This window comes from Neopelma chrysocephalum, unplaced genomic scaffold, assembly GCF_003984885.1.
Source record: "Neopelma chrysocephalum unplaced genomic scaffold, ASM398488v2 Primary Assembly neopelma1_117, whole genome shotgun sequence".
Classification (NCBI taxonomy): domain Eukaryota; kingdom Metazoa; phylum Chordata; class Aves; order Passeriformes; family Pipridae; genus Neopelma; species Neopelma chrysocephalum.
In genome coordinates, this window is record NW_020897779.1 from 1358635 (window position 1) to 1495409 (window position 136775).

The 136775-nt window shown below is 50.7% G+C and overlaps 7 protein-coding genes across 16 annotated transcripts in view; 6 read left to right on the forward strand and 1 right to left on the reverse strand.

Annotated features, from left to right (window-relative positions):
* The window catches only part of KLC4 (kinesin light chain 4), a 25742-nt gene extending 21369 nt beyond the window's left edge, over positions 1-4373 (forward strand). For 4 of the 6 annotated variants that reach the window (XM_027696934.1, XM_027696932.1, XM_027696935.1 and 1 more), the window contains exons 14-16: positions 3167-3291; positions 3405-3462; positions 3891-4373. In XM_027696934.1, coding sequence (XP_027552735.1) covers positions 3167-3291; positions 3405-3462; positions 3891-3980 — 273 coding nt within the window. In that variant the 3' untranslated portion in view covers positions 3981-4373. Of the gene's footprint in view, positions 576-3166; positions 3292-3404; positions 3463-3890 lie in introns of those variants that run through there. The other 2 variants (XM_027696936.1, XM_027696937.1) reach the window with 1 other exon arrangement.
* Positions 4374-4520: 147 nt separating this feature from the next.
* On the forward strand, positions 4521-9124 carry LOC113974150 (heme-binding protein 1-like). Of its 3 annotated transcripts, none has more exons than XM_027697029.1 (5): positions 4521-4695; positions 4812-4897; positions 7480-7621; positions 7754-7937; positions 8093-9124. In XM_027697029.1, the coding sequence occupies exons 1-5, from the start codon at positions 4536-4538 to the stop codon at positions 8265-8267; spliced, it is 747 nt and encodes a 248-aa protein (XP_027552830.1). In that variant the 5' UTR covers positions 4521-4535; the 3' UTR covers positions 8268-9124. The 3 variants fall into 3 exon arrangements, with proteins under 3 accessions (XP_027552830.1, XP_027552831.1, XP_027552832.1); XM_027697030.1 differs by lacking the exon at positions 4521-4695 and adding an exon at positions 5825-7151 and having other exon boundaries at positions 4753-4897; XM_027697031.1 differs by lacking the exons at positions 4521-4695; positions 4812-4897 and adding exons at positions 4908-5920; positions 6984-7151.
* Positions 9125-11305: 2181 nt separating this feature from the next.
* Positions 11306-48829, forward strand: PTK7 (protein tyrosine kinase 7 (inactive)). Its single transcript, XM_027696909.1, has 20 exons — positions 11306-11361; positions 35138-35431; positions 35976-36078; positions 36602-36792; positions 37465-37612; positions 38586-38716; positions 38981-39247; positions 39471-39604; positions 39998-40133; positions 40269-40388; positions 40555-40704; positions 40977-41127; positions 41482-41609; positions 41914-42117; positions 46056-46211; positions 46392-46624; positions 47174-47254; positions 47335-47486; positions 47564-47742; positions 47964-48829. Exons 1-20 carry the CDS (start codon positions 11331-11333, stop codon positions 48122-48124), a joined length of 3150 nt encoding a protein of 1049 aa, XP_027552710.1. The 5' UTR covers positions 11306-11330; the 3' UTR covers positions 48125-48829.
* Positions 48830-54350: 5521 nt separating this feature from the next.
* SRF (serum response factor) lies at positions 54351-68391 on the forward strand. 2 transcript variants are annotated; one of them, XM_027696910.1, is made up of 8 exons: positions 54351-54864; positions 56195-56461; positions 61324-61582; positions 61929-62108; positions 63695-63814; positions 64505-64696; positions 65226-65302; positions 65569-68391. In XM_027696910.1, the coding sequence occupies exons 1-8, from the start codon at positions 54424-54426 to the stop codon at positions 65662-65664; spliced, it is 1632 nt and encodes a 543-aa protein (XP_027552711.1). In that variant the 5' UTR covers positions 54351-54423; the 3' UTR covers positions 65665-68391. The 2 variants fall into 2 exon arrangements, with proteins under 2 accessions (XP_027552711.1, XP_027552712.1); XM_027696911.1 differs by lacking the exon at positions 61929-62108.
* Positions 68392-71462: 3071 nt separating this feature from the next.
* On the forward strand, positions 71463-98424 carry CUL9 (cullin 9). Its single transcript, XM_027696996.1, has 41 exons — positions 71463-71666; positions 72277-72335; positions 73456-74064; positions 75198-75352; positions 75717-76250; positions 79599-79737; positions 80728-80918; positions 81412-81784; positions 81986-82187; positions 82494-82701; positions 82804-82991; positions 83137-83354; positions 83500-83731; positions 84103-84208; positions 84538-84765; positions 84930-85020; positions 85103-85274; positions 85462-85567; positions 85728-85823; positions 85911-86086; positions 86599-86732; positions 86812-86988; positions 87218-87333; positions 87798-87980; positions 88330-88490; positions 88990-89200; positions 89295-89460; positions 89606-89751; positions 89933-90093; positions 90519-90779; positions 90857-91220; positions 91512-91652; positions 93155-93319; positions 93407-93570; positions 94450-94543; positions 94765-94839; positions 95328-95438; positions 96400-96517; positions 96865-96998; positions 97194-97285; positions 97547-98424. Exons 3-41 carry the CDS (start codon positions 73470-73472, stop codon positions 97737-97739), a joined length of 7377 nt encoding a protein of 2458 aa, XP_027552797.1. The 5' UTR covers positions 71463-71666; positions 72277-72335; positions 73456-73469; the 3' UTR covers positions 97740-98424.
* An 11131-nt stretch (positions 98425-109555) lies between these two features.
* On the forward strand, positions 109556-125975 carry APMAP (adipocyte plasma membrane associated protein). 2 transcript variants are annotated; one of them, XM_027697067.1, is made up of 10 exons: positions 109556-109709; positions 114027-114143; positions 116775-116890; positions 118719-118811; positions 121216-121332; positions 122625-122799; positions 123247-123381; positions 123765-123957; positions 124355-124510; positions 125131-125232. In XM_027697067.1, exons 1-9 carry the CDS (start codon positions 109618-109620, stop codon positions 124490-124492), a joined length of 1176 nt encoding a protein of 391 aa, XP_027552868.1. In that variant the 5' UTR covers positions 109556-109617; the 3' UTR covers positions 124493-124510; positions 125131-125232. The 2 variants fall into 2 exon arrangements, with proteins under 2 accessions (XP_027552868.1, XP_027552867.1); XM_027697066.1 differs by lacking the exon at positions 124355-124510 and having other exon boundaries at positions 125131-125975.
* A 10489-nt stretch (positions 125976-136464) lies between these two features.
* The window catches only part of CST7 (cystatin F), a 6212-nt gene continuing 5901 nt past the window's right edge, over positions 136465-136775 (reverse strand). The window contains exon 4 of the mRNA XM_027697068.1: positions 136465-136730. Within this exon, the coding sequence (XP_027552869.1) occupies positions 136638-136730 (93 nt within the window). The 3' untranslated portion in view covers positions 136465-136637. The remainder of the gene's footprint in view (positions 136731-136775) is intronic.

The window sequence follows — 136775 nt, forward strand, 5'->3', positions numbered from 1 at the left end:
GTGCTGCTGGTCACTACTGAGAAAGGAAATGTTTCCCAGAGCCAGACTACCACTGTTCTGAGTCTCACACCCTTGGGTTTACACAATCATCCTGCCTCTTATGGGAAGTGAACCTCCCTGGCCCTCCTACCTGGGAAGAAAGCTGAGGAGGCTGCAGCCAGCAGGATAGAGCCCAGAGGCCAGCGCAGGACTCTTCCTTATTTTTTTAGCTAGATTGTTTCTCTCGTGCTAGTCTTCTGGCAGGTTATGATGCTAAATGTGCCTGTGTCTGTCTGGGCCTGGCTTTCCTGTGGTGGTGCAAAGGCCTTGGGGTACATGCATGCTGCTCCCCTGGGAGCTTGTGCTTGCTAAAAGGAAGCTTGTCCTCTGGACCATGGGCTGTGGAGCCCAAGACCAAGTGCTACAGGGCTGTGCCTTCCCTGCCTCTCCTAGTGCTGCTCCATGCTTCTGGAGAGTTGTGAGTCCCCAGGGCAGGGTGCATTTGGACCTCGGGGCCACCTGACCCTGTGCTTTGCCATGTCCTGGACCTAGTACTGTAACAACCATACCTCTAATTAAAGGTAGACAGACCCAAATTGCTGCCCTGTGCTTCTTTCCATGCTCTGTAGGCCAGCGTCGGTCATTCCTGGGGTGGTGGGTGCAAATGCTGCTGCAGCAGGTGTGGGGATGCTTGGTGTCTGTCTGTGTGTGTTCAGGGGCATGTGCTGTCTCCAGGGCACCTCTCTTAGGCCGAGAAGTGGAGATGAAGGACCCAGCTCCACTGTGCTTCTCCCTGTCCTCCAGTCTGGGGTTGCTGCTAACCTCAGTTCTGTAACCATGTGTGGCAAGGCTGCCCTGGGGGATCTAAGCTTCACCAAGAGGCATTTCTATTTAGCCAAAGAAATACCCCCTTGTGTCTCCCAGTTCCGAGTTAGCTCCACGTGCTGCCAAATCCTGCCTAAGTCTGCTGCTTCTGTGCATTAGGCAGGGTGGGAGCATGCAGAGGAGAGCAGCTCAGTGGTGGAGCTGCTGCTTTTTCTTTGAATGCTCTCATCCTGGTGGGTGCAATGGGGTGGGGGCTCTGCGGCAAACCAAACCCCATAAATGTTCTGGGTTAAAAATAACCCTGCAGAAAAGGGAGTGGGGAGAGAAGAGAGGCTATTTTTAACCCAGCATGCAGCAGCATTTGATTCTGGTGTTGGTCTGCAGTCAGTCTGCATCACTGCAGCTGGGAAAATGTGGCTCCATCCTCTCCAGCCCTGACACAAGAGCATACTTCCTGGCCAGATCCTGCTGCCCTTGTACTACAGTCCTGCTCCCCTTCCCAAGCTGTGTGCCCTCTTCCACCACTGGTTTGTGTGCCCTGGGAAAAGGAACAGTGTCTAGGATGGCAGGAAGAGTTGTGACCAGTGCAAATCTACTGGGGAGGCAAAAAACACCCTACCCCATCTTTGCTAATGCCACACACTTGATGTCCATCTCCTCCAAAACCTGCCCAGGATGCTTCATGCAGGAGTGAATTGTTTACTTTGTTACTTTTGATGCTCTGCGTTTCTGGTGAGTCAGTCCCTTGCAGCAGCAACACATGGCTCCCAACTCGGAAACCCCTCATTCCAATGAGAAAGTGAAGAGATTCAATGCACTTGGCTTATCCAAGAAGGGATGAAATGAATACCATGAGAAAGGGTTGCTGGTAAGAAAAGTCCTGATCAGCTGTTAGAGAGGGGTCTAGGGCTGAATCAGCTTTGGGTTATCAGGGCAGAGAAGTGCTGGAAAAGGCTTCCCTAGGACCATAAGCTGTAGCAGTCAGCACAAGGGGGTGACTGGCCCAAGGCAGAGACCCTGCTTACCTGCAGAACTGCATGGATGGTCCTGGGGTAATTGCTGCTGCTAGCCTGAGCCTGAGCCACAATGCATTTTGGTCATTCGGAGTGGTTCAGAGGGGCTTCCCCACATCTTAAGGGGCAAAGGGCTTTTGCCATTACCTTATCTCAGTTTCTACTGCCTGTGTGTGCCAGGGGCCATTGGAATTGGGAGCAGGGAAGACTGCTGTTATCAGGTCATCAGAGCAAAAGTAATTCCACATCAGCAGTGATGCCATAACCTTGTGTAACGAGCAGGCCGGGCCACAGGGGAAGAGCTTGGTGCCGTAATGACACAGTGGCATGATGTGGTGTCAGGCAGGCAACCTGTGCCTTGCCTGCATATGGAGCTAAGTGCAGGAGGTGGGCTAGAGCCTGTCAAGGGCTGAAAGTGCCTTTCTGAATATTGGGGACTTTTGGAGGCACATGGAAGGAAACAGACTGGGGAGCAAGATTTCTGCCTGGTTTTGATCTTCAGAAAAAGCAGGCAGACATAAAGAAACCCCTGCTAAGTGCCACCCCTGGGGCAGCTAGTGTGGCCGGGCACAGCTAAAGGTGGGGGCATAGGAGTCTTGGCAACACAGCAGCCAAATGACTGTGTCCTCAGTGGAGCTGCCTGAGTTGCTCAGGAGGCTCAAAGCTAATTGTCTTGGGGCTGTTAGAGGTGGGACAAGGTTGTGCGTGCTTGTAGAATGGTCTTGTCTGATGTGAGTGAGCCTGCAGGACCAGGATGTGCCTTGGGATGAGTGCTGGACGGAGAGGAGGACTAGTAATGGTATGGTGAAGAAGGGCAAGGGGTGGGGGAGGATAATCTCCAGCCAGTGGCAGATGAGGAGAGAGTCCTGGCAGTGTGTCCTGGCCTGACAAAAATATCCCTAAACTTGGGACTCTCATCAGGGCTTGTTGCTTCCCTGGACAGTGGTACCTCCTTGGCAGCTGCTGCCTGAGCTGTTGCAGGTGATGAAGTTGTGTCATGTTTGAGCAGGGATGTGGGCATGCCAGTGCCATTTGTGCTGGTGCCCTGGGGCAAGTCAGCAACCTGTCTGGGTGTTGGGCTTGCACCAGATAGGCTCATCAGTTTGGATGAGCCAGACAATGGTACGGGGGGGGGGGTCCCTGACTCCGTGGTCATCATGTCCTGTGAAGGACCAGGGTGAGGGGGGAGCCATGTAGTCAACACTAAGCCTGCTTTGGGCCAGAGCTAAATCCTTAGTTGCAGGCAGACAAGAGGATGTTTGGAGCCAATTCCAGCCACTCATCAGCAGCATGCCAGAACCTTATCAGTGCCACTCAGCCATCATCCTGGCTTGTGTCTCTGTGTCCAGGATGGCAGTGGCACTCTGCAGCGCAGCAGCTCCCTGGGGAAAATCCGGGATGTGATACGGAGGAGCAGTGAGATGTTGGTCAAGAAACTGCAGGGCAATGGTCCCCTGGAGCCCAGGAACACCAGGTAGGTAGAAGGATCAGGCTGGGTACAGGGCAGGTGGGGGCCCTGACACCTTGTGGGTCTGGATCTGATCAGACACAGCGTGGTCAAACCTGCTCTCCTCTGCTTTCTTGTAGCATGAAACGAGCTGCATCATTAAATTACTTGCACAAGTCTAGCGATGCTTCATTTGAGGTAAGCTCAGGGTGGGTGCAGGGACTGGTACAGGAGTGGGCAGTGGGGAGTGGGCAGTGCATCACAGCTGGTGAGGGGCATAATAGCGGGCCACAGGTGCAGTGCCTGAGACCTCACAGTGTGTGCACTCTGCGGCTGTGCAGTGTTGGAGCCACTCTGCCTAGGCTGGTGGTCCCACGGCACCCCTGGGCAGCTGCAGACCTCTTCCAAGGTCATAGCTCCAAACCTGAAGGTGTTGCCTCCAAGTACCCACCTCCCTGCCTGCTCAGCAACCCCTCCAGCCACAGAATGAGAGCAGAGGCAGCTCTTAATGGGTCTAACAGCAGCACCAGGGCATCTCTGGCTTGTGAGGCAAGGGGAGTTGGGGTAGCAGCTTTGGGGCATGGGATTGGACTGCAAGTACCTCACCGGCACTGTATTTTTTCTAGGGCACCCAAGGCCTCCGTGCAGAGAGCAGAGGCCTCAGCGCCAGCAGCATGGACCTGTCCTCCCACAGCTCCCTGCTCTCCTCCAACTGACCTGGCTGCTCTGCTGCTGGGCACCCTGGCTTCGCGCTGCACAGGGCAGCACCCGGCACCTCCCCCCACCACCTGCTCTGTTTTCCCCATCACCGGCTCTTGTGCCACCGTCTGTCTGCCCAGCCCGGCCTCCCCCGGGAGTCCCTAGCTAGTTTGGGCACCGCAGCCCGCCCGCATGCTCCTCTGCCGCACATCGGGCTCAGCAGCCCCGGTGGCGGCTTGCTCGGTACCGGTCGCACACGCTCGCCAGGTAGAATCGCCAGCCCGGGGAGGGGGGGCGGGCTATCCCACGGCCGGGGCAGTGGCAGAAGTGCCCCGTGCCCCTGGACGCCGGTCCCCCGCCGGGTGATCGCTGTACTTTATTTTATTAAATAAAACCGACCCTAGAAGCGACCGCGGCTCGGCCTGAGGCGGGGTGGGCGGGGGGGGAGCGGGCGCCGCCTGGCGGGGGGACTGCGGCGACGGTCCGCGCGCGGTCCGCCGGCGCGCCAGGGGGCGCTCCCGCTGCGCCGCCCCGAGGCGGTGCCGCTCCCGGCGCCGTTCCCGGCGGACGCGATGGCGCGGATCACGCTGGAGGACCTGGAGCGGCTGGGCGAGGAGCCCGCGGCCGCCGGCGGGGACGGCGGCGACAGCGAGGACGACCAGGAGGAGCAGGGCCGGCTGTTCGCGCACTGGGAGGCCGTGGCCAGCACGCATCGAGTGAGCCTGCCCCGAGGTGAGCGCCGGGCCGCGGGGGTGGCGCGGGCCCGCCGGGGCTGACGGCACGGACCGGGACTCCTCCTGCGCTGCGGCCGGGGCGAGCCTTGTCTCTCCTGTTGCTTTGCCTTGCAGACATGGCAGGCCCGATCGCCCAGATGGCCCGGCACAACCAGGCTCGCGAGCCTGTGCCGTACGTGTCCCTCTCGCAGCACGGGAAGGTGAGGCCGGACCCGCTCCGCACACCGGGGTTCTCGCCCGCTGCCCGCCCGTGGTGAGGCAGGCACCGGTGCTGCTGCCGGCCCGGGGAGCAGGAAGAGCCTCTCCCCGTGTCGGCAGGCGCGCACAAGCCTCACAGAGGTTCCCGCAGAAGCATCCCAGGATGGCACCTCTGGATCGGTGCAGTATTCTGGCGTTCCTGCATCTCCTCCTCTGTAGAGTAATGGCAGTGCTCAACTTCCCGGCCTTTATTTTAAAATTGGACTAGTCCTGCTGCTTTCTCTGGTCTTCTGACTTCTAGCTGCCTCCTTTACCAACCTGTCCTCTGCTGGGGTGGGCACATCCAAGAGAGTGAATTTTCAGTTCAGAATCTGCTCCCTGCCTTGCTCAATACTCCTCATTGCGTAGCTCAAAGCCCTGCTGGCTTTGCATTTGTGCTGGTTATGTGGCTACTGTTTAAGCTGGAGATCTCAGCTGGCACAAGATAAATATGGTTCTGTGGGGAATGCAGGGCCTCTGGCCCTTGTCGTCAGACCTGAGCATGTGTTGTTACTTGTCACAACTGCCAATCCAAACATGGTGTCTTCTGCCTGAAGATCTGCTCTCCATGCTGGTCAAGTTGCACACTTCTTCTCATCTCTTGCACATATGGGTGCTTCTGAGCTTTGAGAAATAACTGCTTGTCAAACTGGTTCCTGTGTCTCTGCAGGCCTCATTGGACTTGCTACCCAAGACATCTGTCAGTTGTCCTCTATATGAGGGCAGGTTAACCAATTTCTTCTGGGCTGAGGTCCAGCACTCCCTGTAAAACATGTCTGAGCATGTGGGTTGTGCAGCTCTGAACTGGGGCTTCACCACACTCTCTCTTTCCCTGTTCTTCTGGTCCCAGGGACTTAAGCTGGCCTCTTCTCCACCTGCGTTGATCCCAGGCAGGAATGGGGCCCCAGGACTTTGTAGGAACTGAAGATCTTTTGTTGCCTGAAGATCTTCTGTGCCTGAGGAAGATTCTTGCAGTTTGAGGCTGGGTGAGAAGAGCCACTTCCTGGCATTAGGGCTGAGGGGACTTTGGAGCTGGACTCTTAGGGACACATTTCCCAGGTTCAGGCAGGTCATTAGTATTTGTTGCTTTTCCTGAGCTATCAGTGCTATAAGACCTCATTCTCTCAGAGGCAAGTGAATTATTGTGTCACCTACAGTGCCATGCTCTGTCGGTACTCAGTCAAATTCCCCAGCTCACATTGCAGGGACCTGTTGCTACTGGATCTGTGTGAAGCATCTTCAATATTTCTCTTGGCCAACTCTTATCTGGAGTGGTGGTGCTTAATATAAGGATCAGGCTGTGGCATACCCTACTGTTGTGACTTGCTGAGTTGATAGGTTTATTTGCAGATGGTGTGGCAGATGAGAGTTGCAAATAGTGTAGAGGAACAGGTAGTTTTCTTGCTTGGAAAAGAGTCTTGCCCTGCTCTGCTTTGCTTGGTGGGACAATAGCTGGCATGGCCTCAGCTAGAAGGCTGGCCTGCAGTGTTCTGGGGCTCTCTTACTGGCATCCCACTGATGCACAACAGTAGGCCAGATGCCTTCCTTCTGCCTTTGGTTTGGCTCTCAGAGACCTGATGTGGGTGGAGGCACAGGGAGGACAACAATTCACTGTTGAGTCTGATCACAGCTTCCTGGCTCGGTCACTGCCAGCACAGCTGTGGAAGCAAGAAGTTTGGGAAGATACCCTAAGCTCTGTGGAACAAGGTTGTCTCATGACCACTTTAATCTGGTTGAAGAACAAGAGAACAGCAGGAAGATAGGTGCTGGTTACAACTTCCCAGCATCTCTTTATGTGTTACCTGTGATCACAGACATGCCATGAGCTGAACTATGAGCATATCCAGATGCAATTTTCCCCACTCCCCTTGCCCTGCTTCTGTGTTGACTTTCTTCAGAAGACTGTACATTCTGTCTTGGAAATAGAGATTCTGACCCATCTCACAAAGTTGTCATCTCTGCATCAGCTGGGTTCATGTCTCTTCTTCCTCCTATCGCTTCTTGGTATGGGAGAAGGATCTGAGAGGAGTTTTGTTCCAGTCTTCACAGCTCTTCTGGATGCTAGAGCTCTTCTGCCATATTTTCCCCTCTACTGGGCGAGAGTCTTTTTGCTCATTATCTTCTGTGCATACAGTGTTCCAAGGAAAAGGCACTGTACCTGAGAATAACATCAGCCTTACTGGAGGCCTTTGGGTGCCTGGAATCAGGAACATCCTTGTGAGTAGGCAGGACAGAGACCAGAGGATGTACTGCATTCCTTGTGCATGCCAGGAGCCTCCAGACCCCCTTGCACCCTGTCCCTTGTCTGTGCCTTTCCTTTTGCTGACTTTTGCCCGGTGCTCATAAGTATCCTTGTCTGAAGTGTGTGTCATGCCAGCTCCCCTTGCCTTCTTTGTCCTCCTCTGCCAACTGATTAGCAGAGGGGCTTGTTTTGGCAGGGTTGTGTCTGCCCGCTTCTTGCCTGTCAGTGTTGGTTTTCCACTCAAGTGCTGCAGTGTTGTCAGCATGCTTAACTCTGACTTGGCTTCTCTGTGGCCTGTTTCAGTGCGAGGAAGCAGCCTATGAGGAGCGGCGTTACCCAGCTGGGAAGTGGGCATGTGTCACCAAGGGGGAGCCCATGTATGAGCAGAGCATCTCCATGAGCTTCATGAAGCTCATGCGCTACATCTGCAAAGAGAACTCAGTAGGTGTGTGCAGGCAACGGCTGGAGGGGCTGGCAGGCTGCACAGAGGGAGGGCTTTGCCACTGTCCATCTGGAGTGGGGAGGAGGGCTGCCACTTCTGACCCACCTGTCTAACTGCCTTCCTACCTCCTTCTAGGTTGCTATCTGGGCATGACAGTCCCGGTGCTCAACGAAATCCACCTGACAAAAGACGAGACCGAGCTGGAGCGTGAGGTTGTAACTGCCTATTATCTCCCAGAAGAGTTCCAGCAAAATCCTCCTGTTCCCCTGGACCCTGAAATCCACATCACTGAGAGGGCACCGCTCCGGGTTATAACCAGGTGACCCCAGCACCAGAGGTGTTTTCTCAGCTCAGCAGAGATGTACGAACTCCCTGCATGGCTGCTGTGGTTCCTTGGGCAGAGGGATGGGAGCCCTGGCTGTGGGAAGGGGGAATGTGCTGGCTCTGTTACTTATGTTGCTTCCTTTGCTACAGGGTTTTCTATGGGATGACCACTGAAGAGACAATTCTGCGGGAGATCAATCTCTTCTGGGAGCTCTTGGGCTCCACAGACACTGTGCTCCGGGAAACCTACATTGTGGCTTCTTATGAAAATCCCAGTATCCCTCAGCGCCGCAATGAGATCTGGTTCATCTGCCGAGCAGAGTGAGTCCCCTCTGTGACCGCAAACCGTCCTGTGACTGGGCCTGGTGCAGATGGCAGTTCTGACCCAAAGGAGATGGAGCACGTCCTGACCCACTATTCACCCACAAAATGACAGACCAAGAGACTGCGGAGTGGGTTTGCAGTCTGCCCTGCAAGGGTCCTATCAGGGGAAATCCTGCCTGGTCTGCACTTCACCTGCCCCCACAGGGGCCAGCTGAGGCTGGAGCTGGCACTAGGGACAACCTCTGCAGCAAGCTCCTGGTGGGAAGCATGTGGTGGGGGGTCATTAAGGCAGTAACCATGTGGGCTTGTGCAGTGTGCTAGCCTGACCTGTGCTCCTCTCAGCTCTGAGCTGGGCTTGCAGAGCCGTGCCACATATGCCAGTGGGGCTTGTGATTGGCAGAAGCACAAGCTGATGGTGTCTAGAAGGCAAATGACTGTGTATAAGGTGTGGGGCTCTGTGTGGCCTCTGGCCTGCTTCCTGTGAGAATGGCTGCCTGTCCCGAACAGAGCCACTGAAATGCTGCTACAGGGACAGTGGAGTTTGAAGCGGGAAAGGGCTTGAATTCAGGTGGGAATCCTGAATGTTTCCTGCTGGGGTGGCTCTCTTTGGACTGTTAGGTGCCTCCCTGGCTGTCACTCAACAGTCGTCAGCCAGGACTGGGGCGCTGGCAGCCTTTGTCCATCTATTGTGGGTGCTGTTTTGCAGACCTGCTGCTGAGAGGGACAGGTGCTGACAGCAGCAGCCGTGGCACCACTGTGTGTTGTGCATTGATCAGTAAGTTTCACATCCACAAATACCGTCATGCTTTCCTGGGGGAAGCTGGCAATGCCAACACTAAATAAACCCAGCTCAAACCACTGCAGCTACAGATCACTGATGGTGGGGATGTGGGGTGCGTGGGTTGGCTTGGGAAGAGGCTTGCTGTCTCCTTCCTGAAGATGCTCCAGGCTGCAAAGCTGTGGCTAATTTGAAGGGCTCTAATGTTTGCCCAGGTTATGACCCCGTGTTAAGCCAAGCACAGCCTCTGCACTGCTGCACATGCTGCTTTTGTTGCTACTGCAAACAACTGTGGGCACACTCCCCTGCCGGTAAGGTGCTTTGCTGTTGGATGGGGTCTGCTCTAGCCTCATTTTTCTCCATTCAAAATTTGGATCCTTTGGCTGTACTGCATATGGGCTCCTGATCTTTGGGGTTGAGAATTCTAATGTGACTGTACGTCATGCTGGTTGGCTGCAGAAACATGTACTTCTGCAGGGATGTGTTTAACTGGCTTGGTGTCAAGGGACTGGTGACTGCTTCTGACCCAGTTCCCAAGGGGTTTCCTCCTGCTGTGACTGAATGTGTGCTGTGTGGCTCGCTGCCTGCTGCTCAAACTCTGGCTCTGGCCCTTTGGCCCTACACTGCAGCTGGAGGGTAGGAATGGGGGGAAAGCCAGGGCCAGCTCTGTGGTCTCACTGCCCTTAGCAGCACAGTTGGCTTCTGCCATTCCTTTCTTCAGTCAGATGCTGTTCACTGGCCTCTCTAGGCTGGCTTGCCTTCTGGCAGCAAGGAGTCTGGCTGCCTAGCTGGTGGCTGTGGGGAGAGTGGGGCTGAGCATGTTACACCCTTCTCTGCAAGGGAGCAAGGGAGCTTCAGGCAGAGTCTAGGCAAGCACAGCAAGGGCAGACAGTGGTTTCCTGGGTATCTTATGGTGCAGTTCTTGTTCCTGAGACACTAAAGGCAATATGGACTGGGGAGATGCCGTGACAGCCTGCAGCTCTAAGGCTGATGTGGTAAGTGCTCCTCAGACAAGTCATGATACCTGGGTCAGCAGTGCTGAATCACTTTCCTTCCTGGGGAAAAAGCAGCAATGCTCTTATGTGAGGCTCAGGTCAGGTGGCTCAGTATCAGTGGGAGAGCAAGTCTGCCAGGGTGTGTGGGACAGAGACACTTTCTCTTACTACACATTAGCTGCTTTGCTTGTCTTGAGCTTGCAGGTTGAAATAAAACTTCCTTTCTAGAGCTTTTTGAGTAGGGTACCACTTCCTCTGAGGCTTCTTGGTCCCCAACCACAACCAGAACAGCTTTTGGTGGCAAGAGATGATGGCTTCCCTACACGAGGGGACTGGTCTGTGGTTACTGGCAAAGTTCCACGGCTGCATGCCCTGTGGGAACAGCTCCGTGGTCTTCCAGGAGGTGGTAATGGAGGCTTCTGGTGCAGCACCAGAGTGGCACTGCCACGCAGGGCATCAGCACGCTCCAATCCTGTGCCACAGGTTTTGCTGAGTAAAGGCTTCAGCATCCTCTGTGATGGATTCAGCAGTGCTTGCGGGGATGTTGTGTGCCTCATGGCGAGTCTTCCACGCAGTACCAAAAGCAGCTAGCATTTTGGAGGCTCAACAAACCGGCTGGAAAGCTGGCCTTCAGAGCTACAGCTGTGAAAGCCCGTGTTGCAGGACTGCAGCGCATTCTACCGGAGGCATTGGGTTGGGCAGAGAGGCCTCCAGCCTGAGCCATGCAGATGGCCAGACCAGCTAATGCCTCGGCTTGGGCCCTGCAGAGGAGCAGCAAGGGGCAGGCTTCTTATGCTTCTTATGCTGTGTCCAGCCCTCTGCCCCTAGCAGGGTGTGGAGCTCCTGGCCCCTGCTGCCCCAGTACTTTCATAGGGTCTCTCACAGCGGTACAGACCGGGAGCTTCTGCCATCAACTTAACAGCCCGACTACGAGGAGCCCCTGGGCGGGAAGGGACCTCTGTCGCCTCCTCGCTGCTCCGGGCACGCCGTGTTCGGCAGGAGCAGGGGTCGCGCAGCGCAGGGGCTCCCGGCGCGGCCCTCACGGCCCCCGGTACCGGGGAGGCTCTGCACGATGACGCCGGCGAGCCCCTCACCTCGCGATGGAGGCACGGGGGGTCCGAGCCCGGCACCGCCCGCGGGACCCCGTTCCTCCCGACCCCGCCCGGTTTCCGGTGGCTGCCCCTCCCCCGGAACCCCTCCTGCCGGCGGCGGCGGGCGGGGCGGCGGCGGCGGCATGGCTGGGGGCTGGCGGGCGCGCTGACTGGCGCGGCGGCGGCGAGGGGTGCGGAGGATGGCGGCGGTGCGGGCGCTGCTGGTGCTGGGTGAGTGCGGGCCAGGGCAGCCGCCGCAGCTTCCCCCGCCCCGGGAATGCAGGTCCCGGCGGCGGGGCGGGGGCGGAGGGGCTTCGCGCCCCCTCCCACGTCCGTAGCTGGGCCGCGATGGGGCCGGCGGCGGGGCGGGGGGCCCCGCGGCTGCCGCCGCCTCCGGGGCTGAAGGAGGTGCGGCCGTCCCCGGGGCCGAGCCAACGGTGGTCCGCGCCCCCTCGGGTTGGGGGGGGCCCGCGGGGCTCCGGCGCAGAGCGGGGGCTGCGTGGGGCCCTGTGTGTTCCAGCCTGGGGGCGGCCGCGCCCCCGCCCCGCGCAGCCCCGGGAGCCAGCGGGGCGCCTCGCCCGGCTCTCCTTCCCCGGCGTGCGCCGGCTCGCCCTGCCCGCCCGCCCGCTCCTATGGGGGAGCGTCGTGCCTAAATCCAGAGGGATGCAAATACGCCAGACATTTGCCGTCTGGGAGATGGCGAGCAGGCGCTCCCGGAGCAGCCGCGCTCCGGGGAGGGCTCCCGGAGGCCCCTCTGGCGAGGCTTGGCCCCGACCCGCGCCCCTCCGGGCTCCGTGGAGAGAGCTGAGACTGGGAAGGCTGTTTGTGTGCAGTGGTGGGTGGTTTTCCTATGAAATCTGATCAGATCAAAACTCGGAGAACAAACAGTGGGCGCGCGGGGGGGTTCCACCCGTGGAGATTGACCTCCCGGCTCCTGGAGGGGTTTTGTCCCTTGCTGAGCGCATCTGGATGAGCCCTCTCCCCCGCCCCCCGTGCCACCCTCCATGCCGTGTAGGGTGTGAGCCAGCCTCCCTGCCCTGTCCCAGCTCTGCGGCCCCTTGATTTTCCTGGCTGCTTGCTTTTCACGTTGTCCAACCACAAAGCCCAGACCCCCCTTCCTTCGCTCTGCTCCATGGTGTTTCTCCCCCGCTGGCCTCTTAGCACCGTTTCCCTTGTCTGAGGAGCCCAAGGTCTTGGCTGTGGCATGAGAGGCGCAGGGGCTGTGAGCTGGTTTTCAGCCTGGCTTTGAAAGGTCCCACGGCTGCCCCATAACAGAGCACCTTGTTTCTTCTCTTTGGAGCCCTGCAGATGGGGAGGGTCCTGCGTGCTGCTAGTAGCTGTTTGCAGTCCTTTCTGTCTCACTGTGCACAGTTGTAGAGTTTGCTTTCCGGTTTCTGCTGCAAAATCAAGAGCAATCTTAGTTTAGCACTTGGGTAGGATACTGCCTCTGAGGGAATGATATCTATAGCGCTTCTGCCCTTCCATATCTGGAGGTGTGGCTGAGCCCTGCTGCCAGGCGGTAAGTATTGTCCAATTTACAGCTGATAAGCACGAAAAGCAATGCTTACTTAGCTGATTAGCACCGTGATTGCAGAACGTCTTGGCAGCCTTCTGGGAAGGCTGTTTCTGGAGAGGGAGTGCGTGCTTAGCTTGGGCCCTGGATTGAAGCCACAGGGCCCTGTGAACCTGCCACAGCATTCACCTAGCTGCCAGCAGGCCACTACCGGCAGCTGGGATGTGCAGACCTGCCTGAGAGGGCTGTCGGTCGCCTTTCCTACCAGCACACTCCGCTCTGCAGTTGCTGGAGTTTCTGTGCGGCTCCAAGCATGTACACTCCTTGTTTCTCTTGCTGAGCAAGACCATGTCCTGCAGCACTGGGAGGAACACGCTGCTGTTGGGCTCACAGACACTAAAAAATCTCAGATGGCAAAACATACTGTTTGACATCTAGGTTTTTACTGGCTAGTGGTAAGTTTTGTGGGCTGCAAGGTGTCGTCTCCCTTTGCCTGTAGATGCTGTTTGGAAAGAGCACTGGGCAAAGACCTGTGAGGCATGGAGGCTCATACAGGTCCTTTGCCATGTGTTTCAGAAGCGCTCGGTGCCTGGACTGCTGGTCCTTGTTCCTTCATTTCTGTTGTTCAGTGAAGCTCTGATCTTTCTGGCAGTGGCACTGCAGCATGCTAAATGTGTGCTGACTTATGCTGGAACATCTGGTTGAAGTGCTAGCAGAGGAAATATTTGCTGAGTCAACTTTTCTTTAAAGCGAAAAACCCTCAAAAGGTCAATTTTGTTCTGGAAATGCCTCCATGTCCTGTGGTGAGCTCTGTGTTTCTGTATGGCAATACTTTTCTCATGTCTGCTAGCAAGCCTGGTCTTAAAGAAGGAAATTTCTGAAGACGGTAATGATCTGATCCCCCTTGGGACTTGGCTGTATTCAGATGGGGCTCTAGGCGGGCTGGAACCCTGATGTGGCAGGAGCTTCAAAGGCATAGCAGCTCCATAGTCGTGACCATAGGCACTTCTTTGTCTGCACAGTGGGGTCCTGAACCACTGTGAGCTGGCACTGATCAGAGGGTTGTCGTGTTCTGCATCCTTTAAAGATGTCCTCTGCGCTCTTAATTGATCTGGAATGAAGCCGTCTTCTAAAGGCAGATGGGCAGACGTTTAAACTGCAGCAAGCACCCTGTATTTAGTTGCATGCTGGGTGATGAACACTTGCTGATTGAGAATATGTTTCCTCCCCGTCTGCTGAATACCTCTTGCTCAAGGGAGGCAAGTGGATGGCGGCTCATATCTGCTAGTAGGTCAGATGTTTGGCCAAGGGCTGGTCCATGTTGCATCCGAGCGGGTAGGCACATGTGTCCTAGGAGAGCAGGCTGCACTTTCTCTAAAGGCCATGGAGCTCAAGGGGAATGGAGAAAAGAAGGTAGGAAAGGGGTAGGAAGAGAAGAGCCTGGCTTTGGGGCAGTGGACAAGAACGCAAGGGTCAGTTTGGCTGTGAGTGATAAGGCGCTTCAAAAAGATCTGAAGGCTGTGAGGCCTGGTTACAGGTATTTGCTAGAGGATCTTTACACGAATATTTTTCTTGCCTTCATTTCAATTCATCTGCTATTTAAGTTGCAAAGATCAAAGCTGTATTCCAGCAAGCTAACGTGGACTTAAGTAAATAGCTGGACCTAGTACACCTCTTTCCAGTGAATAAACACTCTTTCCTCTCTGAACATTTTCAAGCATACCTCTCATGCCTGGAATGCAAAATATTTCACATTAGCAATGGGTGTTTCCACTACTTTCGATATTTGGGAACTTGGAACAAATGCTTATTTAGCAGCGGACAAATTTAGGTACAAACGTGCTCTTTGTGAAGGCAGTTGCTCCTGCGGTGTTTGCAGGGAAATTCCCTTGAGACTGGGGGACGTGTTATTGTTTGTCCAGACCACAAGGAGCAGTTCTCGTGCTCCATACGTGGTCCTGTGGGCTGGGACAGGCAGCTCTTTGGAAGCCTGGAGGGCAGCGAGACCAACAAGATGTTTGGCAGATGCACAGGAACATTCTTCTTGGTGAGGTTTAAGTTGCACAGGGTGTTAACTTTGGGTTTGGTGGGGTTTGCAAAGGCTGTGAACCAGCACAGTGGATTTTGCTGTGTAAGTGAAAGAGGCAGGCCCACAGGTGAGCCTTTGGCATGGCAAATACCTCCTGAGAAGGCTGATAGTGCCCGATGTGGGAGAAAGGCAACTATAGTGTTTTTTACCTTTATAAGAAATCAACTGTGTCTTGAGGGAGAGAGGAAGGAGAGATGGAGAAATGACGATTTGACAACTGACCGAAAGAAAGACCAGCATATTGGTAATTGGGCCTCAGTGTACATTTCAGCATGGCAGAGGTGCCAAGGTGGGTGGTCTGATTCCACATCAGGCTCCTTGCTTGGAAGATGTTGGGAGGTGTCATCTAAGAGCTACTTGTAAATGCTTTTTAGTCTGTTAGAAGAGCAGATGTTGTATTGCACAGTGGGGTTAAAAGGCTGTGCTGTGAATGTAGTGTACCTTATGTGCTGGATTGCCTGAAATAAGCAATCCCACTGCTGGACGTGGAAGAATTTGTTCTCTGAGAGAGACCTTACAGGAAGGAGGTAGGAATGCTGCAGATTTTCAGGCTTTTCATATGGCTGCTGCTAGAGCAGCAGCCACTCCCTGGGCTTTGCCATAGTTTGGAGGCTCTGCATGTGGTTCATGTCTTGTTCCTCATGTTCTTGTGAGCTTTCAGCAGTCCAGAAACGTTGTGCATCTCTTGCATTTTTAGGGAGGTTGTTCTGAGTTGCAAGTAAGACAGGGGACCCTGGGGTCTTTTAGAAACCTGTTTGCTTGCTTCCTAATGCCAAAGCTATTGAACCACAGCACAAGGAAGCAAGCACATTGATTTTGGAGGATATGGCCAGTTCAGAGTCCTGTACTTCTACCTCCTTCATCCTACCAGACCCTGTCAGGATCTGCTGTGCTGGTTGTGTTGATGAGGTGTCAACTCTCTCCTTTTCCCTGCCTATCACTGTGGGATCTGATCCAGAGGCTGCTTTCCTGCACTGCTTTTGGGTGCTATGTGAGGGAGCAGTGTCCAGTCACCTCTCAAGTCATACAGGGCCAGCAAGTCCACCTTTGCACTGCAATGGGAAGTGTTGCTCTTGCTGTTTGGTTTAGAGGGCAGCTGGTGTCCCTATAAAAGGACCAGACTGAAGGATCATCATTCTAGAGAAGAATGATGAAACCATCTCCTGTTTCACTCTTCCTGTGCTTTCTGAATATATATATCACTGTGCAGGCAGTAGAAAGCAAAAGAGGCTTGCAAGGTATGTTGTTATACGGATATAGGTTAGTTTGGGAACTAGACCAGAATCTAGCTTTGCAGGAGGCACACGAGTGTCTGCAGTCCCAAGAAGTGAAGTACTGGAAGAATAGGTGTCTGGGGTTTCTTCTGGAAGTGGGCAAAGGCTGGTTGTAGTCCTGTGGGCTCTTAAGGATGGAGGCACATTCGGTGTTTTTAGCAGCTGCAGTTCTCCATGTCCAGGCTGTGGATCTGGGTGCTGCTTGAATAGAGGTTGAATAGGTTTGTCCAGTATTTCCTCTTGCCTCTGCTTTGGTGTGTTGCAGCACGGTGAGGATGAACCCATGCTAACCCGTCAAGGCAAGGACTCCATTTCTGGTTATTCCTTTGTTCCAGGGAAATACTTGGCAGCAAGCGCTGTTCTGTGTTTACCTGTGTCTCCTTTTAATCTGTGCAGCCCTTGCCGAGTAGCTGTGGAAGATCTTCAAGCCAAACACAAGTGGTCTTTGTTTCAAAGCATCAATTTGTGTTGGCAGCCAGGTCTGCAGCGCATGTGCTTTTCATTGACTGCTACTCCGGCTCCATTTCTCACTCTTGCCAGCTCTTTTTTAAACTTAATACAAAAATGTTTTCCCTGAGCTTAAAAGGTTGAGCCGTACAGTACTTCTAGTCTTAATTTAAGCCTTGCCGTTTTCAGGGAAGCAGTCTGTTCTGTGACCAGACAGAGACTGCTTCCCTCTGCTCTGAGAAGTAACTAATACATGCTCTCTGATCAACAAAGAGAGAGGGAAGGGGGGACTTCAGAGTGGTTTGCAAGTTTCTGAAAGCCTGTTCTGTGTGCTTGAAATGAGGAGTTTGGGTGTGCCTGCCCAGCTCTGACCATTCCTGAGCTTGCTTGTCTTAGAGTAGTTTGGGAAAGTTGATGGGTGGGTGCTTTTGTTGATACTCTTTGCAGACTGTTACTGCCTGGGGCTGCTCCTTTTATTTGATCAGCTTTCAAAAATCCATCCTCTATTCTCTGATTTTGACCCACTGCAATTGTTTTCCAAAGGCTTCTCTTGAAAATGCATTCTAATCCTTAAAGTTATAGGTGACATCCAGGCAAAGGCCTATGTCATTGCTTAAAACATTTCTATTGGTAGTGAACAGGTGGATGTTGAGGTGTTCAGGTGCCCCAGAGAGCAGAATGAAAGCTAGCCAGGTCCAACTGCAAAAGCCAGGATGGAACAGTGCAGTGAGGAGTACTCTTGAACTCCGATCCCCTTGCACAGCAGGTCCACACAGGTTGTGTGTCTGGAGAGGAGGCATGACTGTTTTTAAACTGATGATTCCTTGTGTGAGATGGTGCTTGCCAGTGGGATACCAATAGTCTGTCTTCTCCTTGTCAAATTAAGTTGTGATTTGAATGGAGCAGGCAGGAAGTTCAGCATTTGTGGATTGGAGTGTGCACAGGGCCCCTGAGTGTGCATGAATTCAGTCCACCACTGTCAGATGGTCTGGACCTCTGTGAGGTTGGGATGTCTTGGATTGATGCTTGTATTGTGCAGGATGATGAATGAAGAAAACTGATACAAGCAGATTTCTGTCTGGAAAGTGGCGTGACGCATTTGATTTCAGGGCATGAACCTTCCCTCTCTGGAAGGCAAGATGTTGCATGCTGGGAGAAAGCGATGACACGGGGTTGCTGTGTGTGCTGGGAGCTGGTGCAGAAAGGGGCTAGGGCTTAAGTGAGTGAGGATTACAAGTCTACTTGTATTTCAGCCCCTGGTTAACCGATGTTCAGTTCCTGGGTGACTTCTCTCCCAGGAGACAGCAGAGTCCATGAGTGCTGTGCCCTCAGACCTCAGTGCTAATGGCAGATGTTTGTTTCCAGAGTAGCTCTAAGGTGACAGGCTTTATAACTTTTCCTCTCCTGTGATGCTGTTGTGAAATGAGGTTTGTCCCAGCATCAGAATTTTACACCTGAATGCAGCTCAGGCCACCCTGAAGAGCAGCCAAGACAGCGCCCTACTGCTGTCAATTTGGGCACACTGGCAAGTTGGCTCTGTCCTCCATCACCCCAGAAAGCCAGAGGAGTCTGTCCCCAGAGCCATGGCATGTGAAGGCTGAGTACCATTCTGGCAGCAGGGGGGTGACTTACATGCCTCTGGGCATCCCTATAGGGGGTTGTCCTTGCTGTCCGGTGATGCACAAGATAGGCACGGTATTGCTTAAGACCAGCTATGAATGCTCTCCTCACTACGGTTGCTCATTGACTTCTTTAAGAGCACAAAGGAAGCCTTTGATTCAAACCATACAGTGTCTCTCCAAATGGTTAAAGGCAGGACAAGCTGTGGCTTGCAAGTTCCTTTATTGCTCTCCGTGCATCGTGCTTTGGTGTGTGTCCTGGCTCTGCTGGGCCAACACATCATTCACGTGGCATGGATTGATGGGTGCTCCATGGTGCTGGCTCTGTTGAAGTTGCTACAGTGCCTGTATCTGTGGGAAGCTTTCATGGGAGGAAAGGTTGTGGCTTTTGTCTTTCCCAGCAAAGACAGGACGAGAGAAGATAAAAACAGACAGTCTTGTAGGGTGCCACACAGGGCAGTGCATCCAGTGCTCCTTAACTGTTCATGGGAGCATAGATGGGTCTGTGCTGCTGAGGACAAGTCATTTAGTTACGTCTGCAGAGAGGCCAACACTGGAAGTCTCCTTCAGCAGTTGCAGGAATTCTGCAAGTTGTCTTGGACCAAAGGTAGCTTCTTGTGAGTTACTGATGTTCTTTCTTCCTGTCTATCCGTACTGCCTGCTGTAAACGCTGTGAGCCTGGGACACATCTGGGCACCTGGCAGGTGCTATAGGAGTGGCCAGTTCCTGGGCTGAGTCGCCTTCTGTAGCAGTGAGATGGCAGTGAGATCTTGTTTTGTGATCACTCTTTTCTCCAGCTAGATTTGAACAGTTCTGTATCCACCATATTCCAAGCTAAAACCGAGCTCCAAAGGCAACACGTCTGTTTTTTTTTTTTCTCTGCTGAGTTCACTCCTGATGGCTCTCCCTGATGTTTTGTGTGTGTGCTTAACAACCTTCTGACGTGTAAGTGGAAGAGCTGCTTGCTGGGCCCTCACCAGCATTGATCCTCCTGCCCGGGTCCTGCCTCTGTCTTGCTGTCTTGTTCTGGCCCAAGTGCAGCTGTTCCTTTTCCAGTTGTGCCTCCTGCCTCCCCTTCTTCCTGATTCCTCTTCTCTATCCAGACCCACCATAGCATGCCACATGTCCCCTTCTCAGGCTTTGCTGTTGCTTGGTTTCTCTCCAATGCCTGCCTCTGGGCACTGCTGTTTTGCCAGGTGTGGCTGTGGCTTTCTCATCCCATCTTGAGATTGCTTTTGTCTCCTTGAGCCAGGCCTCCAGTTCGCTCAGGCTGGTGAGAAATCAGAGCAGAGCTGGCACAGGGCTGCTGAGATGTTCAGGTGGATCTTGGAAATCATAAGTCTTTTTTGACAAGAATTCTTCCTCTTAGCTGAAGAAATGTCTCAAAGCCATGTGACCTGAAGCAGAAACCACTAATCTGAATGGTTAACATTTTGGCAAGGAAATAACAAGTGTCGTACTGGGCATCGTTCAGCATCACATTTTGTTTCTGTGGCCTTGCTGGGATTTGGCCCTACCTCTCACTGGCTGGGGATACATTCCTGCAGACAAAGGCCTGTCATGGGTTTGATGGAGCAATCCGCGGGATGCTGAGTGGCCACAGTGATCAGCCAGGCACCTGCAGATATTTCAGCACAACTTCCTGCTCTCCAGGACCTGTTGTTGGTTGTCTGTTGCCACTGTTTGTGTGCTGACTTGGCATTTGGTTGCTTAGGATGTCCAGGTACTCTTCACACTGCTAGATTAGTGGCTGTCCAGTAAGAATTATTTGCTCTCCAGATATATTGGAAATTAGCTTTTTTGCCACAATGGAGGAAAGCACTTGTTTTTCAAGGAGATCTGGTTAGCATGAATTTCTGTCTCAGTGAGTCTGTTATAGCCAAGCTTTTCTTTAATTTGACACTGGAGCTTTGCATTAGATCTATTTAGTGCAAGTGTTCTGCTTGGTTATTGATTTGTAAAATATTCCAGAAAGTGTCCTGCTTGCATATTCTTCCCACTCAATGACTTTTTTCCATTTTTAGCTGAGATAATGTAGCAATGTCTCATAGTGAAGCTACCTTTTAATTAATATTGCATGAGCAGAGGAAATATTAGCTTCTCTGTCTACTTTCCTATATTTGTGGCTTTTAATATAGATTCATAAATGGCTTTAATGAAAATAAACAAGGAGCTGTTCTTCTCTGTGCCCTCTTTGCTTTCAGAGATGATACTGCAGGTTCAGCCTCCCTGGTGATGTTTCTCCCAGGAAGAAAGGTCCTGGACAACAGTGCTTCCCTGCACAACTGTAAATGATGATTGTGAAATAAGGCTGATCTTCAGCTTTCCAGGAATGAAAAGAGGAGGATCTAGGAGAAATCTGCAGACCTTAGGACTTAGTGGGAGACAGATGTGGGGAGTTGTGGATGATATTTTGTAGCTAGGAAGCGGTCAGTGCCACATAGATGCAGGCAGTATTTATGAACTTGTGTTCCTGAAACACTCGTGAGGGTTGACACAGAAATCATACAAACCCACTGGGAAGCCCTGGGCAACCAATCCATCCTCTTCAAGCTTCAGAGGCAGCCAGAGGTCAAAACTCAACAGTGCAGAGCCCATATAAACAGGAGGGACACCAATGCAGCTAGTGGAGTGAGGCCTATTTGAGGTGTCTCCTCAGTGCCTTTTTGTAGCAATTTTTAGTTTGCAGCACTGTGGTGGCTACTAGGAAAAGCTCGAGTGAATTTGTTGTGAATGCCTCTCCTGGGAGCTTCTTCTCTTCCTGTGGGAGGGGAGCAAAGAGGTTAAACCTTCAGTAAACCAAGTGGCAAAGCAGGATGCTCCAGAGACCCACTCACCTCCAGTGGGACCCACAATGCAGCTGTGCTCTGTGGGGAGTGCAGCAGCAGGATTGCTCCTGATCTACTGTTGTATGTGGCATTTCCCAACCTCTGCCTTCTCCTTGCTCCTGGGAAGGCAGAGTGGCTGAGAGCATGCTTGTGGGTGGGCTATAGAGAGGCAGTGGCATGAGGGGGTACACATCCCTGCAGCAGTTGCCAGTGCATGGATGTAATTTTCAAGACTATGGTACTGGATGAACCATTTCTCCCATGAGCTGTAAGCTGTCTGACGAGCTTGGCCAGCTGGATCTTCTTGGCTTCATGGCAAATCCATCTGAGTCTCTACAGGCAGATAACTAAGGGAAACTTAGCTGTAAATATACTGCCATGACCTGGAGAGAGATTTAAAATATTTATCCTAGAGCAGAGCTTGGGATATAAATAAGCTCCCTGTCTGTTTCCCTGCACGAAAGGCTCAGAAGTGCAGCTGTCCCTTTGTCCCCAGCTCTGGGAGTCCTCTTTGGGACTGGCAAGTTGCTCATGGGTGTCCATATGGATAGTGTAAACATGTAGCTGAGAGCAAAATGGAGAGGGTATTTGCGCTAGTGTAGATGTGAGTTCTTCACTGCACTTTCTGTCCCCTTGTTGCCCCCTCCCTCCCCAGCTGTTGTCCCTGGACTCAGGGTGTTTGTGGAATTTGTTGGTGAGCTATGTCTTGGGGTCTGCCTGGGTAGGGTTGTAACTCTCTCACTTGGCCCCCTGAGCAAGCACGATCTGCAAGACATCCGGACAAAGTGTATCCAAAGGCCAGCACGGGTTTGGGTGGTACTGGGGAGGTTTTGATCCTTCCAGTGGGTTTGGTGGCAGCACGCAAAGAAGCAGCTCACTCAAACACTTTCAGTGCCAGATATGCTTCTTTCTTCTGAGAGAGCAAAGAGGCCTTGCTGGCAGGAGTGTGCCGTGCCCAGTCCAGCCTTGGCTCGGGTGCTGAGTAGGCACCGTGCTGTATGGAGAGGACCTGGCTCTAAGCAGCAGCTTTGTCTTTTCCTGTGATGTGTTGATGAAGCAGCTGGCTTGGCTTGCAGGCCCCGTGTGCATGCTGCTTCTCTTTGCACTGCTTTCCTTGCCCTGGCCTCTTCCCACCCCCACCCCCTGCCCTTTTGTCTCTGCAGCCTGAGTTTCCATTCTCTGGAGTGGCTGGCTGGGGCTTCTGTTTGCTGAAGGGAAGTGCCAGACAGTTTTATGGAGCTTCTTCTGGTTTTTCCTGTCATCTGGAATGGCGTTTCAGCTGGAACAGGAAAAACGTGAAGCCCTAGCCAGAAGCTCCATCCACATACAGAGTGCTGTTATGGGGGAATCCCTCTTGGCTGGGCTTGGGATGGCAGGAACAACATCAGCCTTTAATCCTCAGCCCAAGGGAAGGGATGTGAGGATGGATCAGGAGGTGCTGGCCCCAGCTATCACGGGATGAGCTCTCAGCCACACAGAGCTTGTGGGTGCAGCAATGCAGCCTCATTGCCACAGGGCCTCACCTCGCCTCCAGCTCTGGGGCAAGGAATGCTGAGCCAGCTCTGTTGCAGCTCTTTCCTGCTGGCAGGACCTGCCTGACTGTTCAATGCCACTGGGATCTCCTCTACCATCAAAGGAGTTTTGCTTGGTGAAGACCTTGCCCCATTGTGGGGGAAGCATCATCGTTCAGGGCCACTGCTATGAAGATGTTGTCCTGGTATTTCTGGGAGTCCCATGGCCACCACTGCCTATGCTGCTCAGCATGCAGGCACAGGCCCACTTGCCTGACCAAAGCAAACTTCCTTCTCCATAAGCCAGAAGCCAAGTGGTGCAGACAGCTGCCAGCATGCAGCTGTGCCCCGAGTGTTTGGGCAGGAGAAGTGATGGTCTGGCTACCAACTCTGCCCTGTTCCTCTCCCAGCTGCATGACTGCAGCCTGCACTCATGGCTTGGGCTGCTTCTCTGGGCTGAGGGCTCAGGAGGGGTACCTGGGCTTTTCTTAGGGGCCTGGGACCACACAGTGGCCTCAGTGGCCCATCAGAATGGCATCCTTTCCCTGGGTCCAGACATGTCTCCATGGGGAGATGCCCATGCCTCCTCTTGCAGTGGTGGCCAGGAGCACGGGCAGTAGCCCTGTTGCTCGGAGCAGTGCCAACCTCCTCCCAGGGCAGACAGGGAGCTCCTGCAGTGCCAAGGCCAGTTGTTCTGGTTCAGCAGCCCCAGCTGTTTCAGGGAGCCAAGGAGCTTGGCTACCATGGGGACTTCCCTCTCTTGCTCCAGCTTTTTCCTGCTTGAGGAAGGTGCTATGATGTTGGGAGAGACTGTAGGGCAAGGTGCAGCTTAGCCCAGACACATCCTCCATAAAGACCACAAGTGAATCCAGCAGCCTTGGAGAGAAACTGCACAGCATGGTGTCTGCCCTGCCAGCTTGGTTAAGCCTGCAGTGGAGTATTGGTTGGCAACAGCCCTGCTCTGCTTGAGAATGAGTAGGAACCTCCCGAAATATTCCCATCACTCTGTGGCTGCAGAGTAGCACCCTTGTTTACTGTTCTTGCTCATTGCCAAAGCAGCAGCTAGTTCTTGCCCTAGACCTCACTCCCACTACCGCCCCGTCCCTGACTGCAGAGGGTATCATCATGTGCTGTTGCTTTGGGGTGGCTGCTGCCTGGCTTTGAGCACACAGGGAGGCAGGGTCTCTGCTCACTTCTGGTAAGGGTGAAGGCGGGGAGATATGAAAGTTAAGGGCTGCAGAGCTCCTATGGCAGAGTTAGGAAGCTCGGTTTGGAATCGTCTTGGAAGAAGGAAGCCTGAGGGATGTGTGGCTGGGGAGGGGGCTGGGATTCACAGGATATGGGCTGAGGAAGTAGAATGGGCAATGTAAGGAACAGAGGCAGGTAAGCCCCAAACTAGTTTGAACTGAGTGGGCGAGTGAGGTCAGTGCCAGGGTCTGTCTATCCTGACATGTGCTGCAGCAATCAGAAGTCTGCAGCTGGTTACCTGGGCTCACTGTCCTTGTGCTGAGCTTTTTTTCTCAGTTATACTGAGAAATAAATATACTTTTTTTTCTCAGTCTCTTTTCTCCTGCAGCAGGTGCGTGAGTAGGACCTGCCTGCTTTGGGACTGGAGCTGTGTGTGGCAGCAAGCTCTTCCCATGGCCCAGCTGTAGTATGTAGTATGGCCAGTCTTCGCGAACGAAGATTTTGGGAAAGGTCTTTTACCTTTCAAACCTGCGCAATGGATTTTTTAGGTGAAACACAGCATGCGCTGAACTGAGCCCACCCTTTAATCCTAAGGTTCATCTGCCGGGGCCAAGCGAACTTGGACAATGGCAGTGAGGTCCTCAGGACGTAGGTTTGTTTAGAGTGACCTTCTCATAGATGGATGGCCTTACAGGGCTGACGAGCTCCATCTGCCCGGGGGAGTATCCCTGACCGGGAAACGAACCCGGGCCGCGGCGGTGAGAGCGCCGCATCCTAACCACTAGACCACCAGGGGCCCCCGGCCCAGCTGTACCCCAGTGCATTACTGTGAGCTCCACCTTAGTGTCTTCTCCAGCAATTGATTTACAGTGTTCAAACCCCAGTGGCTTTGTTCTGGTTTCTTGTGATAATTGCTCAGAAGCTGGGCTTGGCCATTCCCATGTATGGGACCCTGGGCCTGGAAGGGCAGGGATCCCCCACAGCTTGGAGCTTCTTTGAACGGTTCTGGGGAGGCTAGTGGGAATTGCGCTAAGTGGTTGCAGCTTTTTTTAATTTTCTTTTTTTTTCCTCCCCAGTTCTAAAGCTTGGTTTGAAGGGCAGAATTGGCTTCTCAATGTTTGCTTGGTTGCTCCACCTAGAAAGCAGCGCAGAGAGGTGCTGTGGACCACCCGAAGTGAGCTCAGGCTGCAGTCCTGCAGCAGAGCAATTGTCACTTGTTGGTAGGCCAGCAGCCAAGTTGTTTCCAAACAAAGGCTTACTTGTGCCATAAGTAGTAGGGCTCCTGGTGGGGTCCATGAGGGTGTCCAGGGCCTGGGCAGATGTAATCTTGAACTGGCACACGGGAATGGAGCTAAGGAAAGAATGGACCAGTCTCAGTTTCCATTTGGGACCCAAGCAAAACGGGCAAGTACTGTGGGATGAGCAGCTGTTAGAGGATGGGGATGTCTCTGTGCTTACTTTGATTCTGGGTTGTTTTTCCTCTGGATCAGTAAATCCCACCTTGAAGATTGTGTATTTGGGTGCTTTGCAGTTGAAATTTTGCTCACAGAGGCAAATGGCTGTGCTACAGGCTGATTTGATGTGGCTGTCCATGGAGGAAGTGGGAAGAACAGGATGCATGGCCTGTGTGGTGGTGTGATAACTGGCATGAAGTGGTGGTGTGCAGGCATCGTGTCTCCTGCAAATCTGGAGCAACCTGCCACAAAAGGGAGAGGTTTTGTGGTCATCTGAGCAGACCCACACTCACAGCAGAGCTGTTGGATCCAGATGCATGGTACAACTGTTGGGGCATATAGATGATGTTTTCCCAATTTCATCATCATCTTGATCTCCTGGAGCTCCTAGGTACTAGTCCAATCCCTCCTGGCTCACGAAGCCAAAGTCAGCTTTGGCTCTAGCAGAGCATTTCTTGGAAATGCTGCTTTGTACCCATGATTGTTTTCCTGGGTGCAGAAAGATTTTGTTTTTACTTTTAACTGGAAATGGGAAACAATGTAGATTTAAAAGGCTTATGTGATGGGTGCCCAAAGACTTTCCAGATGTTGGGCTTGACCAGATCAAGTCTGCCATGTTCAGAGCTCCTTGCCTGAATGAAACCCTTTCCGTCTGGCTTGTTGGGATAAAGTGGTTTATTGCAACTCTATCCATATGTGAGGCTTTCTTGACTGGAACCTCTTGCAGAAAGGAACATGCTGGTTGGAAATCATTTGGAGATGCTAATATCTCTGGGTGTTTGGCTTGGCTGCTGTTTCCATGGTATCTGCTGAGCAGTGAAATAAGCTGTGTGTGGAGCAGGCGTGCTCCGAGCAGCTGCTTTATGTGGCTATAGGGACCGGCCCACAGGGCAGGGGGTTGCTCATGTTATTAAGCATTCATGATTTCTCTTGCCGCTTCTACAGCTTCAGCTGGTGCAAACGAGCCTCCTGGCTCTGTGATTGTGACCAGGAAGGGAGGAAAAGCTGACCCATGTGTTGTTCCCAGTTCTGGCATGCCAAAAATCTGCTTTTATAGGAGCATGTTCATAATGAACTGTGCCAGGAAACACATGGATTGCTTGAGCCATGAATGGGAGGTCTGTATGGGGCCCTGTGCTCACTGAGAGCCTCGCAGGGACAAAGAGCAGATGCTGGCATGCATTGCTTGCTCTGTAGCAGTCTATATCCTGTGGGCCCCAGTGGATGGGGAGCAGGAGATGGGATCAAGATACTAAGTGCTTGGCTGGTCCAGTGGCGGCAGAGAGGGCAGGACAAGAGGCTGAGTGAGTGGTTTTACTATGTGCTGCTCTTTGGGGCTCCCCTGGTCTAGAGTGGAGGCTGGGTAGGAAGGAGCCCGAGCACTGCAGGCAGGCAAAGAAGTGCTGCTGACAGTTCAGGATGATGATTGTGGATGGGGATGAGAGAGAATGGGAGAGATGTGTGAAACCCATTGGGCCCTAGGTATCCTATGGACAGTGTGACTGTGCATCCTGTGCCTGGCTGCCACATGAAGAAAAGGCTGTCAGGTGAGAGTTGCAGTCCTGAGCGTTAGCAGCTCTTCAGTGTCTGGAGTGTTGCTCCCCTGTAGGAGCTGCTGTCAAGCCTGCATGAGCTGAGCTACTGGTGAGAAGTGCACACTCAGCACATGAGGAGTTAAACCTGCCTGCAGGCAGTGGAGCCTTGTTCTGACAGGGGGCTTGGTGAGTCCTCTGGACCAGCAAGCTCAGGATGCTCCAGCTCAGTGATTTCATTGCCTAGCCTTTGGAAGCAAGCCAGGGCTTTGAACACAGAGTCTGCTGCTCTTTGATCCAAGAGTGACTAAAAGCAAAGCCTAAGTATTGGAGCCATTCCTGAGAACTTGGCAACTGAAGGAATTGCTGCCTGCAGACAGTGATGTTTAATAAATTACTCCTAAAGAAAAGACCTGTTTGATAACACTCTGGGGGAGCGTGTTATTGAAACCTGTAAGAGTCCTGGATTGCAAACTCTAATACCATCCCTGCTGTGCCTTTTGTGGCCTTGGGATGGAGCACAGGTCATGGTCTTTTCTGAAAATATGCATATGGCTGCCTTTGACACTAGACTTCTGCTGTGGCCCAATGTCTTCCTCAGAGAACATGGTAATAAATCAGTCCTGTGTTTGGGACTATCTGTGTCCCCCCATGTTGAGCTCCTTTGGGACATGGGACCTGAGTGTGAGCTTCTCAGTCTCTTTTCTCTTTTCCTTCAAGGTCTGCCTTTGTTGTGGCCCTTAGCTCTGCCCCTGAGCTTGCAGAGAGGCAGGTGATTTTTGAAGCTGTGATCTGGTTTGTTGGTTTTGCTCAGGTTTGTGAGCAGCTAAACATGCTGCTGAGGGATACAATGACAGCTTCAGAGCCTGTGTCTTCCTTGCCTTGTTACAGGTTTGTGGAGCTAGGAGTGAGTGCTGCAGTGCAATATGAGTCCAGAGTGCATTAGGTCATCCAAATCTTCTGTTTCCCTTAGTAGTTGCTCATCAAAGTGGAATAGCATGTATTGCTGCTGGATGAATTGCAGAGGCTTTGTTTCTTCAGTGGTCTGAGCAATGGCAGTGGCAGAAACATAGAGGTCACTGTGGATATGGTGGGCTAGCAATGCATTGGCAGTGGATTCCTAGGTGGCTAAAAGCTATTGCTGCCACCTTGCTTTGCTGTGGTTTGTTAATTAGCTGACACACCCAGAGTTGGTAGCTTGATTAAAAAGTGGTGAAAGTGCCTCTTAATCTTGGTCTTTCAGTTTTAGGCTGAAGGGCTGCAGCCTGGGAATGGAATTTGGGCTACTCCTGCTGTTGACCTCAAGTTAGTAGTGAGGACTAGGGCATCTCTGGCCAGGTTACCCTCCTTTCTCCCAGCTGTATCCCTGGCCTCCTTTCTGCAGCAATGTGCATTGTGTGGTTGCTGCAAGGTACCCAGGACCTTCCTTAAGTGAGTGGCTGTACTCTTTGCTCCTTGGGTGTTGCAAAGGGCCCTGCAAGTTTGGCGAGCCAGGGGGAGCAGGCTCCCCGCCTGTGTGCTGCAGCAGTGCCTTCCTATGGATCATGACATCCTTGCTAACTGTTATGGAAAACAGGCAGGGAACAAATGTTCAGCAGTGTTTTACCAAGCTCTCTGTCTTGTTGGGTGCTGAGCTGGTGGTGTCAATACATTCAGCTCCCACCTCAGGTCTGAGACTTGCATGCTCATTGTGCAGCCCTGTGAAGAGCTGGCTCCACAGCTGTGAGCTCCCTTGCTTTGGCATGGGGGCACGTGACGTCCACTCTACCTCAACGTAGGTAGACAAATGCTAGCCAGCTGTGTTGTCTGCCAGAACAGCTCCTTGGTGAAGCTGGCTGTGCCAGTATTTGCAGCTGGCTTCTTCCATTGCATGCTGGTACTTGTAGGTCTTTGTTTCCTGTAGGCCAAGTATCCCCCTCCACAGCTGGGGCAGCTCTGAGACCTCCTGCTAGCAGGGGAGGAGAAGGAGGGTTCCCCTCTGGGGAGAAAGGATGGATGCAGTTTAGATGTTCTGGGCTTTGCTGTCCTGGGTGCTGCAGATGAATTACAGATCCTCTAATCTGCTATTCCACATGCAGAGCATTAAAGGAACTGGCTTGCACATCTGGCTGAGCTGACATAGGATGAATTTTGCTGAAGTGCTCCTGGAAGCAAGTCTGCAGAGTAACACCCCTGGGGCCTGGCTGAAGAGTAAGGCTGGGCTACAAGCTGCAGAAGCCCCACAGTGCTGGGGTTGCTTGCCAAACCAGGAAACCTTAAACTTGCACAAAGCCCTCTCCCAAATCCCATTCCCATGCTTTTAGTTCCTTGTTTGGTTGCAAACAGCTTTGGGATTACTCATATCCTGTGGTGTCTCGAGAGATTAGTAAGCTCTTGGGTACCAAGTGAAATGGATCCTTTCCTTTTCCCTTTCTGTCCTCTGTTCAGAGCTCTTTTAGTTTGGTGAGGAGGAGGTGCCCAGGAGCTGGGCCCAGGGCATGCCTGAGGGTGCATGGCTTGGGATTGATGAGGGCGTGGGTCTCCCATGGGGCTGGGGATGTGGAGCATTGCATTATGCTTCCAGCTGACTTGCCTGTTGCTTCCCCAGCCGTGGCTCTAGGTGAGGGGGATGGCTGTGGACTCAGCAGGAATCTGAGGCTGTGAAGCAGCTGAGGGCTTTGTGGTTGAGGCTGCATTGCCAAGCGATGTCGTCAGCCAAGAAGACAGTGATTTTTGGATTGTTTCAAGATGTAGGCGACTTGGCCTTTCAAGCAGGGCAGGAGATGTGCTGCCTGGTCTCCTCAGCTTAGACAGTTGCTCTGCAGTATCCAGATGGTGTTGGACTATTGGAATGTAGTCCCCAGGCAAGTGCTTATGTGGGACTGGCACTCCGATGCATTAAAGCAGTGGATGGAAAACCCAGCTTGGGTCGAGGCCTAGCTTGTAATGTTGCCCCATGCCCTTGCAGCCTGTATGATGACCATGAAGGTTTGGGCTTGGCGCCATGGCGGGGACTCACCAGTCAGCATTCCTGGTGCTCTCAGGCCTCTTGCAGAAGGTGTGGTTGGTACTGTTACTGCCAGGCCTGTCCAGTTTGTGCCAGGACCATAGACCCTCTTGTTGGCTGCAGCCCTAAATATACCCTCAGAGAGGGCTGATCTCCCAAGGCTGAGTTCTGCCATTCCACACATTTTCTGGCTGTATCTCTGTGCTTACAAAGACCAGCATCCTACAAAGGTCTGCAGTCCATGAGGTTGGAGCCTGTTGCCCAGCTATCTCCATGGCACAGAGTGGGAGGACAGTGTCCATCCTGAGAGGTGAGCATTGAGACGTAGGGCTGGGCAGTTTGGTGTCACCTTTTTCCCCCAGAGCCCTACAATGTCTCTGTTTGGCATGTACCAAACCTGGTGCTTCCCAGGTGGGAACCCCCAAAATTTCAGCTCCTGTTTCCCTGTGCTAGCCCCCAGCTCTGCCATGGGTCCCCCAGATCCTTATTACTTTTTTGGTGCGTTTTCTTATAGCTCTGGCTGATGAAAAGAGCAATACTGATATATCTCTCTCTTCTAGATCTGGAGAATGGTCCCAAACCAAAGACATTCCCAGTCTCTGCTAAGTCTGCTGCCAGATCACTGCATTAATGCTGTTACAGCCTTTGAGTGGGTTGCCTACCATGGGGCTGGGTCTCCTTTACCAGATGTACAGAGAGCCCTTTGCTTCCTGGCAGTCCTGTAGGATTGAAAACTTACTCTGCAGAGCTTCAGACAACAGTGACTAATTTCATAGAGTTCCTCACAAGTCTCTCCTGAATACGGCTTTGATGATTTAATTTGTCACCTTGAAATGCTCTGCACGTGCTCAGGCTGGAACCTGGCAATGGCTGAGTCCTGGCGACATACAGAGACCAAGAAGTGAATTGAGATACACTTGGTAGAAATTCGGACTGGCAATGCAGATGTTAGCGGAGTGTTTTTCCTGGGAAGCTGATATTTGCCTCCTTAAATAAATGAAATTAGTTTTGAGCAGGGGATACTTCTACATGAAGAATGCTGTGTTCCTGCGTTCAGATCTTTGCCATATGATCTCAGAGCCAGGATGTGATCTGAGCCTGCTCATTTCTCTGTCCATGTGCGTCCTACTGGTGCACATCCCCTCCAGATGATTTACTCTGTGTGTGGGAATGATATCCTCAGGACCTTTAGGTTCAACTTCCCTGGACTAGTCACTTAACCTTTATCTATTGCTCCAACAGGAGGGGTTTGCATTTCAATTAAATATCCTTTGGGTAACACACTACTGGGTGTTTTCAAGTGTGCTGCATTTCAACAATATTCGTCTAATCTGGCTGAAGCTTTCCTGAAAAGCTTTCTGTAGCCACAGTTGAGATGGTTTTAGGCCAGAAACATGTGCTGAGGGTTTCTTTTTCTCCCAGCCAGGGGTGGCTTGTGTCACATGCATATGCAGAGGCCGGGTGTTTGCCAGAGTACACATTTGGGACTGCTGCTTGGCTTTGGCCAAGGACTGTGGCTGGCCCAGCTGTCTTGCTGGGGAGAGCTCCGCACTGGCTCGGTCTTGCTAAGCTGACTTGGTGTTGCTGGGTAGTTTTTGAGGTGGCTCTCATTAAGGGAATAGAAAGAGTCACTTTGCTTCTTTCAGCAGCTCCCAGCAATGCGCCCCAGCCCAGATGAGCTCATGAAACCACAGCAGAAACATGCTGTTGGGAAGGTGTGCGGTCAGATTGAGCTGGAGTCGCCTTTGCTCTCCATCAGTGCTGCAAGAGTTCTCTCATCTGCCAGCTGAGGCAGTTCTTGCAGCTACCAGTGGCTGAGCCGTGCACAGCCCTGACTCTGCCACACAGTGAAGCTGGGAGGTCCTCCACCTGGTCGGTACAATAAGCAGAGTAATTTTCTTCTTTATTCATCGCTGGTGGAGATTGTTGACTTTATACAGGTTTTACCCAAACTCTGGGGTAATGGCATCCCACACAGTAGCCCTCTCCTTGGACAGCTTTCTTGAGCCTCTGTCCCAAAGGCCCAGGTGAGATGTAGGGGGGATGCATGAACCCTGCTTAATGCAGCCTTTTCCTGGGCCAGGGTTGTACAGCTCTTATGGGCAAGTGCAGCACTTTTCATCTCCGAACAGTGGGCCCTGGTGCTCTGGATTAAAGTACTGTGAAAAGCTGTGTCCAGCTCTGGACTTCTGATGTCTTCCACCCAAAACATCTGGACTACGTCTAGCTGCTATTAGTCTTTCCTTGAAGTCCAAACCTGATATATGGTTGGGATAATTGTTTTCCAGCATGTGTAGCCAGTTGATTAATGGCACCTTAGATGCTATCGTCAAAACAAAACACAAGTTTATGGCTCTTGCTGCACTTTAACACTTATTTATCCCAATTTACCTTGACACCTGTGCTCATTATATGTTCATCACAGGGATCTTGCTAGAGCTGAAATGTTTGTATCCATTTCCCCAGCATGGAAAACAAGGACATAAATAGTTTCTCCTGTTTCACCAGGGAGCTGGATCCTAGTGCTTCCTGACACCTGGTAAAATCCCTGCTTCCCATGTGGGACTTGTGCCAAGCCTTCATCATGCCCTGTGTCCACAGAGCCATGTCCTGCCTGGACGTGGGGCATAATAAGGCAGCTAAAACTCTCAGCTGATCAGCACTGAGGAAAGTGCAATTGTGCTGTCACTGATGGGGTGAAAGCAGTTCTGCTGCTCTTTAGTCTTATATTGGTAATGCCAATAATTTAATGCTAGAAACACTATAATTTAAAATATCATGTCTTAATACCCTAATGGCATATACTTTCAGAGAGTGAGACCTCATCACAAACTCCAGCACTAGCATGACCGGTAGGCTGAGACCCCAAGAGGAGAACAAATCTATTTCTTTCATGAGCTCTCTTAATGCACCCTGCCACCTTGCACATGCTTTGTACCATACAGGTATGGTTTGATGGTCATATACCTGGTGCCCTGAGGCATATCTGTGGAAAAAGACAGACCCGGCTCCTCTAGGTTCAGACTTGAGTGGATTTGACTGTTCTGTTCCCCTTTCATCCTCTCTGTCTCTCCAAGCAGCCTGTTCTGGCATGACCTCAGCTCCTGATGCTCTGGAGCTGTTGGATTATTGAGCACATAGCTGTGTTTGTGTGAGGTTGGGTGGTTGCTGCCCTGCTGAGTGCTCTTGATGAGACAGATCTGATGTGCAGAGAACTAGATGTGTGTACCTGTGCGAGAACACGTTCCCACATGTTGTGTCACCTTGGGGCATGTGTTCATCTTGTGGTGTTCATGAGACAAGTGTCACAGACTGATGGATAGTTCCTACCTTCAGGGGAGGTGCATGGTAGCTGGTGATGGAAACTTCACTGGACATGCTGCCTTTGGAGAACAGCATGTTGATGAGACTTGGCTCAGTATGAGACCCAAAAGATGGGACTTCGATCACTGTCTGCAGCTCTGCCATTCAGGCCACAGGGCTCAATCTGTGGCTACTCCTGGTGACCTTTAATTCTGTGAGTACAGATGGCAAGTGATGTCCACCCAGGAACTGTGGGACTTAACCTCGCTGAGGGCAGTCCCTTGAGAATGTTGCCTGCACACTAAAGTCAGTGACTCAGCTGGATGCTGAAGGTAGAAAGCCAGGCTGCAACGAGATCCATATCCTAGACCCTACAGTGTGTTGTTGTATACTGCTGTTCCTGTGACCTCCCAGTTCCTTGCTGCCTCCTTCCCAATGGCTTCTTTGGGGTGACTGAAAATTAGAATTGTACCCGCAGTCACACTTTGCACCGTCTGCAGGCAGGAAAGACCTCTGGGTTCTGGACTACTGTTTCCTCTGCCCCAGTGTCTTTGGGAATAGGCTTCTATGGTTTTCGCAATGGGAGGACTATGTTGCTCTCTCTGTCTGGACTATGGGGAGAGGGTTTTAGCAGATACAGGCTGAGGTGCCCCTGCTCCTGGCTGATGTGTTTGGAGCTGGGAGATTGGAGCCGCATCCTGGGAAGCAGCAGCACCGGATGAGCACCTGTGTCTATACCTTGCTGTTGCTGAGAGTGGGAGAGCTCAGGCTAGCCACATTGGAAATGTGTGGCTGGCGCTGGGATGCCAGTGAGCAGCTTCGCTTGGTGCTTGCACTGTGTAGCAGGCTCCAAAGGCTTTCCAGCATGGGAATGGCTCTTGAGGCTTTCTGGAATGTGATGATCTTCAAAGCACCTCTTTTGGAATAGGATCCCTTACCCTTAGCTCTGGGTGACTGAGATGTCCTGTCAAGTTGTCTCCCTGTACCAGGCTTGTATACAAACGCCATGCAGGAGGATCTGGCTGAGTGTCCTAAGAGAAACTGCCTTTCAGCTGGACTTGGATCTTGTTCGTGTAACTTGTCCAGGGAACCATGTTTTGCTTTCAGCACTGGGAACATGCTGTTTTGACCACTTTCTTGCTCATCTTCATTCTGAGATGCTCAAAATCTGCCTGGCTTAACCCCTTTACCTGCAAAGCGTGCTGCTGGGAACTCAGAGCATGCTGCTGCTGAGTCCAACAGCCATCAGCATGTGCTGAGTTGCCCTTTGTCTGCTTTCCTTGCTGTGGCCAGCTGGTAACTGTAGCAGAGTGCCTGCAGGGCTGGCTGTGGGCAGGCAGCAGCCAGCTTTGGGAGTGTGCTAGCGTCCCTCAGCAGTCGTGTCAGGCATTACCTAGGCAAACACTGGCTGCTTTGTTCCCGGGACCCTGAGATCTTGGGTAGGCTTTAGTGTGTCAAGGAGGGTTCTTTGGGTTTTCCATCATGGTAGAAAGATGCTTCCAGCCCTTCAGGCTGCCATCAGACCCTGAGGTCAACTATTGGATTTCTTGTTTCCACTTCAACTTGCAAGAGGGCTGAGTCACCAGCATAAGTTTGGGGTGTCACCGCTGCATCCTCTTGAGCTGTGCTCCAGCAGCTTCTGTGTTTATTCACATAGACAATCCCTGTTCCAGACAAGTGTTTTTCTGGGTAATTTCTGAGAATGTGTAGGTGAGACGGAGATGTAATACCAAGGAGAGAAACTTTGAGGAAAGCCTAGAAACGGTCTGTAGGTGTTTCTGATCAGGGGCAGTCTCGATGCATGGCTGGGACTTAGGATGCATCCCAGAAGACCCAAAAAGAGGTCAAAGAAACATCTGAACTGCCCAGGAAGCTGGTTGCTGTCCAGTGTTTTGGTGACTGACTTCCCAGCTGCAAGACACTTCTCTGTTGAGGCTGAAAGTGTAACTAACACTCAGTAGTGGGTCATGGGAGCTCCCTCTTAACTCCCCCGGCCCCAGAGCAGAGGGCTCTCCTTGTCTTGGCAAGCTTGGGCAGCCATGTTCCAGTGATGGCTGGAGAGACAGGCTTAAAGCAGCTGTGCTGGAATCTGAGCATAGGTCTGTTAAACTCTGAATTGATTTTGACAGATGTGCTTTGGGATATGTTTCTCCTAACATGGTTGGTTTGACTGTCTGGAGACCCTTGAGAACAGTACATGCTTACCTGATCCCTTCTCCTCCTCCCCTTGCTCTGAACATGCCCCCTGTTTTCTGTCTTGCAGCCATGGGGACTCAGGCAACAATCCTTTTCACCAAAGAGCCATACTCCCAGGATGCCTTGCATGGCCGCAGCGCCATCCTCCGCTGCGAGGTGAAAGAGCCAGCGGATGTGGAGTTTGAATGGCTGCAGAATGGGCTTCCCGTTCAGGACACGGAGCAGCGCTTCAAGGAAGGCAGCAACCTTCAGTTTGCTGCTGTCGATCGGCACCGGGATGTTGGGGTCTTCCAGTGTCTAGTGAGAAACGTGCTCACTGGGGAGGAGGCCCATACAGCCAATGCATCTTTCAATATCAAGTGTGAGTGTGGGGTGAAGGCAGCAGCCTGATGCTGCCCACTGTGGACAGGGAAAAGCACTCTGGGGTGGGCCTGAAGCTGGAAACAGCTTTGCCACGCTGTTTGCTGATGCTTGTGGGGGTAGGGGTTAGGCAGGGGTTGGACAGCTTGGACTGTGCAAGTAGGATTCCTCTCCAGCTAACATGTCCATCATGCCCTCTAGACCTCTTGTGTCTTCTGGTGTACCAAGGCTGTCAGAGATGCTTTCTTATGCTGTCATTCCCATTTGTATATATGAAACAGAGACATTACTGCACCAAGTGTGTCCTGGGTGCTGCAGATCCTTTCAGAACGCCTCTTATCCCTCAGAGAACAGCTACACAGAGCAAAGTGGGACCTTTGCAGTGTGGGTGTCCCTTTACTCTGGTGCTGGCTTGAGGGCTTATGCGTCTCTAAGCATGCTTGTGCCCTTGCTGCCTGCTCTGGTTATTTGTGTGTCACCAATAATCATTACCTGGCTCATTAGGTTTGGAGAGCCAGCTGTGTTGATATTCTTTGATCCTACAGGGATTGAGACAGGCAGTGTGGTGCTGAAGCAGCCGGCCAGCATAGCTGAGATCCAGCCCTCCTCTACAGTGGTGCTGCGGTGTCACATCGATGGCCACCCGCGGTAAGGGTTGCCTCCTGAGGAGTGGACCCTGCCAGGGGTCCCCCTGCACCTTGGCTGCATGCTCTTCCCCTCTTTCTCTCTCTCTCTCTCTCTTTCTCTCTCTCTCTCTCTCTCTCCCCTGCCCTTTCTCTCTCTCCTTCTCCCCCACCTCCCCTTCTCTCTCCTACAAGAATTCAGTAGAGTCTAGGAAAGGCGAAAGGCAGGATTGAGCCTGTGGCTGAGCACCGTGGGAGAAGGCAAATGGCTTCCTCAGAGCCGCGTAGCGAGGAGCACAGTAAGAATGGGCTATCACAGTTCAGTCGCTGAGCTGCTTGGTGTGCTGCAGTCACTCTCCGTTGCTTTCCAGTCATGTCTCATCCACTCGGCTGCACGTCTCATGGCTTTGTGTCTGTGTCAGGGCCAGCAGCGGGGATGGAGAACCAGGGAAACGGGCCATCTCTGGGCTGTCTCCTCCGCACACCTGCTCTCTGGGGAGCCCTGATGGTGCCATGCATCTGGTCACCTTCTTGTCCCTGTCTTGCAGCCCCACATGGCAATGGTTTCGGGATGGTAACCCCCTCCCCGATGGCCGCAGCACCTATTCTGTCAGCAACAAGGAGCGAACGCTGACCCTGCAGAGTGCCAGCCCTGATGACAACGGGCTCTACTACTGCTGCGCCCGCAGTGCCGTTGGCTTCATCTGCAGCCAGAACAACTTCACACTGAATGTCATCGGTGAGTTGTGACCCAGCTGTTTAGGGCTGGAGGCTCAGCTATTTTACTTCCCTGATAACAGCGTCCCCTCTCCCACAGGACCAGGAGCCAGGCTGCAGGGGAAGTGTCAGGCTAGTGTGACTTTCTCTGTGCAAAGCTTCTGGCCAGAGATGGGCCTGGAAAATCCTGGCCAGATTTGAACCCTGCCCTACCTACAGATGTTAATTTGCCATTGTATTTTTCTGGAGCAGGTTTATGCTGTTGTCTCTGGGAATGGAGCACCAGGTTTGGACCCTGGCGGCTGTAGGTACTGCTGGTTTTGCTAATATTAGTGCCACATGGGTAGATGCCCTGTTGGCCTTTGGTGGCAAGACCCAAGGAGGGCAGGAAATGTTGACCTTAGAGAGGTATTTGGAACTGGACAAGGGAATTTGCAGACCAGTGACAACTTTGATCTGTTTGCTAGGAGCCAGGGTGCTTAGGGCCTTGCTGGAAGCAGAAGGGGTTTTCCCCAGAGCAGCTACCGCATGCAGTCCTGGGCTCTGATTCCATAACTCCAGCCCTCCTGGCATGTCGGTCTCCTTCGGGCTTGCAGGGTGCATCCACCTCTTCTTTGAGCTTCCCCCAGAGCTCTGGTGAGGAGACACAGGCCATTTTGTTCCTTTCACCCTCCTGTGGTCTCTGCCATTGCAGATGAGAGCTTTCCTCAGGCGGTGATCATCCCACAGGACCTCATTGTGACCAAGAATGAAGAGGCCATGTTTGACTGCCAGTTTGCAGCCGTGCCCCCTCCCACTCAGGAATGGCTCTTTGAAGACAACCCCATCACCAACAGATCCAAGTAACAGGGACCTCAGTGATGTGGGCAGGGCTGGGAGGAGAGGGGCACTGTGTTCCGGAAGCGACAGAAAGAGGCCAAACCCTGTCTGTGCATGAAGGCAAGCATGCAGCATCAGGCTGGCCATGGGGATTGGTTTCTCAGCTTTGCTGGCTTGGGTTTAGTAGGGGCTTGGTCCTTGTGCATGGCTTTATCTGCAAAGGACTCTGTGTAGTTTGTCCTCAAATGAGTCCATGGGGCTGTCAGTTCTAGATGCCCCTGAATGACGGCCCCTACAGCTGGGGATGTCTCCCAGCCCCAGATGTCTGTGTGTGGTGATTTCATGGAGCCAGGGACTGCTCAAGCTCCAGTCACCGACTTGGGACAATTCACAGTCAGGGATGTGTCCCAGTACCAGATGCCCACATGTGGTGATCCCCAAACCTGGGGACACCTCCCAGCCCCCAACATCTGCACAGCAATCACTGGGTGTATGGCTCTCTTGCACTGCCAGATACAAGTGCATGGTGATCCCCAGAGCCAGGAACCTTTCTGAGCCCCAGACACCTAGTCAGTCTGCAGAGCTGGGAACGGTGATCCCGGAGCTTGGCTGTCTCTCAACCAGACTGTGCAAGGCAGGCGGTGCTGTCCGGGTGCCAGATGCCCTTGGCCCGGCAGCTCCCGGGCGCCACCTTGTGCCCCCTGCCCCCTCTCCTGGCTGTTCCTTTTCTCGGAACTGGCCCAGTTTCATGATGCATCTTTTGATGGGAGCCAGCTCTTCACCAGGAAAAAGACTTCTGTGAGCTCATTTCCTCCATGAAGAATGTGTCCTGCCATCTGCTTGTGTATGTGTGCTGCTCCCCCCACACTGGGAAGCTTTGGCTCGGCGCAGTCTCCCTCTTGGTTTCATGGGCTCACGTGGGACATTGCAGGGCTGTAGCTCTGGCCCATGCCCTGCGGAAATGCCCACTGAGCCCTTCTCTCCCCACGTGCCCAGGACTACCGTGTTCACCAACGGTTCCCTGCTGATCACCCAGGTGAGGGCTCGCAGCACCGGTGTCTATAAGTGCGTTGGCCACGGGCAGAGGGGGAAATCTCTTGTATTGAAGGCGACTCTGCGGCTAGCAGGTGAGGTCCTGGGGCTGGTGACAGGGTGGGCAGTGGGTCCCAGAGTTCCAGTGTCACTGTGGAGCTGTGTGACGATGGGTCAGTACATGGAAAACTGCTTGGTTTATCTGTGAAATGGTTCATCCTTGCTGCCTGGATGAGGGGAGCAAACATAGCTTGTGCACTCTTTACCTTGAATGATGCCTCCCATTTGAATGATGATGCTGGTGGGTTTCCTACATGTTCCCGCCCTGTTTGAGCTCTGCTGTCTATTGCTCCTCTCAGAGATCGAAGAAATGGCACCCTTCTCCCCGAAGGTGTTGACGGCGAACCAGGGGCATCGCGTGTCCTGCACTGCCCCGCGAGGCGTACCCACACCCCAGGTCTGGTGGGAGAGGAACCAGGAACGAATTCCCACTGCTGGCAGGGTGTACCAAGAGGCAGAGCAGCTTGTTTTTACCAGTATCACTGAGATGGATGCAGGGATCTACACGTGCCATGCTGCCAACAAGGCTGGAGAGAAAAAACAGGAGCTGAGCATCACTGTGGCTAGTAGGCAACTTTCTGAGAAGGGGGGGAGCAGAAAAGGGGCTGGATGGGGGTTAGGGTGAGCTGGGGCAGCATGGTGCATCACCTCTCTGATACAGACAGGAACCTCTCTCATGGTTGAGCTGCTGGGCCCCCTGTCTGGCTGCACACTGCCTGTCTGGTCTGCACTGGTGCTGGTCAGGGGGATAGTGAGTGGCCCTGTGTAACTCCTTGCCTTCGTGCCCAGCGGTACCCAAGTGGGTGGAGATGCCCAAGGACAGCCAGCTGGAGGAGAGCAAGCCAGGATACCTGCACTGCCTCAGCAAGGCCTCCCTGAAACCTACCGTCACCTGGTACCGCAATGGTGTCTCCATTTCTGAGGTGAGGTGATGGGGCAAGCCCCTGCTGCTTGTGGGCACTTCTGCTGGGCACCTGCTCTGCTGCTGTTGTTTTTCACCTTGTTCCTAGGCCCAGCATCCCTGTCACCCCCACTTTGGCCATGTTCCTGGCACTGTCTTCATCCTGCTGATGTATTGATACACAACTGGCTTTCTCTTGCCACTTGGCTGCCAGTCAGCCCTGTGCTTTTGGGGCAGTGACAAGAGAAAGGTCACTGCAGCTTGTCTCAATTCTCCATGTGGGTCTCAGCAGGGATATGTCTTATCTGAAGCATGGTGTGGGCATGTGGAGTGTCAGAAGTGCCACAAGCAAGGGCTGAGCCCAGGGCTGGTGACAGTGTCATTTCTGCCCCCCTCCTTCCCTCCCTCTGGGTAGGACTCGCGGTTTGAGATTTCCGAGAATGGGACGCTGCGCATCAACAACGTGGAGGTGTATGATGGGACCATGTACAAGTGCGTGAGCAGCACACCAGCAGGCAGCATCGAGGGGTACGCACGAGTGCACGTGCTAGGTATGCTGACAGTCACCTCACCTCCTTCCCTTGTGGGGACCTCTTTTGCCTGGCAGGGTGCAGGTGTGATACCTGTGGCTCCAGTGCCTGCTGTGGCTGTGGGGGGGTGTAAAACAGCACATCTGTCTGTTGCAGAGAAGCTGAAGTTCACCCCGCCACCCCAGCCACTGCAGTGCATGGAGTTTGATAAAGAGGTTACAGTGTCCTGCTCAGCCACTGGCCGGGAAAAACCCACCATCCAGTGGACTAAAACAGGTAAGGGAGACTTGGATGTGATATGTCTGTGTCTGACCTGGGGCCCCAGGAACTTTGTCCCACCTCCACTGTGGGCGAAGCAGCGGTGCTATGGCTGCCTGGGAAGCCGCCGTGTGGCACAGTGCTTCATGCATGACTGGTGCATCCATCTTCTTGTGTCCTGCAGATGGGAGCAGCCTGCCATCCCATGTCAGCCACAATGCTGGCGTCTTGTCCTTCCACAAGGTGAGCAGGAGCGATTCAGGGAACTACACATGCATCGCCTCCAACAGGCCACAGGGCGAGATCCGTGCCACCGTGCAGCTTGTGGTAGCAGGTGAGGGCTCTGCAGCAGTCAGTTTCCTACTGAGCTGGCCTTGCAGTGGGTTTGCCTGGGTGGCACCCAACTGGCATGCCCCTGCAGAGAAAGCAATGTCTAGCCTGACCCCAAGCTGTGCCCTGTGGCACTCAAGTGTCTGGTTTGTCAGTGCTTTGCATGCAGCCTCAGAGGGCATGTGCCACTGTGCCAGTGCTGGCCCTGCGCCCTTGTGGGAGCTCAGCAGCATTTCCAGGAACTGAGAGCATTCGTGTTGGTCTCTCTGCCTTCAGTTTATGTCACCTTCAAGCTAGAGCCAGAGCCCACAACAGTGTACCAGGGGCACACAGCCATGTTCCAGTGCCAGGCAGAGGGGGACCCCACACCGCACATCCAGTGGAAAGGGAAGGACAAGATTTTGGATCCCGGCAAGCTGCTGCCCAGGTATACAGCCTTCATTCCAAGCTGAAATGTGGTGCAGCCTGACATTCCCCGTGCCTACTCAGTATGTGGGTGCCAACAGTGCAGTCTTGGGTTCCTAGCTTGGTGGACCCATAGTTGTCTCCATGTGCCAGGACCTGGACTCCCCTGGCCCCAGGGTTACTTTTTCTGGCACAGCCTGCCAAGCTGTGATTGAGCTGCCATCATTTGTTCTTGAGCGTTGCACAGCCTGAGATTGAAGATGATTGCACTAGGGACATGAGGCTGAGGCATTCTGGACAGATGGGGCTTCAGGTGCCCCAAAGCCTGCCTCTGCCTTCTGGTGTTTGCAAAGAGCTCTATGTGTGTGATTGGCAGGATTCAGATCATGCCCAATGGCTCCCTGGTGATTTACGACGTCACCACCGAGGACTCTGGAAAATACACCTGTATCGCTGGCAACAGCTGCAACATCAAGCACCGTGAGGCCTTCCTATATGTTGTAGGTAAGGGAGGTGCCCAGTGTTGGGACATGGCCTCCTGGGATCCCTCGCAATTCTAGGCCTTGCTCCTGGCCTTATCTGTGGGTGCTGCATGTCAGGTCATGCCTGCCAGGTAGTCACCACATCATCCCCATAGGGATGCAGCACAGTGTGCTGTGGGATGTGCCCAGCGTGCTGTGCCTGGATGAGGAGGTGGCCACAGCAGCAGGTGGGGGGTGGGGCTTTTCTCATTCCTACAGCACATTCCTGAGCAGGATTTGGGAGATCCCTCCACACCCTCATGTGGTCGGTGCTCTCTGCTCCACAGATAAGCCAGCAGCGGAAGAGGATGAGGGACTTGGCAGCCACACACCCTACAAGATGATCCAGACCATTGGGCTCTCGGTGGGGGCAGCTGTTGCCTATATTATTATTGTGCTGGGGCTGATGTTCTACTGTAAGAAGCGGAGAAAAGCCAAGAGGCTGAAGAAGCACCCAGAAGGGGAGGAGCCCGAAATGGAGTGTCTGAATGGTGAGGATGACACCCCTGAGGGTGGGGGCTTCACTGCCAACCTGGGGATCGGGATTTCACTGCTGGTCCCCTATGCCTGTTCTGGAGGGTCTGAGGGGCAGGGAGTTCCCAGGGAACGGGGCGATTCCTTGCCCTTAGTCTCTTGCTCTTGGTTCTGTCTATGGCTGGTGGCAGACACCTGCTACCAGGTGAGAAATAGGAAAGTCAGTGTGAAACCTGTGTCCCAGCCCAACATTGTGGCCATCTCTTTCTGCTGAGTTATGTATTGCTCCTGCATCCCAGCACCTGTACATGGCATCATATACACCAGGGGAGGAAAGGATCCCTATTGCAATGTAATGAAATAGTAGTACTCTGCTGGCCTCTTCAAATCACAGTTCAGCAGCTGCTGGTGCTGGAGAGAAGACGTTTCACTGAACTCACTGTTATCCCTGAAACCTTTACAAACTTTGAGCATCTACAGCATTCTCCAACAAGGACTTCTGGAGCATAAGAGATAATATAAAAATTCTCTCTTTGCTTTTCAAGTTTGTCACTTACCAGCTCTGCACTGGAACACACAACTGTTTTGTATGTCTGGTTGTTCCTGCGTGTGCCTTTTCTGGTTGTGCTGTCACCTTCCTAAGATGGGGAGCCCCAGACAGGATTTGGTGCATCCACCTTGCAGAGTGACACAGCTGTGCTGTGTCTTCTTCCCAGCTGTGCCCCTGGCTTCAGTTCCCTGTTGACAGAGCTGGCTGAGCTCTTATCCACAGTGGTGGCACTGTGGATAAGACTTGCTTTCCTCGGGCCTCACATTGCATCTTTGGCTGCACCTCCCAGTTCTCAATGTCACTCTGGAGCTGGCCACAGCTGGCCTCTGTCTTTGCTGCTAGCTGCACTGGCAGCTTTGGCAAACAGCTGCCAGCAGTACCCCATCCACGTTGGCAACGTGTTGTACTGCCATGATTCCTACCTTCTGTGTGTCCATTGGAGGATGTTTCCTCATGTCCTGTAGCAGCTGAGCTGCTCTTTAACAGCTGTTTCCATGAGACCCGGCAAATAGATTAAACTGGGTTCCCATTGTGCATGAGCTACTGGACTCCTTCAATGAACTCAAGAGATCTCTGGGGCATAATTTTCATTTCCAAAAGCTGTTTCAGCTTTCTCCTGACAACGTGGTTGTCCTTGCATCACTGATACTAGTGAGGACTTGGAAGTGACGGGCCACAGTTGAGTTTGCTGTCCTTAATCCCCTGAATCTCCCAATACCTCCCCATAAATGCAGATGTTTCCCCTCCCAATTTTTTTAGCACACAGCCATGACCTGATCACATGCGAATTGCTGTGAGGGCCTGGCAAAACAAAACTGCTGGATTTGTCTCCTGGTTTTCCTCTTGCATTGGTACTTTGAACAGAGCCAAACCTCCAGAAGTTTGGCTGTGGGGAACTCCCTGGGAGCAGGGATGTGGGAGCATCTCTGCAGCTTTGTGGTCTGCTGCTGTCACTACTGTGAACTCTTTCTGTGGACAAGTCACAGGCAGCTCACCTGTGTCAGCAGGCACCGGCCAACATCTTCTTCCTGGGACAGGATTTTTTTTTAATCTTTTTTGAGGTGGTCTCAGATTTTTATCTTGGACTCTCTTTGTTATATTTTTATTCTGCCAGAGTTTGCTTCTTCTTATTGCCTTCAACTGTAACCAGTTTAGCTGTCAGAGAGATGCATCCTCGCTGCTACAAGCAGATCCAGCTGCCCAGATGTCCACACTCGTCTCCATAGCCTGTCTGGAGAAGTGGTTTGTGTTTGCTCTCAGCTCCATTGGAGTCATCCCATTCACCATAGTCTTCAAAGATCTGACTCTATGCCTCTTTTTGATGTGGTCCCTCCTTAGCTGGGTAACCTGAAGTATCTCAGCACCTACCTCAGTAACTACAAGTACTCCCTGGCTGACTACCAGCTGACTTGTCCAGTGCCCTCAGAATCCAGAAAGATTTGACCTTCCTATGGATTTGCAGTAGATCCTTCCTATGGATTTCCTATGGCTCAGTCGATTCCTAACCAGTCAGTTTATCTTCCAAGGTCATGTCCTTGTTGTGCCACATCCTCTATAAAAAGGGTGATTGCTCTCAGTATCCTTCTGTCTGACTGTGCTGCTTTTTTTTTTTGGTGAATACAAACATAGCATCTGGGGAGGCTAATGGCTGTGGGGACTGATTTCTGAGGTGGCATGTGCTAATGTCTCTAGGGCAGGATGGCATTGTCTCTTTCTTCAGGTGTTGCAGGCAGGTGGGCAAAGTAGGCCATTTCTTTACACTTGGTTTGCCTCTGGACTGCTGGATACACAGATTAAATGCCTGTTATTTTTGCAGTCCCCTTGTTATTAACTGCTTTTTCCAAGCTCTGTAAAACAGTCTGTTCTCAAAAGCATCTGTTCTTGCTGCCTGCTGGTGCTGTCTCTCAGTGGCAGCACACTCACTCTACAGCCTTCGGGATTTTCTTGGCACAGTTGCAGTGGTCTTCTTGTGTTATCTTCTTGGCGTGAAGCTTGTAGTCTTAAGACATGATCAGTCATGAGTGCAGACAGCACAGGGTCAAACAGTCCTGCTGATAATTAGTGTAAAAACGGAGAGTTTAAGTAGCATCAAGCTTTGATTTATAGGATAGGTGGTGTTTTTTCAGTATTGTCTTCTGCAAATCTTACTCCAGCATGTGAGAGTGTACAGCTGTCAGTAGCCATGGCTCTTAAGTCAACATAACTCAGTGCTCACAGCTGCAGTCCTACCTGTGACAAAGCCGTGGTCCCTGTCAGGGTGGCCAAACCTGCTCAGGATGTGCTGGTACCTCTCTTGTACACCTGCATTGTAAACATGCATGTACACACACTGCTATACAATAACCTTTGATGGAAATTACAGGCAGTGGGATTCCTGTTGGAATTAATTTTGTGTTGGGTTAAGTCTTAATTTTGTGATTTCCTTTTGCATGGCTAAGTGCCTAATGCTTGTTCCAGGACTAGCTGAAATGCGGTGTGCACAGTAGTACACAGAGTGATGCTTGAGAGTGTGTCAGCCACCTTAGCTCAGATCTGTGTCCTCCTTTACATTCTAACTCCTGCCTTCAGCTCGTGGAAAGTACCATTTCCAAAGTACCAGGTCTGATCCAAACTGATCCAAAATGCCTTTAAAATCAAGGTTTCCTATCTATGCAGTTGTTCCTCTACAAGCTGCCTGTAAAATGCAGGGTTCTCTACTTTCTCAAGGCAATAATGTTTTGTCCTGTTCTTTGGCTTCTGTTTATGCTAAGTAAATTTCTAGTGGAGTTCCTGTGCAGAAAATTTGCTGGGGTTGATTGCAAGGACAGCGCTTCCCAGCACTGCTTTAACAAAGCCAGTTAAAGTCCAGACTGATCTGGTCTTACAGGTTCAAGACTTCCGAAGACATGAGCATTCCTGGCTTGCTGGGAAGTGAGTAAGGAGCAGGGACATCAAGACTGCAGCAGCTGAGGCCAGATAGACTTGAGATGCTCTTTGGCATCATGAGACTGTGCTTATAGTGAGCAGGGTTCACTCTGCTCCATCTCTGCCTCATGCCTCATCCTCTGCTGTTGATCTGCAGAGTTTTGTCAGTGGTAGTTTGGATGTAGCCACCGCTTTAGAATGACTGAGTGGCATGGGATGGACAAGGCCAGATGGGGCTGGCTGGTTCTGGGACCAAAGCCATTGCTCAGCATCTGATTTCAAGGGTGGCTGCAGGGCTGCCAGAGATGAGGCCGGAACTGAGCCCAGAGGGAACAACTGCATGGAGGCCACTCTGTTTCCTGGGGCTAGACATCAAGCTGGGGTGCTTGGAGCCAGTTGTGAGTGCTTGGAGTGTCACAGGCTCAGAAGGGGCTAAGCCCCAATATAACATTCTCTGCACAGCCTGGCAGGATGCTGAAGCCATTTGTGCTTCCCTCACAGGTGGTGCTTTGCTGCAGAATGGGCAGATGACAGCAGAGATTCAGGAAGAAGTGGCCTTGACCAACCTGGGCAGCAGCTCCGGGGCCAGCAAGCGACACAGTGCTACTGACAAGATGCACTTTCTGCGTTCCAACCTGCAGACAATCACAACCCTGGGTATGCTGGGCCACCCTGGCCCTGACTCCACTCCAGCAGGAAACCTGACTGAAACCCCAGCTGTCCTAGCCAAGAAATGGAATGTGCTGGGGTACTGAGGGCCCTGCAGCCACTGAACTGTCAAATACACATGCTGTCCTAACACACACTCTCTTCCCGTGTGCTTCTCTCCACTTTCAGGCAGGGGGGAGTTTGGTGAAGTGTTCCTGGCCAAGGCCAAAGGTGCAGAAGATGGTGAGGGGGAAGTGCTGGTCCTGGTGAAGAGCCTGCAGACGAGGGATGAGCAGCTGCAGCTGGACTTCCGTCGAGAGGCAGAGATGTTTGGCAAGCTGAACCACTCCAACGTGGTGCGGCTGTTGGGGCTGTGCCGAGAGGCAGAGCCACACTACATGGTCCTGGAGTATGTGGACTTGGTAAGGGCCCTACCAGCAGTGCCTGCAGTGGTGCAGGGGGATGACAACAGTGGCATGGGGCTTGCAAGTGCGACAACAGGCTGGGCAGCACAGGGCAGGCAAGGTGTAGGGATACCAGGCTGAGCTTACTACTGTTCCCAACCTGTGGAAGAGTCTCAAGGGGAATGAATTTCTTCTGCAAGACCTGGAGGTGACTTTGTTCTTTACATCCTCCTGATTCCTGGTTTATGTCCTGGACTCAGCTGTGTAAGCTAAGTTGTGGGACTGCATGCTGCAGAATGGCTGTGAATGCTAAGGGCTATAGGCAGTCTGGAGTTTGTAGGAGAGAAATCAATCTGGGGCATGAAAAACCTCCTGGAGACTTCAGGCCTGCTTGCCCTGATCATAGCCAGTTGAGGCCCAGAAGCAAGATACTGGCTTGCCCTGCAAGGCAGGGACCATGGATCAGGAGATAAGGATCTGTGGGTCTGCCAAATCCAGGCACTGCAAAGACTGATGAGACTGGCCGCATGTAGAGGTGCTGTGTCTTAATTGCTGTCTGTCTCCCAGGGGGACCTGAAGCAGTTCCTGAGGATCTCGAAGAGTAAAGATGAGTCTCTGAAGCCACAGCCTCTCACTACCAAACATAAGGTGACAGTGCAGCTTTTGAAGTGCTGTGGGGTGGGGGACCTGAAGGAGGACAGCCAGTGCTGACATCTCTCTGGCGTCAGGTGTCTCTCTGCACACAGGTGGCCCTGGGGATGGAGCATCTCTCCAACGGCAGGTTTGTGCACCGGGACTTGGCAGCCAGGAACTGCCTGGTCAGTGCCCAGCGGCAGGTCAAGGTCTCATCCCTGAGCCTCAGCAAGGACGTGTACAACAGGTCAAGTGGGAGCCTGACAGGGGAATGAATGGGGGTGGAATGGCGCCAGTCTCATTGCCTTCCTGTCCTGCCCGCAGTGAGTACTACCACTTCCGCCAGGCCTGGATCCCGCTGCGCTGGATGCCACCTGAAGCTGTGCTGGAAGATGAGTTCTCCACTAAGTCGGACGTGTGGTCCTTCGGGGTGCTCATGTGGGAGGTCTTCACGCATGGGGAGATGCCCTACACTCCACTGGCAGATGATGAGGTCTTAGCAGGTATGTGGAGTACCTTGCACTGTCTCTGGAATGGTAGCCTAATTTCTTTTCATGTGGTAAAGGTGGCCAGACAAGCTGTGTGATGTCCCTCCTCTTGACATGGTGCTAATCTGTCTGAGGAGGCTGTCCCAGCCTGCATGGAGAATTGCTGCCCTCCTTGCACCCCACAGAGAGGATCACACCCCTTCCCTATCGCCCTTTGAACTTTTCTTTCATGCCAGGTCTGCAGTCAGGAAAGACGAAGCTCCCGCACCCCGAGGGCTGCCCTTCCCGCCTGGCCAAGCTGATGCAGCGCTGCTGGGCCCCCAGCCCTAAGGATCGGCCCTCCTTCAGTGAGCTCGCCACCACCCTTGGGGACAGCTCAGCTGACAGCAAAGCCTGAGCATCCGGCCCTTGCTGGTGAAGGACGTGGCGGGGTGGAAGGGGGTCTCTGTGTGCCTGGGGAGCCCCTGGCACTTCTGCAGCCCCTTGCTGAGCCCGACCCCAATGCGCCAGCAAGCAGCTCAGTGCCAGCAGCTGCTGGACTCAAAGCACAAGCCAGTGTACCCCAGCCCCACCCCCCTCCTCCACAGGTCCCAAAAGACAGCCCTTGCTGCCTCCTGCTCTCCGCCTGCTCAGCCCGGTGCCCTTAGGCTGCTGCTGTGGATGGAGCGCAGCTTCCCCTCATCCAGTGAGAGCTGGGGTGTCCCTGCTCACTACGTCCATACCTGCCGGCCTGGCCCGGCCTCTCTCTCCGTCCATCTGTGCTAGGCATGCCTGACTTCCCCACACCCCCATGGGTACAGGCCAGCCAACAGGAGCACAAAGTGCCTGGCATATGAAGGAGCTCACTACCTTTCCCAGTTACCCTGTGCCTTTTTTTGTACTATGACTCTGGGCAGAGCCCCCTCTCTCCCTCTCCCTCTTCCAGAGCGCTGACTCCTCCCTACCATAGTATTTCTGTTACTGGAATGCAGCCTAGAGTGGGTTAGTTTGTTTGCTTGAGTGGAGGGTACTGCAGCCAAGAAGGGTTGGGTTTTGTTGGGTTTTTATGTGCTGCTCTCAATAAAGAAGGCGCTTTTTTTTTTGTTTTTTTTTGTCTTTGTAAGATGCTGCTGTCAGATAGCTGTTTTCTTCCACATGGCTCCTGGGAAGGGTTAGGAGCCAGTTCTTCAGGCATCTGTCTCCTGTGTTTAGCCCTTTAGCCTTCTTCTCAGATGAATTTGAGCTTTGTGTTCCCTGAGGGAGCACTTTTCCTCATCACTTACTGTCTCTCTGGGCAGTCATGGGTTGCCTTCCAACAGGAACAGGTGTCTCAAGAGAAAATGTCCCTCTCAAACTCCAAGCAAATAACCGCTTATGGACGCGTTGACAGTCTCCCCCCAGTTCAGGTAGTAATGGGATTTGTGCACACACCTCTTGTGGCCTGGAGCAGCTTTGCAGCCAGCACTGGGTTGTGTATTTGCACAGCTGCTACTTCTTGAGGAACACAGAAGCTAGTAGGGCCAGGCCTGTATTGGGATACTGGGGGAAATCCTGCTGTCATATGTGGTCTGCAACCCTCTCCTCTGTGCTAATGGCCCAGAGCAGTGTCAGGGTCCTGGCAGTCTCTTCTTGGGAAAGGTGGGCAGACGATGTACAAGAAGCCCCAGCCCCCACAGCATGAACATGAGCCAAGTCCCTTGGAGACATAGTGAGATGCAGGGTTTGACCAAGATGCAGACCAGCAGTTTCACTTGCTGCTCAGCTCTGTGTTGGGGGGTTATAGAGACAGATCTGAGCTCTTCCAGGAAGCCTACTCGGGCTGAACTGGAGGTGATGGGCATAAGCTGCACTGGGGACTTTCATATTGGGTATTAGAGAAAATGCTTCCCCTCGACAGTAACAAAGGTCTTGAGTCCCAGAGAAGCTACAGCATCTCCATCATCATCATCAGAAATGCTCAACCCTGAACCGGTTAAGTCCTGAACAATCCAGTCTAGATGGCTCTGCTTTAAACAGGCATGGACCAGAAATGTCCAGGATCCCCTTCCCACCTCTGCTACCCAGAGAGGCTGTGGAGATACTGGAGGGTGAAAAGGGCTCATTTCTTAAAGTGTGCTAGCTGACTCTGAGCTCAAATTTGGTCCAGGAAATGGCTTGCTTGGAAACTCTGCAAGCAAGTTGGCTGGCCATAGAACAGTTATTGAAAGTGTTTGTCTGTTTTCCAACACTTGTGTGTTACAGCTGGGAGCTATGGAGTCTCCCCAAGCCAAGGCCTCTTGGCAAGCTAAGATTGGCAGTGGCTGGGTGTTGGGCCCCTCTCTAGAGGGAGACAACCACGTCTAGTTCACTAGACCTAGTGCTCCTGGTGGACTTGGCTGCAGGTTACTGCAACTCTGAACCCTTGCTGCCTCCCATGACCAGATGGCCTGGCCACAGCCTGGGACTGGTGGCACTGCTGAGAGGAGCTGTTACAGGCTGTGTCAGGATGTGCCTTGCCTTGTCCCCCTTGCAGCTGCATGTCCCTCTTGTCACCCTCCCAGTCCTCTCCAGTGTGCACGCAACCCTTTTGAAGGATGAGTGTTGCAGCACTGCTGCATATGTGCTCTCAAACTTGCAAGTGACCTCTCACATTTGCTGTTTGATGTTCTTTTGTTCCATTTCTCCCATCCATCCTGTTCCTGTGGACTTTCCTCTCTGCTGTCCTTCGTTTCAGGCAGGACCACTGCACCCTTTGGGCTGATTCCTGCAGCCACTTGCAGTGGCCTAGCCGAGCAGAATCTCAGTGATGCCATAACTAGAGAACAGATGCCAAGGATTTCTTGGGTAACATCCTTGTTCTGGCAGCTTTATTCATGCAGGTATCTTGTGTACTGGGAGGGAACACCATGGCTGCAGTGAGCTGTTCAGTGAGCAGTGTCAGGTTTGGGTTATCTTCTTTATCCCAGCACATCCTGGAGACTTGAGTACCTATTTGCCTTGCAGTCAAGACCTGGTGACTACAGGGAAGCACCCAAATGGAAAGTCACCAAAGCTAGGACAAACTCCAGACCCAAACGGTGTCGAATGATGGGGGCTGGGATTGTGTATTTTTGGAAGTGATGTCATGAAAATGTTCTGTATTCTTGAGGATAGGACAGATGTTGGCCAAACTAATTGGAAACAGCAAGCTGAGCAAATACAGTCCTAGCCAAAGCCCCTACAGAACAATGAGAGGACTTGGGCAGTTGGCAGAGGTGGGATCCAATTGCCTCAGCCCAAATTGAAGGAACACCTTAAAGAACACGTGTGATTATCCAGGGCCAGGAAAAACAGCATGGCTCCATCAGAGCAAAGCTTCACCTAGTGGGCCACCAGCTGTGGCCGAAATTGAACATTTACTGAACAGTGTAAGAGAAGAGCAAGCAGGTGTACATTAGTCCCAGTAACAACTCCCTAAAGCATTAAGACCTCCAAACCAGGCATTTCCAGCAGTCCTTGATGTTTTCTCTTGGCAGAAAGTTATCCAAATTCCCCTTGCACCCATGTATACTTTGAGCACCCCGATCAGTGAATGCACAGATCTACTGCGTGTCTTTTTGGTTTACTCCAATTTCATCTGCTGCCCTGTGGATCTTCTGCAGCCCTGTGTCAAGCACCTGTGGGGGAACTAATGGGCCTTAATTGTCCTAAGCAGCCTCACTTGGGACTTCCCCACACTCTTGAGCTGCATTTAAGCTCAAGCCTGGGCCTTCAGATTTGTTTTAAGCAACCTTGTAGGTGTTCTTGGTTTTGTCTTGTAAATAAGGCACATAGGCCTTATTATCCAGTCCTGATTTTGGCTCTATTTCGTGACCGTGTAGATACTGGACTTGGTTCATTGTTTGCTCTGTGAATGGACCCTGATACCGACACCTGTCTCAGTTCTGCTCAGGTACTGTGGGACCCGTTCATGAGGGCATGGGGTCACCCTTAGATAGTGGCTAGTCACCCCTCATGAAGCAGCCCCATTCATGCACCCCTCTGCTGACCGAAAAAAGCACATTAAGAAAGGCCCTAACCTAGTTTTACATGTGCAGCAGTACCGCCATTCTAGTTGTTACTGCTCATAGAAGAGATCCGTCTGTTAAAAAAAGAGCAGCTACCTGTACTCAGCAGCAGTCAAAAAAAAGCAGCTGAAGTATCAGTAGTAGGAAGATCGGGAACAGGATGGAAACCATGAAACCCCAGCACCCAGTGAAGAGGGTGTTTAATAGTTTCCCAGTTGAAATATGGATGAAGAGCTGGAAAAGGATGAAGAAGGGCTTGTTGCAATGGCCTAGAGGAGGATTGAAAAGGAGGCAAGGAGGGTTGGGGGCATCTGGCAGCTGGGCCCATACTTGAGTGGAGCTGTTAGGCAACTTGTCCGGAAGGAACCTTGTGAGTAATCAGGTTAAGAGGCTTTTATGGCATAGTGTTAAGTGCTGTGCCTGAAGCTGTGTAAGAAGAGGGTTAGAAATGGCAATTTTATGACTGGGGGGTTGTAAATGAGAATAGCCCTGAAGATAAAATGGGACTGTCAAGTGGTTGAAAACCTGCTTTAAGCTGCTTTCATTGTCACTGCCTGCTGGTTTGGTTAGGGAGGGCATGCTGGTAACCTGTGGCCTGTTATGGTGGCTTGAGGACACAGCTTGGCTCTACAGCATGCATCTGACTGCCCTGGGTGAGAGATTGGCATCTCCAGAAGCTGAGGCAGGCTCTGGTCCCATTCAGAGCATAAGCAGGACAAGTGTCTTGGAAAACATCCCCAGGATGAGGCCAGGGAGGGAAAAGATGGCAACAGAAAGGATGAGCCAGCTCTCACCTCTTGCCTGCGTAGACCCTCCTGCAGCTTGGGGAGCAAAAGGCCTCCACATGGCCCTGCCATCAGAAGGCCCAGGGAGAGGAAGGGAGTGTGTAGCCATCTCATGAGCAAGAGAAAACCAAATTCTGGTAACCTACAATGGTTGTATAGTTGTGCTAGGCAGGCAGACCGGCCTGGCTCTGGCTGTCAGATCTATGTGTTTATTGTTCCCAGTCTAACTGGTGCCTCCAGCCATGCAGAGAGTCTTGCTGACCCTTTCTCAGCCTGGCATGACATAGAAGGGCCTCAGTCTCACCTGTGCTAGGTGTAGTTTGTGCTCAGCTTGAAGGGAAGGTGGCCAGGGCATGTGATGGAGGCATGTGAGTTCCAGCAGCCCTGCTGGGAGCTAAAAATGGCATGTGTGCTCACTGGAGGAGCATGGCTGACGGGGAGGAGGGGGAGGCGGTGGTGGCAGTGAGGGGGGTGTTTAGTTTTGCAGTTACTCCCTTGCTCTGTAGGAGGTTGGCTCTGGGCTGTGGGAGACAGCTGTGAAGACTGGTGGCAAGCGCGCATGTCCTCTGAGTGATGAGGCAGATATGGAAAAGGCTTGTGCAAGTTGCAGAACCTTCCATGGGGTGCCCAGGAGACAAGATGGGCCTGTGGCAGGGCTGGTGCTGTCACAGGTGAGGTCTTGCCCTGGGGTGCAGTTCCTGTTTGTAGGACAGGGTGTGGGAGAGCCCTTTCCTCAGCCAAGGATGTGACTGTTCTCACAGCTTTGAGCTCTGGGGCTGTGGTCCCTCCTGCAGCTTTGCTGACCCACACGCAGCCTGCCTTGCACACAGTTGTCCTGGCTATGTGGGCTGTCCCTCCTGTGGAGGTCCTGGGCCACACCTGGGCAGAGGACGTGACCTGTGCCACCTGCTAGGAACCCTCTGATCTGCAGAGCAGGGGTGGGCAGGGGCTGCCATCTGTGCTGGGGCCTGCCCAGCCATCGTCCCAAGTGTACAAATTGGCCTGTCGTACCCGTGGATGGCTGTCGTACATCCTCATCCTCACCTCCTGTGGATTTGAAGGCAGCTGTGGCCCATCCTGATAAATCGAGACCCTTTCTCTTCGGACTAGTGATCAGCCTGTGCTTGGGTAATGTGTATTTCAGACATATCTGCTCAGTCCTGTGTCCTGCACACCCCTGAGCACCCACGTTGCCCACAGATCCTCCCACTGCCTCTGCAGCCACTACAGAGAGACAGGGGGGGCAGCACGTTGTCCCTTGCAGGGTCTGAGAGCAGCCGGGGTGGAGAGCTGCCGCGAGCAACAGCTAGTGGCATTACTTACAGGCAGGCAGGATGGTGCGGAGCCCCTCCTGGCTAGATCCTGAGGATGGCGAGGTAGATCTTTGAGCCACGTGGTGTGTCCCCTACGAGGACCCAACTGCCTGGAGCTGGCGGTAGGAATAGGAGGTGAGGGGAGGGCTGGCAGCGCGGGCGTCTAAGCCCTCGCTTCCCCGCCCCGCGGCAGGACGGCCGGGCCGGGCCGGGCCGAACCGAACCCAGCTGGGCCGGGCCGGGCCCAGCCCCGCCCGCCCGGCCGCGCGGTCCCTTTAAGAGCCTCCCTGCGTGTTTCAACCCGGGGGTGACGCGAGCGCGGTCGGACCGTATGCAAATCAAACGCCAGCCGCCGGCCAATGGGCGCCGGTGCTCGGCGGCCGCTAGCCAATGGGACGGCGCCTCCCGGCGGGGCGCCGGCTCGCCCCATATAAGGAGCGCCTTCGCCATAAAAGGCAACATTGTATCGCTTTATATGGGGGCGGTGCGGCGCGGCGGGGGCGGCGGCGGAGCGGGGCCGTGAGCGCGGAGCGCGGCGGGGCCATGGCGGGGCCGGCCTGACCCGGCCCGACCCGACCCGCGCTCGCCGCCGCGATGTTGCCGAGCCAGGCCGGGGCCGGGAACGGCGCTGCCGCCGCGCTGGCCCGCGGCTCCGGGCTGGGCCGGTCGCCGGTGCCGCGTGGGGCTAACGGTGGCGGGGCGGCGGCGGGGGCGCCCGGGGGCCGCCTGGAGCGGGAGGCGCTGTACAGCGGCAGCGAGGGCGACTCGGAGTCGGCCGAGGAGGAGGAGCTGGGCGGCGAGCGGCGCGGCGTGAAGCGTGGCCTGGCCGAGGCGGCAGCGGCGGCGGCGGCGGGGCCCGCGGCGGGAGCGGCTGCGGCGGCCGCCTACAGCGGCGGCGGGGGCGGCGGGGCCGTGAGCGGCGCCAAGCCCGGGAAGAAGACGCGGGGCCGGGTGAAGATCAAGATGGAGTTCATCGACAACAAGCTGCGGCGCTACACCACCTTCAGCAAGAGGAAGACCGGCATCATGAAGAAGGTGCGGCCCCGCGACTCCGGCTGGCGAGGGGGTCGGCCTGGCCGGGGGTGTGGGCCGCGTCCCACCTGCCCGTGGGACCCCGGCCGAGCGCGGAGCGGGCCGTGCCCGGAAACGGCGGCGGCTTCCCGGTCCCGCGGACCGGGGGGGCGGCCCGGCACCAGCCCCTTCCGGGGGGCTGCGCGGGAGCCTCGGGCGGGGAGCTGGGCGGCCAGGAGCGGGAACCCCCGCGGCCGGGGGATATCGGTGTGCCCGGCGGTCCACAGACGTCTGGTATGCCTGGGGAAGCCCATCCCGGTGCAGCGTCCACCTCTGGGCCGCAGCTGACCGGGGCCGCTCCACACTGTGAGCCGTCGCTGGGTGTTTGGTGGCACAGCTGAGCTGCCCTGCCCCGCCAAGGGGCCCGGCAGGGCTGGCTCCTCGGGCCGCGGAAGGGACTAACGCCACGTCTCGGCCGGTCCAGAGTGCGCTCCGTGGTTCCTGGTGTGCAAAGACAGATTAGAAACTTGGGGGAATTTGTGGGCGATTGGAAGCAGCTGGCTCGCCTGCATCCCTGGTGGTGCTCATAGCATCTTCTGAACAACTGGGCAGTGCTGCACCATAGCTGAGTTGGGCATCATGCACCCTGGGAAGGTGGGAATGGGTATGGGGTTCCACTGGGCACATCCTGGGTGTACGGGATGTAGAATTAGGGCATCCTGTCTGTGGAAGCTTGTAGTGTGCAGTGATGGCATATGAAGAGTGTACTTCCTAGTCTACAGGTATTCACCTGGGGGATGGTGGTGCAGTGGTGCTTGGGTACAGCTGTGCTCAGGACTGTGAAGCCTGAGAGAGGAATCTGGGTCCTAGTCTGGATGGAGTGTCAGTAAGGGGAACAAGGTAGCAGAGACATTGTAACGTTGTTACAATGTAACAGACATGTAGGCCCAGTAACATCTTTTCACAGAGGTGAGAGGGAGAGACATCCAGATGTGTCTGGAGAGGTGAGTGGGATTTCCAGAATGGAGATATTTCATTGTCCCTGTGTTCTCAGACTACTCTACTGAGGGGATCACTCTACCTGCAGCCTCTTGGCAGGCAGCATCACCTAAGGGCATGCTAAAGGGAGTGGGGACACAGCTCGAGGTAGTTCAACCTGTACAGAACCAATCTGGGGTGGTTTTAGAGGCCACAGCTCCTCTGGCATGACAGGAAGCCCGAGCTGGTGTGAGGAACAGGACAGCCATGCTGGGAGATCAGGGACGTGCAGTGACTCTTGTCCTGCACTATATGTTGTCCCTGTCACCTCTTCTGACTTCCCTGACTCCCTCTTCTTCCCTTGTGCTGCTGGCAGGCCTACGAACTCTCCACGCTGACTGGCACTCAAGTCCTGCTGTTGGTGGCCAGCGAGACAGGCCATGTGTACACGTTTGCCACACGGAAGCTGCAGCCCATGATCACCAGTGAGACAGGGAAGGCGCTGATCCAAACATGCCTCAATTCCCCGGACTCACCCCCACGCTCGGACCCCACCACTGACCAGCGCATGAGTGCCACGGGCTTTGAGGAGACGGACCTCACCTACCAGGTGTCTGAGTCGGACAGCAGTGGGGAGACCAAGGTAATGTTCCTGGGCTCCCAAGGAAGCATGGCCTGTGCCAGGAGCCCTGATCATCACCAGGCCTCTTTAAATAGCAGCTTAGGGAGCTGGGGATGGATCCCCTTTTGCTGCAACTGCAGTGAGCTTGTGCTATGTGCTCTCAGGGTTGGCTCCTTGGCTGACAACAGTGGTGATTTGAAGAGGGAGGGAAGCGGGTGGCAGGTGTCCTGGTCCTGGCCTTTGCAGCATGGCTCCCCACTGGCCCAGCCCACCCCCCTGGCCAGCTTTCAGCACTGTTATCTCTCCCCAGGCGTCTCCATGCTCTCGCACTCATTGATAAAAATTTGATTCTGCCTCCATGGCCTTATAAGGCCTGGTTTCCCTCGCCAGAGTCCCTGGCAGGGCCCCTCACATTCCTTATAAGCTGCAGCTGTCTCTTGCTTTGGTGCTGTTTTGGAAGGGGGCAGGGAGGACATGGGGAATGGAAACATTTGGCTGGACAGACCATTTCTGCTCCCTGCCTGTTGTCCTTGCAGACACTGGCCATTGCCTGCCTGTGTTACTTGTGGCCTTTTGCTCAGGGTGGCCTGCCTGTGGGTGCAGAGTCATGCAATGGTGCTTTTCTGCTGGAAGGGCTCTGTCTTGTCCCTGCATTCCCTGGTGCTGTTCCTCAGAGCTGTTGCAAGAAAGCTGTCTCCTGTATCCCTCCTACTTCCTTTGCAGGCTGGTGCTCGGGTCCACAGGTACTTGGAGGTGGGAGGCAGGGAAGTTTGTGGTGCAAGGCTTGGATGAAATGCTGAATTTGGAGTTGAGCCACAGCTTCCCAGATCTATGTGCAGTGCCCTTGGGTGCTGTGAGTTAGAGCAGTCCTGTACTTGTGCCTGTGGCATGAATACCGGGCTTGCTGCAAAAGTATCCTTCCAGGTGAACTGTGGCCTTGCTCTAGGAGCTCTCCAACCATTTATGTACAAGCCACAGCAGCATCCTTGCCATGCAGTAGCCACTAAACATTAAGCAGACAGAACCTTGAGATCTCTGTGGAATAATCACAAAGGTAGTGAGTGCAGCCCTGACATGTCCCCAGCATGTTGTCTGGGGCTTCAGGGGTGTTCAGCTGCCTGTTTTTACACTATGACAGCACAACAGCTCTGGTCACAGTGCTGCTGGGTGCCCAGCAGCCACTATTCCTCCATGACCACTTCCCTGCATGTGTGCAGTGCTGCACCAAGCACAAGCTGAGCCCTGAGAAACATCAGCAATCCCAGAGATCCCTGGAAACAGAGGAGCTGTGGTGGGCCAAAGTGTTCCTGACTGGAAACTCTGTGCAGGAGTCCAGAAGAGTCCTTGGGAAGGCTTCCTTCTGATGAGAGCCCAACACAGTCCTGGCTATCCCAGTCTGGCATGTCTTTCCTGAGTGCCTCTGATTCTCAGTGTGAGCTGTGTCAGCCTTTTCCAGTAGGCAGAGGAGCCTGCTATCACCAGCAGTCTTTCCCTTGTGCAGCCTGTGTTTGTAAGGACTTGTGTCTCTTGGGCTTCTCCTGGATGAAAAGACAAGTTCTGTGAGCATTTTGTAATGAGACAAATTTCTTGTGCCTGGAGTAATTTGGAAGTGCAGGAAGCACTGTGCGTGGTAGCTGATCTGTCCCTAGCACGGGACTTGTCCACATCGTATCCCTTTAGATTCTTCCTGAAAGTGCTGCTAATTAGCCCCAAATGAACTGTTCTCTTGGGGTGCACTTACTCTGCAGAGATCTTAACACAACTTCTCTTTTCCCACTTTCTGATGCAACCCTGCGAGCTCCATCCCAGTGGTAATGCTTAGTGTGGGGTGTTTTGTGGCCACAGCCAGCATTTGATGTGAGGCTGGAGGAGCTCTATGGCCCTGTCTTCTGCTTGACATTCTGATTAAACCCACCCTGGCCTGCTGAGAGTTCCTGTCAAGGCAAGCCCTGAGACTGGGGACAGTCCTACCCTGACCTTTCCCAGTCCTGCTGTGCCTTCTACAGGCCTGGAAGTCTGCTTGGTGCTCTGGCAGAGATCAGCCCGATTCAGATAGACCAAGAAGTCCTCTGAGAATTAAGGGAGCCTGTGGGTGGGCAATGCTAGGTGGCTGGCATTTGCTGAGGGATGGGTGGTACACATGGCTAGGTTACACAGGTACCTCACTGGAGGAGGTGGCAGGAGATTCAGAGCATGGATGATCAGGTCCAGCTGCATAGGATGCTCTGAGAGGCTTCCTGGCCTTCCTGTGTGAACTCTGCTTTCCAGATCTCTATGTGGACAAAACCTGCTTGTGTTCAGCTGCTGCAGCAGAGTTGGGAAGACAATGCAGCCAGGCTGTTACCTGCAGTCAGCAGCCTGCTGGCATTCCGCTGTGCTACAGCCAGCAGCAGCTATGAGACTCTCCTGCTGTGCCAGACCCAAACTCTCTGCCATGGTGCTGAGCTCGGACCACAGCTGGGATTGGGACATGCTGTATCCTCATGATGATACTGTTGTGCACTGACCTGTCTCATCTCTTGCAGGCCCCAAAGGACACTGTCCATGTGCAGTCTCTTGGGTGTGGTTATGTGATCCACTCATTCTGTAAAGCAGTGATGTGGGTGTGGGCAGACATCTGCTGCTATGCTGCACCTCTCTGCTCTGTGCTGGTTCCCAGACACTGCTCTGCAAACTGAAGTTTGCACTGAGCTGTGATGGGGAATGGATGTGCAACTGGATCAGGAAGGGAATGGAGTTCAGGGCTGCTGTTTGCCTCAAGGCTTGTCCATGGCTCCTTGGGTAACCTCTGCTGAAGGTGATCCGTGGCTTGGCTCCTGTTGAAGGCTGGCCTCATGCGTGTAGTCTGGGCTTTGCAGGGTGCTGGGGAAAACCAAGGAGCCCAGGGGCACTGAGGGATCCCAGACAGTCATGGGTACGTGGCAACCTCTCCCAGCTCTCTTTCTGTATTGGGAACTATTGATGCAGCCCAAGACAAACACAGTAAAGATGGGAGGAATCTGAGTCTCCCCTGTGTCAGAACAGGGAGTGCAGAGATGGAGTATGCATGGTTCAAGCCTGCTGGCAAAAACTCTCCAAGCACCTTTGCTGTTCTCATCATACTGAGATTTGCCCTTATGCTTCTAGGGAGCCCTGGGAATCCTCTTGAGTAGAGTGCTGTGAACTTTTTGGGATGTCTCCTCAAGCCCTGAGAGTATGAAGTGCCCTGGCTGCCTGGGGACTATGTCTCAGGGGTGTACTGCTTTAGAGCTATAGCTGGGGATGTGGAACCCTGGCTTTTCCAACTGGGAACAGGATCTGTCCTGCCCCACTCTGCTCTGGCTCTTCAGTGGGCTGGGGAGAGCTCTGCCCTGTCACCCACATGGGGAGGGCACCCACAACCTCCTGTGTCCCATGTGCGACGGCAGGAGTTTGTGGTTGAGCTAATGGAAAGTGCTTCTGCTGGGCTCTGCTCTGTTATCACGTGCCTCTTCTAATTTGGACTTCAGGCACTGCGGTGCCAAGGGTGTTGCTCTCCTCCCTCCCCAGGCCCTGGGGCATGACTGAGTGCCTGGGATTGGATCCCCCTGTCCAAAATGGGCTGCCTTCCCTTTTTTAGCTGTTCGTTGAGCTGTGAATTCCTTGTTCCTGGCAGCCTGACAAGCTGGGAACAAGGCTTAGCACGTGGGAGAGCTGGGCCCACCAGTCTGCAGTGGGAGGGGTGGGAGTGTGGCAGCCTTAACTCTTCCCAGGCGTACTGGCAGCTGTGGCAGGACACGGGGATGGCAGGTCCCTTGTGGCTTGTGACATGGTCTCCTGTGAAGCAGTGCATTCTTAGTGTGCTCTTGGCCAGATGAGCAGGGCAGGAGAGGAGCCATGGGGACCCTGGGTATTTGAAAGGGGATTTGGCGGACAGAGGCATGTTAGGTGAAATATGACTGTTAGAGACAGCAAGGCTTGGTTGGTTTCTGCAGACCCAAGCCACATCTAGCTTCGTGCTTTGTGGCTGTGGAAGCTAGGGTGTTATGTGCTCTGCAGCCTGGCACACGCATTCCTCCCTTGTTTCCAGACCTGGCAGGCCAATCTCTGAGGCTAGTGTTGGCCCAGCACAGGGCCCTTTCCCTGGTGTTTAGCTTCTCTCTAGCAATGCCGTCCTCAGGCGTAGAGCTCTGATGCTCCTTGCAGGACTGTGCTGTGTGCTGGCTGTAGCTGACACGTAGGGTCCTTTGGAAGCATTTGCCTTGTGCCCATCTCCTGCTAGTGGATTTGCAAATAGGTGCTTTCTACTGCCTTTGCTCCAGGAGACTTGTTGAGGCATTCCCCAGGGCCTGCCAGAGCTGCTGTCAGGTCTGGGTCTCCCTGGTGTCCAGGTTTGCCGTTGTTCACCTCTCCCTTGCTACTTTCAGCGTACAACTGCCTTTAAGAGCCAGTTCTCAACTTGTTCTCAGTTGGGTGTTTCCTGCCTTAAGGGAAGTGCTGTGTGTTCCTGACAGGAGGCAGTGTATGCCTTTACGTCTGTCCCTGCAAGGACTGCTTTTACCTGTTGTGTGCCAAAAAGAGGCTGTTCTCCTCTTAGATGTTTTGGGGACTCCTGGGGAGAGGAAGGGTTGCTTTTTCCCTGATGCATTGCAGGGAAGGCTCTCAGGGGATCTGTGTGGCCCTGGGCTTGTATCCAAAGTTTACGCTGAACACTCTCTAGCTCTCCTCATGCTGCATTATTGGGTACAGTCTCCTCATGTTTGTACAAGCAACTCTTCTCTGCTGCCCTGGCTCTCCTCCATGTGCTGGCAGCAGGCTATGAGGGTATGGTTTGGCAAGGGGATGCAACCTACAGAGCCTGGTTTGGTGTCATGGTCAGATGTCTCATGGGCTGGTCCGAGTTTTCACCATCTCTCCTTTTGTAGGATGCACTGAAACCCGCGTTCGCTGTCACCAACCTGCCGGGAACAACGTCCATCCAGACAGCCCCCACCACCTCAACCTCCATGCAGGTCAGCAGTGGCCCATCATTCCCCATCACTAATTACCTGGCACCAGTGTCTGCCAGCATCAGCCCCAATGCCGTCACCAGTGCCAACGGGACAGTGCTGAAGACTACTGGAGCCAGTGCAGTGACGTCTGGGGGCCTCATGCCAATACCCACTGGCTTCACCCTCATGTCAGGTCAGTGCCTTTAGGGGCTGAGGGCTGCATCTGCAGGCTGCTCCGCCTCTGCACCTGGAGTATGTTGCTGTTCTCTCTGGGGAAGAGGAGGCCTAGTGGCAGAAGGGAAGCAGAGTGGGTTATTGCTGTAAGGTGAATCTGACTGAGATTCCTTGTCCAAACCCAGCCAGGCCAGTGGCTGGGGAAGGGTCATGTAGTGACTGTTTCCTTAGAGTGCTGCTAGCTGGCCCTGCTGCTGGGAGGTGGCAGGGAGCTGAGCTAGGACCCCAGGACAGCACCAAGAAGCCTGGAGGGAGTGAAAAGAGCTGGTGGTGACAAAGCCTTTCTTTCTCCCTCCTTTCGGCAGGTGCTTCCCTTTCTCCGGGGACCCCTACCATTCCTCTCACTCAGTTACAGCCGCACTCTCTGGCTCTTTCCAGCCAGCAGGGCCAGGTGGTCATGGGTACAGCTGGACAGCTGCAGCAGGCACAACAGACAGTCTTCCGCTTCCCTGCCAGAGCTGGAGGGCAGATCGTGTCGCTGACAGGTCAGCACTCGCTTCTCCTCCGCTTGCTAGAGGTGGGGGGATGGAGGCGTCTGTGCGGGTCCTGGTCCTGGCCACACAGCTGACCACTGACTGAGGTGGAAGCACAGAGGAGGCAGAGCACAGAGTACCCTTGTTGTGCCTTCGGGGGAGAGATGGGAAGACATCTTGATGGGAAGAATTCTTGACGTGGGCAGGAGTGGCATCCTGGAGGATACAGACCAAGGGAAGCAGTGGGTTTTCAGTCTCCTGCCCCAGGGTTTGGCCTGTGGCTAGCAAACACAGAGGAGACAGGTCTCCAGTGCAGCTGTGCTGAGGCTGAACTGTGGTGCTAGAATTGATGGAAGGATACTGCAGGGGCTCAGGTGCCCAGTGACTGCTTACTGAGTAGCAGCTGCCCTGGCTTTTGTGTTGGGGTCCGCAGTCAGTCACTGAACCACAGTGATTAGGGGAGACACAGAGCAGAGGAGTGGTGCTGCTGTGCTGCCTTGTGTACACTGTCCTTTGTAAGAATTTCTTCTAGTGCTGAGTCAAGGCTCTCCAGGTGTGGTGCTGTGGCTGGACATGCTCCTGGCTGGAGTTTCAGAACAGGGCTAGGCTCTCCTTTGTGGGGCAGCCATCATCTGAGGACCAGCACTGACAGTATTTCTTGTGTCCTGTTTGTGCCCAAGTCAATGAGTCTGATAGCCTGGGTACTTTCTTGGAATGCTTAAGGCTCCCATGGGCCCTGGCAGACAGTATGATCCCATGCAAGGGGTCTGGATTTCCCTTGTGATCTGGAGGAACTAAGAGAATAACTGATGTATGTCTCTCTCGTGTGATGTGTGGGGAGATGCCCAGTCTGAGCAAGGTGGACAGTGATTCCTGCTCCCTGACATCCCTTGCTCTTCCCTCTGGAGACAGGACCTCAGCCTTAGGGGAGCTTTCTGTGCTAAGCTCTGTTTCTGGAGCTGAATTGCTTTGCAGTGAGTGGTCTGGGCCAGAGGCTGTGTGGCTGTGCCCCTGCACCTCTAGGATTCAATGCCTTGAGACATTGTTCTGTAATGCCTGTGTAGGGCACTGTGCTGTCCTTGAGGTCACAAGCTCTGAGATAGCAGTGGCCTAGAGCCCTGTAGAGGATGGAGCTGATCTCCAGACTGTGAAGGCAGCAGAGACCAGCTGGTTTGCACATTTGGGCTCTTGCGCTTCTGCTTGGTGCAGCGATTCTTGCAGAGCTGGCTGGGCATTGGAGAGGCATATGCTGGGCCCTCTCCTCCCAGCATCTTCTGTGCTGTGTCTTGGTGGAGCCAGGAATGGTGAGGAGGACCCCAGATGTTCCTGAACCATGCCTGGAAGTTTGGCAAAAGCTGTTGTGGTCTGTTCTTTACTCTCTGGAGCTCTGTGGGCCAGCTAGTTCTTGGCCCATGTGCCAGGAAAGAACATGTTTTGGTTTCTGCAACATGCTGCTTTTGTCTAGCCTTCCCCAGCGCAGTGCAGAGTCACGCTGTGGAACTGTATGCAGTCAGTGAAGGACTGGGGTGCTTTCACATGGTCCAGAGTGCCTGCATCCCTGTAGAGCCACAGGCTCATGGGTTCTTCTTTCTCCCCAGGTGGTACCATGGCTCAGCAGGTCCCAGTCCAAGCGATCCAGGTGCACCAGGCACCGCAGCAAACGTCTCCCTCTAGTGACAGCAGCACTGACCTTACCCAGACCTCTTCCAGCGGAACAGGTAACCACCTTCTGTCTGCCTTCCTAACCACTGCTGATAACAACCCACACCAACAGACCTCATGCTTGCTCCCTGCCCAGTTTCCTTCTTTAGACCAACTCTATCCCAGCCTTTATGTCAGTTTCACAGGTGTCTTGATCCCTGTTGCCAGCTCCTGTGCTACGCCATATCTAGGTAGATGCTGCTGTGCCTAGGGCACCTTCCAAGGGATTTCAGAGCTTCTCCAGATACATCATTAACTCTTACAGCATGGAGCTGGGAACAGGTTACCCAGTTCTCAAATGGTTTCTTAGTGAGGCAGCATTGCTTCACAAGGCATTGGCTCACATCTGGTTGAGATTTTTACTGTCTATGCAGAGGACGTCTCTTTGTTGGCAAATTCTGAGTTCAGATGCCTGGATGCAGGCTGAATCTAGTTCAACAGCTTTATTAAAGCTTCATCAGGGAACTTGAGATACAAGTTGAATTTAGTCCTGGGATGTTTGACTACTGTGCTTTTCTGCCCCTTCATGCTCATGAAAGGAGAGGTTTGAGCTCTTCTGCTTGATCTATGGGACTTTTCCCCAAGAGCTTGGGAGACAAGATGCATGCACCATGCCTCAGCACAGCATGGCTGAGGGGTGCTGAGCAGGCATGTGAGTGTGGCAGACCCCTTTCATGTGGCTCACATGTAGTCTGTCCTGGTGCCAGTGACCCTCCCAGCGACCATCATGACGTCGTCTGTGCCAACCACTGTGGGTGGCCACATGATGTACCCCAGCCCACACGCGGTGATGTATGCGCCCACATCTGGCCTTGCGGACGGTGGACTTGCAGTCCTCAACGCTTTCCCACAGGCGCCCTCAGCGATGCAGGTGTCCCACGGCCAGGTCCAGGATCAGGGTAAGAGAGCTGTCTGGGTCAGTGCTCCCTTAAAGTGCACCCACATCCTGATTTTTCTCCTCTTGCATGTATTTATACTGTATGTTAATTTCCAAGAATTTTCTTCTCAGCAGTCCTAGTGGCTGTACAAAGGCCTGGCAAGGGTGATGCTTGATGTGCACTTCTAGATCTTGCCATTCTCTTGTGCAAAGGATTGCTTGAGCTCTTACTGGGTAAAAATGGTGAGGGATTCTGGGATGGGTGGCGTGTGGGGCAGGCAGCAGAGGGAGCTAGGAGACGCTGAAGAGGTTGTGTGGTTGCATGAGGGAACTAAACAGCATGAAGCCATGTGGTCAAGACTTGGATTGATGACTTGTGCCTGCTTCTCCTAGCATCTGGAAAACTAATGCATGTGGCTTTCTTCTGGAATGCCTCCATGTATGCAGATTGGCAGCTTTGTCCTTGTGAAGCTCCATGGAGCTCAGAGAATGGATCCAAGTGGGGAGCACTGTTTAAGGGACAGTGTCATTTGTGCTTCTCTCTGTGGCAGGTGGCGTCCCCCAAGTGTTCCTGACAGCCCCATCAGGCACTGTTCAGATCCCAGTCTCAGCTGTCCAGCTTCACCAGGTAGGCACAGAGTAGTACTTGCAGGTGTTCAGGGGGTATTCTTGCTCTGCTCCTGCCTGCACATCCTTTGTGTATGTGGGCAGACCTGGCTGGGTAGGGTCAGTCCTCAAGGTCTGGGAAAGCTGTCAGTGCCACCCACCTTTGGGAGACGAAGTTTTGTCCTCCATGGACAGGTGCCCAGGAGGGACAGTGCCCCCCTGGCTGCTGGCAAGCATGGTGTCAGGGCATGCTGTCCCCCAGTGGGTCCTCCTCCCTTTTCTCTCTAGATGGCTGTCATCGGGCAGCAGAGCAGCAGTGGCAGCAGCCTGACGGAGCTGCAGGTGGTCAACTTGGACACCTCACACAGCGCCAAGAGTGACTGAGAGGCCTCTGCTGCCAGCCTTTTGTACCTGGCTTGTCATGCCAGTGTTGGGGCTGGTGGCAATTCCTTCTCGTACAGACTGCACCAGTTATTTATTGTTGCCTTTTCACGTTTCCTTCATCCACACATGCACACACACACACGCACTCGCCCACCCCCACGCACACAGGCATGCGCGTGGGGCTGCAGAACCCACCTGGGGTGGAGCGGTGCTGGGGCCATGCAGGGCTTGGGGCATTTGGATGCTGCAATAGCTGTGCTTGTCTCACGCCAGCCAAAGAAATTTGTCTCTCAAGGGGAGGATTGCTCTGCACTGTAAATAAATACTGCGGGCCGTTCCCAGCTGAAGGCTCTGGCTCCTTCTGGGTGCTCCGAGTCACCTTGCCCGTGAGTGTTTACTCTGCGTGGGGCTCAACTCAGTCCCGGAGCCATCATGCAGGCGCAGCTCAGAGCAGAGTGGGTTGAGGCTGTGCTGCTGGCCTCAGCAATGTGCCTTTGTGGGGTGACAGGTCCTGGCTGCAGCAACTCACCCTGGGCTCTGGACAGGAGGGAGGGGCCAGCTTGCATGTGCGTCTCTGGGCCTGTGCGCCCTCCTTCTGGAGGGCAGGGCACAGCTGTTGGCATGTGGCCCTGTCCTCCTTGTATGCACTACAGTGAGCCCTCTGCCCTTAGTGCCTCCTCACTGGGCTGCCTGGCAGATTTTCAGCCTGATTGGCCCAGCCCCAGCGGCTGCCCTTGCACAGCTGAGGTGGTCTGTAGATGTCCAGGAACACAATGATGCCCTGGAGAGCTCCTCAGGGGCTCTGTGCTCTGCTCAGCCCCACACTCTCAGCCCTCGCACTGCTTGTGGACTCCATACACCCAGGGGAACGTGGCTGGGTCTTTCTTACATCCCCCTGCAGCTCCAGCCGGCGTGTTCTAAATTTCTGTGTCTGATGCAAGGTGGAGAAACAACTCAAATGTCAAAGGGAAGAGCCCATGGGGCATTGAGCTGCTGGGCAGGTGGCAGGCTCTTCCTCTTAGCATCAGGGTGATCTGCAGGCCATCCTGGGCTGTGGAGGAACAGCTGTGATGCCTGTACGGCTCAGCAAGGCCAAGGGAGAAGGGCTGGAGCATGCTTGGTCCTGCATGGGAGTTGCTGTGAATGGCTCTGCTACCTAGCCCTGTCCCTGGAGGGAGAGTGAGCAAGTGAGAGAAGCTGCTGAATCCTTAGGAGAGGAAGCAGCTACTGTAACTTTTTTTTTTTTAAGTTAAAGACAAAAGAAGCCTTGGAGAAAAAAAAAAGAAAATTACTTTATTTTTCTAAGTGTTAAACTCAGTATTTATGTAATTCTTTAAGGAATAAAAGTTTGGCTCCTGTACAGTTTTAATGGGGTTTGTACCAGGGGGATGGGAGAGGGGTGGGTGGGTGGGCATGGAGGCAGGAAAGGGGCCTTGCTTTTGAGTTTGTATTGTAACCTTGGACATGTTCCCTCAGCATTAGCGTTTAAGCCACACTCTTCATCCACCAGCATGTGCCAGGGATCAAGCTCAACTGAGTGGGATGCTTGTTTCCCACTTATCTATACTGAGGACTCATAATTCTGGGCTCAATGGGCAGAAGGCAAGTGAAGCAGTGGCTAGTTTCTAGAAGTGGGAAACCCATTCCTCAGGAGCAGGGGATTTGTAGCGTGCATGGGAGCCAGAGCTGAGCTGGGTTTTCTGATGATCACCCTGTTCACTTCTGGTCCAGGGACCTGCAGCTGTTTTGTCACTGCTCTTGGTGTGGAGCAGTGCTGCCTGTGACTGTCTAAGGGATATAGGCATCCCCGCTCTTCCCTGGGTGTGGTGAGTGACCAGCAGTGGCTAATCCCTGTTCTCCCTGCTTGCTGTGCGGGTAGCATCTTCTCAACCCCTAGCTGAAGATCTGGGCTGCAGATCCCCCTCTACAGCCTTTCTGCAGTGCACAGATGTGGACAGGTTCCCTCCAAGCTTCCTGTACAAAGAATTCCCAGAAGGGTCTTTCAGCCCTTGGTCTGTTAACAGCCTGGGAAGGGGTTGTGGAGAGTTGGTGAGAGTGACATTGCATGCTGCCTCCCCTTAGTATTCTTGCTCTAAGAGTGATGCATACACTGCAGCTCAGAGCATATGGGAGTGCTAAGCCATGTCCCTTTGCTAGGTGTGTGAAAACTGCTCAGTAATGCTTCCAAAGCAATCTGGGTACCTAGGAGTTCATCCAGGGAGAAGTGTGGGTTTGGGGTTTGCGTTGTCCTTTGCCCCAGCACGTCAGTGTGGCCTGGCTTTGCTCTGCTTTGCTTGTGCTAGCACTATGGAGCAGAGCTGTTGGGCCAGAATGGCAGGAGAGCCCCTGCTGCTACAGGGTGTCTGACTGCATCCCCTCCCTGGCTCCCCAAAGGCAACTGCTGGTTAAACGCTAATGGTGTATTTTATTTAAGTGCAGACTTGTAAGAACACTTGTGTATCAGGGATGAAATGGCATTTATTGTGTGGTGACATTTTTAGTTAATTTTACTGGTTTGAGGGGTGTGTGTGTGTGTGGGCGTGCGTGTGTGTGTGTGCGCGTGTGTGTGTACGCATAAGTGTGTTTGGGATTATTTTTTTTTCCCTCCAGTTTCCAGGGTTGTGTTTCTGGAAGGATGTGGAAGTAATCACAGTACTATGTACAGAGCTTTCTTTTGTATTAAAAAAAAATTACTCTTTCAATAAATGTTATCATTTTGTGCACAGATTTGGGATCTCGATTGTGCTTTGCGGGAGGGGATGACACATACCTTAGGGGGAACGCATGGGGATCAAAGGCAGATTCCTGCATCAGTCTGTTTACTGTCAAGGATGAGGGTCTGTCTGAGCCTGATGTGGCAAAGAGGGGTTCTTTGCAAAAGTCTCCATCCCTACTGCCTTCTGCACAGGTGAGACCCAACCACTTGGACTTGTACTCTGGGAGTCCCAGACCTAGTGCAGGACCAGAGGGGGCCTGTGGCTGACAGCAGGGCTGTGAGGGCTGTCCTTTCTGAAAGCTCTGGAACAGTGTTGGTGGTAAGCAGGGCATGGCGTCAGTCAAGAGAAGTAAAAACCAGGAATGAGGAGGAATGGGGAATTTTGAAAAAGAATTGTTCTAAATCATGGGTGTTAATAGGGAGGAGCAGGGGGACTGTTAAATTCCCTGCAGAAAACTGCTATGAGAAGATATGGCAATATTCAAAATCCAAACCGGAGAGACGTGAAGTCAGGTCAAAGGCAGATGCCTAGAAGCCAGGTCAAGGGCACATGGGGGCTCAGTAAAGTGTGTAAAGCTGTGAATGAAACCAAAAGAAAAGGGGCTTATTACAATCCTCAGGGCTGCTGAGGCAACAGTATGCCAGCTAGAAATGCTGCTATCTAGCATCAGATCCTGGAGCAGGTACCAGTATGGTGCAAGGAAAGCTTAGCACTGATAAAAGTCTGTGCAGTGGAGGCACAGCACTTTTCCTCACAGTGCTGTTTGGAGAAAATATGTCAGTGCAGCAGGAGAGAAGATTGCACAGAAAGTGCTTAGGAGCAAAACACAGCTCAAATGGCTCTTTCCCCATTAGGAGGTGAGGTGCTTCACTTATACAGGTTACACCACAGCTAGCCCCACGTGCAGCATGCCTACACGTGTGTCTCGTGGTTCAGCACTACAAACCTCCTATCAGCACAAGCAATCCCATGTCACTTGTGCACGTCTGTGACATATGGAGCAAGATACCACAGATGTAATCTTTATTTTTAGGGTAAATGACCTACTAAGCAAGATCACTGGAGCCAAGACAATAAACAGGCCATGTGAATACCACAGAAAACCTCAGTGTCACAAACAGGATGTCTTGGTAGTGAATGGGGAAGGAAAAGGACATGTTAATTGCGAACACAGAAATTTCAAGGGCATCCATGGGATTCTGGAAAGAGAGCATCAATAGCATCAGCAGAGATTACATGCTGATGTAATCAAGAAAATCAAGAGCCTGGCTTGGAAATATGAACATTTACAGTCCACCATCGGTGCCACAGCTTTAGAGGATGGTCTCCACAAACTGATGCAGTACTGCACTGCTTTATCCAGCCTATAGTTAATTGCAATTATATCGTTGGGATTAATTGCTGATTGCTATTGTAAAACATGGAAATTGTCTGATCAGTTGCATTAGTTCTGAAGGTAGAAATTAATTTGGGCACATACATGAAGTTGCTCCAGCATCAAATAAGAAAGTAGAGTCTCATCCATTTAGCTGATTTTAATGTTTGTTTATAATTTAAAACAAATGTTAGCCACAATCCAGGTTTCTATCAGTCTGATGACTGCTGTGAGGCCTACCAAGGAAGGGAAATTGGATAAAGGATAAGAATTTAGATTTTATGGTATGGGCATTTCACACCAGTGTAACACCAAAGGTGGAAAGGAACTGGAAAGAGGACAAACTTGTGTGCAACAGGTTTCAATTGTCTCTCTAGCAACACTGAGAACAGGACAGTCTCAGAGGCCCAAACCTGCCAAGAGCCAGCACAGCTGTCACTGAAGCCGAACAGAGTGGATGGAGGGAGGGTGGATGCAGGGCTGGAACCACCCCAGGGCCACGGGCCTGATGTTGATGTAATTTTTGATTAATGGTTATTATTACATTATTATTTGCAATAAAAATGTTAGTGCTGACATGACATGCTTTTAGCCTACCTACCACCCATTCTGCTACAGCCCTTGATGAGGACGATTAATCACCTGAGAAATTGTACCAACACACAGCGCAACATGTTATCAAAAAGCCTCTTGAGCTCTGGCAGGTGCAGTTTTCAGCTCCCATCTCCATTTCTTCTCATTTCTAATATTAGCCAGGAGAATCAGAAGATACTCTGATCTTCCATGTTTTTCTGCCTCTCACCTCCGGCAGGGAGGGACAGCAGCCCTGTGACCCGTGGCTGGAGTGTGTGGCCACAGACAGGCCCTTGCACTCCAGCTCCAGCTGCAGCTGCAGCTTGCATCCCCTCGCCCCAGAGGGACCCGGGAAGGGGAGGCAGCAGTGCCCTTGTGGCCAGGAAGGGCAGTGGTATCCTGAGGTGCATTAGGAAAAGCATTGCCAGCAGGTCGAGAGAGGTGATCCTGCCCCTCTACTCAGCCCTGGTGAGGATCACCTGGAGAGCTGTGTCCAGGTCTGGGCTCCTCAGGACAAGAGACACGGAGCTCCTGGAGTGGGTCCAGCAGAGGACAACACAGAGGATTAGGGGACTGGAGCATCTGCCTTACGAGGACAGGCTGAGGGAGCCGGGCCTGTTCAGCCTTGAGAAGAGACGACTGAGAGGGGACCTCATCAATGTCTATCAGTATCTGAAGGGAGGATGCCAAAAGGATGGAGGCAGGCTCTGCTCGGTGGTGGCGAGCAATAGGACAAGAGGCAACGGAGAGAAACTGATGCACAGGAAGTTCCAGCTGAACATGAGGAAGAACTTCCTTACTGTGCAGTGACCGTGCACTAGAACAGATTTTCCAGAGAGGTTGTGGAGTCTCCCTCACTGGAGATATCCAAGAACTGTCTGGACACAATCCTGAGCCAGGTGCTGTAGGATGACCCTGTTTGAACAGCGAGGTTGGACCAGATGACCCGCTGTGGTCCCTTCCAGCCTGACCCGTTCTGTGATTCCGAGGGACGCGCGGGCGCCGACCACGCAGCCCCCGCCGCTCCTTGTCCCTTGCCGCCTCCCGTAGTGCGGACCCGGAAGCGCGGCGGGCGGTGTTGCTGCTTCCGGTCCCTCCCGGTGGCGCCGGGACAGCTCCCGCGGCGGAGCCTTCGAGTCTCGGCCGCGCCGCCGCCCTGGGTGCGCGGGGAGAGCCGGACCGGCGCCGGGCGGGGACGAGACCTCCCGACGGGGCAGGCGCCTGAGGGGCCCCTTCCTTTTCCCCGCGCCGGGGCTCGGTCGGTCCCCCGCGCACCGGGGCCGGGCTCTGCCGTTCTCTGCCCGGCCTCGCTGCGCTCCGGGGGCGGCGGCGCAGCGGTGAGCGAGGGGCCCGGACGGTGGGGCGCGGCTCGCTGGGGTGTCTGGAGCGGCCGAGGCACATCGGTGCGAGGGGCCCTGCCCGCGCCCGTGCGGACCCGCCGTCACGGCGCGGTGGGAGGCCGGGCGGAGCTGAGCCGGGCTGGGCTGGGCTGCTGAACGCCGTGCCGTGATGCCTGGTGGACTCGGCATCACAGCTCTGACACGGAGTGCAGCCCCTGTGTCACAGCGGTCTGACAGTTCGGCTGTGGGTTGTCGTGGCCTCCAGTGCACGTCATTCACACGTGGTGCAGCAATACTTCAGGTGCCCTAAGCCCAAATTCTCCCCTTCCTAGCTACAAGTCCATTTGGGCCCCTTCTTCTGGGCTCTGCTCGAAAGAGGTTTTTTCATGCTAAATGGCATGATGTGGGAATGGGGTGAAGTTACCAAACTTCCCAGAGACTTCTGTTTTACTTTGATTTTCATTTTATGTGAACCTTGTAGGATGGGTTTTTTTCTGTGTGTATGCACCATCCAAGCTCATTTAAGGAAAATGATTGTTTGGCTTATTGTGTGGCGTCTAAACACTGTTACAAAGCACAGGACAATAACTTAGTCTTTTTATTACAGAGACTGCAAGAAGATTCCCATCTAGCTTGCTGCAAATTCCAAGGAAGGCACAACTGAAGATAGGTATGAATTTCTTGGCAGATTGCTTCTCTCTGCACCTGGAAAACATTTTTAATGTGCCTGTCATAGTCTGATGGTTAGTGTCTTCTTTGGTTGTACCTGGATTGACTGTTTCTGTTGTATCTTAACTCCTTTTTCGAGAATGACTTGTGTTACCATCAGTGGACAGGATCTTGCTTCGCTGCTTCTCTTACTGGCATGTGTAAGTGACAGGAGAGCCTGTTCTTGTGTTTCCCACTGCCACCTACCTGAGCTCCTCTGAGAACCTTCCTATCAGACTAATCTGGAATCCTTTGTAGTAGTGAAGTCAATCCAAAGCCAGTCCGTGGTGTTTGCAGCTGGCCAGCTAATTGCTGGCCCTCAGCCTTGGACAGCGAATTATTTCCACACTCCTCTTTGCACAGGTCCAAGCAGAGAAGCACCACACCTTCTTTGTAGTCCTAAGATATGCAGAACAATCAGGTAACAGAGAGTAGCAATCTTTTGGGTTTGTTGAGTTTATCCATTAATGAAACATTGTAAAGGCAAAGAATTCTGAGAAGAGGCCAAGGAGGAAATACTGAGTGACTTTGACCCGATTTGATGTATATGAAGTAGATCTAAGAAATTGCTCATTATTTTCTTCAGGGCCTGGTGAAGGTCCCTCTCCACAGTGAGAGCGTTTTTAAGCTTTGGGTAAACTTACAGTCTAAACAAATAAATTGTAATTAACAAGAGGAAAGATAGAAGTGCAGAAGCAACAACTTGGGAGGGTCATTTTGCAGACAGTGGTAGAAATGAGAACAGGATCCAAGTCTCCTGTCATTATTTGCTGTCTTATAAGAGGGACCATTTTGCCTTGTTTTTTTTTTTTTTTGAGGAGAACCTCTGTCTGTGTGTGCCAGTAATGCTGGGAACAGGTTTTGTATATGAAATACTGTCTTATTTTCTTAGAAGGCAAATGTGAACCTTTGCAAAATGGGTTTTCCTTCAGAGATTTATCCTGGGTGTAGGGTCTCAGGATCAAAAGCTGTGCCTCAACCAGTTCTACTGTCAGGCAACTGAGGTGCTCTCTCACATTTTCCCTAGGATGCAGCTCAGAAATAAAAGCTTGATTCTGGTTCCCTTCTGTCTCTGCAGGCACATCTGCTGCCATGGTGAATGAGAAGCACGATGGCAACCTGCTTGTGCAGCTGGGACCCAAACTGCAGGCCTACCCGGAGAAGCTGCTCCGGCAGCGTCGAGGCCACGACAGCCGGCCTGAATACCTGATCCAGTGGAGTGTGATTAGCTCGGAAGAGAGAGCAGTGGGAGGCAGCAGTGCCTCCTGTGCAGAGACCAAGCCAGAGAACATCTCGATGTGGATGTCTGCAGAAGAGGTCTGTGCCAGCTGCCCAGCACTGCTGGGCAAGAGGAAGCTTGAAGGGCCGTGGGTGAAAGAGGAGAAGGCACCAAGTCCGTTGGCTGCAGATGTCCCACTGGACGAAGCCTCGCTGCTGGAGATGAAGGCTGATGTCAGGAGTCTGGTGCAGCGAGCCATGCGGCAGGTGGCCGAGGCCGGGACACCCAAGTGCTCCATCCTGAACACTGTGCACGTGCTGAGCGCCTACGCCGGCATTGGCTCTCTGGCGGGTGCCTTCAGGGAGACGGGAGCCCTGGACGTGCTGATGAAGATGCTGTGCCACAGGGAGAAGCAGATCCGCCACAGTGCCGGCAAGATGCTGTGGACCCTGGCTTCGCAGGATGCAGGTGGGGGCTGCTGCTGCTCAGTGCCACTGTGGAGATGCTGCTGGGCAGCTGAGGGATGACAGTCCTTTTGTAGGGGTGAGATGCCTGGGAAGCAGCATGCCTTGGGGCTTGTTGGCAAAAGGGGAAGAATCAGTCTGGATCTTCCAAACTTCCTCAGTTGTAGTTGTCTGGAGTGCTGTGAGAGTTAAAACCCCCTGACAGGTTTCTGTCGTGGGGTACCTGTCGTGAGGTCTTGGTCCGAGGGGAAAAGAAGGACACACAAGACACACTAGGATGGTGAGACAAAGAGATGTCTGCGTGCTCAGCGCAGCAGGCAGCCTTTATTGAGCTTGCCAACTTCACACACAACACAAACATATTCCTACAACAACACCCAGGAATCCAAGCACCTGCACATTATCAAACCGTCTTAACCTTGTACTCCCTGCAACCCAAGGCCGTGTCCATGGAAACCATCTAACCAGCTCCACTGCTCCCATGGAACACGGCCTAACTTTTGCACTACCTCAAACTTTAATTGTGGGGCTACAACTTCACCCCACAGGTTTCTGAGCTGGGATGCTAATTAACTGTTAGAAGGACTTATGCCAAGGGAATTGGCAGAGTGCTGGGGTGGCTCTGCTGCATGCTGTCAGTTGGAAAGGCTCTGGCCTATTCTTGGCAGGGAGCCTTTCCTCAGGCCCTGGGTTCTCACCTAGAGGCTGGTTGTCACCTGGTTTTCTCATTTAAGAGGAGCTGCCATGACTTGGAAGTGCCTGATGAGGCTTGGGTGCACCTGGAAGGTTGCTGGTTGTGGTGTATCCCACAAGAGATCTGGCTTTCCCTGTCCTAGTGTCTGAGTTCATGCAGCTCTGAAGTGGGGCAGATGAGGGGCTGATTGAGGTTAAAACTTCTTTTCTTCCCTGGGACCCTGATCTGTAGTCAGTGTTTTGGGTTGCTGCTTTGGGTGAATCTTGCAGCTTTTGGGGTAGAAAAAATACATTGTGGAGCAAAATGTTGCCACTCTAGATGGAAGGACAGAACATGGTTCAGGTGACAGGGAGCAGCAAAGCTGTTCCTTGCCTGTGGATCTGTCTGAGGGTGGGGTGCGGGTTGTCTTTATGGGGCCTGAAGAGTTTTTGTTGCTGTTGCAGAGAGCCGGGCCTATATCCTGCGTTCCCTGAGCCAGCAGGATGGCGTTGAGCAGCACATGGACTTTGACAGTCGCTGCACCTTACTGGAGCTGTTTGCTGAGATAACATCCTCTGAAGAGCAGTGCATGTCCTTTGAGGGGATTCCCCTTCCACAGGTAGTGGCAGGCCCTGCCAGCCCTGGGCCTGTGGGGCTTTAGGGGCCAGGAGGGGTGGGAGTGGAGGGCCAGGGAGGTGTCCTTGTTTGGGACAAGAAGGTAGTTGGAGTTGGGCAGCTGAGCAAGACTGGCTATTGGGAGAGCTGGCACAGGATCTGGGCCTGGCGTGAGGCTGAGGGTGGAGGAGGGGCACATGGAAGCCTTTCTGTGAGCAGGGAGACGAGGGTGGGCTGAGAGATCTCTGCTGCTGCCAGCTGGTCCAGAGCTCTCCTGGGATCCTGACTGTGGATGAGCTGGTGGCTTGGAGAGAGCTGGGAGCTGGAGGTGCTCTTCAGGCTGAGTCTGACAGCTGTGCTTGTCGCAGATCCCTGGGAAGCTGCTGTTTGTCCTGGTGAAGCGCTACCTGTGTGTCACTTCTCTCCTGGACAAGCTGAGCAGTGGTGTGGAGCAGGGAGAGGAGCAGCAGGAGTGTGCTGTGCCCAGCCTGCTCCCTGAGGAGAGGAGCTGTGTGAAGCAGGAGTTTGAGTTCAGCATGGCCATGGCAAACCTCATCTCGGAGCTGGTGCACGTGATGGGCTGGAACCACAACCACAAGCCAGAGCTGCCACCCCGACAGGAGCTCCGGCCTCGCACCACCCGCTCCATCTTCCAGCACAAGACTCCAGCCAGCACTGCTGTCCAAATGCCTGTACTCAGTTCAAACCATAGTGCCCACAAAAAGCAGGGCTGTACCTTCTTGACTCCGTCAGACTTCGCAGACAGCAGTGACTATGTGGAGTACTTACAGGCAAACCTGGTGCGTGGCATGAGGGTGCGCTTGCTGGAGGACTGTGGTGATGTTAGAGCTGGGGAGGAAGGCGAGTTTCTTCAGAGCACAAACAGCATGCACACAGTACAGGTATGTCATGGGCGGACATATTCTGGCTGGGGTGGCAGAGGGGAGTGACCAGAGGAACGGACTGATGATTTCTAATGATGTCTTTATGTGCAGGAAGTTGAACAATAGATGTATCATAATACGTATCATGGTCTACATCTGTCCTAGCAAAAAACTCACTTTTCGGAGCTGGAGGTGTGGGTTGTGAGAAAAGCTAGTCTGGTTTAGTATGGGTTGTGCAGCTAAGACTTCTTGGTCTCTGAAACAGGTGGCTATTCCTGTGTCTTGGGAGCAGTCCCTAGTGCTGGTTTGATCTTGAGGGTGATTTAGGAACAGGCTAGCTGACACAAATGAGTAGCACAGCAAAAGGTACATGAAGAATTTAAGCCTTAGTATGTGAATTACAGTGTTTATGGCACATTGTTGTTCTCAGTGGGTTGAACACAGCCTACACAGTTGTTGCTTTTGATCTGTGAGTATGTGTTGGGATCTGTTTCCCTTTAAAAATGCACTTTAGGTGAGTAGACCTCAGCTGAGAGTTTCTGTTGAAGAGCTGCGTATTTGCTAAGTTTGTGCCAGAGGTCAGGAAAAGGCTTCAATATTTTAAGAGGGGGAGGAATCATAGAGCAGTTTGGGTTGAAAGGAACCTTTAAAGGCCATCTAGTCCAGCCCCCTGCAATAAGCAGGGACATCTTCATCTAGACCAGATTGCTGAGAGCCCCATCCAACTTGACCTCAAATGTTTCCAGGGATGGGGCATCTACAACTTTTCTGAGCAACCCATTCCAGTGTTTCATGACCTTCATTGTAAAGAACAACTTTATGTCCAATCTAAATCACCCCTCTTTCAGTTTAAAACCATTATTGTCCTATTGCAACAGACATTACTAAAAAGTCTCTCCTCAACTTTCTTACAAGCCCCCTTTAAGTATTGAAAGGCCACTGTAAGGTTTCCCTTGAGCCTTCTCTTCTCCAGGATGAACAACCCCAGCTCTCTCAGTGTTTCCTCATAGGAGAGGTGTTCCATTCCTCTTATTGTTTTCGTGGTCCTCCTCTGGACCTGCTCCAATAGGTCCATGCCTTGTACTGAGGAGTCCAGAGCTGGATGCAGTGCTCCAGGTGGGGTCTCATCAGAGGAGAGTAGAGAGGCAGAGTCACCTCCCTCGACCTGCTGGACATGCTGCATTTGATGCAGCCCAGGGTGTCATCGGCTTTCTGGGCTGTGAGTGCACATTGCTGGGTCATGTTCAGCTTTTCATCCACCATTCTGCTAAGTCCTTCATAGGGCTGCTTTCAATCCCTTCGTCCTCCAGTCTGGATTGGTACCAGGGTTTGTCCCATCCCAGGTGCAGGCCCTTGCACTTGGCCCTGTTGAACCTCATGAGGTTCCTCTGGGCTGACTTCTCGAGTTCATCTAGGTCCCTCTGGATGCCATCCCTTCCCTCAGGCCTGTCAACTGCACCGCTCAGCTTGGTGTTGTCAAAAAGCTTTCTGGCAGTGCAATTGATCCCACTGTCATTGCTGAAGATATTGAACAGTATTGGTCCCAATACAGACCACTGAGGGACACCACTTGTTATTGATCTCCATCTGGACATGGAGCTGTTGACCTGTGGATATGACCATTCAACGAATTCTTCATCATCTGTTGAATTCATATCTCTCCAATTTAAAGAAAAGGATGTTGTGGGATCCATGTCAAAGGCCTTACACAAGTCCAGAGAGGTGACAGTGGTAGCTCTTCCCTTGTCTACTGATGGACTCACTCCCTCATAGACAGCCACACGGTTGGCCAGGCAAAAGTTGTCCTTGGTAAAGCCTTGCTGGTTGTCTTGAATCACCTCCCTATCTTCCATGTGCCTTAGTGAAAGATTTTTCTAGTTTTGGACCGTGCATAGGTGATGTTTCATTTTGGGCCTCCTCAAGTGAATAACTGCTTTGCATCTTACTTTTCAGTGGTTTATAAATCTCTTTTCTATTATAATCCAGTCCCTAAAGATAAATTGCAAAGGCAATGTATTTCCTACTGATTCTCTCTTTGTCCTTATGCTTCTTGATTTCTGTGTTTTCCTAAAATTGTGGTTTCTCTTTCTTATAAGCCTTTACTTGCTTTTACTCTTAATGTAACTGGGCACATGGAAAGAGCACCAAACTCCTTTCACATTTTTCTCCTGTTGCCTGTGACATAAATTTCAAAGGGTTTATAATTCAATGTTGAGCTGAAGTGTACTGTTAACTTCAATTCCCTTTGTCCCGTTGGTCCCTTGGGTTCCCTCTCCTGTCTATTTTTCTGTTTAATTAGGTTGAATGAATTATTTTCAGTATGTTATCTGTAAGGCTTACACTATTGACAAAACCAGATTTGAATGGCAATTGGGACCAGTCCATCATGAGTCTGTCTCTTACCTCCTCCCATCTTTCCTTTGTTTCTTTGTTTTCTGTTGCTTTCTTTGCCTTCCAAAGAAAGAGTTTCACTGTTGTCTGGTCCTGCAACCATATCTTTCCATGACTCCTATGAGATCAAATTTGGTACATAACTAGTGTAGGTCAGGGATTCATTGAAGACCGTTTGGTGTTGTGTGTAGTTTAACTCAACTTCTTTCTGTATAGTACTTCCCTAAAGTCTTTCAGCATCTTATCTCTTTAGCTTTCCAGCACAATGGGCTTGTAGTAGCACTGGTGTAACTCCAGAAGAGCTCAGTGGAACAGGCAAACCGTATGTTTTTCTGCTGTTTTTTAAAGCTACTCACATGTTATACTTGCTGTTGCTGAGTTCTCTTTCTGCTCAGAAGGGTAAATGTAAGACTATGGTGTGGGAAGCCATAAAAAAATCCTTCTGATTTTTGAAGGACAACTTCAACAAAGCAGAGGAAACAAGTGCTGCATTTCAGATGTGCTTGTCAAGAGCCCAAAACCTGTTTGAGAGGGTTGGTGAATGACCAAGGTATAAAAGTGCCTTGAGACACTTTATATACAGCTCATCTGCCTCAAGGTGATGTTGGTTATGTTCTTCCTTTATATGCTTTTCCCAAGGCACCTACTGCTTGGCACTTTTGGACCAGGCATGATTAACTGGATGCACTCATGTCACTGCTGCTGTGCTAAATGAGATCTGTAGTGTGTAGGTTGCAGGCAAAATTGGTGTTTTTTTAAAAATAAAGAACTAGGTGTAACCAGGGCAACAAGCTAGTGAAGATGGTATGCCTCAAAACTAGACAATGTGTGTGCTGAAATCTGTATGTGAATTGTGTGGCCTTCTGCTTGAACAGTGCTTGCTGTCTCTATGCACTGGGGAAATGGGAGGACAAATGTAGCACGAGGATTGAATGAGTGAAAAGATCTGATCTCATAGATCTGTTTCACCCGCAGGTTTTATGGCGGTCAACAGGTCGAATCTACTGGATGCGTTGGCAAATATTGGAGATTATTGGCTTTGGAGACCAGTGGGAAGATCCTGCTGCTCAGGAAAAGGAATACAGTCCGATAAAGAGCTTTAATCTAGACACAGGTGAGATTATGTGCTGCGTGTGTATATCATCTCTTTCTTTCTGCTGTTTTTGAGTGGTGATCTTTATATGGCCAAGCACATAGCAAGTAACAGGTTGAGTTTAGAAAGCAATATTAGTTTGTATGACCATGTAGAGCTAGTTAAGTCATTACATGGCTTGTGGTTGCATGGAGTATTTTTGAACCCTAGAATTCTGTCAAGATATAATAAAAGTAATGGTATAAAAAGCATAAAATTTAATTTAAACTACAACTGTCAAAACTGTGTGTTTGAATTAATTGAACAAATTGCCAAAACACAAATGTGGAATTTCCCTGAGATGAAGCTGCTTTAGGGACACTCAAATCCCCTTAAATAAGTGATGAGGATTTTTAAAAGCATTAACATAGCAACAATTTGTTTAATTTCATACCATTAAGCTTTGGACAAGGTGAGTATTAAAGCACTGTTTTCATAAGACATCTGCAGCATCTACTAGAATCCTTTGGCATTGCCCTTGTACTGGGAGAAGATAAAAGGGGAATCCAGACTTTAGATACACCTTTCTTGTTCAGGTCTGACATGGCTCTGGCCAGGGAAACGCGTTAAAGTAACTTTTTTATCATAGCTGTGATCTTCTTGGACATCTTTTGTGTAGAATGGTTTGGATTTAACTGTTGCAAGAGAGAGAATGTAGATGAGATCAGCAGCTAATTACTCACTTTCAAAATATTTGTATTACCAGTTGAAAAGATGGCTTCCTTAATGGCTTCTAGCTCTTGTAAATAGAGACTTCATGTCAGTTCAAAGTGTTAAAATGAACTTGGTTACACTTTTCTCAGTCTTTCTGATTTTGGGAGAAGCATGAGCTCTGTTTCACTTCTGTGTATACCTCTTTCCAGTCATCATATCCCATATAGAAATTGAATTGAAATGTGGGGTGTGCAGCAGAGGATGGGGGAATTAATTGGCAGAGCTGACAGTGCCCTTCCTTGCTCTGCTCTTCTGCAGTTGCACAACCATTTTTGTGCAAGCCCTTGGGAGGTCTGTACTCCCTGCCTTACCTGGGGCAGCCGCCGACCAAGGCTGCAGAGGCCCTGAGCCGTGCCGAGTGGTGGGAGCTGCTCTTCTTTGTGAAGAAGCTGGAAGCACAGGAGCAGAAAGAGATCACCTTTCTCATCCAGCATGACCAGGGAGAGCAGGTATGGGCCAGTGCCTGCAGTGAGGAGATGGGAGGGAGAAAGCGAGGGAGAACATTAGGGAAAGGACCAGGACCAGTGGAGATGGCAAACATGAGCTATGCAGGGACAACCTGAATGGGGTAGAAATGGGACAGAAATGGGAGGGTGAATGGGGATGGCAAAACCATGGGGAGCTTGTCCCAGCAAAACTATGAGGGGAGATGAGAGGAAACGCAGTCTCCCATGACTGGAAGAGTGACTGTTGAGTGAGGTTTGGGTAGGTGAGGCAAGGCCATGGGGTCATTCTGCCAGTTGCAGTTGGGTGGTGAGTGCAGGTGGGAAGTCTGGGCTGGTGGCAGTTGAGTTGGGGACAGCCAGGGTGGCACTGGGAAATGGCCCCGGGGAGCTCCAGCGGTGCAGCCTTTCCATCAGTTCCGCCACTGGCTATCACAAGGGGCATGAGGTCTGTGGTGAGTCCAAGATTAACTCGGCCCCATTGGTCTGGCTGTTGGAGGTGGATGAAGAAGCCCTGATCCGGCTGTCGGTACCTGTGGAGCTGGCCCAGAAGATGCTGCAGGTCTTGGAGAAGCGGTGCCAGGGCAGCACTCTGCGTGACCTGCGTGGCTGCCGCGTGTATGCCAGATACTTGCTCAGTAGGGGAGCTGAGCAGGATGGTGGGGGGAGCACCGCAGTGTCCTCAGAGGGCAGTGGCTGCAGGAGCATTGGCTGTGAAGCCACGATGGCCAAGGCAGCAAAGGAAGACCTTTCTGCAGCCACAGTACCGCCCCAAGCCTCCAGCGTGGCGAAGTCCGATTCCCAGCTGTTCAGCGAGCTCCTTAGGAGTGAAGGGCTGTGCTTCCCAGAGGTGACGGAGGAGCAGATCAAAGGTAGTGTCCTGCTACGTGCTGGGGCACACACGCAGTGCTGGAAGTGGCACTGTTGCCTCAAGAGAGGAAGGTTCTGGGCAGGGCATGGGGGGCCAGGCAGCTGGTGGGGTGGCCTGTGGGTGCTGCTTTTGTGGATGCATGGCACCCTGGGAGCTGCTGGGGGTGTAAATGCTGCCCTGATGCCTCCCTCCATCTGACCAGTGTTGGGCAGCTCCAAAGGGGTGAGCGAGAGCGGCTCGCTGGCCGAGATTGCAGCCATGGTGGATGTGATCCAGAGCAGCAGCTCAGCGGTGGGGCTGCGCTTAGCTGGGCTCAAGCAAATCTTGAAGATCCTGGAGGAGGAGCCCAAGTCTGAGCAGCAAGTTGGCACAGCCCAAGGCAGGCTGGGGACCGGGAGCGCTGGGTAAGCCGTGGGGTGCTGCACACCCCTCCTGCTGCCTGGGGAGGGCTGTGTCGGCACGGTGGGGGACAGTACTGGAGCTGGGAGTACAGGAGGTGGCAGTGGGAGTGCAGGCTGGTATGTCCCTGCATGCTTGGCAAGAGGAGAGTGGATTTTGTGTCCCTTTGTCCCAGGCAGGCTCATTCCTTGGGCTGACCCAGCTGTGGCAGAGCCGTGTGGGCAGAGAGGAGGTGGCTGGCAGGGCCCAAGGTGCTGGTGTGCCAGCGGCAGTGCCAGGAGGCTCCTCCTGAGGTATCCTTTCCCAAGCAGGGAGAAGCTGGTGCAAGTGGCAGTGGAGCTGCTGAGCACTGAGGTGGCAGAGAAGGCGCTGGTGGCAGTGATGCTGCGGCTGCTGGCCGTGCTGATGGCGCAGCACGACTGGCGTGTGCCGTTTGCCACGGAGGGCGGCGTGCGGGCCGTGCTGGCCTGCATGCAGCAGCACAGCTCCTCCGCCCTGGTGCAGCAGGCTGGCCTGGCGGTGAGTGGCAGAGGGGATGCTGTATGTGGGCAGGCAGTGTGCAGGCTCACCCAGGTGTGGTGGAGATGCCCGCTGCCCTCTGGACCACTGCTGTCTTCGCAGGCCCTGAAGGTGCTGGTGGGAGCTGCAGATGGTGAGCCAGCAGGTGGGAAGTCCTTGTCCTGGAACCATGCTGATGTGCAGATGATGCGGGAGATCTTTGCCAGCATCGGCTCTGCCTCCAGCGAGGGCTCTGCCAGTCTGCTGAGTACTATCCCTGCTGCCCTGAGCACCATGCAGAGGGTCCCAGGGTAGGGGCAGAGTGCGGACAGCAGCTGGGGCTGGGGGGACCCTCCGCAGTGGGGAGGAATGGGCATGGCAGGCAGGTGGCTTGTGGGTTCAGGGGAGGCTCTGTGCCTGGGGGAGGAGAGTGCCCGCATGGCTTTGTCCCTGCAGGGGCTCCTCAGGAGTGCAGAACGGCTTGCTGGTGGTGAACATGCTGATGGATGGGCACCGGGGCCTGGCGGAGCAGCTGGCGAGCTGTGACCTCCTGGCGGTGCTGCAGAGCTGCTGGAGGGACGGGCAGAGCAGCGGCTGCCCTCATGCGGTGCTGGCCCTACGCGCCATCAACCGCCTCGCAGAGCACGGGCTGCCCCTGGGCCTGGAGGCAGCAGGTACCGCGCTGCCCATCCTCCCCATGCCACGGCTCCACGGGTGCCGCAGGCAGGGCTGCCTCGCCTGCCAGGGCAGAGCACCCCAAGAGGCTGCTGCCTCTCAAGCCAGTGCCTGAGCTGGGCCCACGTGTCCTTGTCATGGCAGGCAGAGAGGCCCCACTGGACCTGAAGGGTGTGCGGATGCTTCTGGGCAGCCTGGAGGATGGCACTTTGTCCAAGGAGGTGGTGGTGGCCCTGGAACGGCAGCTCTGTGGTGAAGGCCCTGTCCCCTCTGGGCAGGTGTCCCAGCTGCTGCAGGACCACAGCTGCTTCAGGCTGCTGCTGCGCAGCTTGGAGCTGCTGGGGGCGGAGAAGGCTGTGAGCCTGAGCATCCTCAGGTGGGTGCAGGGGGATTTGGTGGGGGTCTGGGGCCCCCTCAGCAGGTGTGTGAGTGCTGATGGTGATGTTGGGGAGACATGGCACATGTTTGTGGGTCCTGGTGGGGGTGTTCTTCACCAGGGGCAGGGGCAGGAGCACCCCAACACATAAGCAGGTGCTGATTGGGTTGTCCTGGGTAGGGGACAGAGCAGGATGTGTCTGGGTGCTGGTGGGGACATGCAGGGGCAGCACAGGATGTGCCTGGCTGCTGATGGGGTGTCTGGGGTACAAGGGGACCCTTGGTTACCAGTCCCTGAATGGTGCCTTCCAAGTGGGGCAGGGAAGCAGAGCCGCCTCTGGCACTGCTGTCCATGCGCCCTCTGTCACTCAGGATCCTGAACAAGTTCCTGGACAGTTATCAGGAGGATGTGCTGCCCTGGCACGAGTGTGTGGAGCCCTGTGTGTCCTCCCTGAGCGCCCACAGCAGCAGCTGGGAGGTGAGGGGGCCCTGGGACTCCGGGCAGGCAAGGGCAGCTGTGCTGGCTGTACTGGCTGTGCTGGTTGTGCCGTGCATTGGCCGGGCCCAGCGTTGGTGAAGCAGGTCCCAGCCTGGCCTTGTTGTGTCTAACGTGCTGGGAGAGGTGGGGAGCAGCTGCCCTGGCCGTGTCCATGTCCTGATGGCCACGTGCCCAGCGCTGTGCCTGGCCAGACTCTGGTGGGCACTGGTGCGGTGGGGGTGGGGGGGATGGAGCTGCAGCACCCACAGCTGGGGGTGCCAGGGGAGTTCCTGGCACTGCCCCGGCTGCTCAGGGCTGTGGCTCAGCAGGTGCTGCAGGAGGTCGTTGGCTTCCTGCACCGCCTGGCCACTGCCAGCGAGGACTGTGTGGTGGTGATGTGCCACGTGGGCACCCATGAGGCTCTGTCCAAAGCCCTGGAAAAGCACAGTGTGGCTCCGTTGCTCGCACCGGCCCTGCTCAACCTGGTGACGGACTGTGAGAAGTACGCCAGCCTCTACAAGAAGCTGACAACCAGAATCTTGGCTGGCTGCATCCAGGTGGGCCTGGGGAGGCCCAGCTGTGCTGGGACTCTGGGTCTTGGGGCCATCAGGCTGTCCCCAGCACTGAGGGACAGCCTTCTGCTCTCTGCTGGCCGCAGCTCTGCGGTGGGGGAGGGGAGAGGACTCGGGGTCCCCAGTAAGAGCCTCGCCCCATCCTGTAGCTGGTCCTGGGGCAGATTGAGGAGCACCGCCGGAGTCACCAGCCCATCACCATCCCCTTCTTTGATGTCTTCCTGCAAAACCTGTGCCGAGGTGAGTGCTGGGAGTGGGAACTGACACCTGTGCTGGCATGTGCTGGCTTGGTGGCTGAAGGCTCTGTGTTCTCTCCCCACAGGCTCCAGCATGGAGGTAAAGGAAGACAAGTGTTGGGAGAAGGTGCAGGTCTCCTCCAACCCACACCAGGCCAACAAGCTCACGGACAGGAACCCCAAGACATACTGGGAGTCAAATGGCAGCACTGGCTCCCACTTCATCACTGTGCACATGCAGTGTGGTGTGGTGATCAGGTGGGGCTGGGCCAGGAAGACTGAGAGGGCTGTGTATGGAGGAGAGGGCTCTGGGGATCTGTGCAAGCCCTGCCACAGTGGTCCCTGTCCTGGGGGTAGCGGACATGGACAGCAGTACGTGGGAATGTCAAGGGCCAGGGCAGGGAGGTGGGAACTGCTGGGCAGCCCTGTGTTTGCTGTGCTGCAGGGAGATGAGCATGCTGGTGGCCAGTGAGGACTCCAGCTATATGCCATCCCGCGTCGTGGTGCTGGGTGGGGACAGCCCTGCCACCATCAGAACGGAGCTCAACACAGTGAGTCCCCATGGGAGCAGCAGGCTGGTCCTTGCTGTGCCCTGTGGAGGTCTGGCCCCGGTGTGAGAGGCTACTGGGGGGTACAGAGGCTGTGGCTAAAATAGGGGTTGGCCATGGGAGGGTGTGGCTGCCTGGCATGCTGAGGGCTCACTGCCTGCAGGTTACCATCCTGCCTTCAGACAGCAGAGTGATCCTGCTGGAGAACATGACCCACTTCTGGCCCATCATCCAGATCCGGGTGAAGCGGTGCCAGCAGGTAGGGGAGCAGGGGCCAGGCCAGCGAGCTGGCAGTGGGGGGTGTCAGGGCTGTGCCTGAGGAACTGAGGGTCATGCTCTCCTGTAGGGTGGCATTGACACACGTGTGCGTGGCATCGAGGTGCTGGGTCCCAAGCCCACTTTCTGGCCCGTCTTCAAGGAGCAGCTGTGCTGGCGGACATTCCTCTCCTGCACTGCTCAGGCTCACGCCTGGGGCCAGGAGATCTGCCGGGACCGAGGGCAACTGCTGCAACTCTTTGGCAGGTGAGTTGTCTCCTGGCTGTGTCATCACAGGTGTCCCAGGGCCCCAGGGGGTGTTGCTGGCAGCTCGTGAGGGGACTGCAGGGCTAGGAAGGGAGCAGCTGGCTGTGCTGCCTGGACAGGGAGGGGCCCTCACTCCTTCCTGGCCACCAGTGCTCCCAGAGGACCAGGGCCACCTGAGGTCCCCCAGGTTTAGGGTGGGTGTGTGGGCTCGGTTAACCCACCAGAGAGGGGTGCTGGTTCCCCACGGGAGCTGGCACATGCTGACATGGCAGAGGTTGGCCAGGCGCAGCAGGATCTCGTGGCCACAGGCACTGCAGAGCCCCCCAGCTTGGCCCAAGGGCCATTGCGGGCAGGTCCCAGGGGCAGCAAGGGGCCCTGGCTGCTGGGGGCGAGTGGGGCCATGAGCCATCATGCCTGGCAAGGGGCAGAGCAGGCAGCAACCACGTCCCTCTGCTTTCCCATGGGAGTTCTCCCAGCCATTGGCACCGTGTGCTGCCTGGTTGCTGTTGCAGACTGAACCGGGCGCTGCAGCACGAGCAGGGCTTCGCCGACCGCTTCCTTCCTGATGACAAGGCAGCCCGGGCATTGGGCAGGACGTGCTGGGAGGCCCTGGTGAACCCCTTGGTGCAAAGCATCACTAGCCCAGGTACCCTGCGCTCTCCGGGGCCCATCCGTGCTGTGCCCCAGGCAGAGGCAGCTGGCTCTGAGTCTGGTTGACCTCGCAGACCCTGATGGTGTCAGTCCCCTGGCCTGGCTGCTGAGGGAGTACCTGGAGAACGTGGAGCCGCCCCACCGTGCCAGGGGACACAGGGCTGCCTTTGGATCCTGTGTGCGGCGCCTGACCCAGCTCCTGGTGCACGTGGACCCTGGTGGCCCAGAGCCGGAGGAGACAAGAGCAGCTGGTGAGCCCAGTGGGGCTGGGCTGACGGTGGTCCAGGATGTCAGGCTGTGGCCGTGGGGCTTGTCTTGGGGGGGCTCTGTGGCACAGGAGGCTCCTGAGGCAGGAAAGGCTTGTGGTCATGGCCCAGCAATGGCCATGCCTGCCCAGCGTCCCCTCTGGCCTGCTGTGGTCGATCAGTGTGTGGGGCCTGCCCACGGAGCCACGCTGACCCCAGGGTCGACCCTTGGCAGGTGGGAAGGCAGGGAAGAACAAGGAGGTGCCGGCCAGGGCTGCGAAGGCAGTGGTGGAGAAGTCGAGCGGCCTGTGGGGAATCTCGCAGTGCTGGCGTGGCGTGGTGCAGCAGCAGGTAGAGCTTGGAGGGCCGGCCGGGAGGGGCATGTGGGACCCACAGTGGGTGGGTGGAGCAGAGAGTGAGGCCTGGCAGTGCCCTGGGAGCATGGGGAGGGCATAGGGCTGTACCAGGCCTCCACAGAGCCCAGAGCAATGTGGGGACAGCTCTGCTGCACTTGCCACCCTGGCAAGGTGTCAACCAGGCCCTGCACCCAAGCTGATGCTGCCAGGCCAAGAGAAAGGTGCAGTGTCAGACCCCTGATTTCCTGCTGGGCTGCTGTTGTGCCTCTGTCATTCCCTCACAGACCCTGCTCAGCCCTCTCCACAAGCTCTTGGCAGCCTGCAGCAGTGACAGGGCCCCGAGTTGGCCCCTGGCTGGGACCCGGGCAGTCAATGTTGGCAGAGCAAGGCTGAGGCTGCGGACATTCCCACGGGCACATCCCGCTGTGGGGCTCACCCCTCTCGCTCTGTGTCCCACAGGTGCAGCAGTTCCTGGAGGCAGCAGGGCAGGTGCCAGACCTTGCGGAGCAATACTGCGGGCTGTACCAGCGCCTGCGCAGTGCCACAGAGGAGCTCTTTGGGCAGCAGGCCGCCTTCATGCTGGCCCTGGGCCAGGGCTTTGCAGGGGCTTTGCTGCAGCTCTCCTTCCTGACTGCCCTGCATGTGAGTCGAGGGAGTGCAGCACTGGTACCGTGGCCCCAGGCGGGTGCAGGCTGGGGAGCTGCCCTGGCCCATGGCCTTGGGGCGAGCTCTGGGTGGGTGGTGTGCTTGTCCCCACTGAGTCACAGAGCCCTGCGGCAGCCTGAGACGGTCCCCAGCTGCGGGTGTGTGGCGCTCATCACGATGTGGGCCTGGCCCCAGCACACTCGTGCCTTGGCCTGATGCCTGGGCACCCTTGACCCCCACCTGAGAGTGCCAGAGCTTCCCAACTGCTCCCCCAAGGGACATTCCCTGAGGCCTGCACTGTGGCCACCCTGTGAGTCCCCTCCACAGCCAGCCCTGTTCCTCACAGGTGAGTGAGCAGTTTGCCCGCTACCTTGATGTGCAGATCCAGGAGCTCCGCAGGGCAGCACAGGGCAGCACAGGGCCGCTGGAGCGGCTGCAGCAGTTCTTGGAGCCCTTTGTTGTCTTCAGTGGCCTGGAGCTCGCCCATACCTTCGAGCACTTTTACAGGTGAGGGTGCTGTGTCTCCGTGGAACCAGGGGCCTGGTGCAGGGTGGTGTGGCGTGGTGGGGGAGCCTGGCCCAGTGTGGCAGTGGTGCTCCCGCTTTGCTTTTCCCGGCTCTGGTGTGTGGAGGACCCGTGGGTGCTGCCAGTCTGCAAAGGCACATTCCCTGCATGTGTGTGTGTAGCGTAGAGGTCTTTATATGATAAAGAATGAGTACGCTCTTTGATGTGCTGGAATCAAAGAGACTTTATTTGAGTCTCGCGCTCCCTTTTATCCCCTAAAACCATGTGACCTTAGAACCAATGGGGTTGTCTGTCCCAGCGCATGTCCCTTCACGTTCCCTGCCCCGGTGCGTCCCTCTGCACCCCTGGGACACGCCTCCTACATGTGTGCTGCTGGCCTGTGTGGCATGGGGTGAGGCCGGGGCTGTGTCTGTCTCCTGGCGGGTGGCTGGTGACCACAGGGCTGGGGCCCAACCCTGACGTGATGCTGGCGCTGTGGCAGGCACTACCTGGGAGACCGGCTCCTGACACAAGGACCGTCTTGGCTGGAAGGAGGCATCGTGGAGCAGATTGGGCTGTGCTTCCCCAGCCGCTTTCCCCAAGATATGCTGAGCAACTTGGCTGAGTCAGAGGAGCTCCAGCGGCAGTTCTACCTCTTCCAGCTGCAGGAGCAGGATAAGCGGCTGCTGGAGCTGGACAAGGGCCTGGATGAGGTGAGAGGGTGGGGTGGGGAGGCTGGAGACCACCAGCATTCCTCATGGGGATCCTGCAGCCTGAGCTCAGCTGCCCTCATGTCCCCGTGCCCAGGTGCTGGAGACAGCCTCGGTGACAGATGTGCCAGAGGTGAAGGTCCTGGCCCTGTCCCCGCGCTGCTGGCCTGTTTCCCCACTCTGTTACATGGATAACCCTGGGAGGTTTTTCTCAGCAACGCTGAGCTCCCCCCTGGATGAGTTTGCCGACTTCTGCCAGCAGAGTGAGTGCTGTGGCAGTGGGTGTGCGTGCGGGTCTCGCCGGGGCCCAGACCCTCCCCAGCAGCTCAGCCAGAAGTGGCGGCGTGCTGGCTGGGAGTGCCGGTTGGGGCTGGTCCCTGGCCCTTGTACTGACAGTGTCCCTGGCAGGCCAGAGCCGGCTGGGCTGGGAGTGCACAAAGCCCCAGCGATTGCAGTGGACATGGCTGGGCCACGCTGAGCTGCAGTTTGGAGACTGTGTCCTCCACGTGTCCACGCTACAGATGTACATCCTGCTGTGCTTCAACAGTGCCGAGGTAGGAGCTGGGGCCACAGTGGGGGAGGGAGGCAGTGGCTGCCAGAGCATGGCGGGGCTGTGTCCTCCCTTCCCTTCCAGTGGGGTCTCCAGCAGTGTTTGGGGCACAGGACACCCTTGTTCAGCTGGGCCTGCGGCCAGTAGGTCTTGGCCAGCCATTCACCTCCCATGCCCTGCTGCAGGAGGTGACTGTGGAGGCCCTGCTGCAGGCTACAGGGCTCCCTGCTGACCTGGTGCACCACGCGCTGACACCGCTGACCCACGGCCAGGGCGTCCTGGTGCAGAGCTGCATGCCAGGAGGTGAATGTGGGGCCGGGGCACCCCTGGGGAGGTGCTGCTCTGAGCCCTGAGTAGGTGCTGGGATTTAGGGTGCACGAACTCGTACGGCAAGTGAGTGGGCTGGGGTGGGTCGGTCTGGTGGTTCTGGGGGTGCGGGTCTGTGTGGCAGGTTGGGGCCATTAGGCCAGGTGTAGGGTTGGGAGTGGTGTGTGGGTCTGGGGCTTGGGGCCATGCTTGGGGTGTGGGTCAGCGTGGATGGTTGTGTCTCAGGTCTGTGTGTGGGGTTGGAGACAGGGATGGGGTTGTGTGCGTGGCTGTTGCTTGGGGCCATGTGTGGGGGACAGGGCTGTGGCGGCCAACTGTGGGGGCAGCAGGGGGAGGCTCAGGTTGGGTCCAGCAGCCACACATGTGTCCTGGGGCTCCTTCAAGTCCCTGCTGGAGGCTTGGCTGACCCTGGGTTGGGTGCTGGCTCCAGGTGCACTGCGGCTGAACCATTGATGCCTGTCAGAAGGGCAGGTTGGGGCCAGGTGTGCAGTTCCTGAGCTTCTGCTGCCACAGCGTGGACGTGCTGTCCTGCGTCCTGCACCTGTTGAACCAGGGCTATCTCCGGCGCCAGGAGGGGAGGCCTCATGTCTTGGAATACATCTCTGCTGAACCTACGACACCTCTTGGGGGCCAGGCACAGATGACTTTCCATTGCAGGCCACCACAGGCATCTCCAGATGAGGACAGCATAGACAGCCTGCATTGGTAGGGAGGCATGTCACCAGGTGTGGAGGGGTGTGCATCTCCACCCTATATGAACATGACACATTTTTCCATGTCAGGTTGAATCCTGGCATAGACAGGGCGGAAGAATATCTTATGGCAATGCTGCAGGTGCCAATGGGGCACACGCTTAGTCCAGAGGAGGCAAAGCTGCTCATGAACCAGACAGTACAGCAGGTCCAGGACACTCTGAGCATATCGGATGACGTTGCTCGGCACCTCCTCATGCACTGTAGGTGGAACGTGGATTTCCTGATCCAGTGCTATGTGGAGAACCGTGATGCTCTGCTCATCTCCTCGGGGCTGCAAGTGCAGGATGTCCAGCCTCCTCCGAGCCCTGGAACCCACTGCCCAGTCTGTGTGAACCAGCTGTGTCCCACTGAGAAGCCACCAACCCTCTGCTGCATGCACTACTGCTGCAAGGTGAAGGTCCTGGGGTCTTTGATTCCTGTGACTTGCTGGGGAATTGCTGCTGCCTACTTGGAGCAGCTGTTCTTTGTCTGAAGATGTTATCAGAGGATTTTCAGAGCTGATACATTCTCTTTTCTCAGGTCCCTTTTTTGTTGTGATCCTTCAGCTCCTGATTTGTCTGTTCCCACTTTTGTGCTTTTGAGTACTTACCCATGGGTTTGCTACTTACCCAGGGGTTTTGTGTACCCTCTGCTGGGTGGGGAAGGCTTCCAGGGTCTCATCTCCTCTTTTCTGCCTTCACAGCCCTGTTGGAGTGAATATCTCACGACTCGCATTGAACAGAACATGGTTGTCAACTGCACCTGTCCCATATCCGAGTGCTGTGCACAGCCAACCACAGCCTTCATTTACTCCATCGTGTCCTCTGAGGAGATCATAGCGAAGGTGAAGTAGGAGAGGTGGTTGCTTTGTGTCTGAGCTCTGTTTCATTTTGGTCAGCACTATCAAATAATCTTGCTGCTGCTTCTCCCCTTCCTGTTACTAACTCTGGCACTGTGATAATTGAGGCCAACCAGATTTCTGCCCAGTGGTGTCTGTTATCTCTGATTATGACCAATACCAGCTATTCAAGAAAGCATAATGTCAACAAAAGAGCACAGTGGTATTTCCTCTAAGTATATCTCCAGAAAATAACCTTTCAGGTGCATCATTAGTTCAGGCCCAGGTGAAAGCTGTGGTAGCAGCTCATGACAAGTGTCCTCTACTGGTGTGCTAGAAGCAATTGTAAGATCTAGGACAAAGGAAAACGTGAGCAATTTCATTTTATTGCTGCATCGGTGACTTCTATGTCATTTCTCTTCCATCAGTCTCTGGCTTTGAGCACCACAGGTTTTTGTGAAGATGGCAGAAATTACCACATCATTGTCTAGTTCAATCCTGTTTTCAAAATAACTAGATTATTGTGTTAAGATCTAATGCTGAAGTTAAAACATACCTCTCCAAGTTCAACGAAAGGAAATGCGAAGTCCAGTATAACCCAATGCAACAGGATGTGCTGGGGGTCAACCATCTGGAAAACATCTCTGCAGGAATAAGAAAAAGGATCACAGTGGACACCAAATTGAACATAAGCCAGCATTGTGCCCTCATGGCTAAGAAAGTCCACTAGTGTTTTAGGTTGATGTCGAAAAGAGCAGTGACAGCAGGTTGAGGAAGGTGATCCTGTACCCAGTGCTGGTGAGACAACATCTGGAGTACTATGGCCCTTTCTGGGCTCACCAGGACAAGACAGACATGGACATACTGGGGAGAATCCAGCAAAAGGACACAAAGATGAATTAGGTTTTGGAGCACCTCTTGAAGTAGCTGGGAGAGGTGGGTTGGTTTAGACTGGTGAAGGGGAGGCTCAGGAGTGGATCTTATCAACATGTGTAAATTCACAAATGAGATTAAGGAGCCAGATTCTTCTTCATGATGTCCAGTGAAAGATGAGAGGCAGTGGGCACTAAGTTATATACAAGGAATTCCATTTAAATGTAAGAATACTGTTTTTTGGGTTGTTGAGGGTTTTTTTAATAGTAAGGGTAATGAAATGTTAGACCAGGTTGGGCAGAGATGTTTGTAGTCTCTGTCCTTGGGTATATTCAAAACCCAACTGAACACGATCTCGAGCAATCCTACTTTGAGCTGGAGAGGTTGGTCTAGTTTTTATTTCCAGAAATGCCTTCCAACCTCAGCAATTCTGTGAAATGAAACAGCCTCCAGATATGACATGTGGGGATGGGGAAATTTACACAAAGGGAATGAAAGAATAAACTAATTGAGTGCTGTTTTGTTGTGAGCAGTTGTTTTGTGAGACGTATAGCCCACAGGCTCCAGACCCTGCTTGTAAGGCCTAACCATGCAGCTTCTCTGCCTTAAATCTCCTTCCTGGCTTCTTATTACAGTATGAAAAAGCCCTCCTCAGACGCTATGTTGAGTGTTGCTCCAACCTGACATGGTGCACCAACCCTCAGGGCTGTGATCAGATCCTCCTTAAGGATGGACTTGGTTATGGAGCAGCCTGTTCCAAGTGCTCCTGGATATCCTGCTTCAACTGCAACTTCCCAGAGGTGAGGCTGAACCGAATCATGAGCAATACTGTCTTAGGTTTGGCAGGCGCCATTCTGCTTTTGTGTGGTTGACTGTCTCCCTTTCAGGCCCATTATCCTGCCAGCTGCAGCCACATGTCTCAGTGGGTAGATGATGATGGATACTATGAAGGAATGACAAGTGAAGCCCAAAGCAAACATCTGGCTAAGCTCATTTCGAAGCACTGCCCAAACTGCCAGGCTCAGATAGAGAAAAATGAGGGTTGCCTGCAGTGAGTATACATTTTTGCTTGCTACTGGAGACAGGAGAGGGCAAAAACAGTTAGGTCCACTGTGCTTTGCTTTTTTTTTTTCTTTTTTTTTTTGACAATTACTCAATTGTTATAGCAGGTCTGGTTTACAGTTTAGGAGAATGAGTGATTGCTTTTAATTCCTAGAAAAGCAAAATGTTCCCCAGCATTCAAAGTTAAATCTGTTGATGGCTCCGTGATAGAACTGATTTTGCAATACCTTGTACTCTTGTCTGCTCTCAGAATCCACTATAGCCATACAGAAGTAAAGGTTAGGGGAGTGGATAGCTCAGCACCATTTTTTCTTTCATGCTCACCTATTCCTGTAACTTAGAGCAATTTTCTTTCGACTGTTTGTTTTGAATCAACTTGGATCTCTGGCAGCTTTTTACATGATAGGGGAATTACCTCCAACTTTGAAACTAGGGCTTAGGAGTTGCCATTTGTTTCTCTCTTGCACTGACACAGCCCTTAATGCCCAGCTGTGATTTGTCCCCACATGTGATGTGTGGCCCTAGGGCAGTGCAGTGCCTTTCTGCACTGTGTGGAGTGCTACATGAGTGAGGGAAGGCTGAGGTGCTCATGTGGATCTTGCTTCAAACTGTGGAGTGCTTAGTCACCCTTTGAGTACTTGATAAGCTACTGTGAGATCATGCTGCCAGTTTACCCATCTCATTTTTGGAGACATTGGCTGGTTTTAAGCATCATCTGATTCTAGGAAAGGCTTTAAAAAATATACTGGGGGAATGGGATTGACTGCGTGGCACACTCCAGTGCTGTGATGTAGGAGCACTGGAAGGAACTGTCTGCAAGTGGCTCTTAGGTCTGAGTGATTTCTATTGTTGTTTTCCTGCCATTTAGTATGACATGTGCAAAGTGTAGTCATGGCTTCTGTTGGCGTTGCCTCAAGCCCTGGAGACCGAATCATAAGGATTATTACAACTGCTCTGCTATGGTGAGTGGTTTGCTGTATCCCTGTGGTTCATGCCTGTGTTCAGAAGCACCCAGCCTCTCAGAGAGAGGGTGAGGATCTCCACTTGGGTCCTTTACTCTGGACTTTTGTGCTTGCCAGTAACACTAACAGCATTGTCAAAGTCTCTGTGTGTGGTAGCCATTTCCAGGCAGCCCTAGTACTTCAGAGAAATTGCTACAGGTTACTTTTACCTTTCCTTTCAGGTGAGTAAAGCAGCTTGGCAGGAGAAGCGTTTTCAGGATTACAATGAGAGATGCACCTTTCATCATCACGCAAGGGTAAGGCCTCATTCCTTTGCAGATGCTGTTGTTGCCTTAGCCCTGGGGATCAAGACAGCTTCTGTTATGTATCAGCGCCTTCTCTGCTGAGAAGCAGGTTTCAGGTCCAGGTCGGGATGCCTGACCATTTCACCCTTGCTCTGACATAAGGGGTAGTCCTTGGCCTGCTTTCTTCTACCAAATCTGTTGTGGAAACTGAGCACCTGACTTGTGGCGTTCACAGACTCAAAGTGATGCAGTAGCTGGAAGCAATGGTGACTGAAGGCAGAATTTTGCCTAGAGCTGAGGTAGTGTAAAAGGTTGAAGTGATGGCACAGTGACAAAGATGTCATAGTTGGATGCATTAAATGCTCTGCTGCTGTCTGCATCTTCTGGGATGGCACTTCAGGATGCTTAGCAATTACCTGTGTGGAAGGTGCTGTTTTTTTCAATCTTGTAGAGCTTGACACTGACATTGGCTTTTTTTTTTTCTCCTTTGGTTATTGCAGGAATTTGCCACGAGTCTGAGGAACAGTATTTCTTCCATCAGAGAGATGCCAAAAATTAGGAACTTGACCTTTGTTCTTGATGCCTGCAAAGTGCTAGAACAGGCACGGAAGGTAAGGCTGGATAACAGTCCTGGTGAGGTTTAGACCTAATTCTATTAGTGTGTTTTATGCCTTTCTTAAAGTGAGGAGACATGAGGAGACACAAACCTTGACATATTCCAAACAAGGAATTAAAAAGGATTTGCAGTGCAGCCACTGGAAGTGTGCAGTAAGCTTGTGACAGCTTAGGCCTGTAATGCCTGCTATCCCCTGAAACATAGTCAGGGGGTGGGAATTGTCTTGTGATATTGACTTTGCATATACACCTTGTTTTTGCACTCAGGCTTGACTTTGAGAAAGGCATGTGGAAGAAGGGTGCCTGACCCTATACTATCTTTTCAGCACGGTAGCCCCTGTGTTTTCCAGGATACATTTCACTGTTGCTTGTTGCTGCTGCTGAATTTTCTGGCCCATTTCTTTAAATGGAAACAGTGATCTTGCTTCCTGCTGTTTGCCTAGATTGCTTTAGGGGTCATTCCTTCATAATAGGAGTTTGACACTTGTTGAAACCCCTTTGTCGTGGGCTCTTGGTGCTCTATAGTACCATGCCTGCTTCCCTTTGTGCTCCATTCCCTCAGTTCATTGCCACTTGAGTTCAGCCTGGGCTGCCCAGCAATGCCTAGGTCGTGTGTGCTGGTGGTTTTGACTCTTTGCCTGCTGTTCAGTGACACTTGTTATGCATTTACAGTCTGTGTTCTCATGATGGTTTGCAGGTGGAAACAATCAGTTCTTTCAGACTTCAATATAAAATAATTGCACATTCATTTCCAATCCTGTGACAAGCTCTAGGTAGCCTGGCACTGCTGTCACTTGGCATAATGGGTCACTGGGCTGTGGCCACACACCAGAAGTGCTGCCAGGCTTCTTTCAGCCACTGATAGCAATGAGGTCTGGAAGGGTTTGATGCTGCTCACTTCTTGCCCACTCTGAAGCTGGATGAGGGTGCTTAACAGCATGATCTGTACTGTTCCAGGTGCTGGCTTACTCCTGTGTGTACAGCTACTATAACCAGGACACTGAGAGCATGGATATTGTGGAACAGCAGGCTGAGAGCCTAGAGCTGCTCACTAATGCTCTGCAAATCCTTCTGGGTAAGTCCTGCAGCCTCTTTAAAGTAGCGACTAGTGTTCCAAACTGTATGGTTCGAAGAGCAGCAGCTATGTAGTGGGACAATAGCATACACACCAGCACCTAGCTGGCCTCTCACTTCTCCCAGCCCATTTTTGCCTTCTTGATGTAATTTCTGGGAAGTCCACTGGCACAATTTGGCTGCCAATGGAGATTGATGCAGTAAAGAGCAACATGTTCCGTTCTGCAATGTGCCATATGTGCACAGGAGATCTAAGTAGCTGTGGCTGGCTTCATAGTCAGAGCCAAAGACTTGGTCTCTGCTTAAGAGTGTGTGATGCAACATGACTTTGTTGGTCTTTAATTGCAGAGGAAACTCTGCTGCAGTACCAAGACCTGGCCTCTTCTCTTCAGCTTCTGAAAGCAGAGCATTTTAGTGCCGGTTTGGAGTTGGTACACCAGATCAAGGAGCGTCTCTTTGCAATTCTCTGGCACTCCACACAGGTGAAGTTCACATGCCTGATAGTGGCTTGTCTTGCTCTGGTCTAATTTGATTGTGGGCAAGACAAGGGGCTTAGTCAGCTGAGGGATTAGACTCTAAGGGTTGTGTGTGTAGGGAAGGGGTTTGCAGCACAAAATACACCCCAAATTGCATATTGTCTCTCTCTCTCTCTTCTGATTGTTCTTTCATGCTAGCAGGATTTCCATGTTGGGCTCCAGTCTTCAGGAGATCCTGGTCAGAGAAAGTTGAAACTCGCAAATGTGCCTACTTCAGCCCTCGCCTATACAGGGTGAGTTTTCTTAGCTGGATAAAAAGTGGATAAGTGCAGACAAAAAGCAGGTGAGCAGAGTTTTCTCCTGTGCTCACTGACATACAAAAGAATGAATGACAGATACTAATTACTTGCATCTTCTTTTGTGGTTTGAGGTAACAATTTAAGTGACAGTGGTGTAGGGAAACCAGCAAAACCTCTGTAGTAGGGCGCTGTGGGGTTGGGTTGTGGTTGCTTCTCACAGCTGGGGCTCTGCTCTGATGCTCTCCTTCTCAACAGGCAAAATCGTACCATCTTGTGTGACTCCCCCAACACAGATGAAGGTGGCAAAGAGGTTGAAGATGAGGAGTATGATCCACAGTGGCAGGAAGACTATGATGACGATGATGACCTTGATGAAGACAACTTTATGATTGATAATGAATCAGATTGTGATTCCTACTTTGATGATGATGATAGCTATCATAGCTAGAAGACCACCATAGAAGTGGTCTGTCACCCAGCCTGCCAGCCTGGACCTCTGCCTCTACTCTGTCTCAACCAGTTTGTGTTAGTGTTTTTCCTCAAAGGCAGGGAGGAACTCTCAAGTGGAACAAAACATTTCCTCTGGGAGGCTAATTGCTCAGTGACTCTTCTTTAAGATGCAGAAACATTGCTCTGGGCAGCTAGTCTGTGTTCCTGTGGCCACCTCTCTCAGATACCTCCTTGCCTTTTTTCCTTGTCTCCAATTCTGCCTATAGGTATTTAATTGAGTTAGAAAGTCACAGTCCACCTGCAAAGTTAAGACTACTTGCTACCTGTTAAAGGGCTGCTCATTGTCCTTGGATGTGCTCTTCCCTGGGCACAGGTAAGTGTGGCACTGTTTAAAAATGGCCAGTGTCTAGAAACGCTGTAGAGTGATGCATTTACACTCAAGTCAAAGCCTCGCATCTGGAGCTGGTGGGATTCCCTCCAGAGCCACAGATGGATGTGGTTCAGTTCCTCTGGTTGAGAGGGGCAGCATTTTTACTGTTGGAGTTTTCTTCTCTGCTGTGAAGCAGGAAAGGCTACTATGAGTGACACAAGTTTGCAGGACTGTTTAAGTGTATAAACATATGTTATATATATATATATGCAGAGATTGTTCAGATAATACTTTATCTTTGCAAAAAAAAAAAGAAAACCCTGAGGAACAAGGGTTGAAAAAAAGTTCTGTTTAAAAAAAGAAACAGTTTTCTTCTAACACAAGCCTCCTTGTTGTCTGTGGGGAACATGAATGGGGAGGGAGAGTAGGATATCCTCAAGTGAGGAGGATGTGACCTTAATGTGCTCATCCCAGGAGTTATTTGTGAAATTGGTGTGGATTTGGAATCCTCACCCAGGGCACACAGTCTGCCCTATAAAGTGGCTTTTTCTTCGTGGGCAGTTCAGGGAACATAAGGAGGTATGAGGAGGGATGGAAAGAGGATGGCAGACCAGACCACACAGGGTGGTGGGGCTGGTGTTTCTGGGAGCAGGTGCAAGACAAGACTGCCTGCGTGTTGATGAAGGTGGTAACATCTGGTGCCCAGCAGAAGGCAGATGTGGAACTGCTATCAGGCTTGAGGGGTGATTTGGAGGTTTGTAGGATTGTTTTGGAGATACAGGGCTCTTAAGCCTTGAGTATCATCTGGGAGGACTCTGGGGTTCTTACGGGATGCTGGACAGGGACCAACTGCCAGGACAGACCAGGAGAGAGGACTAATTATTCCACTCCCCTGCACCCCTTAGCTCCTAATCCTGCATTCTGTCATGGTGAAAGTCCCAACCCTGCTGCCCATATGTGGCAAGTGGGTTCCCTGTGACACCTCTTCGGGCCCTCTTCTCAGGGGCGCTTGAGGGGGAGAGACATGATGGGGATGCCCAGACAGCCTCATCTTCCCCAGTGTGACCACTTGTTCCTTGCAGGAACAACCTGAATTTCCCAGGTTGTTGGGGGGACAGAGCAGAATGTCCTAGATGCCAAAGTTGCTTATGTGGAGATTCATGCCTTGAGTTCTTCATTCACTGTTTCCTGGATGCGTACTTAAAACCCAAAAGGTCAGAAGGATTGTGAGTCTCTGCTCTCATGGACAATATTTGTACTGAAAATCAAGATCAAACCTTGCTGTTCTGCTCTGCGGGAGGTTTCTGTCCTCCCGTAGCTCGTAAGACACCTGTGTTATGGTTTGATGGGTACAGTCCCAGTCAAACTACCTACCTGACACTGGAGCTGGTCGTGCCAGGCACTTGGCATCAGCAGTCAGCCCTTTGGGGCTCACTCACTCACAAACCTCACTGGGTAAGTGGTAAAAATTAGGAGTAGTATTTCACTGGCAACCGGTCTGAGTTGCACAACTGTGGGGCTTCCCACCTCTGAAGTTTCTTCACAGTGTCAAACTAGAGCTGTGATCAACAGGGGCTTCTTTCCCTGCTGATTTTTGAGAAGCCTGTTCTCTTGACTGTGGTTTCTTTCTCAGCATAGTAAGTAGGGACAGTGAGAGTCTCATTCATCCATGAACATCACTGATTGAATGATGAAGTATTTGCCTGTTTATTAATCACAAAAATGGCATATTTCTCATCCAGGCTAAGTAAGGGAGCCTGTCCATCCAGGTAAGGTTGGTTGATTTTGTTGGCAGATAACGTTATGCAGCATGATTGCCAAGTTCTCTTTTATTTCCTGCCTGCTATCCCTTCTATCTCCATTACTTCTGATGAACAGCCATTTCCCCAGATCATGACAACCTGTAAACAAAATTTATTTACAATCAAATGACTTTGCATATAACATGCAAAGATAGGTACAATATCTACAGACATGCTACATCCCTGCTTTCTTCTTTCACATTCCTTTCTTCTTTTACATTCCTCCTTTCCTTCCCCTACCCCCCTTACTTCCCTCCATCCTCACTGCACGTCTGTCCTTCCTCCCCTCTGTCCTTCCTTTCATCCATCCTTCTGTCCCATCCTTTCATGTCCATCCTTTATTACTCTCTACTTCCTACCTCCTCCTTTCACTATTGACCTCTGTCCTTACTTTATATACTTACACACTTAAATTCCCCCTTTTTCCTGCCTTTTGACTTTTGCTTTCCTCTAGTCCTCCTTGCCCACTTCTCCACCTTCTTGACTTCTTAATTCCTATCTTCCTTCTTCTCTTGCTACTTTCCTCAATACTTCCTTCTTTCCTTCTTGCCTGCCTGCCTTCATTCCTTTTTACCTGCCTTCTTTCTTTTACCTTTCTTCCTTCTTTCATTCCATCATCTTCCCCTGGCCTTTCCCCCTCCCTCTCTCCCACCCTCGTTTTTTTCTTCCCTGTTATTTCCCAATTTTCCCTTGCCTCCCTTTCTTTCTTCCTCCCTGCTTCATTCTCCCCTCCTTCTTCCCCTCACTTAGGTCTCCCAGGTCCCAAGCCTCCTTGCAGAGTCTGTAGGAGTGTAACAGTACCTACAGTAGCAGGAGGCAGAATTACGGGCCATTAGACATGCATTAAGTCTTTGCCATCCTGGTAAGGTGAGCTTTAAGCTGGGAAAGGTGGGGGAAGGGGGAAGTTATAGTGACCACCCATCCAGAAAAATAAGGCTTAAGCGGGGATACCTCCAGAAAGCCAAAGACTGACTGTGGGGCATCCTCTTGCACCCCTACACTCTGTGAGAAATATCTCCAATCGAAATTTAGAAGACGGCCAAATACAGTGAAACAATGAACTTTATTAACAGTGCGCTGGGTGCACGAACTCGTGACCTGGTCCGAGCACCCTGCCGTTTGAAAAACGTGCCCTTTTGTACCTTCTTGGTTACATAAGCTGTTAAATATTCAACAGGTGACAGGTATTTTACCTTAAAAGGTAATTTTTCGAACTCAAGAGGGGTTGTTACCCTCCCTCCTGATTGATTGATAATGTACCCCTCTGTACATGTACAGAGGGGTCTCTGTGCACACAAAGGCCGGCCATGTGGCCAGGGGTATATTTTTCCATTTTTATATTTTCCCTACCCCAACCACAATGTTTCCCTGGCGCCAGGCCCAGATGGGGCCTTTCACCTTACAGCCTCCACGAGGTGCCTGAAGAAACCCTGGAATTAAATGAAAGAAAAGAAAATTCCACCCCCTTCTGTTTTCCACTAAATTAATTTTGCTTATAATAAAACCAGATTATTTATTTCTCATAACTCCAATCCCTCTATAAGGTGCCTCTATATACCAATGCCTGCAGTATGGGGAATGAGCAGGAGGAACTAGAGCTCCCTGTGCAGTCTGAGAGCTTCGCTCTTACTGCATAATGGGAGACATAATGAGACAGGTCTCATGACTGGAATGTTGTCATGAAGCTGTTTGGGAAAGAGACCAGGAATACTAGACCATGGAGATGCAAAGGCTGGGAGCAGCCTTGGATACAGCGACCATGAGATTGTGGAGTTTAGTACCGAGTGAGGAGGAAGCAGGGCAGCAAGGAAGATCGCAACCATGGACTTCAGCAGAACAAACTTATCCTCTTCAGGGACCTTCTTGGAAGAATCCCAAAGAAATGGGCCTTGCAGGGAAGAAAGGTTGCCCTAGTTAAAAGGATAGGAGGTGGAGTTTAGCACTATGTGGGGTGACCAAATGGTGTATTCTACACCTTCTGTGTCATGTTTGGTGGACTACCTCTTTCGCTCCTGAAGCCGAAAATGGAATGTGGGAAAAATCCCTCTTTTAAATTTAGAAAGACGGCATAATTCAGGGAACAAAGAAACAAAGAATTTATTTAGTGTGCTGGGTCCTTCTCTCACCGAGTTTTTCAGGGAAAAAGACCCTGTGGGCATACAACTTATACATTTTATAGTTTTCCAAAATCCCACCCTTCTCAGATAAGTTTTAATGTATTCCTCTTTACCTAAAAAGGTTTCTTTTCTCTGAAAAGGGGCTTTCCCTTTATCCCAATTGGCTGCAAGCCATTCCCTGTCAAAGGTGATGGATCTTCCTTTGTTCTTAGCCCAAGGAGAAAAGGAACCTCGTGTACAAAATGGCCCTAAAAGATTTAATTTTTAAGAATTTTCTCATTTCCCTTATCCCTCCAAAAGAGACCCTGATACCCAAGTTCAGCTCTTGGAACTTGGATGTCTTACAACTTCACGATACGCCTATTTATAAAAAACCCTGTATTTTTATTTCTCATAGGAAGGTTTGCTATTTTTGCTGCTGCACAGGCAGGAGAGGGTGTGTGGGACTGCGGATCAGGACTGTGTGTCCTCTCAGCACTGCAAGAGAGCCGTCACAGCTGCACCACCACTGCCAGAACCGCCACATCGGCACCACCACCACCGGAGCTGCCTGGGACCATGGCTGATGCTTTCACCAGCTGCCGCTATGCCAGAACCCACACAAGCATCTTGGCAGAATAAATACTTTTGGACAAAATAGGCTTCCAGGTTTTGGTTTGCCCCTGTTCCCCATTGTTTTTGTCTGCCCAGGGAAGGTGTTAAACTGCAGAAACTTGTTTACCGCATTACTTTCGCTGTTTTCTCGGGCCACGTGGTGCACAGCAAGGGAATGAGACCAGGAAGACCAAGGCCCAACCGGAATTAAATCTGGCCAAGGATGTCAAGAACAGCAAGAAGGGCTTCTTCAAATACATCAGTAACAAAAGGAAAACAAAGCTTAATGTGGGCCTGTTACGAGATGGAAGGGAAACCCTTGTGTCATAGGTTTACTTGTTCTAAAAAAACAAGTGGGGAATATTTTTTTTCTTCCTTCCCCTGCATCATTGTAAAAGAGGGATGTTTGAACAAGGGAAAGGGAGGGTGGTTTTCGGCTGGGGTGATTCACACACACAAAAGAACTGGTGACAGGCCACAGTCCAGGCTGATGGCCCTCAGAAGACTGAGGGGGAGAGGTGATGAGAGGTGATGAGTTTTTTTCCCTCCCCTTGGGAAACAGCAGGCACTCCACTTTTGACCTGACTCAGGGAGTGTGTGCATGTGGAGGGGTTCCGAGGTTCATTTTGTTTTCGGCCAGGTCATCTGGCTGCTTCTGGCCCCAGTTCGCCTTCGTTCTCCTGTGCCCTGTTCTGCCCCCAGCCCAGACCTGCTGGGATTTCATCGGAGAGGCTTGGCCCTTCTGCGGAGGAACCTTCGGGGGAGGAGGTCGCCCCTTCCCTCCTCCGTTCCCGTTTTTGGCAGCAGCTTGCGCCATCGACGAAGCGGGGGGGAATCCCGGCCAGAGCCAGCCGCTGACAGCCTGAGTTCATGGGAAGAACCCCTTTTCCCCTTCTCCTTCTCCGTGTGTGGGAATCTCCATTTCGGCTCCTCCCGTGCACTGAGGTCCAACAGCGCCCCCTGCCGGCCACTACGAGCAACTGCAGGCCCTGCTCCTCCAGTGATCCAACAGCGCCCCCTGCTGGTCGTGATTAGAATTGCGCCAAAAGGCGGAAAGAATTTAAATGGTTTTCTGGAGGGAACTTTCGGTACAGGATTACTGTTTAGTTGTTTTTGTTCTTTTGTTGCTCTGCCAATACACATATATCCTTTAATAGAGGGCTGTTATCTTTTCTTTCTCCATACTTCCTCAATTGGAGCCTCTTAATTTCGGATTTACAATTGCTTAGAGGGAGGAGCTTGGTCTTCCTCATAACTCATCCTCCTTAGCAAAACACTTGTCTTGTTAAACGGAGACACCTTGTAACAGAGGATGCAGAGAAGGCAGAGTTATTGAACACCTTCTTTGCACCAGTCATCACTGACATGAGCACCCCTCAGGAATCTCTGACACAGGAGACCAGGATAAAGGAATGGTGGAAGGAAGACTTTCCTTTGGTCAAGGAGGATTGGGGTAGAGATCACCTAGGCAAACTTGACATCCACAAGTCCATGGGCCCTGATGGGATGCATCCATGAATACTGAGAGCCGGTGCACACCATAGCAAGGCTGCTCATGGTCATCTTTAAAAGGTCGTGGGGATTAGGAGAGAACTCGGAGAGAGAGTCCTCAGGAGAGCCGCTGAGGACTTAAAGAAAGCCACTGTCAGCCCAGTCTTCAAAATGGGCAAAAAGGAAGTCCCAGGGAACTACTGGCAGTCAGTCTTACCTCAATCCCTGGAAAGGTAGTGGAGCACCTCATCCTGCTATAAAGCCTAATACTAATATTGAGTTTATATTGAGTATGTGGGTTTTTCGTTCTTTAGGCCATTATCAGTGGTACTTTTTGAACTTTGTTTGCATTTAGAGTGCAGAATATTGTGACAGTTATTAGGAAGTGTAAGTAGAAAGTTAGTTAGGGGGTGTTTAACAATTATGGCTCTTCAACCTAAGTGAGAATGCTTAAGATTTTTCAAATTTGTGTTTGATTTAGTCCAATTCAGTCTCCTAGGGCTGCTGAGGCAAGGATTATGGTGATTATATAGTTTTGAGTGAGTTAAGAAGAGAATGGTGATGGGAGATGGGAAATTTAATTATGTTTGCTAGAATAATAGCTGTGATTAGGGATTAAGTACTTCTGGGAATCAGAAATGGAATGGGACTGGGACTAGTCTGATTGCAATTGCTGTTGTCAATAGGGGCAGGACATTGGGTGGTTTAGTTGGCCAATGTCTCATTGGTTATGCTTCAAAAGGTGACTAATGACAAGGCGGCTGCTTGTACAAGGAATTATTTGATTATGGCTTCAATGGCTCGTGGGTGGTGGGATTTGCAGATTTGAAGATGAGTGGAATGATAGCAAGGGTGTTAATTTCCATTCCTGCTCAAGCTATGATTCAGTCGTATGATTCAGTAAGATCAGGGAGGAGATTCATTTTGCATGTTACAGTTCTACCTTCACCTTACCATATTGATTCATGTTCAGGCACATATCCTTAAGGAATGAGGCAGGCCTGCAGTGTAGATTGGTACACTGGTGCCTGTTCCATATTGAATCCTAATACTAGCTTGAATTCACCTTCCAAAGAGGCTCCCTAATGAATAGTGTGATTCTGTTTGCTACTGGCTGTAATAATCAAAGGGGCCTACAAAGTCTAGACCTTTTTGGGCTTGTATATAATTTAGGACTTTTCATTCTTCTAATGTTAAGAAGGCTACAGCAATTAGAATTGAGATATCATGGCAATAGGGATATGATAGGATATTTAAGAGCAGATGGTCAGGTCAAGAGTAGGTGTAGTGGGGAAAGAGGGGAGGTAGGGAGAGGATTTGAACCTCTAGATAAAAGGATTAAACCTTTTGCATTTGCTGAACTGTGGCATGCAAGCAGACCTTTTCTACAGCAGGGGATAGTATGGGTGCTCACTTGGTAGCTAAATTGAGTTTGTTAGTCAGAGGCAGACCTGCTTGTACTATTGGACTCACTTTTCTTGTCATTTTATAGAAGGAAAGGTTCATCACAGACAGAAACTGACCTGGATTGCTCTGGTCTGAACTGTCACATATAAGACTGTTAATGCTTGGATATGCAAATCCCTAAGAGCAGCTGCACCTTTAGGATGTCCTGATCCAACATCAAAGCTGTAAACTTCCTTGTCTGAATGGGCTCTTGGAGGAGATTGTGCTGTTCTCCCTGGGTGGCTTGGTCCATTGGTTGGCTCTACTGCTCACTCTTGTTCACTAGTAGTACTTCAAGAGGTTGCTCTTCTTCAAGATGGATGGTGTTATTTTTGGAGAATTTCTTTTTCTCCAAGGTCAGCCCAACCCAAAAATGCAGGCCAGCATTTCAGGGCAGAGAATCTGGTGGGCTTGAGCTTGTGTGTGGTGACCACCAATTTCTAGATTCCACAGGTTCTTCTCATCTTCTCCATCTATTTCTGCTTTTGCATGGAAAGGTCAAGCCCACTGAGGATCTGGAAGGGACAGAGTTAGATTTAGGGCAGGCATAACCTTCAAGACTTGGTCAGCAGACCGTGTCATGGGGCAGGACGCCCAGGGACCAGATTGTCACTGAGTGGCCATAGTAGCAGTGGAAGAGGATCCACTCCAGTGGGCTGTACTCCGATGTTCCTACAGGATGCAGGTGGAGCTCATCAGGCAGATGCTGCCCACTCCCAGACCCACACCTGGGCATCCCAGGGGATGTGGGTGCTGCACCAGTGGCTGCACACACACCTGCTGCCTTGTTGCCAGCACCTCACTCTTGCTTCCAAACTTTAGGTTGTAAAAGAAAGCCCCCAGTTCTGGAAGAGGGCAGTGGGAGCCCTGGGAAGGCTCAGCCATTACGTGCAAGGAAAACACCCACAGGCCCACTCCCGCAGCCCTTTCTCCCCACAGCTCCTACCCCTGCATTGGCCAAGAGAAAAATCCTAAGGCAGAAAAGGGGAGTAGAGCAGCCCAAGCTCTCTCGCACCTGCAAATGAAAACATCCATTGCATGGGTTTTGCAACCCCTCTCTTTGCCACCCTCCACAGGTGTTTGTTTTTGTCGGGCTGGCTCCCCCAGCACCAGTCCCAGACAGATCCTGTTCCACAAAATACATCCCCACCACTGAAGGTTTGGGTGGGAAGGGGTCAGATGTAAACCCAGTGTAGGCATGTACCTTTCGGAGGGGCTCCTGAGGAGAGAAAGGGGAGGGGAGAAAATACTCTCCTGTCTCCTGAGATTCCCTTCCCTCCTTCACTAGCCATATTCCATTCAGGAAGCACAGGGAGCCAAAGTACTCAAATTGGAACCTTGCAGGAGCCCAGCTCTGCCTGCCCATTCTAGGGGTGGGGGAAGGGGAAGAATTTGGGAAGGGCTTGAGCTGAAATGGCATTTGGTTGCTTCTGATTTCCTCGAAGCTTTCGCAACGGGGCAAGAACTCCATTCCTCCAAGCCACTCACCTTTTGAATGCCCATGCATTCAAACTGTATGGCTGGCACTTCAGAGTCACTGAAGTGGCTGCTGCAGTTTGAAACAGGAGCTCTTGTTTCATTTTCGGGTTGCTTAACCCCCTCCCAATGGCAATAAAGCAGGTAAGTAAGGATGCAAAAAGATTACCCAGGGGACCAAAAGCTTGGAAAAGGATGAAAGAACACTCTGATTACAAAAAAAAGATTTATTTTTTGACAGCAAATAAACACCCCTCCACCCCCCACTCCCTCAAATTTGCAGTTTTCTGGAATGGGCAACTTGATCAGGTTTCTTTTTCTGCCAGAGACAGAGGAGCGGATATATCACAGAATCATGGAATCATTGAATGTATTGGTGGGAAAGGACCTTAAAGATCACATTCTTTCAACTCCCTGCTGTGGGCAGGACCAGTTTTCACTAGACCAGGTTGTCCAGAGCTCCATCCAGACTGGCCTTGAATATTTTCAGGGATGGGGGACCCACAACTTCTCTGTGCAACCTTTTCCAGTGCTGCACCCTCTGTAAATGGTGGTGAGGCAGTAAAGTATTTCTTCCTAATACCTAAACTAAAGCTATTCTCTTGCAGTTTGAATACATTCCCCCTTGTCCTTTTGCTGTATGTTCCTATAAAAAGTTCCTCTCTAGCTTTCTTGTAGGCACCCTCAGGTACTGAAAGGCTGTAATTAGGTCACCCCTAAGTTGTCTCTTTTCCAGACTGAGCAAACCCATTTCAGGTTTTCCTCATGAGAGAGGTGCTGCAGCCTTCTAATAATTTTTTGTTCCTGTTCTGGACCTGCTACAATGGGTCAATGCCCTTCCAGTGATGAGGACTCAAGAGCTCGATGGAGCACTCCAGGTGGAGTCTCACTAGAGTGGAGTAGATGGGCAGAGTCACTCCCTCGACCTGCTGGACACACTGCTTTTGTTGCTGCCCAGGCAAATATCAGACATCTGCTGGGAAATCTTGTGCTTTTTTCCGCTTCTCTCCCAGCACACTCTCAGGCAGGTGGCTGTGACAGCAGAGCATGCAGGAGTCCTAGGAAGGCCTTATTTGCAATGCACCAAGTTCAACTTAACATTCCAGTGTTGTTTAGGGAAAGTGGAAGCAGGTGGAAAAGATGAACATTTTTACGACAATTTTGTATCCTGTGGGTTGATATATTTTTGTAGTTATACTGGGATTACATTGCCACAGCCACACTGATTTCCATGGAATCATTTCTTATTTGTATTCCTGTAATCAGGCCAAGAAGAATCAAATTTTCTGTTTAAACCATCTCTTCATTCAACTGTAGATTTTCATGCTCTTCTAGATGAGTTTTAGACTAACTGTACAACTGTACAGATGAGGATTGCTGAAGGTATAATGTCCTTCTCGATCATTTTCAGTTTTGCATTTCCACAGATTCAGTCTTATTCACTGCTAAGATTTGCAGCTCCCATTTATTTTGGTGAGAATTAGGAATTTCTGGCCTGGCAAAGTTCCATTCCCTGAAGGCTGTGGTAAGCAGATATAAACACATGCAGAAATTGCTGTATGACTCCAATGTCCATCTTTTGTCTATAGTATCAGTTTGCTTTCAGTTTCTTGACAAAATTAAAAAATCACAAGTAGAAAAGAGCATGAAATAGTTGTGGCAACGTATAAAACTGGGAAAGCAGTAGCATCTCCTAATTTACTGGATGAGGACTTTAACTGACCCATTCTCCTTCTGTACATTTTAAAACACCAGCTGCAAACCAGTGCAGATAGGAATCCTGTGTCTAATGATAACCAGGGCAGGGAGAAGGCGAAAGAGCAGCTCTTCCCACACTAGTGTTTGCTTTTTCTTCTTAAAGATGTGCATGCAGTTCAACATTTGTTTTCAAAAGCTTACTGGGCACATACCTATCTCCTGGCTGCTGGTCTGACAGTGTGTGTCCTTGCAGAAGGCATGCTGTCAGTCATGGCACTCAAAGGTGATTTCTTAGTTTGAAGCCAAATCTTGGCTTCAAGCAGAAAAAGGAAACCCAAGTAACTTGAATATGGTGAGAGTAAGCAAAAGTCTGCTTAATCAGAAAATCATATTATGTTTGTGAGGACATTTGGTAGCACCTTTCTTGGTAGTTACAAAGAAAAGGTGATAGGAAGCACTGTTCTGCGTAAGTCTCTCCTGCCACTGAAATGTGTTAAAAAAACTCACATAGATGTCAAAAAAAAGTAATCCCAAAAAAGTTCTGTAATTGAGGCTCAGTGAATAAGAGTAACACTATGAGTATGCTAATGTACCCAAATGACAAAAAATACAAAACTTTCTTGTCCAAGGAAATAATTTTTGGCACATGCAAGGCGACTATCATAGTTAAATGCTTCTGGAAAGGTGCTCTGAGACTCCCGTGGCTGCAGGGCAGCTGCCGGCACTGCCGGTCGCGACAACGAGCCCGACGCCGGCCGAGGGACGGCCGGGGGGCCTGGGCGGGGCCGGGGCTTGGGCGTGGCCTGGGGCAGCAGGGGCGTGGCCTGGGGCGGCGGGGGCGGGGCTGCTGTTCCGGTGCGCGGCGGCGGCAGCAGCAGCGGGATGAATGAGGTGGAGGGGCTGCGGCAGCGGCGGCTGCCCCGCCCGCAGGTCATCACCGACGACAGCCCGGCGCAGGAGGCCAAGGAGGGCAGGTGTGTCCGTGCGCGGTGCCGCCCGGCGGGGCGGGCAGAGGGCCTGCTGTGACGCTGCGACTGTGGGGCCGCGGTTGGGCCCGGCCCGAGGAATATATGCCTGGGTAGTGTGCTGGGAGGAGACGGGCTCTGCCCGCCTGGTGCGACCCGGCGAGGGAGCAGCAGATCTGGGTCAGAGTGCGCAGGGAGGAGCTGGAAGGGACTGGCTGGCTGCCCCGCGGCTGTGCGGGTTGAGGCCGCATTTCCTCTCGCGTGGCTGGAGGCACAGGTTGGTGCTGGGTACCTGCGGGTGTCAGCTTGTGGGTACCTCCAGCACATCGGCTCTCCCCAGTGCTCCTGCTTCTGCTCGAGGTGGCTGACGGTGAGGAGGGGTTGGGACAGCGCCTGCCTACCTGCTTTGCCGAGCTGCAGGAAGAGTTTTTAATAAAGGAATAAAAAAAAAAGCAAAGAAAAGCAAAGCAAAGAAAAAAAAGTTTTAATTTATGGCTGTTTTCTTTTTTTTTTTTAATATAGATCTGTTTAAGTACTGTTTATCATTTGCTAGTAAGGAGTTAACAGTTATCCCATTGTGGCTTGCACAGGTTTATTGTGGGTGTGATTAAGTCTTATATCTTGACAATAGTTTAACGACAATTCTACATATGTCTGAGACAGAATAGCCATATAAACAATCTCTTTGTTTGTGGCTAAGTTAAAAAAGATTCCATTTACTATTTTCTGTTTAGGAATTTTATAAATAAAATAGCTTCACTGTAACTAAAGGTAATAGCTGCCATAAGAAAGTGGTAGTGTTTGCCTTTCATTGAGTAAGGTAGTTGATGACTTTTAATACTTTTGTTCACCATCTTTTATGTCTCTGCTGATTTGAGTACTTTTCAGATTCTTCTGTCTGCCCTTCAGAGTCATCAGAACGAAAGACTGTCTGATGGCTTGCACATATAGTCCCTATTTTTGAAGAAGAGCATAAGCATCTCTGAGCTTGAGACTGCTCCTCCTGGCTTCAGCCTCTTTTGGTAACTGCTCAAATCAGTTGAATTTCTAGGGCTCCATCCATGATCCAGAGTATTTACAGTTCTCGTGTTCTCATGTCCTGCATGAAAACAGTGGAGGAAATTCTAGGGCCTGCCATTTTTCTGGCTGGGAGCCACACCAGAAACTCTTGAGGACAGTTGCTTTTCCCTCCAGCCCAGCAGTTCTTCTGCCAAGTGGATGAGGCAGCCTCGGCTCCTAGCTAGGGTGACCCATGGTATTGTCTTGCTAGCTTACTGTATGTCTTCAAGAGCTGGTGTAATGGCTTCGTTTTTTAGTTCACAGTGACAACTAAATTGCTATTATTATAGCTTCAGTCCTGGTAAATTGCATTATTGAGATTTGTGGCTGCAGGCCGTGTAGGATTAATTATCAGAGACATAATTAACAAAGGATTTCTGTTTTGCTTTTCACTGTTGGTGAACCTTTACTTCAGTGATTCTTTCCTGTGACTTACAGTTGTCATTATTCTATATCATGTCCTTTAATAATGATTCTGAGCAGCTGACTTGTTTTTTTTTAAATTTTTGGGCTTTACTTGAATTCTTGTGGTTTCAGCAGTGTCTAAACTAGGTCTTGCAATTTGCAGGCTTGAAGTGTGAGTTTGCTTGTCACCTTATTCTTACTGACTTTTTCCTTCATTGTTAGTTCCTTGCAAGTTTGAATGAGGATCAGAAATATGACTTTTACTGAAATCATGTATTCAGGAGTTTTAATTAAGCTGTGGTAAATGAGTTCCCAATTAAGTTGACTGTGGTAGATGAGTTCCCATTCATCTTTATCTGCTTCCTTTTGTGTGAGCTGTTCTCAGCTGTCACAAAGATGCTCAGATGTCTTCTGACAGTACTTTGAATATTAGAATATTGAGGCTTCATCTTTTGAAGGACAGTGGAAAGGTAAGGTCAACAACCAAAGTCTTTGTGTAAACTTGGGGATTGCCTTGTATCTTTACCCCATGCTCTTGGATTCCAAATGTAGGGGGAGACAGACTGGGAGGTTATTGCTTCCTCAAGACATAAGCAAGAGGTGCTGAATCATTTCGATTGATTGTAAGGGCAGTCTGGCTCTTGGGAAATATGAATAGGTCAGTGCAGGCGAAAAAGCTTGTTTGAAGCAGTTTCTCAGCCTGGTCCAGCTCAGATGGAGACAGGCTTAGTGCTGTAACACTGCTGAAGTTCAGGATGGGAATGCTGCGCTCTTGAGAGCAAGAACTAAAATTTATTTTTTAATATATTCCAGAGCAGGAATACTTGCACATGCTTATGGAAAGGAAGTAGGCTCAGGTGGTTAGTACCTTAGGGGAGCTGAGAAAAATTTGGTGACCAACAGCATCAGTGCTAACAGCACTTCTCGAAACAGGCTGAACTGTCTGTCATGGCAGGCTGTCAGCATCCTTGTGGCAGTCACCTTGTCACAGCCTGGTGGTTTGTGTGGTGGCTTGTGACAGCCCGCTGAGTGCTGTGCAGGGCTGGGGAAACTGGGGCAAGACTTCGTCTGAACTGCCTACCTCTGCTGCCAGGAGAGAGGGGCTGACAGCAATTTGCCATCAGGAAAGAGATGTGATGAATTATGAATGTTCGAATTTCTATACATTGTGCATGCAAGCACTGAGTGAATCCAGGCCTAGTTTGGACCTTGCTGTTCTAGCTGATAATCCCAGAGGTTACCTTGATGCTGATATCAGTACTACAAGTACATGTCATTAGCTCCCCAGTTGTGATATTTGTGCTCTGGGCAGTAGTTCATGTTTCCTGCTGTCTGGATGGTTGGCTAATGAAGGACAAAACAATGGAAGTGGTCCAAGGATTAGTGTGGAACCATCAAGCAGTTTGTCTTTATTTAACTGATGCTGCAAGGGAACTGGCTGGCTGGGCCAGTGAATGGTTCAGAACAGCTAAAATTGTGAGAGCTGCTTCGCTAGTTCAAGACTAGAATTTGTTGAACTTGGCTCTGTGCTTTTCTGTGTGAACACCTGATTGATTTCTCTGAACTTTTTGAGAACTGTAATGGTTTAAAACCAGCTGGGATTGAGCTCCAAATAAGATGCTTCCCTTCCCCCTGCCCTCCTTTGGTAAGAGAGGGACAAAGGCAGAAACTATGGGTTGAGATAACAATTTACACACATAATGGTGCTCACGGTTATTCCCAAGACAAGGAGGAGATGCTGGATGTTTCTGCAGCTAGTTCCCCATAGCCTCCTGAGACAAAGACAAGATGGCAGATGCTCTCTGCAGTCGGCCTTCCCAGTCCCCGAGCCCGAGACAATGAAAAACAGTGATGGACAAAACCCCCCAAAGCTGGATCATCTGTATTGTGCCATGCCGCCCGCTCCCCTCAGCTGTGTTCGCCACTTCGGAGCCACGTCTGCAGCTTGGCTGTGTTCGGCAGGATTCAGCAGTGTTTGGCTGGGCTTGGCTCGACTAGGTTCACCACTGCTCCGTTCCCTGTGACTGCTGGCACTCCTGGTGGGTGCAGTCCACTGTGCTCAGCTACGTTTACTGCCTGGAGCTGCACACTCCGGAGGGATAGAAAGGGACGGGGTCCGCAGTGCTGGTCCCAGCAAGTTCCCCGAGGAAGAAATGGAACAAAATGGCACAGGTCCAGTGTACGTTCACCTTTTTCTTTCCCCTGAAACCACACCCCCCCAGGGATGACGGAAGTGGTATAGAATAGCAACCTCACCAAACCCACATGGCTCTAGGCCCTACCCCCCTGCAACTCAGACAAGAACAAAACCTAGTCTTTTCCTGTGGAAGAACAGTTTTTACTTTTTTTTGTTGTGTGCTTTGATGGGTAAATAGAAGATACTTAATTTCTTTTGTGTGCTTGGTTTTGAGTTTCAAACCAGAGTTCACTAAGTTAAGCAACCATTCATTTAACTTTCTCTATGTTTTGTTGTTTCAGTGGAACTTTTCATTCAGAATTTGTGCTGGGATGGAAACCATTGCCAAAACTGAAGATCAAGTTTAAAAAACCCCAACCAAACAACTTCACTTCCTCTGTTTCTTGGGGATTTTTGTTTTTATTTTGGGTTTTTTTTAGTCAACTGTAACTTGTAGAATGCATGAAACCTGCACGTGAAAATGCTCTACCTCATATGATGCCAGTATGCTGACCTTTCTCTTATCCTAATGTGTTCAAATTGCACCTTGAAGGTCAAGATGGTGGTTGGGCAAAAGTGTTTCTGTTTCCTCTTCTGAAGAAAATAGGCTGCTACAGAATTTTTGAGGACTGTTGCACCTGTAAACAGCTTAACATGTTAATCCTACTTCTTGTTTGGTTTGGCAGTACTTACAGCAGCAAGGTGTTCCGTGTTACCTTCTTGACTTTGGCTGCGTCTCTGACTGTGCCGCTGCTTGGAGTAACTGTTCTACTGGATTGTCCTATAGACCCTCAGCCTATAAGGTAAACTGTTGCTTTGCTTTGAAGTAAATGTTCCTGAAGCATAACTTCTCCTATGCGTTCTGTTGTTTTGTTTCAACAAACAAGAGTTAACAGCATAAAGTGGTTCTAACTGGATTAAGAAATGGGGGAGCGATTGCGATATTACCCATACCTAGTCTGTTTCTGAGCCATCTTGTGTAGTTGTGTGTCACTACTGATCATCAAAGGAGCTGAATTACATTCTTTGATTATTAATATGGAAAATTTTCTGCTATCCAAGCTGTCAGTGGAGCTTGTGATTACACATGTGTGCTCTTGCCTTCTGTGAGACAAGAACTGCAATTTCACTAAGGACCAAGCTGTACCCCTGATATTATCATTCTGTCAGAGACTGCTTATCTGAGAATGAAAATTGAAAATGGATAACCTGACTGATTTGGTGCTTTGTATCGGGGGAATCATATGATGATGTTACGTTTAAATGCAGATCTCATAAAGCAATGCAGCTAGATGTCTGGATTCATAAACATCTGAATTGAGGTCTGTGTCACGTGTAACAGTGAATCAACTACATGAGAAGATGTGACCTGTATTGGGAGTTGTGTGTTAAATGCTTTGACAGCTACCCTAGGGTGGAGTGAGGCTAATTAGCGCTCCTGGCATTTTGAAGTAGGTAAAAGTGCTCTGTCTGATAAATATTTATGATCAACTTGATAATTGCTTAATGAAAAGGAACAACAACACTGCAAACACCTCCAAACTTGAAAGAAACTGTAAATGTGGTTGGGTGATACTTAAAAGTCTTGCCAATAGGCTAGTAGACATAAGCTACCTCAATGCATATCATAGTGAAATACTTTATACTGTGATTGGATTTAACAAACCCCAATTCCCTAAAATACATTGCAACTGAACAGTAATTTTAAAAGCCAGCTGGAATAGGTTGCCCAGAGAGATTGTGCAAAAACATGTAGGAATCTCATTGGCTAATACTGAAGTAGTAAGCCACTGGAAACTATAAGGAATAATAGGGAGAAGAAAAAAGCAGATAATGATGTGTGAAACTCCCTGTGAAATTCCTGCAACTCTGTTTTATTTCAAGGTCTTTCTCTATGAGTCTGTCTTGGATAATATTGATCCCAGGGAGTTTTTTCTGCTTGCAAACACAACTGTCCAAAGTTCCCAGCAAATGAGTTCCTTATCTGAAGCCTCTTATCCTCATCTGAAACGCACTAAGCTTGGAAGAAGGGATGGAAAACAAATTTGTGTTAGCACTGTGAAGACAATTCTCCTGTAAATCTCTTCTGGGCAGGAGCTTATAACTCAGGTGTTTTTGTCACTGCAGTAATATATACTTAAAGAAAAGTTTGCTGTCTGTAACCAGACAGATAGGAGTATGTATTTTTCTCTGTTTCTGAATAATTTGTGTTGTGAACCTGTTTTCCTCAATTGTCATGGCTTTCATAGTTTCCAGTTTCAGTTGACTTTTTTCTTCCAGTCACTAAGTCTTTAGAAAGATATGTTTCACCATATGAGCAGTAGATTTGCAACGTGATTGGTGACAAATAGGTCCTGGATTCTATGAACGTGGGTAAATTTTGGAGTCAGACCTCGTCTTTTAAAGATTTTCTGGGTGTAAGGCATTTGCTTATGGTCATATAAAGGGTTATTAAAAGAAAAAAAAATCGAAAAATTATTTCAAAACTTGGCCTGCGTATCTTTAGCATACTCCTGTGAATGAACAACTTGAAATCCTTAACTCATGGAGACTGAGGGGCTTATGTGTGAGCTTTTAAGAACTTAAGGGGCTGAAACATATTCAAGTTCAGTTAAGGCTGGTTTTGGAGTCTGGTATTTTAGTTAGAGTTGTGTAGGCATCTTACTGCTTCCCTTCTCTGTATCTCTGTAGTTGGAACCCTAGTTGGCTTGAAACTGATTGTTTATGTGAAGGGCTTGCAAGATTGGACCTTATTTTGTCATTTTGAGATTGGAGTTCAATACCCTTTAAATTCATGTGCAACTTACTCCTTTGAGTTGGTCTTTCTCTAAGGGCCTGCATTCAAGTCATGACCAAGACCATATATTTCAATATGGTATGAAAGCATGTGTGTCCTAGTGTTCAAGCTACTGGAACACTTTTCCCCCTAGCTGTAAGCTGGGGGGAAATAAGTTATTTTTTCTCTGTAATGAAAGTGCTGTACATTGTCAGGTCTGAGTGTATTGTAACATACCAGGCTTTTAATTTTTAAAACTTTTTTGCTTATGAATTTGTACATATCGACTTAGGAAAAATATTCTGGTACAAACAACTCATTCAGCTGAGAAAACTGCTATTCTTTTGTGTTATGGCAATGCACAAATCCTTTGCTTTTGTGTAAGACAGGTGAACTGTTGGAGTTGAAGATGTATAGATTTCTTAGGAACACATAACTGCAACTCTTCTGATGAGCAGAACCAGGAAATTGTGATCCTTGATGAACAAGAGTCAATATTTCAGCTTGTTAGCTGTGGATGTTTTTGAAATATGCTTTATGTAAAGCATAGGTCAGGGTTGCAGGAGTTGGCAAACTAGGGAAAAAACGATCCAATATGTTGCTCAAGAATGTTTGCATTTTGTGCAAAGCATCACGGGCTCTGTATTCTGTTTTGTAGTTTGAAGGAACCTCCCCTCCTGACGGGTGTACTAGAGCCCAATATCAAGTTACGAAAAGCTGAGCGGTTATGGGAAAACCAGCTGTATGGACCAGAGTCCATTGTCAATATTGGGGGTAAGCACTGACAAAATAAGCTTTTAAAGAAGGATCTTTAAATGTTGCTCCATTGATAAGAGTTTGTTCATCAGTATACCTCTTAGATAACAAGCTCTGTAAGTTATTTTGAATGTGCAGGTTTTTGTAAAAGTAATTGTGTTAGGCAGCAAAACCTGGCTGCAATGTACTGCTTTTCTCCTCTTTCGTGAGAATAAAATACATCTTGTTGCCAGATTAAAAATCCCTGTCCTCGACTGAAAGCATCAGCAGTGTAGTCAGGGGCTACTTATGTTTGGAGGAAGTGGTCCCATTTTTCATTTGACTAGCTCTTAACTGGGAATTAATATTTACCTGCTCTTTTAATGGTCATTGCCACTGAGGAAGCTGAGTTTTGTGGTCTTCATATTTGCTTTTATGATAGAAAACCCCTCAAATTGGTAAATAACATATTTACATTTTAGTGATGTTGCACAATATCATATCCCATATTCAAAACTCCTTCATATCCCATATTCATAACTCCTAAAACTTGAATCCTTCCTCTTCTTTTTGAATTGCAAGAAATCTAACCAACACAGGTGCCATCCTGTACTTCTCTCTCACGGAATGTGTGTTCTCCCCAAATCACAAACCCATGCCACCTCTGAGCACTTTCTTAATGAGTTATCTAGACTTCTAATGGTGTGACCCTCTTAGCAGGAACATAGCATTGTGCCTCCTGAAGGAAGGATAAGGCTAGAAACTACTCTTTACATGAGTCCTTGAGTGCTTTTTCTCTGAAAGGGAAAGGGTGTGGGAATTCCAAGCAAGGCCCTTCCTGAAAATCCTTCAGTACAAGAGGTGCTCAGTATACTTTTTTCCTTCTGCTTTATCTTCTAATAAATTAGTAAAATATTTTTAAGAAATTATTTTACCCAGTAAGAAACTACTGTAAATTCCTTCCTCAGATGACACTTTTTAGCACATTGTAAACAGATATAGGTAAAAGTGATTACCTGAAGCTATTGATTCTTTTATGTTGCCTAGTTTTGTCAATCTCATTGGAAACTCTTTAAGGAAACCTTCCTGCAAGGGTTGAAATAATCAACCTGACTGGGAATAAATGTTGGAGTCTTCTTATTCCCTTTTAAAAGTGTAATTAGCAAACCTAAAACATGAGTCAAATTAGAGATGGAAAAGTTCAAGCAATGGGCTCTACTAATCTAATGGTGTTTCATTTAGTTTGGTTGTATGGAAAAGTTTGTGTTGTTTGTATTCAGTTAATGTCTTATGCTATCACACAGCTTGGCATGAATACAGTAATTTGGCAATGCTTTTGATTTGTGTGGTTGTTCAATTGCCATAGTTTTTGTAATTCATCTCCAGAACTGATACAATACGAGCATTGGCATGTGTCCAGCAGCCAACGTGGACTGTATCCGAATGAGAAGTTTTATCTAGTCAGTCTCTCATTGAAGAGTGATAAGATAAACGCAGTGTCTGACCACATTTTGTGATGATTTAGAAATTTACCCAGATGGATCAGTCCAACGACTGGCCATTAAGTTATGTTCACCTTTAACTAAGAACTTAGACCACCTGTGGGTGAAAAGCTTCGTATTCTATATACATAACTCCCAAGGTTTAAATCCTTCCCCTTCTTCTTGAGTTGGAAGAGATCTAACCAAATGCTCTTATTTGCCTTCATTTTTTCCCCTTCCATGTATTTTTCTTTTGCTATGACTGAAGAAGTCTGTCACTTCACTGTATCTCAAACCTGAATTCTACTTCACGCTAGTAGAAGGATCACGTAGAAGGATGTTTGCCGCTGTGGTTTTGTGATCAAGCTAATCAGTTGTTTTTGCAGATATACTATTTACTGGGACAGCTGATGGGAAGATTATCAAAATTGAAGATGGGGAAATACAAACAATATCCAGAATTGGCCATGGTCCTTGTGGTGAGTGATAGCTCCTGAACATAGTGTATCTGAAAATGTCTGGGTCAAGGGTATGTGTTGCTTAAACTGTGTTCAGTCTGGATTGCTCATGCAAGTGCTTATCTTCCTCTACAGAAATTTGTAACAGAAATATTAATATGTTTGTATGAATGAAGTATGAGTGGAGATAGGTACATTGGAAGGAAGAGCAGAACAGAGGACCAAAAGAATCAGAATGGGTGCTCTTAGACAACAAAGCACAGAGTTTCCAGCAGTAAAATTTAGTAATGCGGGGGGTTTTGTGTCATGACTACAAGCCTACACTCTTGTAAAGCTGCCACATGGATGACTTGTTGGCAGAAGATCCTGCAGCACGATTCTGAGGTGAAGGGCCACCCCATAAAAACTGAGGACTCCTAAACAAGTGTGAATGAATGAACTCTGAGATAATGTGTGAGTGGGAAAGATCAACTTATTTACAGAATTTTGCCTTGCATTTTGTTGTACCTATTTCCCTTCCTCTGTTTGTAAGTACAGTGGGAATAGTGGCTGCACTTGCTTTAGCAGAGATCTTGCCTGGGTCATGATGTTTTTGTTTTCTCACTGCTAAACTGGAGTTATTTCTTGTTGAATTCTACACTTCTTTCTGAGTGACTTATTTGCTTCATTTAATGAGATTTCTGGAACTGCGTGAGAAAAACTGGCAGTGGCTTGTTTATTAACAGAACCATTTCTATGGGAAGGTTAATGTTGGCCATCTCAGTAGGGCCTGGGCAGTCTGAGAAGCCTGGCTGGTGTTCACTGGGACTGTGGGTAGTTTGTTTGCAGTAGCATTGTAGAAGCTTACCTGAGGTTCTGCAGCCCTGTGCTGGTTGACAGAAGTTATGGTCAGGAGCTGTTGCTGTCCTTATTAGCTCTCATTGACACGTTCATCATATTATCTATATAATTTTATGTGGATGTTCACATGAGTAGACTGTGGACTGATTTGGAAGCACTCTCTTGGCTGCCTGACAGGTAGGACAGCCTTGGTGCTGGCAGCCAACAAAGTCTGCTGCCAGCAATAAGAAGCTGGATTTGCAGCTGCTGCTTAGGCAAGAATGTAGATTGGGATGGGTGTGAAGAATCACCTTTCTCCTGTTCATTTACATTAGACTTGTACAGCTTGAGAGAGGCGGGAAGGTTATGCTGCTCTGTTTCTTTAGGGCCAAAGTGGTAATGGGGTGCCTGGACTTTTGTGCTCCTTGAGTTGGGGAGGGAAGTGGAAATGCTGTAGCCAACTGCCTTCTCCAGAAATTTCTCAAGCTAATTTTTCAAACTGTAGATGTTCTGAACTTCTTAGCTCTTCGGGACTCAAGTATCTCCTTGAATTTGTCTAAATTCTTCAGATTTACAGTATTCCCCTTCCTCTTCCTATAGGAGTATTCAATGTCTGTACCTTGAGAAAGCAGCTATTTCATGACAATGTTGGACCTTTCCAGAAAAAGAAAGTTTTTTTAAATTAAAAATTAATTTAATTAAAAAAAACCTAATTCCACAAACCTGCAGTAAAACTGATTCTTTCTGAGAAGAAACATTTCATTAAATTCAATTTTCTGATATTTAACCCTATTTGAGGCAGCTGTTAGCTAGTTACTAGCCTGGCAGATTATATGATTCTCTCTAGACTGGTGAAAACATGGCATGGGGATATCTGTTTCACTCACACCTAGAAAAGTAGGAATCTTTAATGAAGGTATGTGCCATATGTATGCCACAGAGATTTTTAAGCTACAGTTTGACCCAGGTGCCCACCAAGCTGCTCTATCATTCCCCTCCTTAGCAGGATGGAGGAAGAAAGGAAGACAGAAAAAAAACCTCTTAGGTTAAGATATAGACAGTTTACTGAAACAAAAGCAAAGGTCACATATGCAAGCAAACGAAAAAAAAAACCAAAACCCTCAAATGTTTTATTCTCTACTTCCCATCAGCAAATGATGTCTGACTGCTTCCTGGGAAGCAGGGCCTCGGCACATGTAGATTGCTTTGAAAGACAAATGTTGTAAATAATGAATGCCTCCCCTTCCTACTCCTTTCTCTTAGCTTTTATATCTGACCTAATACCATATGGTGTGGAATATCCCTTTGGTCAGTTTGGATCAGCTCTCTTGGTTATGTCCCCTCCCAAGATCTTGCCCAGTCCCAGCCTACTGGAGAGGGGAATGTTGGAGAGAGCATTAATGCTGTGCCAGCACTGCTCAGCAGTAGCCAAAACACTAGTCTGTTATGGACACCTTTCTAACTGCCAAAGCAAAGCACACCACTGTGAGGGCTGCTGTGGGGAAAATGAACTCCATCTTACCCAGATCCAATACACGTATGTAGGTAGCCAGAATGCCTTGTATTTATTTCTATTTGGAAAACCATTTTAAAACTGTTTCCTAAGGAACCCGCGAAGATGAGCCAACGTGTGGAAGACCACTTGGCATCAGAGTTGGGCCAAATAACACTCTTTTTGTGGCAGATGCTTATTATGGACTCTATGAAGTTGATCCTGATACAGGTATGACTTTTCTGCTCAGAAGTTCCCTTCCACTGACAAATCTGGGCTTCATTTGCAGTTTTGCCAGACACTGCAGGCCAGAAAACAATGCCTGTCTTCTTTGTAAAGTGATTTGTAGCTGTCTGGATGAAATGAGTCATGCGAGAACTTGATATTTATTTTCCTGTAGCAGTCACTTCCTCTCTGTATGTCTGTCTGGATCAGAGTTACTATAACTTGTCTTCTGGTGTTACATATTTTTGGTTGTCAAAATTGCTACCTCAGAACCCATGAATAAAACTCTGTGTAGCTGTTTCAGTTTTCATAAAAGGAAAGAAAAAAGATTGTTGTTACATAAACTTTTTGTTGTTTTTGCTGTACTTTTGTTTCTGCCTTGATCTTGCTGTGGTAGTGAAAAGCTCGTAACTTCTCTGTAACCCAAATCTACACAAAGTGAAGAAAGATGTATTTTGGTGCAGCTGAAGATGATGTGGCTTGTTCCTGCTGAGAAAGGCACTGTTGCATTGTGCTTTTCAATGTGTCCCTGAGGCAGATCTCAGGGAGCTGTTTAGGAGCTGTGCTGTCAGAAAGTGATAGTTGGTTTTGTGTAGGGTTGATTTTTCTGTCAGTTTACCTCTGCACATTGGCTTCCGGTGGGGAGAGGAAGGCTGGCCAAATGCCAGGTGAAATTTAATAGAAGGATTCAGACTGTGTTGCCCTGGGAGGGTATGATCAAGGTCTCCCATTTGGATGGCAGACAGCTGTCGTCATAGCTCAGTCATGACAAAAACAAGCATACAAACAAACCCAAACCCTGTACCTGAAGATGACTTCATTAGATTTTGGTTGATTTTTAGAGATTTGACCTTAATAATTGGCCTGGTAATATGTGGCAGAGCAGTTCAGTGGACCTGCTGATGTTTTAATGCCTAGAAAGTATTACTCTTTGTTCCTACAGGTTTATAGGGAGAGAAGGAGTAGTGATCGGCTTGCCTGCATCCTTGCCTGCATCCTGCTTGCCTGCAGGTTGGGACCTGAGTTTGCACTTTGTTTCATATGAGCTTCAGAAATGTGAAAATTTTGGCACTTATCAATAGGGAACATCATCTACTGTTTCAGTTTTTCTGGAGAGTATTTTCTCCCAGTCTTTCATGTTGAGTTGTTCCATTACAGGCCGAAACCTTATTGTTTAATGAAGAGGCAGGAATTGAAAAAAAGCAAACTGAATTTCATGTTAGTATTTACTAATTTCTAAAGCAGGACATACAAAAGCTTGTCTTGTGAGTCTTTTTTTTTGTTTCTTTTGTAACCAGGTGAAACAAAAATGCTTGTGTCAACCAAAACAGTAATTGAAGGTCAGAAGTTGTCATTTGTAAATGATCTTACAGTGACCCGGGACGGGAGGAAAATCTACTTCACTGACTCCAGTAGCAAATGGCAAAGACGAGACTACTTATTCTTGATTATGGAAGGCACAGATGATGGGCGGCAAGTATCTCTTCCCTGATGCATTTGACTTACTGTAAGCTCAGTTGTAGGAATGGACTTCACTGCTTCCTTGGTCTTCAAATTTTTTCTCCTTATAAACCACCTGTGCAAACAGTGCACTGCCCAGGAGAGGGTGAGAGAACGTGTGGATGTTGCTAAAGAGACCTGCAGCAAAATAAATGAAATTCCTCTTTTTCCTTCAAGAGGACTTGCATGGAACATCTGTTTTAAAAGTGAAGGTGTTAGCATTACCTTCAGCTCAAATCCTTCACAAATGCTGCCAGTCTCAAGTGGCTTATTATTTCTTCTGTGTTCATAAACAAAGGTTTCCTGGCTATTCTGCCTTTTTAACTTCAGTGAAGTGCATGTGAGAAAAGATGGAATGCCTGGAGAATGAAACAGACATGAATAAATATTTGTCTTAACTCAAAAATGCTTTCTTTTTAGCCTCCTTGAATATGACACAGTAACAAAAGAAGTGAAAGTCTTAATGGTGGGCCTGAGATTTCCCAATGGTGTGCAGCTCTCTCCTGCAGAAGACTTTGTCCTGGTGCAGGAGACAACCATGGCTAGAATCAGGAGGTGAGTATGACTTCACTGAATTTATTACCAATCTCTGTTTAGAGATTGTTTAAATAAATGAGTGGAATGACAGAAGAAATCCTACACTTTATTTATGCCTTGTTATAAGTGACAGAGAAGGCGGCCTTCCTCGATACTTGATTTTTTTTTTATTTTACTGTAAACATCTGGCATGCATAATCTTTCCATCGTGGGCTCCTTACACATAGTGGAGTAAGCTGACTTTTTTTCTGGTGCGAAGAGTGTGGCTGTGCTGTATTTCCCTGAACCCAAGTAATGAAAAAAACCCAACTGTTTTTTGACATGAAATAATTTTGGGACTTTTATTTGTTATTTAGGACATCTTAACTCAAGCAGTCTAATCTACTATCTATAACTTTCAGGTATTATGTATCTGGGCTGATGAAAGGTGGAGCAGATATGTTTGTTGAGAACATGCCTGGTCTTCCAGATAATATCAGGTTAAGCAGCTCTGGAGGATATTGGGTAGCTATGGCAGCTGTCCGGCACAATCCTGGATTTTCTGTGTTGGATTTCTTGGCTGAAAAACCATGGATTAAAAAGATGATATTTAAGGTAAAAAAAGAAAAATTAAAAAGAATTTTTTTAAAAAATCATCTTTAGTATAGGAATGGAAGTGCTAAATATTTGTTTTTTGTGTTTCTTCCTCTTCACAGGAAGACTTAAAAAAATGTTTAGTGTTGTGCTTAAAACTGTTGTTGCTTTCCCCAGGTAGAACAGTTCTTCATATTCATAGGTAGTAAAACAGTATATTCTGAGTTGGAAGGGACCCACAAGGATCATCTAGTCCAACTCTTAAGTGAACGGCCTCTACGGGGATCAAACACGTGACCTTGGCACTATTAGCACCATGCTCTAACTAGCTGAGCTAATCTGCATTCTGTAAAACTAACATTTGCTTCTCTGAGTAGCGGGTAAACATCTCTTAAGTTGTCTTCCATCTTGATCTCAGGAAAGAGAAGGTACTATCTCTACTCTAGCCATGCAGCAACACAGGATCTACATTTGGATATGTGAAGACTTCACCTTTGTACCTGAAGTGCCTAAAATACTTATTGGCAGGTGTCTGAGGAGCATTTGGGAAGTCTGACCTGTTCTAATGACTACCCTAGGCATCCTGGGAGACAGTGTGTATGTTATGGATGGTGTTGGGTGACATTTTGTTCTGATTCAATATGCCTTTTGTTGTGTCACACCCTGAGGATGAGGATGAGCAAGAATAAGGGCTATCTGATGCTAAAGAAACGGCATGGTGCTTTTTGAACAATACAAAGACATAAAAATACTTCTTATGTCCTTGAAAAAATAAAAATCAACAAGCAGTGTTTAGAATGGAAGTGCCATTTCAGCTAAACAAGCTCTGTGCTGTCCCTGTCTCTCCTGGTACAGTGCAGGAGCCTTAACAAAAAATGATGCTACGGGCAGCAGAGCATGATGGCTGCTTGGCATCAGCTGCACCAGAATAAGCTGATGTGTGGGCAACCTTTCAGCCTAGCTCTGGAGTAGAGTAAGCTTCTGCTGGTTGTTTTGTTTCTTTTCAAGTTGCCTTTTCACATATTAATGCGTTAACCCTGTGTAATAGTCTTTACTCAAATTGTGTGCTTATGTTCTTAGCTGCTTCTTCCAAGGAGTGTGGAATGGTCTTTGCCTGTATAAATGGCTGAGGTATAATTGTGGAGAACAAAATCTTTTGTTAATTTTCTGTTTTTTCTTTTCTTTTTCTTTTAGTTGCTGAGTCAGGAAACCGTGACAAACTTTGTGCCCAAATATAGCCTTGTTGTTGAACTTACTGAGACAGGATCCTACAGAAGAAGCTTTCATGATCCCAATGGAGTGATGGTAGCTTATGTTAGCGAGGCCCATGAACACAATGGATATCTTTACCTGGGTTCCTTCCGGTCTCCGTATATTTGCAGAATTAATCTTCAGCATGTTTAACTGTTCATCCATGATGAAGTCCCACTGTCCTATAATATTCCAGAGGTACAAAGGAAGCATATGCTTGAGGCAGTTTGTGACCAAGGACAAAAAGTGAAAGATAGTCTGTTAACATGCAGTAGCACTGTTGCCATAGGAAAACATACAGCTTGCTGTACCTGTTCTCTTCCTTGGTTTGACTGCTCATGTTTTGGAGTTGGTGTGCATAATTGTTAATATCTGAGGAGTATGGTGGGGCATCTTCATTCAGTTATTTGTTCCTCAGAGAACTCCACTGCTTTTCCATGCCCAGCCCTGCGTGGAGTCATCTTAAACAGACATCATCGTGTTGCCTTTAATGCAACTGTATGTCTTCTTACACTGGAAGGATTTGTGATGTATGGAATTTAATTATGTAATATTTGAATTGAAGATGATGGCTTGCATGTGTTTATTTCTGTTTTAGAACCTGCTGTTTAGGATTACAGTATATATTCTGATGTCATACCATGGTGCTGTGGTAGAGGCAGCAACATCCAGAAATCAACAACATGCCTAGAAATTTAGTTATACCATTGGGTTTCTTCAATTCCAACCTGTGTAAGTAACATTAGACACTACAATTAGCTGTTAATCAAAACCAAATTTCATCGTTACCTGTGGACTCCTCTGTTTCTTTATAGCATTGTGATCAGATGATGAATGAAAGCTGCATTTTCTGTGTTATTAAGGGCTAGTTCCAGCAGGTTTAAAAAGGGTCATATGTAGTATTTCTTCCATGTTTATCAGGTCCTGTAAGTCTGCTGTTGATTATCTAGAGGACCATTCCTGAGAGACATGTGAAAGAAGAGGACCAGCTGCAGGAATCCTCTTCAACATGCTTTTTATGGAGAAATGGTAAAGATTTTGGGGAAGACTGGTGTCTGGAGATGGATGTGGCCTCAAAGGGCCCCTGTGTAAAATCTAGTAATGGTGGATAAGGAAGGCTGTGGTGGAAGATTTTGGAATGCAATAGTAGCTCATGGATGCTTTCTGTCATTCCGGAGGGAATGATATACTTCCTCTGTTAACTGCTTGGTTAACTGTTACTCTGCTTGGTAAATCCAGAGAATGCTTTTCTGTCAACTGTTGAAAAGGAAAACCTGTGCCATTACATTTTGTGGCTGGAGAGGCTGGCAGCACAAAGGAATTCCAGCCACCTCAGACAGTAAGTCTTCAGAGGCTCAACTTAAATGCCTCTATGCAAATACACACAGCATGGGGAATAAGCAAGAGTTAAAGATGTGCACATGCCTGCCTGTGGTCTCATTGGCATCACAGAAATGCGGTGGCATGGCTTCTATGACTGGAGTGTTGAAAGGATACAGGATCTTGAGGAAGGACAGGCGGGGGCACTCTGTGTCAGTGACCAGCAGGAATGCATGGAGCTCTGCCTGCAGATGAATGAGGAGCTGACCGAGGGGTTAAGGGTCAGGATTAAAGAGAGAGCAGGGACAGGTGACGTTAAAGTGGGGGTCTGCTACAGGCCACCCAGCCAGGAAGACTGAGTGGATGAAACTGCCTATAGACAGGAGGGGCCACACGTTCACAGTTCCTGGTCCTCACGGGGGATTTCAATAACCCTGACATCTGTTGGAGGGACAACGCAGCAGGGCAAAAGCAGTCCAGGAGGTTCCTGGAATGCATTGACAGTAACTTCCTTCTCCAAGTGATAGAGGAGCCAAGGAGAAGTGCTATGCTGGACCTTTTGCTCACCAACAAGGAGGGCTGATGGGGAATGTGAAGCTCAAAGGGAGCCTTGGCTGCAGGGACCATGAAGTGTTGGAGTTCAAGATCCTTAGGGCAGTGAGGAGGGCCATAGCACATTGCTGCTTCCCTGGACTTCAGGAAGGCAGACTTTGGCCCCTTCAGGGATCTGGTTGGTAGAGTACAATGGGATAAAGCCCTGGAGGGAAGAAGGGCCCAAGAAAACTGGTTGATATTCAAGGGTCACCTCCTCCAGGCTCAGGAGTGATGCATCCCAACAGAGAGGAAGCTGGGCAAAAATGGCAGGAGGCCTGTGTGAATGAACAAGGAGCTCCTGGACAAACTCAAACACGAAGTGGAAGCCTACAGAGGGTGGAAGCAGGGGCAAGAAGCCTTGGAGGAATACAGAGATTGTGTAACTGGGATCAGGTTAGGAAAGCCAGAGAAAGCCTGAGAGAATTAAACCTGGCCAACAACATGAAGGGCAACAAGAAAAACTTCCATATGTATGCTGATGATAAAAGGAAGACTAGGAATAATGTGAGCCCTCACCAGAAGGAAAGGGACGACCTGTTTACTGGGACATGGCAAAGGCTGAGATACTCAACAACTTTTTTGCTTCTGTCTTCACCATCAAGTGCTCCAGCCACACTACCTGCGTTGCAGAAGGCAAAGGCAGGGACTGGGAGAATGAACCAGTCCACTGTAGGAGAAGATCAGGTTCAAGACCATCTAAGGAACATGAAGGTGCACAGGACCTGTTGAAATGCATCCATGGGTTCTGAGGGAGCTGCTGGATGAAGTGGCTAAGTCACTATCATATTTGAGAAGCTGTGGCAGTCTGGTTAAGTTCCCATCATCTAGAAAAGGGAGAAAATAACCCCCATTTAAAACAAAGGGAAAAAATGAAGAGCTAGGGCACTACAGACCAGTCAGTCTCACCTCTGCCTGGCAGGATCATGGAGCACAGAGAGACTGGAACATGTTGCCCAGAGAAGTTGTCTTGAACCCTGGAAGGGGTTCAAGGCCAGGCTGGATGGGGCTTTGAGCAACCTGTTCTAATGGAAGATGTCCCTGATGTCCCCCTAAGGTCCCTTCCAACAGCATGCATACTATGATTTTAAATAAGAGGTTTTTGCATCTTGGAGAACTAAAGGGTTCAGCAGCTGTGTGATTTAGTGCATTGATTTGTACTTTGGAACTGAAGCTTTTGCTGCTCTCTCCTTTTCTGCCACTGGGTGACAGTCAAACATGAACTTACATTATTGCTCAATTTCCTCATTTTTGAAAAGGAAGTAATTGAGACTTGCTATATATATAATGCAAAGCACCATACACGGGGAAGATGATAAAAATGTCATCCACTTTTACTGGCCTTTTATGCATCTCTCTATTAATGGAGGGCTATGCAAATGAAAAGTATTCTTTCTTGTCAGTGCTTCTGTCACCTTGTTCTGTGTTAATTTCAGGCTGCAGCAGTCCTGTGGCAAGTAGAAATGTTTATGGCTGGTGGTTGCTGGATCAGGCTGACTTCTTCCTGTACAGGCCAGGAGCTGCAAACCCTATTGCTTGATGTGGTGGTTACTCAGTTTGGGAGGGTGTTCAGTAAGATGCAAAAGAAGCTTAATAGATGAGTTTCTGCAGGCTCTGACCTTTGGTGCAGCTGAACCCTATCTTAATAGTTTGTGGACAGAGATGGAGTGATACTGTGGTAACTTTGAAAGGCTGGAGAGGTGTGACTGCTACGGGCAGACTTACTGCTCTGGGAACTCTGAAAAAGGGCTGAGAATGGGACGTGCTTGTAATGTCTCTTTTTGGGAAAGCCCAGCCCAAGGCAGGCTGTTTCAGCATCAGCTGATTAACACTGTTCTGCCAGCCCTTGGAACGATTTGTCCTCTTCTGGAGGGATGTGAAAGTTGAACTTGATGGGATCTTAAATTGGGGTTCAAAAAGCAAATCTGCTGTGGTGATTCTTTTATGCTGATGCTTTGGTACCCGAGGGGCAAGCACGGCTTTGCCTCTTGAGACATAGTTATCTCTAGTGATTCGTTTGCCAAAGTATCCATCTGGAGATTTTCTGAGAAACTTTTCCTGACTTTTGCAGTGAAGTAGACCTCCACTGTTTTGACATGCCAAATGTGATGGCTTTTGTGTGACTAATTCCCTTTTAAGACAGTTTCCCCAAAGTTATGAAGTGGGAAAGCAAATAAGTTGTAGTGCTGTTGATGCTCAAGAGGGTAAGACATATGAAAACTTGTCTCTTGGGAGTTTTTTAGTTCGGATTCTTTTTCTATTCCTCTAACCCCTCGCTCCTTCCTGGCCATTGTTGGAGATAACTTGGTACGCTGTGGTCTTGTCTTTTTTAGTTCTCTTTGAGCTTTGGAACAAGTACAGCAGACTTAGAGATCATCAAATAACTTGCTTTTCTTGTGGAAGGGGAAAAGAGAATGCCAAATATGAGTGATATTTAACAGAGTGTGACTTGGTCTGGTGTGACTTTTGAGTGCTCTAGTCCAAGCTGTAGCCATGTGTCTCAGGGGCAGGTGCAAGAAGACTAGAAATGTTTATGGCAGAACTGAAGCCCAGAAGCAACTTCCCCTAACCTGAACATAGCTAATGCCCTTATTCACTGGGGCTACTACCTTCTGAGCTCTTCTTTTAATCTTGTGATAGCAGGGAGGGTTGTTCTGCCAGGTGCCCCAGTCAGGAGAGAAGGCTGGGCACCATGAACATATTGGAGCTGTCTACACAAGAGTCTTCCAAGGGGGATCAATTTGCCTGTAAAATCCGGCAAGTCAGTGGTGAAAGTTAGTGCTTGGCATGGAAGAAGCTGAGCTAATGCCTTGGGTACTTGGGTTCTTTGTTGTCCCTGATGTCTCATGGGAGCTCAGTCACTACTTTTCCATTGTGGCTGATCGTGCAGGTTTGTTGCTGGCCAGACCTCTTCAGCTGTGAAAAGTGGGCCTCTAACCACAGCTACATTTGAAATAACTGCAGGCAGACACCCCTTTGCACTGAGAGCGGGATGTGAATTCTGGGAGTAGGGGTCAGAGGCAAGCAAGAATTTGTGCCCATGAAAGTCTTTGTAGTTTCTGATATCTTGCCCTAGCTGTCTTTCATCCACCTCAGGCAATAGAAATTTTTCATTGTTCTTGTCTGTGCTTCATTGGAAAGCAGCTGAATAACTTGTCAGTCTAAATGAGTTTGTCCAAAGGTTAAGCGTTTGGACAAAATGCGGTTTTCAGTTAAATTTCTCAGAATGAATAAAGCCTGATTGTTGAGCCTGTACAAATAGAGGGAGTTGATTGGGTAAAGTACAGTCAGTCAGCCGTACCCTTAAAAAAACATAAAGACTGCTGAAGTCTGTAAAACCCTAAATATAAACTGTGGTAGGTGGCACAATTCTAAGCAACAAACTTTCCACAGTGACAGGCTGCTTAACCAGGCCATTGGCATTCATTTGTTGTAAGAACCTTAACACTTAGTTTTATCTGAAGCTTTGTCCACATAAATAAACTGTGTTTGGCCCTGCAAGTCAGAGATCAACCTGAAGTGGAGTGGGGTGGTGGTATGTGAAACACCAAGGTCTAGGAGAAAGCCAGCATGCTTGATGCTTTCTGGTGAGAGAGATGCCTGGCCCAAGATGGCTGATGCTTCCATGGCCACTAAAATGGAAAGGAGGCCAGTTACTGTTGTGGTGACTACAACGTTGGTGGGGGACCAGAGTGGAACTGCAGAACCAAGTAGAGGTATCGTTGTGTGGTTTAAGGATATTATGACAAGTATCTGAATGCAGGGTCTGCATACCTCCAGTCCAAGGAGACCTGAAGTCTGCCGAGGCTGAAAGGAGGTGCCTTTCCTGAGAGCAGATGGTGTTGGCTCCCATTCCTGCTGCTGTGCTGGATCCTGATAATGCAGAAATGGGGTGATCTATTCTAAAACCCAGATGAAACAGGTTGACTGACACACAGGTCTCTCATTATTCAGCATAAGGGGTTCTTAAGGACAGTATTTTTCTAGAAACTCGGGGTTTTCTAATCCTTGACAGTTCCTCAAATGCAATTCTCCCAGAGTAAAAGAGCAACACTAAAATGCCTGTGGAATAAACAAACTGACGTAATCTCCTCTTGATGCTTCCATGGAGACTAGTTTTACAGGCTCGTTCCACTTCCACAGAGGCATGAGTCAGTGGCATGTTGGTTTCAGATGCACATGTACATACCTGCCTTGTGCAAGGAGAAAGCTGGAACAAGTCAGGCTTGGAAAAAAACAGCCAGTCTTCTTGATGATATCAGTGCAGGAACATGACACCTTTGCAGCTCTGAGACTGTTCTCTAGTGAACACATGGCCTTACTGGAAGCAGCGAGAGGTATCCAAAGATCTTGTCAGGGCGAGATTGGTTTTTGGTGGCAGAAGCAAGGGGCTGTAGTTCCCTAAAAACAAAACCCTGTCTGCATAACTCCCAGAGGAACCTGAGGCTGCTTCCTGTGTCTTACCCAAGGTTCTCTTGGGACATACTATGGCATATGAAAGAATATTGCTCTGTCTCCTGAAGGGCTTGGAGAAATTTTTGCTTTAGTGTAAAGCCTTGCAGTGAAACAATGTAAGGCAAGGAACTGAGCTGGAGTACTCCACAGCTGTGCTTTCTAAAGATGTGTTTTGTTTTGCCTTGTTGGTCGAACAGATGTTCCTGCAGGGCACAAGTATCAAGATGATTTTGCTGAAGCTATTTAAAATGTTACTCCACAGCTAACTGCTCTGTCTCTTTTCTGTAGCAAACTTCTCCTTTAGTAGAGCTGCTGGAAGATAACTCATGTATGCCTCTGACATTTTTATGCAAAAGTTGGTTTCTCAGTGTAAACAGCTGATGAAAGTGATTGCAAAGCCTTGGCATAAATCTGATTCCTTTAAATCTGTGTCTGCTTTGTGTCAGTGACCTTTGCAGGTGAGATAATGACCTCTAGGTCTGTCTGTTCAGTGATCACAACAGACATCTGATGATGCTGACACTTGGGCCTTCTTATCTAGCTGCAAAAAGCACATAAGGCAGCTAATTTTTGCTAATTTGTTTGAGGTAGGGACTGAAAAATTTCTCAGTAAGTGGTTGTAGTTAGCTATATACAAGACTTTTTCCTCGTAGCCAGCAACAGTCATGTCTCCTTATCTAGCTGCTGCCAGTTGAACCTTGTCTTGGTTCTGTGCACTGCATGTGTGACTCCCCTAGCTGTAAGTGGGTTCTGAAAGTCAGTGAGGCTGTGAAATTGGGTGCACCTGGTATAGGCAGGACTTCCAAGTCCTCGATGTAGAGCTACTGATGTGAAGGGAATGCAAAGTGGAAGTCTGTCAGTAAGCAGACCGGTGGCAGGCAGTTTGTTTCCTGTGCAATTTCAAAAATGGGAGTATGAGAGGAAGCATTTGCATAGCAAAGCTTTTGAGCAAATGCAGATCTCCTTTTGAGGATCACTGGGCACTGTGAAACTCTGGTGAAACCTAGGCTAGCTTGGTTTGAGTAGCACTGTGTTCATGGAGGTCTCCTCAGTGTGCAACCAATCCTTCCATGTGGCAGACTGTTTGGGATCTCCTCTTCACATGCAGCTAAGTTTCCTCATAAGTAGATGAGCCAGGAAACTCTGTCATGCATTGAGCCCATTGCTTCCAGCATACTGGAGAGAGATCCGAGGCTGAAGTAAGCAACTCCTTCAGCTTGTTTGTACCAATCCTGCATGAACCCATACTTCAGAAGCACTAGCTTTGGTTGTTCACAAGCTCTTAATGTCACTGCTGAGATGTTCTTTTTTTCTCCAACATCCAGGGCTAGCAAGAACAAGTTTTCCTTTTCACCTTATGCCCTAAATATTTACTAGAAATATTTAATCGCCATTGTAACCTGGAATAGACGTCAGAGCCTTGGAAAGCTCTGCAAGGATGTGAACTCCTTGGAGTGAATTGGTGAAGAGTTAACCTTGGTGTAAATTCTAGCAAAGATGCAGAGGGCAGAGACATTGGCTTTTTGATTGCTGCATGTCATTGGGATTAAATGGTATTTAGCTCCAGTTCTTCAGGTCAGTGCTAGCAGTGTCCTCCTCTTTAATTTCCCAAATCCTTCCTCAGCGAAGTGCTCTGGAGTGGTACAAAGAGCTTAGTTGACTTTAGCTCTGCTCATTTCTTTGGTGCTCATGAAAGTTCTATTATCTACCTGGGGAGATGAGGTTACAGGGAACACTTTGATGCAGCTTTAAACATAAGGCTGACCTGTCTTTCTCAGAAGGTGCTTGTCTGTTTGGATAGAGAGGTCCAAACTGTCTTGCTGCATTTTCCTGGACAGAGCAACAAGATCATGTTGGGTTTATCAGCCTGCATGATGCTAAGTTATTAGAGAACATTATTAAGGTATTAGAGAGTGTCCAAAGGAGGGCAGTGAAGATGGTAAAGGGCCTTGAGAGGTCTGTATGAGGAGTGGCTGAGGTCACTCTGTCTGTTCAGCCTGGAGGAGACTGAGGGGAGACCTCATTGCAGTTACAACTTCTTCCTGAGAGGAAGAGGATGGTCAGACAGTGATCTCTTCTCTGTGGTGACCAGTGACAGGATCCAAGGGAATGGCCTGAAGTTGTGTCACGGGAGGTTTAGTTAGATATTAGACAAAGGTTCTTCACCCAGAGGGTGGTTGGGTGCTGGAATAGGCTCCCCAGGGAAGTGGTCACAGCACCAAGCCTGACAGAGTTCAAGAAGAATTTTGACAATACTCTCAGGCACATGGTGTGACTCTTGGGCATGGTCCTGTGCAGGGCCAGGATTTGGACTCAGTGATCCTTGTAGGTCCCTTCCAACTTGGCATATTCTGTGATTCTGTAAAGTTCAGTTGGCTTTAACTTTTGTTGCTCTGACAAATAGAGAATTGGCTTGGTGAGGAGACTGCGACAAAACTCCTTGTGTCAGGGACTTGAAGAGTCACACACGGGACACTGTTCTGTGGTGTGCTTACTGCCTGCATGTGTCTCTGCACAGACCTGAGCCAACAGTGTGCTGCCTTTTCACCTCCACTGTGGCACGTGAAAAGTGTATGACATCTGTTACTGTCCTGCTAGCTGAAGGAAGAAACATGGATCTGTTCAGACCATTCTGGGCTAGACTGTGTAGGGCCAACAGCCTGGTTGGAAGCCCTTGGCATTGTGTGAAACACCCAGCTGAAGGGAGAAAGGGATTGAGACCATTCCTAACTGTTATGGTGAATATTCATACCATTACGTCATCTGAAGGGGGCATGCCACGTTCGAGGAGGGGGGGCCAGAAACTGTCCCTGCCTTGCTGGGACAGCAGCAAAGCAGGGAGCCACTGACTCGCTGTGTTGTGCTGGAATCGAAGCAGCCCAAGGGTTGCCCCTGCTCCAGCTGCCACACTGCCACAGTCTCACCAGCGCTGCCAGAGTGCCACATGGAACTGCTGCTGTTCACTTGCCATGTGGAATCGCTGCCTGTGCTGGAGCCCCTGCCGCCACTACACAGCCCAGTCAAGCCAAGTGGGCCAAGGCACTGCATCGGGGGTAACGTGGCAGAGAACAAGGAGACTCTGAACTGGTACCACCACTGCAGTTTTAGTTTAGTTAACTAAATCAGGTGGAGTGGCCAATTTGGTGGTGTGGCTCCTGTGAGCAGCGCAGTTCTCCTGGTCTTTTTACTTTTGCCCCTGTTCTTCCATGGTTTTCTTTTGTTTGGTTGGGTGGACAGGGGTGGTTGGCAGGGAGGACCCTCCACCATTCTCTTTCCCCTTTGTTCCCGGGGGACCGCGTGATGCGGTAAACTCCTTTTTTGTGGGCAAGCCATTTCCCTTGTATCTTTGTGGTGCTGCTATCTTTCCTTGTTAGTAAACTGTTATTTTTTCACTTAAAACCTCCTTGCATTTTTTGTCTCTCTATATTAGGGAGGGGGGGCTAATAAAAAGGGGAGGGAATTCATTTTACTGGAGTTCTCCTCCCAATATTTGTCTTTAAACCAAGACACTAACCCCTTTGAGATTCGAAGAGCACTCTTGGCTTCTTGCCTTAACTTAACTGTGGCCACAAACTTAGCTGTGGCTTGACTTTCCTGCTTCCTGAACAACTCAAGCCACTATAGTTGGCTTTCTTTCTCCTTGTCTTTGGCACCAGGCTGTCAGTGGTGGCTTGTGGGTTGGGTGAATGTAGCACCAAATTACATCCTTTCATGACCCTTAGGGAGCTTTCTTTTGAGCACTGCTTTTTTTTCTCAGACAAGAGACTGCTGTTCCCAAAGATGATGCAACACAGCTGCCTCTCCAGCACTGGATGCTGAGTTTGACCTGCTGGTGGGCCACCTGCTCATCACAAATGATGTTTCTGAAGCAGGACTTGAGACTTGCCCAGCTTGCAAAAGTTTGCTTTGGGATTACTTGGAGCAGAGACCTCAGCTATGCTGTTAATAGATCCATCTTAAGATCCCCAGGCCTTGGCCCAGAGCTCTTCACTGGCCTGTCTTGAATGAATGGTTGTTATAAAGGCTGAAATTGTTACTGCTAATAGGAGTTGCAATATTGCTGTAGAAAGGCAACAACTCTCAGAAGAGAAGGAGTGTTTGTGGGAAAAAAACATGCTCTTTGTGGCTTAGGTCAGGGCCCTTTACATTTAGAAGTGCTGGTCTGTGTATGACTGAACATGGGGTCAGACTTTATTGCTGTTTTAAGGGACCAGCTACCCTTGCTAATAAGGACCTTAGTCCAGTGTAAGCAATAATTGGCCCATGGATGAAGAGTGAAGACTGAAGGAATGGTAGATGCCCACGTAGAGAAAACCATCATTCTGCTGAACCCGAATATAATCTGTGGTCTGCCAGAGATTAAATATCATGTATTAACCTACATGAAACTATGTTGTTTAACCTCAGCAGAATTATGCTTTGGGAATATGATTAAGTTTATTCATCTTGGCGTTTGCAGTGATGCCCTTTCATAGTGTAGATTAGCTTTTTATTAAAGTAGAAGCAGTAGTTAGACTGTGTCGTTTCTGGGCTGTCTGTGTTTCAAGACATCCTTATCCGTGCTTCTGTCTCGAAAAAAGAACTTCTGTCTACCTCTTGCATTCCTGATAGATATGTCTAACCTTTTCCCTAGCACTGGAAACTCTTAAAACTTGTGCATGTGTGTATCCCCAGGCAAACTATCCCACTGTTGTAAAGCTTTCCTCGATGTAGTCACACGTGCTGTGGTTTAGACTTGCTTCCATCATGGCTTTGTGAAGGTTATCACAGAATAAAGCAAGTGTAACGAGTTCCTGGGTGTGCTTGAAAATGCAGCCAGAGCGTGGATGGGTCGTTACTGAATCAATGACAACATGTGTTCATGGGCACTTTAGTTTTGGAAAAAGAGATACACAACTGGATAGCGATACATTCAGTCAAGGTGGGTCTTTGTCACTTTTGAGTATCTTTCTCAAGGAAAAACAACCATGTACTTTGAAGAGAAAAGCTCTGTGGTGGTTCTGTACATTCTCCACTTTAGTATTGATGTCAACAGTCCAGGTAAGGAAAAACACATGGTGGTAAATCCCCTGTAAGTCAGGCTCTCATGGGGAAAGCTGTTGGTGACAGTGGACAACAGGGACATGTACTTTCTGTAACCAAGGTGTTATCCAGACCTCAAAATAGCATCTCAGCGTCTGCAAATAAAAGGAGAATTGGTGAGAAAGTTCAGGTGTCTGCGG

What these genes read in the sequence shown, in the direction of transcription:
- LOC113974150 (XM_027697029.1), top strand. Translation starts at nt 4,536, where the DNA reads ATGGCGCGGATCACGCTGGAGGACCTGGAGCGGCTGGGCGAGGAGCCC. An exon ending in TCGAGTGAGCCTGCCCCGAG is followed by an intron (nt 4,696 to 4,811) that starts GTGAGCGCCGGG and finishes TTTGCCTTGCAG; the next exon opens with ACATGGCAGGCCCGATCGCC. An exon ending in CTGCAAAGAGAACTCAGTAG is followed by an intron (nt 7,622 to 7,753) that starts GTGTGTGCAGGC and finishes ACCTCCTTCTAG; the next exon opens with GTTGCTATCTGGGCATGACA.
- PTK7 (XM_027696909.1), top strand. Translation starts at nt 11,331, where the DNA reads ATGGCGGCGGTGCGGGCGCTGCTGGTGCTGG. An exon ending in GGCGACTCTGCGGCTAGCAG is followed by an intron (nt 38,717 to 38,980) that starts GTGAGGTCCTGG and finishes TGCTCCTCTCAG; the next exon opens with AGATCGAAGAAATGGCACCC. An exon ending in CCCGGCAAGCTGCTGCCCAG is followed by an intron (nt 41,128 to 41,481) that starts GTATACAGCCTT and finishes TGTGATTGGCAG; the next exon opens with GATTCAGATCATGCCCAATG.
- SRF (XM_027696910.1), top strand. Translation starts at nt 54,424, where the DNA reads ATGTTGCCGAGCCAGGCCGGGGCCGGGAACGGCGCTGCCGCCGCGCTG. An exon ending in GACCTCTTCCAGCGGAACAG is followed by an intron (nt 63,815 to 64,504) that starts GTAACCACCTTC and finishes TCCTGGTGCCAG; the next exon opens with TGACCCTCCCAGCGACCATC. An exon ending in CAGCTGTCCAGCTTCACCAG is followed by an intron (nt 65,303 to 65,568) that starts GTAGGCACAGAG and finishes TTTTCTCTCTAG; the next exon opens with ATGGCTGTCATCGGGCAGCA.
- CUL9 (XM_027696996.1), top strand. Translation starts at nt 73,470, where the DNA reads ATGGTGAATGAGAAGCACGATGGCAACCTGCTTGTGCAGCTGGGACCC. An exon ending in CTGGGGACCGGGAGCGCTGG is followed by an intron (nt 82,188 to 82,493) that starts GTAAGCCGTGGG and finishes TTTCCCAAGCAG; the next exon opens with GGAGAAGCTGGTGCAAGTGG. An exon ending in GCATGCACTACTGCTGCAAG is followed by an intron (nt 91,221 to 91,511) that starts GTGAAGGTCCTG and finishes CTGCCTTCACAG; the next exon opens with CCCTGTTGGAGTGAATATCT.
- APMAP (XM_027697066.1), top strand. Translation starts at nt 109,618, where the DNA reads ATGAATGAGGTGGAGGGGCTGCGGCAGCGGCGGCTGCCCCGCCCGCAG. An exon ending in CAGGAGGCCAAGGAGGGCAG is followed by an intron (nt 109,710 to 114,026) that starts GTGTGTCCGTGC and finishes TTGGTTTGGCAG; the next exon opens with TACTTACAGCAGCAAGGTGT. An exon ending in TTAAAAAGATGATATTTAAG is followed by an intron (nt 123,958 to 125,130) that starts GTAAAAAAAGAA and finishes TTTTTCTTTTAG; the next exon opens with TTGCTGAGTCAGGAAACCGT.